Genomic DNA, 144,179 nt, shown 5'->3' with positions numbered 1-144,179 from the left:
TCAATTTGATGCGTGCTAAATTGCAATATTTAATAACTTTCGACATTATTATGGTTTGATTTCCACAGATAATTGCTCGTCGCAATGAAACCCGCCAGGATTTCGTTTGTAAACAAGGTGACATTGATTTGGTTACTGAAACCGACCAGGAAGTGGAGATATTGTTAATGAATGGCATCAAAGAACAATTTCCAGATCACAAGTAAGTGCTACACAAATGCATGATAACGATTACAAGAGTGTGGGTGAACACAATCAGGGCACTTAAGGAAATAAAATATATGCATATGCAATGCAAAAGTGCGCTACATGAAAATAAACATGGGTGACGCCCAGACACTGCCTACTCTTCTTGGTGGGAGTGGTATGGAATATGGGCAACATGGTACCATAAGGATGTAAAGCATAGAACTCAAATATGCCAATTTTATATTGTCGGAGAAATTTACCAGTGGTACATAAATAAATAGAAATTTTGTTTAAAGTATGATTCCTTCAAAAAAATATATCCAGCTCAATTTCTATTGCTCTGGCAACGATGCCAACCTATTTATTTGTCAGAATCCTACTCGACAACCCGCCCAAACCCACCAAAGTTCCAAAATTTCTAGATGGGTATATGTAACAAATAATTTATAAGTTTATTTTTCTCTACCAGATTTATAGGCGAAGAAGAAAGCAGCGCTGAAGGAGCTCCAAAAAAACTTACCGATTCTCCCACCTGGATTATTGATCCTGTCGATGGTACAATGAATTTTGTTCATGCTTTTCCTCACTCTTGCATTTCAGTAGGTTTGGTAGTCAACAAAATTACCGAACTTGGTATTATCTACAATCCCATGCTGCAACAGCGTTTTACGGCCCGCAGAGGTCAAGGAGCATGTTATAATGGCAAGGCCATTAAAGTAAGTGGGCAAACCGAATTGGCAAAGGCTTTGATAACCAGTGAATTTGGTACTACTCGTGATCCAGAAAAAATGCAGGTGGTTAAGGAAAATTTTGAGAAAATGGCAGCACAGGCTCATGGGTATTTAACTAGTCTTAAAACTCATAGAGTTTTGTTTCACCTTCTTGTTTTTTTAGCATTCGTGTTTTGGGCTCTGCCGCTCTCAATATGTCCATGGTCGCCTTAGGTGCTGCTGATGTCAATTATGAATTTGGCATACATGCCTGGGATGTATGTGCCGGTGATTTAATTGTTCGCGAAGCAGGTGGTGTAGTAATCGATCCTGCTGGCGGGGATTTCGATATGATGTCTCGTCGTGTATTAGCTGCCTCGTCCTTGGAATTGGCTAAACAGGTTGCCAAAACATTAACTCAATTTTATCCCAAACCAAGAGATGATTGAGGAAATGCATTCATTTGTATTTGTTTAAATGTTGTACCTATTTACGTGTAAATCAAAACCAAAAAACCTAAATTAATCTCAATTGCTGATCTTTGTACTGTACGTACGTACATACATAGCATATAATTGTCATTCCTAATTCAACCAATCCCATGGCAGCCGGCTGTATGTACCGGATTGACCCGATGAATTCCTTCAACGACAAGGGCTGTCGCCTCAGTATACTACACACTTCTACTACAACAACATTCCTAATTTAAATTCATTAAAAATAAAATATTTATTGGTAAAATGGATATGAATCTACTACCTCTCTCATATACCCTTAACCCGACATACAGTTGTTCTTGGTCATAAAGATTCAACCTGACTCCTCTGGACAGTGGTTGTCTGTTCAAAGGATGGTGGATACGCAACGGGCGCAATATAAGCCCAGTACATACTATTTGCATAACATATAACTATGTGCCCTGGAAGGATCTTTGCTTCCTGAGGGAGGTAGTAGTCCATTTGCGAACAAAGGAGACAACCTATCGCATTTTGTTGACCATAATATCGGCAGGTCTCGATCTTATCCCATTACATGTAGCTCAATTAGCGAGTCCACACTGCCGCTTCAAGCCTGTCGTTGTGACACCAAGTATTCAGATTCATTACATCATCGACTATCACATTCAAGCATATTTCATGTAGTGAAGAATTTGACTGAAGAGTTGTAGGTGGATATCTGGAATAGAGTATACAGTTCAGGAGACATGATCATTCATAGGACACTTAAGTGTATCCTACTGGATTCGAATTCGTATTCCTAAATAACAGGCCTGGATGGACCGTATCAACTATGACCCAGTGTGACCCGGCTGAGACCTCAACTATCATATCAATTATAGGTCGTGCTATGCAATGTAAGAAGTCCATGCTGATGCCCAGCACTAGGAAGTTTCAAAACGGCTCAAGAAGGGTAGTGTATCAAGTGATTTTGCTACTGGCGAGAGGAAGAGAGATTGGTCTGTACGATTCTCTCTTGCTTGAGATCTTCTCTGGCTTCAGACGTAGACCCTATCTGCTCATCTGCCAAACTGAGGGAACTGAAAGAGACAAATCATACTGTGCAATCCGCCATCTCGTCATCAAGATATCACTCTTCTCAACGCAACCAAAGAAAGTGTGTACGTGTGCAGGTAAAATGAGAGAGAAAGAGAAACACAAACAAGGAGAATGGGACAATCAGCGGTATCGATCAAGAGTCTCAGTGAGATACCGGACGGCACCGGCTCTTGCATATATACTGAGTTTCTATGATGCTTGATATGACAAGGCAAGTTATTGGCGATTTTAAATAACCAATGGCCAACCTGTTCCCAGGGCGATGTCCTTTGGACCGCAACGAGCTTGCTCATCTACAGGAGCCTGACGAGGATCGACCCCTCCACGTGGAAGTGTGACTACAACAACCTACAAGACGTCGCACACTTTTCACACATACATTTTATAGGCTGAACATGTGCCTCAGTGTATAACACACTGCCACAACAACAACATATGCCGTTTAAATTGTGACGACCACTTTGAAGAAATACATTATTTTCATTTATTTAGCGGCTGTTGTGTGTATCTTCTTCTTCTTTTGTCATTTCTTTTTATGGCCATTCACAAAGACGAATTTCGGTGGCACGACCTATGCATAGGCGTATCAAGTACGACAGGGGTTGCCATTTGTGCAACATGCACAGAGTTGTTACGACGTAACAGCGTAAGCGGCATGGGGGTCCTACATGGTGTAACAAATTAAAGGTGGTCTCACTTGTACAACAACCACAAATCATATGGTGCAATCGACCATCTCTTCATCTAAATGTCATCTAAATGTCATTTCTGAAATGACATCGTTGTCAAAAAACTGTCATATTAAGTGTATGCGTGTGTGTGTGCGCGCTTTTTAATTATTTGTTTTGGCTTGGGCAGAAATTGCCATTTGTGAGTTTGGGAAAGAATAAAAGAATATCAACGTAAAAATGTACAATAAACGACTAAACTTTTGATTATTGTACGAAATTAAACTATTTTATTATTTATTTACAAGGCAAATATGGTTCTACTTCAGAATTAGTCAATTTCCGGAAGCAGTTGCTTGTTAGGGTCTGTAGACCACGCATAAGAATAGCCCAATAAACTCAAACAGCACCTATGGAAATTTGTGGTATTTCTACGATTTACTACCCACGAAGTCTAAACTTCAAGAGACTATTGCAGCTCCCCAGAGAGATAAAACTACCTCAATAAAGGAATCTTCCTGTAAATTGGCGCTTGTTGTTGATTTGATGATATTTTTTGTTTTTGCTGCGTGACCAGTCTCGTCTGCTGGTCAACATTTGTGGTGTTAATATAGCTCTGAATACCTACCGCAGTGACCAAAGCAAAGTATTCAAAAACTAGCTCCTGCGCAGATGGCAAATCCTCCGGCAGATGAAGTGGTGTGCGTAACAAGCTATGAGATGTTAAATTGGGCCCGATACTTCCGTATGTCCGACAAAGATGGAAGGAAGCCAAGATAATTTGAATAATAATGCTGAGAGTATGGCTGTTTAGCTTTGTCTTTGTTGTTGTTTCAAATAGTGCTCGAAAAAATCGCCATAAGAATTGGAACAAAAACTATTAAAATGACAATTAATTCGAACACCTCGTAAGTAATAAAAACAATTGCATAATGAAGTTAAAAAGACACGAGTTAACCTAAAACAATTGAGTTTAAAAATCATGTGGCATGGATTTGGTCCTTTGGTTGTCCGCTTCTGACAAGTTCAGCAACAAGCTCGTTGCTTTCCATTACATTTCGGAAATTGCAATTGCTTTAATATTAGTTGTTTCACCATACAACCAGAAATTTATTATTATATTATAGGGTTTTCCAACAAGAGGTGTTATTTTGGATAATTTGGTGTGGTCGTAGTTGCCATTGGGCTGATGTTTTTGTCGTAGCCACAATCGTGTGTGGAAGGGGGGTAGCGATCCTTGACCAGCCTCTGAGAAGGCTAGATCGTTTCGGTACATAAAACTGATCGCAGCGGAAACGTTGGATGATGTTATTTGTCATTAACGGCATGCCTTCCTCTTTATTATGATATAAATATCCGATTATTTATTAACAAAATTACATTTTTCTTTGAATACTAATGCCCATATTCACAAAACTTAAACCTACTATAAGGCTGTTTTAAGTTTTGTGAATAAGGGTGTAAAATAACAACTCTTATGGGCAACTCCTATAAATTCAAAAGAAAATTTAAAGTTCTCTAAGCCTGTAATAAATATGGTGCCCGCTTCCTCCCTATACCTGTTTTTCAGCTTTGTTAAACGCCAATAAATGGTGTTTTTTGAGAGTACTTTTTATACCCTCCACCATAGGTTGGAGTATACTAATTTCGCCATTCCGTTTGTAACACTTCTAAATATTCGTCTAAGACCCCATTAAGTATTTATATTCTTGATCGTCAAGACCTTTTAAGTCGATATAGCAATCTCCGTCGGTGTGTCTGTAGAAAGCATGCTAACTCTCGAAGGACTAAATCTAAGTGACTGAAATTTTGTTTTTTTTTTAACAATTTTATTGTTTTTGTTTAACAATTTTATTGCTTTTTTTTAAAACAATTTTATTGTCTTTTTTTTTTAACAATTTTATTGTCAACCAAAATTAAAATACTATTGTACTAATAGTTCATTCATTCATTTAAGTGGATAAATGTATATATATACACACATATGTATCATGCTAAAATGACAAAACAAAATGATAAATAATTTTTTATGTATCAAAAGTAATGACGTAGACTAATTAAAAACAATATACAAAGATTACGACTATAACAAATAGATTTAAGACTTTATGTTAAAAAAAAAACTACTTTACATTTTTCGAACACATAGCTTCCCCAAATCGATAAAAGTGTAAGGAAACATTGCTAAGCAATACATGCAATAAATAATATACATACAAAAAGCAATAGAATAGAATACATGCGCAAGATATATAATTACATACTGGTTTACTTTTAATATCATAAAAAAATTAAAATTTGTACTTCAAAGCTTTTGTATAACTGAATATTCGTTGTTTTTGTTTTTGAATTTTTATTTCGTGATTAAGGCTTTTAATTCTAAAATAAATTCGACATTTGAAAAAAAAATTGCTTTACATTGTCAGGGATTGTTATTTCTAAACTTTTACTTAAAAGTTTCTGTTGGAGTTTTACATTGTGATCAATTCCATTTCCGTTCACCGTTCTAAAAACGATTTCCAAGCGTTTAAGGTCTCTTAAGAAATCGGAGGATGGCTTTACCAGGTGACCTTTTGAAATTTGGTCTACCCAAGTGAAAGAATACTCGGAACTCTGACAATCTTTAAGGTTTAACTTCCTGATTATATAGCCCGCTATATATTCGAGAGCGTCATTTTGAAGATCGCCAAAGTCCGGAAAATTGTCCGCTTCGAATTCTTCTAGCTCCTCAGGTTCATTAATTTCAGGCTCAATTTCGTCATTAGCACAAAGTTGCTCTGTATTGGAATGACAGGAAGCGTTGAGCCATTCCGTACAATCTTCCTGTGTATTTCCACTTGATTGGAGGAGCTCAGTGTTTCGGGCTGAAATTGAAAGATTATATATAAAATAAACCATTTTGTTTTGGAAAAAGAGAATACGTTAGTACCAACCTAATATATATTTCCTTAGTCTGAATTTAAATTCTTTGGGTGTAGGACGGTCATTAAGACCACCCTTGTTTCGTAAAGCCCCAAAAAAATTTTCTAATACATCCTGGTTCAATCCATAGGATAGAATGTATTCGATACCAAATTTTTCTTTAAGGTAATCGTATAACATTACTATAGATGTATTAGACATTATAACGGCTTTTTGAAAAAATTCAATAGATTTTTTCCCTGGGATTATGGGAACAAGCATTATTTCATTCATCTGATCAATGACTTTTTTTTTGTGCTTCATAATTTAGACCAAATGGTTGCGGAAACAATAGATGACAAAAATTGATAAATAGAAAAATAACAAATTCACAAATTAAATACCTTGCCAGGGTACCCGAAAGTACTTAGGTTAGAGTTAAAAACGTCAAACCAATCATTTATCACTTGAATAAATTTTGCAGTTTCCAATGCATTATACAATTGAAACCCCAAGCTGTGACATCGAACAATTGCGTTTGCTGTTGTGTGTGAAAACAACTGCGCTGCAGTTTTAACTTTTTGTCGAGCTAAATTGTGTTATACAAAAAGTCATAAGATGATATGAGATCAAAATAAAAATGGGAGTAAAAACAAAATTTTTTGCAATAACTTACCACAACCAGTCACAGAGATATGATCACTACTCAACTTATGAGTAATTGATATATCGCTTGATGAGGTGTGACTAAGTAAGTCAGCGATTGTCCTTGGTGTTAGCAATTTTCCATTTACTTGTAGGCCGGTATCTAAGAAATGGTTTCTAACCAACTTCAGCAGATGGGGCGCATCGGCAAACACAAAAATTTTGTCCAAACTACTGGCAGGATGTGGAAACCAAGTTTTTTCTGAAAAAAATTGGGAATTTTAATCCCATCTTTCTAAATACATCTTCAAACAACTTACCAACGGATACACCTAAGACCTTCCATAACGCTCTGTTAGTGGCTCCCATATCGGAAACAATTGCAACCACGGTGTAGCCTATATCATAAAGTTGGGTTATTATTTCCCATAATACCTCCTTCGTCATTGCTGCATCAAAGTCATAATAGATGGGCTGTTTCCACGATTTCCACACACCACGTGCTATTACTACTTGAGCTTGACTCGCCGGCTTCCGTGCGGTGTCGCTCGGAGCATCGTATTCGAACGCTTCCAAGACCTTCATCTCATCAAATGTCCCTCTGCGTCATGTCAGTTTCGTGTTCCATAAAAAGCAATGATGGTTTAATTATGCCTTTGGAAATTTCGATTTTGGCACTCCAGCGATGCATTGTAGCGAGAGAAGGAAGAGGAAACCCTTTTCTATACAAATGCCTATAAGCCCTGGGGCCGGCAGCGTGTAGACAGATGGCGTTAGATATATCATTCCACGACCAATGATGGTTTCCGGGCGACATGATTTTTTTGAGTTGGCCTTCGGTAAAAACTTTTCGCATGCAGTCAACCACACGGTTCGCTTGTACCAACTTGATTTTCAATTCTTCCATCTCTATTTGCAACTTTTTTATTAGTTTTGCCTTATGTTGCGTTTCGATGAAATATGATGCGGCACTAGAGGTTGATTTTTGTTTTAACTTAGCAATTAAATCATTATTTTACTTACTCTGTCTCTGTTCCCTTATCTTTCAACATTTACAATTTTAAATAAATAAAATATTTGAAAATATTAAAGAAAGGCAATAGTCGGACGATGCCGACTATATAATATACTAATATATAATAATAATAGCTACACAGAAAAAAAAAAATGGCCGGAAATTAAGGATTTTTTCTTATTCCTAGGATTTAAGCAATGAAACAAGTAAAAGCATGGTAAGTCCATCTCAATCCTAGAACCCACCACCGTGGATTCTGCAAAAAGTTTACACAAAATGAACTTTATTGAAGAGACTAGTTGTAGTTGTACAACAATGGTTGTAGTTGTTGTAACAGTGTGTCGTGTTCTTTCTTTTGTCTGCTTGGTTCTGTTGAATGTTCAGATCCAGAGGCTCTGCGTCTAAGGTGGATGGGATCTGCGTCTAAGGTGGGATCTGCGTCTAAGTCGAGTAGGTCCAGCTAGACAGTTAAGCAGATGTCGTGTATCGTGTGGTCTCAAGTCACAATCGTGATCCACATCCTGCACGTTGACATCAATCCTTGCACTGTAGGAGTTGAGGCGGCTGCACCTGCTACCGTATCTGTATGAATATTTTCTAGACTTTCTTGATATGCTACTTGATCATCTAGATTTTCTCTCCTGTAGCGCTGTGAGTATTCGCCTCCTGGGATACCGTGTCTGCATGAAGTCGATTATACTTACTCTTCTTCCGTTTGAGTTCCGGTACATTTGGTAGATTTTGGAACATTCTCCGAAAAACTGTTGTTGCTGTTGTTGGTCCTAAACCAATGTATTGTATATAGAAGTAAAATTAAATAAAACATAATTTACATAATACTTACCCAAAAGAAATCTCCATTTCCGACACAATTTCGCTTTCATCATCAACAGAAAGCAAACTTACGCTAAATATAATTGAAGTGAATTCCCACAATGCGAAATTTCTAATGAATATACTTACTCTTCTACAGCATATGGAGCAGCATCGCTCGTCAACATGGCCTTCTTCGCGCAGCGCAAAATATTTGAGAGCAAAAAGTGGTCCCCACATACAAATTGACCGACTTCGAAGTTCCTGTAAGCTGCTTAATTCCACCTTTGACGCAGCGCATCATCCACAGGAACGGACCATTTTCGTGGTTGTCCGACTTGCCACACATTTTACATTTACGCATGTCCTTTATTTTTTTCTTTTTATTTCTTTAAATATAAGTAATTTTTAAATCATTCACCTTAATTTTTTATTTCATTATTTTATTTTGTAATTTATGACACCGAAACCATCACAAAAAAAGTAAACAGGCAAAAAAGTAAAGTAAAGAGAGTGAGAAAAAGGGGTTTCTTGCTGAGAATGTAAATATAGAATCGGCTGTTTGCAGCTGTTTTCATGGGATCACCTTCCTAGATCTACCTTGAGTAATTTTAAGTATAATTTTGTTGCATTTAAATAATATAATAATGTAATAATAAGCAGAAACACCAAAGGACGGGTATTATTTGTTCATTGTTTCCGTTTCTGGCATTATGTAGGGGTTCGGCCGCTGTAATAACGGATAAAAAAATTTTACTTAAATATATTGGCTGCACTTTTTGCAATTTGAATTCATAAAGTACCTGGAATATCGCTTGTATCTGATATGTTAAGTGAAAATTCGGTTTTTTTTGTATCCCTGATGACGTCTGTACCGTTCGCATTTGGTTCGATTGGCGTTTGAGCAATGTCATCCAAATCATCGAAATTGTCTTCAATACGGGTTTCGATTATTTTTTCTTTTGGTTTTTGTTTTAATACTCCTTGGTAAGCATTTAATTGCGAAATCATTGCCAATACCAGGAGAGTAGTAAGTATTTTCATCCTGTTGACCAACTCTTAGTTCTGCATAAATGAATAAAAAATAAGATAGTTTTTGTGAAGGTAAAGTTTTAATTTCGTAAGAAAAGTCAAATTAAAGCTAAGTTTAGTTTGAAACAAGTGAAAGCGAGCTGAGTTCGGCCATGGATTCTGCTAAAAATTTATAAAAAATAATTTTAGTTGAAGGGCTTAATTTTGTTCTATATATTGCACTTCTGCCAAACCAGGCCGGTTTATATGGGAGCTATATCAGGTTCTAGACTGATTCGGACCGTACTTGGCACTTGGTGTTCTGTTACGACTCTGTTGCGGCTTGTAAGGACTCAAAAAGTCAAATCGGGAGATCGGTTTACAAGGCGCAGTTGTTGGAAGTCAGAATACTGGGTCAGAATACTATGTGTAAAATTTTAGCTAAATCGAACAAAAATTGCGGCTTCCAGGGGCGTAAGATGTCATATCGGGAGATGGATTTATATGGATGCTATATCAGCTTAAAGACCGATTTGGACCGTACTTGGCACAGTTGTTAAAAGTCATAACAAAACACTACATGCAAAATATCAGCCAAATCGGACAAAAATTGCCGTTTCCAGGGCTCAAGAAATCAAATCGAGATATCGGTTTATAAGCCCATTTGCAAACCCCAATGTCCTGCATCAAGAGTTAGTATCTGCAGCTAGCTTTACGCGTTCGACCGCTATCGTGATTTCGACAGACAGACGGACGGGCGGACATGGCTAGATCGCCTTAGAATTTTGAGACGGTCAAGAATGTATATACTTTGTTGGGTCTTAGGTCAATATTTTGAGATGTTACAAACGGAATGGCTAGATTAGTATACCCCCCTTCCTATGGTGGTGGGCATAAAAAGAAGCCTCAAAGAAATAGTAAATCTACATCAGGAATTCTGAGCTTCTAACAAAATCCCTAATCCTTGGAAATTCTCCAAAGTCTCACCACCTTCCCCACATGTTATCACTTACCGGACTGCCTAAGCGCTCTCCCAGTCTTATGTGTTTCGTTCCGTTTTGATACCGAATGCTACACTGAACTTCTTCTAACTTCATTTCAGTTATAGCCTCGTCCTCCCACGTTTCGCATGTCCCCATTAGATTTTCGTCGTCCTACCGACGACTTCATGTTCCACAGTGTTACATGAGCGTTTGTCGCCCACACCCTTAACCAAGTTTATTGACGGTAGTCCTCTGGTCTTCACTGACAAATCGTCTTCTCTTTCATTCCCTATTACTCCGTTGTGGTCCAGCAGCCAAACGATGCGGAGCATGCCATCCTCAGAGAAGGCGTTAATCTCCTTCTTACATTTCAAGACTGACTGATCGTGACCTTGGCCTTCTGGATGGTATAGCTCCGATGGCTGCCTCATACTTAATCAGTATGTCTATGGGTCGTATATTTGGAATAGCGTCCAGTTCCCTAGTAGGCGTGGTCCTCACCGTCCTTCCCATGTCAAGACAACATGTTCTCTGAACCTATTGTTTTATCATTATTTTAGGCTCTTTCTTTTTCGCAGTCCACCAAACCAATGAGGGGTACATAAATATGGGTCTAATCACACTCCTCAAGTATATTTGAACTTGTCTGATATCGAAATCCTTGTCAAATTGGCTCACTTCCGACTTCCTCATGCACAGGCAGATTTCAGTCTTTTCTGGGTTAACTGTGAGACCTCTGGGTCTAGACCAGACGAATGCCATCTCCAAAATCCTTTCTGCATAGCTAATTTGGATCCCCCCCCCCCTCTGTGTAGCAGACTGGTTAAAATCCCTCCTGAGTCAGAACCAGGTTAATTCGGTTTCCTTACCTTTATGTCGTGGAATCCACAATGTATCTACCGGTTCCTTAGCTTATGGTTTATCCAGACTTATCATGGTCATTGTGGCCGTTCTCACATTGATAAAAGCCCCCTCGATGCCAACGCATAGCGCCAATGTGTATCTCATGGCATCGAACGATTCTTCTAATTTATGCACAACCTCGTGCAGGGCGATTTCTGTCGATCTTTCCTTGATATAGACATGCTCGCTGGATGGCCTACTCTTTATCATGGGATTCACAATACGAATTATGGTTTCGAGTAGAAAGGACGTACGTCTTATAGGTCTGTAAGCTTTTGGTTTTCGATTATTGCGTGTCATCGTGTAGCTGGCATTTAAACCGACCCCCTAAAGAGCAGCGCTGCGGAGTCGAACAATTTTTACTCGACTCCGACTCTGGGAAGATGGCTCGACTCAGGGCACTTAATTTGATCTCCCGATTTTACTCCTTGAGCCTCCCTTATAAACCGATGTCAGGAAAGCACTTCTTGAGCCCTTAGAGGGCACGGTTCTTATCTGATTTGGCTGAAAATTTGCGCAACAACTTTCCTATGACCTTCACCCCACGCTCCAAAAATGATCTGAATCGGTCCATAATATGCTACAGGTCCAATACAAATCGATCTCCCAATTTGACTTTTTGAGCCTCTATGGCGCTGCGCTGAAATTTTCCAATATTAACTTTTACTATGGTCTCCATCAATCCAATCATGTACAGCCCGAATTGGTCCATAACCTGATATGGCTCCAATACCAAAGCAATTCTTAACCAGTATCCTTTGTTTGCCTAGAAGGATAGAAGGATACCGAGCGAATAACCTGACTAACGCTAACTATGGTGAAGGGTATATAGGAACTTACCATGCTGTTACTGGTTTTTTGTTTTTTTGCAAAATTTTTGTACTTTAGTTGCAGCCGGTAGCCGAATTGATACCGTACTCGGATTACTGCACTGGCGGTAATGGGTTCAAAGACCAGTGGCCTGGTCTGTTGCTACTGTGGTATTACAATCGACTGAATTTGTCTAAGTCAGACTGATTACAAAATAGACTACCACTCTAACCTAACTCAGTGAAGCGGGGGACTAACGAAAGCGGTATATTTGCTAGCCCTCAATGCACCACTGCTAGTGCCAGTACCATAAAATTCCTATACAATTAGATGTGCATATGCAGACGGTCTGGTCATTCTTGCCACGGGTAAATATCTTAACACTACTTCGGAAGTTCTTAGCGGTGCTCTTAGGTATACGGCTTCTTAGGCTACGGAATGCGGGCCCAGGGGAATGCTAGGGAGACGGAATTGGTCCTGTTGACAAGGCGAAAGAGGATTCCGGAATTCGAACTACCCACACCGCATGGGGTAACTTTGGAAATGTCTGAATAGGACAAATTTCTTGGCGGGTTCCTCGATAGTAAATTGGACTGGAATTTATATAGATTCTCCCGGGTAAAGAAGACCATTGTGTCTCTTTACTCATGTCAGTATGTGGGGTATGGTCAACCCTGGCTGTTAAAGGGGCACAGGTGCGTGATCTAGACAGGGTAAATAGGGTTGCCTTGAGACTCATGAGTGGGGCAATGGGCACTACTGCGACAAGGTTACTGGAGGTTGTGATGCGAATCCAGCCAATCGATTTACTTATAAAGGCGTTGGCAGAGAGGACACTGTTTAGACTATTGCAGCTCAGCCTGCTTAGGAGAAGTCCATTCAGAGGTGAGCACGTGAGTCGTGAGTAGTCGTGTCACGAGTGACGTTATTCGAGAGTGAGATCCAAATACAATCATCTGAGCATGATTGAATTAAAATTTCTCGTGCTTGGGCGTTAATCACGACTCACAACGCTAATCACGACTCACAAAAAATTACAAACCATCGTATATCTCGGCTCGTAAGAAAATCACCACTTAGGGTTGGTATTCTAAAGGGTGACTTTTTAGCTATTATCTTATTGGCAATACTGGTTTAAACAGCTCACACACTTTTCGTTTTTTGTTTCACTGCCAAACATCGTCAGTTTGGTCTAAAATTTAACCATTAAAACGGACATAGCCTGAAAATAATTGAATTTTATCATCAAAATGCGTGCTCTGTTAAGCAAACTCATAGCGCGCTTTTTCTATTTTACGAAGAAACTCATTTTCGGCTCAATGGGCACGTAAATAAGCAGAATTGTCTATTTCGGAGTGAAGATCCGGCAGACGCATTGCAAGAGCTACCAATGCGTCTAGAAACAGTCATTGGACCGAACTTCTCAAAGATGATGCGAATCGTAACGTAACTGTCGAGCGCTATCGTAAACTTTTGTGGGGCTATGTTAAAGCACATGTCTAGACAGACAAGCATTTGAAAGACAACATTGAAGCATTTATTCGTAAGATGCGGACCGAAATGTTGGAAAGAGTATGCCAAAATTGGACTAGGCGGATGGACCATCTGAGACGCAGTCACGGTCAACCTTTGCATGAAATAATCTCCAGACATTAAATCATATGGACCGTACTATCGATTCAAATCAAGATTTCATGCATGAATTTCTTAAAAAAATCACTCTTTAAATGCCTAAACAAAATATGTCACCATACGTGAAATACCATGCTACGAAAATAGTATTTCGCTTGACTAATAGTTTAACAATATAAATGCCTTTATCTGAATCCCATGTGGTCTTTATTGGTCTACGAATTTAAGTTTGGATGTAAGGTGTACTCCATTCTTAAAATACTTTATTTCAGCTCGATATTCACAAGATGTCTGATTTAGGGGTGTCTTCGGGGGTGAGACGGCCCTGAAAAATATCAGCATCGAGCTCTTCTCTCAAATACCATTTATTTAAACCCCATATTGCCATTGGTTTTGAGGGGGAGTTTACACGATGAGGCGTCCCCCAAACATATGGTCCCAAAATAGGTTATCAAATTCGTTTTCTAATCTCAAATACCTTTAATGTGAGCCACATGTTGGCATTGTCGAAAAATTGTTACCCTAAAAACTATGAATAAAAATATCCAGCTCCACAGTCTTGAAGGCCCAAATTGTCTTGGTGAGCAAATACGTCCTACTTGGGGGTTGTTATGGTGGTGGGACGTCCCCTAGACAGTTGGTCCCGAATGTTGATGTCAGATTCATGGTCTACTCCCAAATACCCTTCATTTGAGCTCCATTTTGTCATAGTCGGTAAATATGACCGGTTGGGGGGGGGGGGGGGTGTTTGGGGATAGGGCGGCTGGCCACTCAGTGACTTGCCTTTGAAAATATATATATCTGATTCGTGTTCTACTCTATAATACTTCTTATTTGAGCCTCTTGCAATTGCAATGGTCAGCAAATACTTCCTATTTGGGTGGTGTTATGGGGGTATCAGATTCGTACTTTACTTTCAAAGACCTTTCATTAGAGCCCCATATTGCTTTGGTCGTAAATTCGTCTCTTTGGGGGATGTTCTCGGGGATGGGCGGGCCCTCAAACGCTTGGTCCCACATCTGGATATCAGATTCGTACTCTATACTCAAATACCTTTTATGTACGCCCCATATTGCCATGGTCAGTAAATAAGTCCTGTTTTGGGGAAGGGGTGGACCCGCAGAAACGTAGTCCCACATTTGGATATTAGATTCGTATTTTATTCGCAAATACCTTGATTCCCATATTGCCACGGTCGGTAAATATGTCCGATTTAGGGGTGTTTTGGGGTTAGGGGTGGTCCCCCAAACACTTTGTCCGACAATTGGATATCAGATAAGTTTTCTAATCTTAATTACCTTTCATTTGTGTCCTATATTGTCGGATTGGTCTAAATGTATGTTTGGTAGGTTTTAGGGCGGGACGGCCACCCTAGGTACCACATCGGAAATTTGGATACCAAATTTTTGTTTGTAGGTTACTATAAGAGAGCACACATAATTTCGCTTAAATTGCATCATCCATCTCCGAGATCTGGCGTTTCTGAAAATTAGTGTAAGGGGAAGGGTCCGCTCCCCCTTCAGATATCAAAAAATGTAGTACCCTATTTTTAACACGGGATCATTATGCACCATCAGAAAAATTACAAGAAAATCGGTTCAGCCGTTTCCGAGTCTATAAGGAACACACAAACAAACACAAATTGATTTTTATATAAGAAGCCTAGCTGAACCGCCTTCTTTTACTTTATATGGAACAAAATTATACTTGAAATTATTATTTTCAACATTTAAAGAGCTTATAGTGCAATCACATACTACGAAAATGATATATGTATATGACTTGAATAACAGTATAATAATAACAATTAAGATCGTGCTAAGTTCGGCCGGGCCGAATCTTATATACCCTCCACCATGGATCGCATGGATCGAGCTGTATCTAGCTATAGATAGATTCAGACCATATTGCACACGTATGTTAAAGGCCATGAGAGAAGACGTTGTACAAAATTTGTGTCAAGGGTCAAGAAAATAAGATCCCAAATCGGCAGCTATATCAGGCTATGGACCGATTTGGACTATACTCCGCACAAATGTTGGAAGTGATACCAAAACACCACGTGCAAAATTACAGTGTAATCGGATAAGAATTGCGCCTTCTAAAAGCTCAAGAAGTCAAGACCCAAGATCGGTTTATATGGCAGCTATATCAGGTTATGGACCGATTTGAACCATACTTAGCACTGTTATTGGAAGTGATATCGAAACACTACGAGCAAAATGTCAGTCAAATCGGACGAGAATTGCGCCCTCTAGAGACTCAAGAAGTCAAGACCCAAGATCGGTTTATGTGACAGCTATATAAAAACATAGACCGATTTGGCCCATTTACAATCTCAACCGACCTACACTAATAAGAAGTATTTGAGCAAAATTTCAAGCGGCTTGTTTTACCCCTTCAAAAGAAAGCGTGCTTTCGACCGTCTATATATATATATATATATACATATATATCGATTTCTTTAAAAATTTCACAGATTGTGGCGAGTGGTCCGGAAGGAGCAATAGGATATATAATTTATTGATATCGGTAGGGGGCGGGCTCTCCCCCTTACCCCAAAATAAAAGTGAACCGATCGGGACAAAATGGGTTTCAAATGAAAAGTATTCAGGAGTAGACTACGAATTTCGTATTCAAAATTGGATTCAAGTAACTGGGGGGTCGCCCCGACCCCAAAAACCCCCTAAAAAATGCTTATTGGTCGATAATGACAATATGGGATTCGAATGATAGGTATTCGGGAGTAGATTACGAAAATGGTCAGAAAGAAGGAAAAGGCTTTTTAGTTTCTTGATATTGCAAGGGGACGGACCCTCCCCCGTTACCCCAAAAACACCACTTAAAATCAAAAGTGGACCGATAGGGACAACATGAGTATCAAATGAAAGGTATTGGGGAGTAGAATACGAATATGGTATTAAAAGTTGTGTCCAAGGAACCCAGAGGCCACTCCAACCCCAAAAGTTCCCTCAACAAACATATTGGACGTACATATAAATATGGGACTCAAAAAAATGGTTTCGGGAGTTGATTGCAAAATGATGTCTAAGTTTTTGCGGGTCGCCCCACCCCCAAAAAGCCCCCAAATAGGAATTTTACTCAATCGTTACTATATAAGAGTCAAATGAAAGGCATTTGAGAGCAGATTACGAATATGACATTGAACTTTGTGTCAATGAATCTAGGTGGTGTTTTACCTCCTAAAATCACCTCCAATAGGTTATTTGACCTATTCATTTGCTTCAATCAAATTTCTGCTCATGTTGCAGTGTGGCGCACAACCCTCATACAGACGCCCTCCACTAAACGGCTGTATACAGAAATCATGACAAAATGGGGTTAAATTAAAGGTATAAGGTTGTGAACTGCGAATCTGATCTCATTATTCTGCTCTTATATCTAGCGGACCATATCACCCCAAAACAGTCGATCAATTTTAATGACCTATCGGGACACTGTGTGATTTAATTAATGTGTGGGGACACAAATAAATGTAGGCCGCCATAGCCCCGAAATTGTGACGTTCAGCGTGATAACAGGAATTGCAAACCTTAACGTTAAGGTTGCAACTATTTTTAGCTCATCGATAGACAAGACCAAACGACGTGTTGCTGGGCAACACTTCTTTGTTCAAAAGTTTTACATGATTTAATAGTAAGAACTATCGCCACTGCACCAAATATATAGACTGGCAAATTAGTTCTTTACCACAGAAAATCGTTCAATATGGCAATTTGGTTTGATTAAAAAAAAGGACCAAATGATGACTATTTATTATAGACAACCAACACATGCTGATCCGCTCCAGCGATCAGCATGTGGTGTACACAAATTAACATGGACAGACGGATGGACGGACAGACAGACGGACGGACATAGCGAAATCGAATCAGAAAGTGATGGGTATACATATCAATGGGTCTATCTCCCTTCCTTTTGGATGTTACAAACAAATGCACTAAGTTATAATACCCTGTACCACTGTAGTGGTGTAGGGTATACAAATCAAATAAGTTCTCTTTGTTGTCAATGGGCAGAGCGTTTAAGCTTATAACATTGATGATTGACTGGGTAATTTGTGGAAGAATACCGCTGATGAAAGGATAAAATCCCAGAAACTGCAGTCCCGTCAACCTTTCGACCAAGGAATTTTTGAAAACATTGGGATTTAAAACCAAATGGAGATTTGTTTCAATAAATAAAATCACCCACGGTTGCCAACTAATAAATAAGTTGGGCAACCATTGGTTTGGTAGTTATCCCGGTGATAAATGCCAACCTAAAACAAATGAGTTTGAACGCACATAGACAACGAAAATGACTATGAGAAAATAGATGAACAAAAACACAATGAACACTAAAAAACTCAAATTTTAATTCCAACTAGCTGATCCGGGCCTGCTCCGCTGCGCCTTCTTTTACTTTATATGGAACAAGGTGTACTCCATTCTTAAAATACTTTATTTCAGCACGATATTCTCATGATATCTGATTTAGGGGTGTTTTGGGGGGTGAGGTAGCCCCCCAGGCAATATGGGGTTTAACATTTATTTAAACCCCATATTGCCATTGGTTTTGAGGGGGAGTTTACACGATGAGGCGTCCCCCAAACACATGGCCCCAAAATAGGTTATCAAATTCGTTTTCTAATCTCAAATACCTTTCATTTGAGACACATATAGGCATGGTCGAAACATGTTTACCCTTTTTTGGGGGTTTTTGGGGAACGGGTGATGCCCTAAATACATGGTCCTACATTTGGATATCAAATTCGTATTCCACTCGCAAATAGTCAGCAAAAAATTGCTGTTTGTATTTTGGGAAAGAGGTAGACCCCCAGAAAATTGGTCCCGAAAGTAGGTATCAATTCTTGCTCTACCCCCAATACCTTTCATTTAAGCTCCACATTGACATGGTCGTAAAATATGCCTGATTTAGGGATGTATTGGGGATTGGTGGTGGTCCCCCAAACACTAAGCCCGGAAAATATATCAGCAACGTGCTCTATTCTCATATATCTATATATCATTTATTGCCATTGGCCTCAAAATTGGATATCAAATTCGTTTTCTAATCTCATCAAAAATCCTTATTGCAAAAGTCAGCAAATATGTCCGGTTTGGGGTATTGGACCTAAAAACTATAAATATTTAGTTCCACTCTCTTTAGGACCCAAATTGTCTTGGTGAGCAAATACGTCCTATTTGGAGGCTGATATGGTGGTGGGACGTCCCCTAGACAGTTGGTCCCTAATGTTGATATCAGATACGTGGTCCACTCCCAAATAACTTTAATTTGAGCCCCATATTTCCATAGTTGGCAAACATGACCGGCTTGGGGGTGTTTTGGGGGATGGGCGGCCACTCAGTGAGTTGGCCTTGCATATTGCAAAAGTCAGCAAATACTTACTATTTGGGTGGTGTTGTGGGGGTGGGGTGGCCCCATAGACATTTTCCCAAATATTGATATCAGATTCGTTCTTTATTCCCAAAGACCTTTCATTTGAGCCCCATATGTCTATGGTCGTAAATTTGTCCACTTTGGGGGATGTTTTTGGGGAGAGGCGGCCCCCAAACACTTGGTCCCATATTTGGATATCAGATTCTAATTCTACACCCAAATACCTTTTATTTAAGCCCCGTCTTCCCATGGTCAGTAAATAAGTCCTGTTTGAGGGGTGTTTTGTGGAAGGGGTGCACCCCCAGAAACGTGGTCCCACATTTGGACACCAGATTCCTATTCTACTCGCAAATACCTTTCATTTGTGTCCCATATTGTCATGATCGGTAAATATGTCCGATTTAGGAGTGTGTTGGGGGTTGGGTGGTGTTGTGGGGGTGGGGCGTTGTTGTGGGGGTGGGGTGGCCCCATAGACACTTTTTCCGAATATTGATATCAGATTTGTGCTTTGCTCCCAAAGACCTTTCATTTGAGCCCCATGTGGCTATGGTCGTAAATGTGCCCCCTTTGGTGGAGGTTTTTGGGGAGAGGGGGCCCCCCAAACACTTGGTCTCATATTTGGTTATTAGATTCGAATTCTACTGTATATATATATATAGATATATACAGGGTGGCAGATGAATATTGCTAAATTGATGAATATTGCTACATTTTTTTTTTGGTGTATGGAATACATTTTTCTTTTATTCATGTTAAATTAAATTATTAAATTAATTATTAAATTATTATAAATTAAATTAATTAATTAATTAATTAAATTAATTATTAAATTATTATTATAAAATAGAAAAAAAGTTATAAAATTTTTTTTGGTAGCGGCTTTCATCAGCCACCCTGTATATATATATATATATATATATATATATATATATATATATATATATTCTCAAGGCGAACTCACTGAGTGGCCCATCCCCCCAAACCACTCCCCATGGAAATGTATGGGCTCATATTAAAGGTATGTGGGAGTAGACCACGTGACTGATATCAACATTAGGCGCCATTAGGACGTATTTCCTCACCAAGACAATTTGGGTCTTTAAGAGAGTGGAACTAAATATACATAGTTTTTAGGACCAATACCCCATACCGGACATATTTGCTGACTTTTGCAATAAGGAGTTCAAATGAGATTAGAAAACGAATTTTATATCCAATTTTGAGGGCAATGGCAATATGGGGTTCAAATAAATGATATATAGATATATGAGAATAGAGTACGTTGCTAATATATTTTCCGAGCTTAGTGTTTGGGGACCACCCCAAACCCCTAAAACACCCCCAAATCGGGCATATTCACCGACCATGTCAATGTGGAGCTTAAATACCCCACTAACAGCAATTTTTTAGTGACCATCGCAATATGGGGCTCAAATAAAGCTATTTGGGAGTAGAATACGAATTTGATATCCAAATGCAGGACCATGTATTTAGGGCATCACGCCTTTCCCAAAAGGTATTTGAGATTAAAAAACGAATTTGATAACCTATTTTGGGGCCATGTGTTTCGGGGGAAGCCTCATAGTGTAAACTCCCCTAAACCAATGAAAATATGGGGTTTAAATTAATGGTATTTGAGAGAAGAGCACGATGCTGATATTTTTCAGGGCCAAGTATCTGGGGGACCACCTCTCCCCCGAAAACACCACTAAATCAGACATCATGAGAATATCGGGCTGAAATGAAGTATTTTAAGAATGGAGTACACCTTAAATCCAAACTTAAATTCGTAGACCAATAAAGATCATATGCGATTCAGATAAAGGCACATATATTGTTAAACTGTTAGTCAAGTTTGCATGGTATTTCACTAAAAGATCTTTAATTGTCGAAAATAAATTGTCCTAGGAAACTTTTGTTCCATATAAGGTAAAAGAAGGCTCAGCGGAGCGGGCCCGGTCAGCTAGTTGAACTTAAAATTCAACGATTCAAGTAGAACACCTTGGTCCAAAGCCGGACAATCTCCTGCAATGGAATCTCAATAAGATTTTAAGACCAAAAAAGGAAAGCGCAAACAGGCAACCCAAACAAACGGCACGTCGCATGTTGTGTAGGTCATTGCCCATACACAAAAACAGCACTGGCAGCATCAACCGTTGGGCGATCGCCGTGCAAAGAACAAAAGAGTTTTGCAAAAGATGTTTGCGTTTGTTGCTATTAGCATCGTTGGTTAAGTTGGATTTGAATAAGGGAAGTAATATTTGATTTGTTTTCTATTGCGCTTATGAATCAAGTCTTCTTAAAGAGCCCTGTTCAAATTCAGATGTGTGCTTTAAAACTTACTCTAGTTGGAATGGTTGTAAAGCACCATGATCCATTTCACATCTTCTGCTGATGACTTTTCTTTGTCGAAAATGAAATCGCTATACGGGAAACCAGTCAAATGCTTCTTGCAACAACACACTTGTGATGGCTTTCAAATGATTTTTTGCTTTACTATTCCTTGAATAGAAAGCATTAAATAATGGTCGAAAGCCGGGGACAATATCCTGCAATAGAATGTCAATAAGATTTTAAGACCAAAAAAAGAAAGCACAGACAGACATCCCTCATCAATATTGAATGCTCCCATAATTTTTCTGCAATGAGCGTTTTTGCTAGTGGGAACTCACGAGCCCAATCAGCGTTTCTCACATAGAGTGGAAGTATGAAGTGGAAGTGGAAGTACAAAAACGATTCATTTTGTTGGGTCACCCTTTTCATTCTGATGAAGTACGCATTTATCACAATTGAGCGTTACGAAAATTTTGTCAAGGCTGGAACTTAATATGATTTGTAGTCATTATCGAATTCATTCATTTACTGATTATTTATGTTCGCCTACAAAGGTGATACGAGTAATCAACACAGTCAATGTGCAGAGATAATTGCGCGGTAATGTATCGTACAATAGAACCCCAAAAACGTAAAAGGCGTTAAATTCGGCCGGGCCGAACTTTGTATACCCACCACCTCGGGTATATATGTAAACCACCTTTCATCAAAATCCGGTGAAAATTGCATACCCGTTGTCCCATAGCAATTATATCGAAATATGTTCCGATTTGGACCAAATACTAATAAGTACAAGTTATAGTTCAATTGTGTATAACAAAATATTGGTCTTTTTAGCAGCTATATCTAAAAATAAACCGATCTGAACCATATACGACTCGGATGTCGAAAAGCCAGGGTGTCGAATTTCAGTGACATCGGATTATAAATGCGCCTTTTATGAGACGAAGACTTTAAATCGAGATATCGGTCTACATGGCAGCTATATCCAAATCTGGGCCGATTTGGGCCAAGTTGTAGAAAAATGTCGAAGAGCCTAACACAACGCACTGTCTCAAATTTGGGCGAAATCGGACAATAAATGCGCCTATGGTCCCTAAACCTAAAACCGAGATAACGGTCTATATGGCAGCTATATCCAAATCTAGACCGATCTGGGCCAAATTGAAGAAGGACGTCGAAGAGCCTAACACAACTCACTGTCTCAAATTTCAGCGCCTTTTATGGCCCCAAAACCTAAAACCAAGAGATCGGTCTATATGGCAGCTATATCCAAATCAGGACCGATCTGTTACAGAAGTATGTCAAGAAGCTTAACTTAACTCACTGCCCCAAATTTCGGCAACATCGGACAATAAATGCGCCTTTTATGGGCGCAAGACCTTAAATCGAGAGATCGGTCTATATGACAGCTATATCCAAATCTGGACCGATCCAAATTGAAGAAGGATGTCGAAGTGCCCAACACAACTCACTGTCATAAACTTTGCAAAATCGGATAATAAATGTGGCTTTTGTGGGCCTAAGACCCTAAATCGGAGGATCGGTCTATATGGGGGCTATATCGAAATATAGTCCGATGTAGCCCATCTTCGAACTTAATCTGCTTATGGACTAAAAAAGAGTCTGTGCAAAATTTCAGCTCAATATCTCTATTTTTGAAGACTGTAGCGTGATTTCAACAGACAGACGGACAGACGGGTGGACATGGCTAGGTCGTCTTAGATTTTTACGCTGATTAACGGTATTGTACCTATATTTTTTAGTTGCAAATTTTATTTATTTGTTGATTATTTATATTAAGCTAGGAGATATGAGTAATCTACATAGTCAGTCATTTTATTGAAGGAACCTGGGCCTGTGGTGTGGCCTCTAGCATCGTACAACCAAACACCGTTGAACCAGTGTTACCGTTGTATGAAGTCGGAATTACCGACCGTTTGAAATTTACTCTTCTTTGCGACCTTTTGAAATTTACTCTTCTTTGCGACCTTTTTCTTCAATGTGCTATTTTTTCTACACAAGTGCGACTTTTATACAATTTGCAGTGAATATTATTTTTGATTGAACGTAGAAAAATCCTAATGAGCTTCTGTCTTGTGGGTTTTTTTCTTTATACTCATAAAAAGTACTGCAATTTCAGAGTAGCAGGCTTACTGCTGAAAAGTCTGTTGTTTGCTGAAAATGACTGCTGGGGACGTTAGAAGAAAAAATAGAACACTTATGTCAATGTGTATCTCTGTGAATGTTTTATAATCGTCACGTTCTTTCTTTAAATTTAGATACAAAAGGCCATGCCAGTCATGTGCACATTAGTAGAGCAATAACTAAAAATGCGGGCCAGTTCAGCCACATTTCGAAATGCATACCAATGGATGGATCAGGTGGCTGATTTACAGCAATGTTCCAAAAACTAAAATCATCTCTTCCAACAAAGTTTCTAAAAAAATGGCCAAAGTAATCAAAACAAGTAGCAGGCAACCAAAAAAAAGTAGCATACAAATATTTTTTCAGCAGATTGTGCACTCAAAACAGCAGATTTTGTTAGTTGAAATAGCATTAAGAAATGTTTGCTAATACAGCAGCCCTATGCTTGCTGAAACAGCAGTTATATCTGGTTTCCCATTTTCAGCAGACAATAACTGCTGTTTTAGCAAACATTTTTGCTGTTTTGAATAACAAATTTGGTTGAGGGTACATTCCAATCGAATATCGAGATATATATCTGTCTCTGTTCTCTGTTTCTGTCTCTCCTCACTGTGCGAACTGTCAGATGTTCATTCCCATGACTTTCTGGTTGGAGCAACTTCTTGGATACATTCAAATCCCAGTTAACGTAGGCGGATTATATCTCAATTTTTCTAAAGACAACAAGGTAAAGGTAAAATGATCACATGACAGATTGTCTCTCGGTTAGGATTAAGATACGAGGTCTGATAAAAAATAACCGTTATTTTAAAATTTCGTGAGTTACGTATGTTCGGTTTTTGTATTTTTTTATACCCACCACCGTAGGACAATTGAAGAGTCATTCCGTTTGCAACACATCGAAATATCAATTTCTGACCCTAGAAAGTATGTGAATTTCGGAGCATCGTAAAATTCTAAGACGATTTAACGATGTCCGTGTGTCTGTCCGTCCGTCACTCTATAGTCTGAGCTGAAATTTAGCACAGATGTGTCTTTTTGATGCACACTAGTTAAGTTCTTGAATGGACCAAAGCGGACCATATTTGGATATAGCTGCTATATAGGCCGATCTGCCGATAAAGGGTCCAATGCCAATAAACATTTTATTTTTCATCCCGTTTCGCTGAAATTTTAAATAGTGAGTAGGTTAAGACCTCCCGATATCTGACCAAAATATGCATCACGTCGGACTATATTTAGATATAGCTGCCGATATAGACCGATCTCCCGATAAAGGGCCTGAAGCCCATAAAAGCTTTATTTTTTAACCGATTTGAAACAGTGAGTAGTTTTAGGCCTTCCAACATCTGCCCCAAATATGGTTTGGATCGGACTGTATTATGATATAGCTGCCATATAGACCGATCTCCCGATAAAGTCGATAAAGGCTTTATTTTTAATTACCGATTTCGCTAAAATTTTAAACAGTGAGTATTTTTAAGCCTACCAACATCTGACTTAAATATGGTTCAGATCGGACTATAAAGGGGTTTGAAGCCCCATTAAGGGTTTGAAGCCCATAAAAGCTTTATTTTTTTTACCGATTTCGCTAAAATTGTAAACAGTGAGTATTTTTAGGCCTACCAACATCTGACTTAAATATGGTTCAGATCGGACTATATATAGATATAGCTGCCATATAGACCGATCTCCCGATAAAGGTTCTGAAGCCCAAAAACACATTATTTTTTATCCAATTTCACTGAAATTTGAAACAGTGAGGAGTTTTAGGCCACCCGCCATCCGACCCAAATATGGTAAAAATAGGACTGTACTTAGATATAGGTGTCATATAGACCGATATGTCGGTTAAGGGTCTGAAACTCATAATAGCTTTATTTATTACCCGATTTTGTTGAAATTCGAAATACAAAATTCAACAGTGACTTATATTTATAAGACCACTCAGTGTTCGTGCCCAATTTGGGTGCATAAGTTATCCAATTTTCATCGGATTGCGACGAAATTGGGATTACATATATACCCGAGGTGGTTTCCTTTCGAAGTGTTTTGAGGGTTGGAAAAAATTGAACAAATTTGAAAATGTATCTGAGGGCGATTACTTTGGAGGGGACAAGATAGTTATTGATGGATAAATAAATACTTTTTGAACAACGGTTATTTGTTGATCAGACTTCGTATACCTCTATGTCCATGCATTACCCAATTTTCATTTATAGAGCCTAACAGGCCCATTCTTTTAATCCAATTTGGTAATTTCTTTACTTTGGTTAGAGTTTCTAAAAGTCACGATCGTCTTGTTAGCTGTTTGTATTCTTTTCGACTTTTTGTGAGACCTTTATAAAACTCTCTACGGTAACGTTGCGATGGACCATTGGTTGTGAGGTTATGTAAAGTCGCTTGTCTACACAGAGAAAGGCACGGCATGTAGATGTCTTATGACATGCCACTTTTTGTACTCACATGTAATTTGCAATGTTTGTCAAAATTGTCGATTTACATACGTTTCGTCATTTTACCTATCACACCTGTATGTTATTTTCCTATGACATTACCTACAAATTTGGGCAAAAGCTGATTTTTTGTTATGAGAAAGCTGGTTAATTCATAAAATTTTGCAAATAATTTTATTTGGGGTTGCTTCCATACGACTGACAACAAAAACAGCTAATCGAAAAAAATTACATGTGCTAAGGTTTGCATGTCATAAGACAACTACAGGCAGAGCCTTAGGCTCGACACTATTGTCGCCTTGATATTGAGAATATTCGGCACGTTAAGCGGAGTATTCGGTTCAGCTTTCGGAATTGTTGCGAAAAACTTTACCAAAATATCTTAATTACATGATTTTGTTTGTTTTGTACTAACTCAATCTTACATTCATATTACACTAGGTGTAATTGTTTTTGAGTGCTCTTTTTAAGCTATTAGCTAAAAAAAGACATTTATTTATCTCACATGTATTTAGCGTAAACGGTTTTCTTATATGGAAAAGCCGAAAAGAGTGTCAACCCTTGTTGCTAGTATACAAAGGAATTGTAATACGTAAAAGCGTGCTAAGTTCGGCCGGGCCGTATCTTAGGAACCCACCACCAGGGATTCTGCCAAAAATGTATACGAAACGAATCAAGTTGAAGGGTGTAGCAATTTATAAATGTTATGTTAAGTTTATGTATGTGAAATGTATTTCGCGGCATCAAATTATTCAATCAATTGCCCAAAAAGTAATTGCGGATTTTTTAAAAGAAAGTAAATTCATTTTTAATAGAACTTAGAATGAACTTTAATCAAATATACTTTTTTTACACTTTTTTTCTGAAGCAAGCTAAAAGTAACAGCTGATAACTGACAGAAGAAAGAATGCAATTACAGAGTCACAAGCTGTGAAAAAATTTACCAACGCCGACTATATGAAAAATCCGCAATTACTTTTTGGGCAACCCAATACATTGTTATAAACTGTTATACAAAAACGTAAATAACATCGAGAGAGGCATATCTCACTCCATGTTTAAGCTCTCTATCTCACAAATACAGTGATATGTAACTATTGGGTTGCCCAAAAAGTAATTGCGCATTTTGTAAAATTGTCATTCCTTCGCCAACTCTTTTTTAATAAAGACAAAGAGGAAAATTGAACTGTTTATCATTTTTGGAAAGCACTGATGAAAAAAAAACAACTATACCTAAAAATAAAATAAATTGAGTATACAGCCATAAGAAGACCTGGTGTCTATTGTGGCATATATCAATCGAAGAACTGTACTGGCGAGCTGCCTTGCAAGTTCTCGAATAAAATAAAAAAGTATTATAAAAAATAAAACAAAACTCAAAAATATTTAAGGTGATTTGTCCTCACCTTACAAGGGCATCATTTTATTCTTCATACAAAACTTCTGTCAATCCAGCCATCGAGAGACCGGTATACATGGGAGCTATTTCAATTTATAGACTGGACCATATTTGGCACAGTTGTATGAAGTCGTAACAGAACACCGCATGCAACATTTCAGCCAAATCGGACAAAAATTGCTGCTTCCAGGGGTTCAAGAAATCAAATCGGGAGATCGGTTTGTGTGGGAGCTATATCTAAATCTGAACCGATATGGCCCAGTTGCAATCCCCAACGACCTACATTAATATTAAGTATCTGTGAAAAATTTAAAATTTCGGTCAAATTTCGACCGCTGTTGTGATTTCGACAGACGGACGGGCATGGCTAGTTCGACTCAGATCGTCTTAAACGAATATTTCGAGGTGTTACAAATGGAATGACTCGACTAGTATACCCCCATCCTATGGTGGTGGGTATTAAAACGGACTCCCTTGACGTTGTTGACCCACGCAAACAAAACACGTATGGCCGGGACCATAATTTGACAGTTGATATGTCCGGAATCGTTATAGAGAAGGTGCAGTGTACGCACTGGCGGATGCATTGCGGAAGTACCAGGCATATATCAGTGCCTTACATGAAGTGCGACCGACAGGCAATGGCGTCACAACAACACCAAATGGTGACGAACTATGTTACAGCTGCCATAGCAGTTGATATGCGATAACTGGGAGACTGAAACACTTTGTCTCCAGCTTTATCCCGGTGGATGAGAGGCAAGCCACAATCCGCATGGAAGCCAAAATCTTCAGCATTAGCCTTATTTGTGCCCATGCACGGACGGCAGATGAAGGGCGAGCAAATCAAGAATATTTTCTATGAGAGCCTAGAGAGAGAGAATACGACTGTTGCCCCGCCTATGATATTAAAATAATACCTTTGGTCAAACAGTCGGAAAATTAAGCCTCCAATAGATAACGTTCGATAATGAATTAAGGCTAACAGATTTCGCCGCGGCAAAAAACATGGTAGTTTGCAGCACCAGTTTCCAACATCGAAGGATACACATTGCTGTCACCAGATCAAAACACGAAAAACCAAATAGATCATGCTGTGATATATGGAAGGTATACATCCAGCATGTGAGGGGTACTCTCGAATCGTGGAGCAAATGTAGATTCTTATCATTACCTTGTTGCAGCAAAGGTTCGCAGGCGTTTGAGTAAGGCGAGAAAAGTACGATCATGGCAACGGTATATTCCACTCAACAGATCCAGCTGCTTGATGATAGCACTCCTTGCTCACTCCATGGAAAATGCGGCGAAGTCCGTAGTTGGGTACAGCAAGCCTCACCCCAAGAAGCCCATGGTACGACAAAGAGTATTGAAATGCTACTGCTACTTTTTAGAAGCAAAGAAGGAAATCTGGTAACAGATGCTTGGGCTATGAAAAGAACATTTTTCCCAGCAGCTAGTGTCAGACTATGGCGGCGAAGAGGATGCCGCAGAACCAATCCCTGATTATGGGATAGAATGTTTACCTTCTAGTCAGAATAAGACCCAAGAGGCACTGACTCCACTAAAAAATAAGAAAACCGCAGAAGCCGATGGCGTGACCTCTGAACTAATAATGACAGGAGGCGACACATTGATAAGGCGTATGCATCAGCTCGTCTGCGCGATCTGGCTAGAAGAGCGCATACTCGATTACTGAAACTTCAGCATACAAAGCCCTTACGCAAGAAGGGAGAAAAGTCCCCTCCCATTGCATACAAGGGCAGTGTGTGAAAGATTACAATATAAAGTCTACGACATAATTGGGACCTATCAATGCGGCTTTACACTGATAAAGCCATCATAGACCTGAAAAACCACCATACCACATTAAGAAAATAAAAGAATCTCTCCGAACCTTTCAGCGTCAAACGAGGTTGCAGACAGGAACACTGCTTATCGTGTGATCCCTTTAATAAGCTTTCTGCCGGCGAAGTTTATACGAAATACAGATTTTAATAGACATGACGCACTACTCACAAGAAAACACATGCTACTCGCCTATGCCGCCGACATCGATAGCATGGGTCGGTCACCGGAAGTAGTAATCGCAGCTTTTGAAATAATCGAAAGAGAATCAGTAAAATAGGGTTCTGGTAGTAAATTAAGATAAGACAAAATGGGTGGTATCAACTCCCACAACGTCTTGTACACACGAGCAGATAAAGAAAATGGATGAAGTTGGGAACCACAACTTACGCACTAACCGAAACGAATGACACCAGTTTTGAAATAAAGTCAAGAATAATACACTCAAAAAGGAAAACGTTTTATGAATTTTTTATGACAAACAAAATACCTTCATCAGAAAGTTTTGCTTTTATTGTATCCGTGTTTCGTTTCGCTTCAGCATAACAAACGGTAGCCATAAACGTAGTATTATTGAATCTAACTTATATTGTTTGTCGTAAACCCTTTAGTAGATTCGTCTACGGTAAAACGACCTTCCGTCTGTTGTAAAATCAAAAACTCATTAAATGCAAAAGTGTTTCGACAGCTGCTAACAATTATTCGTGTACTGGGCCAATAATTATTCTCTTGTGTATCTCCTACTAGAGGGAAAAGGGTGAGTGTATAGACCATTGGTTGGCAAAATAACTTACTCTATTGCCCATTACTTTGTACGCACACAAGAAAATAATCCCAAGCAGACGCATAGGCTTGCAAATAATTGCAATTGTGTGCTCGCCACTAGTATAGACACATTCTCACACGCACATTTTTTTCCTTTTTTGGTTTTGACTGAGCAAAGAGCGGTCAGTATATTAAGAGGAGCATTTTTCATGCGATTTCGATGAAATTTGGCACAGTGAGTTTTGATGGACTCCTACCCATTCTTGTTAAATGCGGTCCAGATTTTAGATAATGCTGCCGTATAGACCAATCTCCCGATATAGAGTGTTGAGCCCATAAAAGGAGAATTTTTCATCCGATTTTGATGAAATTTAAAACATTGAGTTTTGATAGACGAAATGGGATGAAAAATTCCCATTTTATATGCTAATCCAACATATCGGAAGATCGGTCTATATGGCAGCTTTATGCAAATATTGTCCGATCTGGACCACTTTTGACAGGAGTAGGTAGAGGTCCACCAGAACTCACTGTGCCAAATTTCATCGGAATCATTTTCATAGAAATCAGGTAATTAATGATTTTTTATAGCCTTAATACCTTATATCGAGAGATCGGGCGGTCAGATATAGTCCGGTCTGGACCGTACTTCACAGAAATGAGTGAGGGTCTACCAGAACTCATTGTGCCAAATTTCATCGAAATCGGATGAAAATTGCCAATTTATTGCCTCAAAATCGGTCCATATAGCGGTTATATGTAACTAAATTCCGATTTAATGTGATCAGAAGGCCAGGTTTAAGTACAAAGAATACGAAGTCATTAAAAATTGTTTGCAAAATGTTTTTATACTCAAGATATCTGCAAAGTTATAAATACCCAGCTTTTGGGTATTTACCCAATTTACCGGGTAAATATCTTTCGAGAATTTACCCATCGCCCATCTATACAAATGGGCCATATCGATTCGTCACTGGTAGAGACACATTCTCACACACAAAATTTTTTTCCTTTTTATACCCACCACCCTAGGATGGGTGTATACTTATCTAGTCCTTCCGTTTGTAACACCACGAGATATTCGGCTGCGACCCCGTAAAGTATTGGGTTGCCTAAAAAGTAATTGCGGATTTTTTAAAAGAAAGTAAATGCATTTTTAATAGGACTCAGAATGAACTTTAATGAAATATATAATTGCCATTTTGTTCGATCGAATACAAGAGTTTTTGCATGAAGAATGGTATGATGTCAGTTTTCAAGGCAAAACAATTTGCCCAAGAGAACTCAAAAATAGAAAAAGCGTTTTCGCTAATTAACTCTTTCAGAGTATAGGCCTGAACTCTTAAAGGGTGAGTAAACAAAAAAAAAAAAAAAGAAACAAGTAAAAGCGTGCTAAGTTCGGCCGGGCCGAATCTTATATACCCTCCACCATGGATCGCATTTGTCGAGTTGCTTTCCCGGCATCTCTTCTTAGGCTAAAAGGGATATAAGAAAAGAGTTGCTCTGCTATTAAAACGATATCAAGATATGGTCCGGTTCGGACCACAATTAAATTATATGTTGGAGACCTGTGTAAAATTTCAGCCAATTCGTATGAGAATTGCGTCCATTGGGACTCACGAAGTAAAATAGAGAGAACGATTTATATGGGATCTGTATCGGGCTATAGACCGATTCAGAACATAATAAACACGTTTGTTGATGGTCATGAGAGGATCTGTCGTACAAAATTTCAGGCATATCGGATAATAATTGCGACCTCTAGGGGTCAAGAAGTCAAGATCCCAGATCGGTTTATATGGTAGCTATATCAGGTTATGAACCGATTTGAAGCTTATTTGACACAGTTGTTGAAAGTAAAAATAAAATACGTCATGCAAAATTTCAGCCAAATCGGATAGGAATTGCGCTCTCTAGAAGCTCAAGAAGTCAAATCCCCAGATCTGTTTATATGACAGCTATATCAGGTTATGGACCGATTTCAACTATACTTGGCACAGTTGTTGGATATCATGACGAAATACTTCGTGCAAAAACTCATTCAAATCGGATAAGAATTGTGCCCTCTAGAGGCTCAAGAAGTCAAGACCCAAGATCGGTTTATATGGCAGCTATATCAGGTTATGAACCGATTTAAACCATACTTGGCACAGTTGTTGGATATCATAACAAAACACGTCGTGCAAAATTTCATTCTGATCGGATAAGAATTGCGCAGTCTAGAGGCTCAAGAAGTCAAGACCCAAGATCGGTTTATATGGCAGCTATATCAAAACATGGACCGATATGGCCCATTTACAATACCAACCGACCTACACTAATAAGAAGTATTTGTGCAAAATTTCAAGCGGCTAGCTTTACTCCTTCGGAAGTTAGCGTGCTTTCGACAGACAGACGGACGCACGGACGGACGGACATGGCTAAATCGACATAAAATGTCGCGACGATCCAGAATATATATACTTTATGGGGTCTCAGACGAATATTTCGAGTAGTTACAAACAGAATGACGAAATTAGTATACCCCCATCTTTTGGTGGAGGGTATAAAAATAAATAAATAAAAAAACCTTTGTATTTGGTAGATGCAACTACGATCTCATTTTGTTGTATTTTTTTATTGTATTGTAAATAAACATGCATGTATATAACCCTAGTTTTAAGAATTACTTTGTTAAACATTTTTATATATAGGCATGAAATGGAATCTTTTTCGCTCACTCTTTTAAAGAAAATGAGAATGTCAGAGTAAATTTGTTAGATGTCGATACAGGGTGTTGCAAATGATCGAAGAAAGAGTAGTGTTGGTTTAACACTCGCGTCCAGCGATGGTATAACTAGTCAGACGTACTGTTTTGGTTGGGTATTGTTTTAGAATGATTGAGCATCAAACAATACATGGCTGTCTAGTTATTAGCCGGCAGAAGGGGTGGGAAGCTCAAACCAAATGTCTGATGTTAATCCCCGAATGTAGGCCTTTATTAGTCGTGTTTTCTTTTATATTGTAAGTCCGATAACCTCAAATCCTTTTTTTTTGTTTGTATTTCTGGACACGAAGAAATTATGTTTTCGTTTGCAAGTGTATTTCACCATGAAGAACCTACCCCAACTGACGAGTAGCCGACAGAGCCACCGTGTCACCAAACACCTTTCTGAAATATGCACCCTACAACAAGCAAACGTAATAGGTATTTAAGAAGGAACGCAAAGATCTAGGCTTCTAAGAACGCTATTCTATCGTAGCCAATGAAAGTAAGTAAAGTATTGCTAATATACGGCCCCAAGTACTGCAAAAGTGGTACAAGAATTGGGCGCCTTGACTGGAATTTAGTCGATCCAGCCGCTATCTTGATGTGTAATCGTAATCATTTAAAAAAATTTGATAATAAAAAATTTCTTGGTAATTTCTTATCACTACGATACAATAGTATAAAGTATTCAATCCACTTTTACTTAGCGAACATTTCGTTAGAGACGACTTCGCTTAAAAGACGATACATTCCTTTCATCCTATCAACTTGCGAAACCTATTTTGCTGAAAATTACGTGTATTATAATTGTGATTCTAGGCAGTTTTGTTGTTACTCATATCCTTTTAGGTACCCTTTGGTGTATCTTTATATTCTGTTCGCCTGTTTGCGTTGTAATATCTGATTGTGTGCTCAATAGTTGACAACATCGGGGTTGAACGAATCAAAGGATATTGGCTGTTTTTGTTACAACCTTCCCCACGAAACCACACCTTATTGTTGCGAAAGGAAAAATTCAGACTATTGGCGCCCATCACTTTCCTAATATCACAATTTAGTGTGCTGTTGCAAGTATGGCAATGCATTTCTTATAGACTTGGTTTTTCTAAGTCTGCGTGTTTTTTGTTAAAAACTTATCTCGAATATCGAATTTGTTGGCGGTAAAAAGTGGGTTGCCGCAGGGTTCAGTCCTTGGTCCCTTACTATTTATAATGTATATGAATGATTTGTTTGTTGCTATTGAAAGTTCTAACTGCTTACCATTTGCTTATGCTGATGACGTCCAAATTTTATTGAAAAGTTCTTCTGAATTTCCAGAAGTTTTGCAAGGAGTTATTGACTCCAGTATCTCTATATTAATGGAGTGGTTGCGGGTTAACAATCTATCTGTAAATACCAGAAAGACAAAAGCAATGTGCTATGGAATAAGAAATAGTTCGCCTGTAGTTGTCTGCATAAATAATGTTGTTATTGAGTACGTGGACAGTCTCAATTGTCTGGGAATGATCCTAGATCATGACCTGAGGTATGACGTACATATCAATTGTGTTATTTCTAAAGTTAATTACACTTTGCGTAAGCTTTATAATATGGAGCTTAGCCTTTCATTGCCAATGAGGAAGGCATTAGTAAATGCCCTTGTTATGCCCTAAATTCTATATTGTGCTGAGATTTATTGTGGTACTGTCGGGTCAGTTATAAGGAAGCTGCGTCATTAAGAAAACTTTAATGAATTGTTAATTTGGTAGTGTTTTAGTCATATATGGTCTAACGACTTGACTAATAAATGAGCAAATTAAATTAAATTAAAATTAAACGAAAATTTCGTAAACAATGTTATCATCACCGTCATAATTGCAATGAACTGTTTAAGAAAGCACAAGACCTTCATTGGTGAAATGGTATAAAAATGGCCACAACCGTAGAAGGGTTATCAGTAGAAAAGTGGACTTCTGCAGTGCTGGCATTAATACATATTCATAGCAAAATTATTAAACGTTTTACTGGAAATAACCGACAGTAGAAATAAAATTCTCGAAATTCCTTGGAGGACAACTACAATCTTCACCTATCCGAAATTTTCGCGAATATTTTCAACATATCAAATGGTAAGCGAAACAAGTAAAGGTTAGCTAAGTTCGGCAGGTTTATATGAGAGATATATCAGGTTATGAACCGATTCAAACCATATTATGCACGTCTGTTAGAGGTCATAGACGGGAGATCGATCTATATGGAAGCTATATCATAAATCGCCTAGCTTTACACCTTCAAAAGTTAGCGTGCTTTCCACAGACGCACAGACAGACGGGCATGGCTAGATCGACTTTATGGAGTCTTAGACGAATATTTCGAGGAGTTACAAACAGAATAACGAAATTAGTATACCCCCATCCTATGGTGGAGGGTATAAAACGCTTTCAACCTTTTTCCTTTTTGTTATTTTATTTATTTGCATAAAAAAATATAAAACCATTAGTGCAGAAGAAAACTTCTTTTTGTACGAAAAATAAAAACAAATGATTACTGTCGAAATTCCCTCGTGAAACAATTAAACATTTCATCGACTATTCCGAAAGCAGAAACCCTAAAGCGAAAACTTATGATTTCCATTCCGAAATGTTTTAATAATGGCTACATTCGTGTAAAAACCCGCTATCCAAAAGCACCACAAAAATATACAGACAGTGTCGTGCAAAACAAAAGCAACACTTTTTACACCTGAATTGAACTTATGATTGTTGAACGTGTACTTAACACAGATCGATGAAAGTGACCTGAGGATTTCCGCACCAATGGGAAATTGCAAATCTATAAAATTTTTCCCGCTTTGAAGCTATGTTGGCCTTTAAAGTATAAGTATAAGTGCAAATAGTCGAAAAATGAGTGTGTAAAACAAAAGCAACAAGTAAAAAGTCGTAAAGTTCGGCCGGGCCTAACTTTGAATACCCACCACCACGGTAATCCGGTGAAAATGCATATATTTTGCCCCATAGCAGCTATATCGAAATATATACCGATTTGGACCAAATACCAATAAGTACAAGTCATTGTTCAATTGTGTATTAATTAACCAAATACATGTAAACCAATCGGAATCATATTCGACACGGACGGCGAAAAGCTTAACATAAGTCAATGTATGAAAGTTCAGTGAAATCGGATCATAAATGCGCCTTTATGGGTCCACGACTTTAAATCGAGATATCGGTCTATATCGCATATATATCCATATCTGGACCGATTTGGGCCAAGTTGCAGAAAAATGTCGAAGAGCCTAATACAACTCACTGTCCCAAATTTCAGCGAAATCGGACAATAAATGCGCTTTTTATGGCCCCAAAATCTTAAATCGAGAGATCGGTCTACATGGTAGCGCTTTCAAAACTGTACCGATCTGGGCCAAATTGAAAAAAGCTGTAGAAGGGCCTAACACAACTCACTGTCCCAAATTTCGGCAACATCGGACAATAAATGCGCCTTTTATGGGCCCAAAACCTTAAGTCGAGAGATCGCTCTATATGGCAGCAATATCCAAATCTGGACCGATCTTTGCCATATAGCAGAAGTATGTCAATGGGCTTAACTTAACTCACTGTCCCAAATTGCGGCGACATCGGGGCGCCTTTTATGGGCCCAAAAACGTAAGTCGAGAGATCGGTCTATATGGGAGTTATATCCAAATCGGTACCGATCTGAGCCAAATTGCAGAAAGATTTCGAGGGGCCTAATACATCCCATTATCCCAAATTTTGGCAAAAGTGGACAATAAATGCGCCTCTTATTATATGGCAGCTATATCCAAACCTGAACCGATCTGGGTCAAATTGAAGAAGGATGTCGAAGTGCCTAAAATAACTCGCTGTCCCAAATTCCAGCAAAATCGGATAGTAAATATGGCTTTCATGGGCCTAAGACCCTAAATCGACGGATCGGTCTATATGGGGGCTATAGGAAGACATAGTCCGATATAGCCCATTTTCGTACCTAACCTGCTTATGGACAAAGACTGTAGCGTGATTTCAACAGACAGACGTACGGACATGGCTAGATCGTCTTAGTTTTTTACACTGTTTACGAATATATATGATTTATAGGGTCAGAAATGGATATTTCGATGTGTTGTAAACGGACAACAACAAATTATGACGGGAAAAAACCCGAAAAAAGTATAAATTTTCGTAGGATCTATGTTATATCTTATATATAAAAATCAATTTGTGTTTGTTTGTAGGTTTGTTTGTCTGTTCCTTATAGACTCAGAAACGGATGAACCGATTTTCTTGAAATTTTCACAGATGGTGAATAAAGACCCCGTGGTGAAAATAGGGTACTAAATTTTTGATATCTGGAGGGGGGCGGACCCTCCCCCTTACCCTAATTTTTAGAAACGCCAGATCTCAGAGATGGGTGGTGAGATTTAAGCGAAATTTTGTGTGCTCTCATATAGTAACCTAAAAACAAAAAATTGGTATCCAAATTTCGGATGGGGTACCTAGCGGGGCCGCCCCACCCGATAACCTTCCATATATACACCAATCACGACAATATGGGACTCAAATGAAAGGTATTTAGGATAAGAAAACGTATCTGATATCCAAATGTCGGACCAAGTGTTAGGGGGACCACCCCAACCCCCAAAACACCCCCAAACAGGACTTATTTACTGACCATGGGATTATGGGGCTTAAACAAAAGGTATTTGCGTGTAGAATTTGAATCTGATATCCAAATATGGGACCAAGTGTTTGGGGGGCCGCTTCTCCCCAAAAACAACTGCCAAAGTAGACAAATTTGCGACCATAGCAATATGGGGCTCAAATGAAAGGTCTTTGGGAGTAAAGCACGAAACTGATATCAATATTCGGAAAAAGCATATATGGGGCCACCCCACCCCCACAACACCACCCAAATAGGAAGTATTTTCTGACTATTGCAATATGAGGCTCAAATAAGAGGGTTTTAGAGTATAAACGAATACGATATATATTTTCAAGGCCAACTCACTGAGTAGCCGCCCATCATCCAAGCCGGTCATGTTTGCCGACTATGGAAATATGGGGCTCAAATTAAAGGTATTTGGGAGTAGACCACATATCTGATATCAACATAAGGGACCAACTGTCTAGGGGACTTCCCACCACCATATCAACCTCCACAAATAGGACGTATTTGCTCACCAAGGCAATTTGAGTCTTAAAGAGAGTGGAACTAAATATTTATAGTTTTTAGGTCCAATGCCCCAAACCGGACATATTTGCTGACTTTTGCAATAAGGAGTTTTGATGAGATTAGAAAACGAATTTGATATCCAATTTTGAGGCCAATGGCAATAAATGATATATAGATATATGAGAATAGAGCACGTTGCTGATATATTTTCCGGGCTTAGTGTTTGGGGGACCACCCCAATGGAGCTTAAATGAAAGGTATTGGGGTTAGAGCAAGAATTGATACCCACTTTCGGTAGACCCCCTGCTACCTCTTTGTAGTATGTATACCCATCACTTTTTGATTCGATTTAGCTGTGTCCGTCCGTCCGTCTCTCCATGTTGATTTGTGTACAAACTACAGGTTGTAATTTTCATTCGATCGTCTTCAAATTTGTTATGGGAATGTTTTTCGGCCTAGAGACGAAGCCTATTGAAATTGGAAAAAATCGGTTCAGATTTCGATATCGTACGATTTGCAGTAATAATGCAATAAAATGGTAATTTGTTAACCGATTCTTTTGAAATTTGGTAGGAAGGATTTTCCTATGACTCTCAATATTAGTGGTGAATTTTATAAAAATCGGTTCAGATTTCGATATAGCTTTCATATATGCTTTCGTCCGATTTGGAGTAAAAAAGCAGTAATAATGCAATAAAATGGTAATTTGTTAACCGATTCTCATGAAATTTGGCAGAAAGAATTTTCCTATGACTCTCAATATTAATGGTGAATACCATAGAAATCGGTTCAGATTTCGATATAGCTTCCATATATGTTTTCGTCCGATTTGAATTAATAAAGCAATAAAATGGTCATTTGTTGACCGATTCTTTTGAAATTTGGTAGAAAGGATTTTCCTATGACTCAATATTAGTGGTGAATTTTTTAAAAATCGGTTCAGATTTGGATATAGCTTCCATATATGTTTTCGTCCAATTTGGAGTAAGAAAGCAGTAATAATGGAATAAAATTGTTATTTTGCTAACAGATATATATATATATATATATATATATATATATATATATATATATATATATATATATATATATATATATATATATATAAATAAATATATATATATATATATATATATATAGTAATTGCGGATTTTTCATATAGTCGGCGTTGACAAATTTTTCCACAGCTTGTGACTCTGTAATTGCATTCTTTCTTCTGTCAGTTATCAGCTGTTACTTTTAGCTTGCTTTAGAAAAAAGAAAAAAAGTGTAAAAAAGTATATTTGGTTAAAGTTCATTAAAAATTCATTTACTTTCTTTTAAAAAATCCATGGGATTATGGGGCTTAAACAAAAGGTATTTGCGTGTAGAATTTGAATCTGATATCCAAATATGGGACCAAGTGTTTGGGGGGCCGCTTCTCCCCAAAAACAACTGCCAAAGTAGACAAATTTGCGACCATAGCAATATGGGGCTCAAGTGAAAGGTCTTTGGGAGTAAAGCACGAAACGGATATCAATATTCGGAAAAAGCATATATGGGGCCACCCCACCCCCACAACACCACCCAAATAGAAAGTATTTTCTGACTATTGCAATATGAGGCTCAAATAAGAGGGTTTTAGAGTATAAACGAATCCGATATATATTTTCAAGGCCAACTCACTGAGTAGCCGCCCATCATCCAAGCCGGTCATGTTTGCCGACTATGGAAATATGGGGCTCAAATTAAAGGTATTTGGGAGTAGACCATATATCTGATATCAACATAAGGGACCAACTGTCTAGCGAACTTCCCACCACCATATCAACCTCCACAAATAGGACGTATTTGCTCACCAAGACAATTTGAGTCTTAAAGAGAGTGGAACTAAATATTTATAGTTTTTAGGTCCAATACCCCAAACCGGACATATTTGCTGACTTTTGCAATAAGGAGTTTTGATGAGATTAGAAAACGAATTTGATATCCAATTTTGAGGCCAATGGCAATAAATGATATATAGATATATGAGAATAGAGCACGTTGCTGATATATTTTCCGGGCTTAGTGTTTGGGGGACCACCCCAATGGAGCTTAAATGAAAGGTATTGGGGTTAGAGCAAGAATTGATACCCACTTTCGGTAGACCCCCTGCTACCTCTTTGTAGTATGTATACCCATCACTTTTTGATTCGATTTAGCTGTGTCCGTCCGTCCGTCTCTCCATGTTGATTTGTGTACAAACTACAGGTTGTAATTTTCATTCGATCGTCTTCAAATTTGTTATGGGAATGTTTTTCGGCCTAGAGACGAAGCCTATTGAAATTGGAAAAAATCGGTTCAGATTTCGATATCGTACGATTTGCAGTAATAATGCAATAAAATGGTAATTTGTTAACCGATTCTTTTGAAATTTGGTAGGAAGGATTTTCCTATGACTCTCAATATTAGTGGTGAATTTTATAAAAATCGGTTCAGATTTCGATATAGCTTCCATATATGCTTTCGTCCGATTTGGAGTAAAAAAGCAGTAATAATGCAATAAAATGGTAATTTGTTAACCGATTCTCATGAAATTTGGCAGAAAGAATTTTCCTATGACTCTCAATATTAATGGTGAATACCATAGAAATCGGTTCAGATTTCGATATAGCTTCCATATATGTTTTCGTCCGATTTGAATTAATAAAGCAATAAAATGGTCATTTGTTGACCGATTCTTTTGAAATTTGGTAGAAAGGATTTTCCTATAACTCAATATTAGTGGTGAATTTTTTAAAAATCGGTTCAGATTTGGATATAGCTTCCATATATGTTTTCGTCCAATTTGGAGTAAAAAAGCAGTAATAATGGAATAAAATGGTAATTTGTTAACCGATTCTCATGAAATTTGGCAGGAAGAATTTTTCTATGACTCTCAATATTACTGGTGATTTTTATAAAAATCAGCTGAGATTTGGTTATAGCTGTCAAATATATGTTCGTCCGATTTGGGGTAATAAAGCAAAATGGTCAATTGACCGACTCTCTCAAAATTTTGGCAGTAAGAATTTTCTTATGACTTTCGGAATTCCTGGTGAATTTCAGATTTAGGTAAAGCTCTTATATATATATATATATATATATATATATATATATATATATATATATATATATATATATAGACCCACTGCAAGCGCATTTATTGACCAATCTTGTCAACATTTTGTATAACGCTTTCCTCGACGAATTCCACAATATCCATAAAGTTTGGCCGAAATCGGTTCAGAGTTAGATATAGCTTCCATGTATATGTTCGTCAGATTTTGGGTAATTTGTTGTCATTTGTCACCCGTAGTTATTACATTTTGAACATATTTGCTTCATCCGAAATTTGATACAGGAATTTTAATAATCTATCTGCATACATCTGCCGAGGTCGGGTAGGTGTAGGGTATTATAAAGTCGACACGCGTCGGTTTTGCCTTTCCTTACTGGTTGTTGTCCAATTTAGGGGTCAAAAATGTGACACTATTTCAATTTTTTTAGCTTAGTTCCTTGGAAATAGACAAACATTTTTTAATAACGATATTCGAAGTTGCGAATGGAATTAATCGATAACGGATGCCATAATCCAAAAGTGCGAAACTCGATCGAAATAAGTCGATTGCGGATACGAGAATTAGGCCCCAGCTTTTTTTTTTTTTTTGGTCTAGAGATAAAGCCTATTAAAATTGGAAGAATCAATTCAGATTTGGATGTAGCTCCCATATATGTATTGGGTTGCCCAAAAAGTAATTGCGGATTTTTCATATAGTCGGCGTTGACAAATTTTTTCACAGCTGGTGACTCTGTAATTGCATTCTTTCTTCTGTCAGTTATCAGCTGTTACTTTTAGCTTGCTTTAGAAAAAAAGTGTAAAAAAGTATACTTGGTTAAAGTTCATTCCAAGTTTTATTAAAAATGCATTTACTTTCTTTTAAAAAATCCGCAATTACTTTTTGGGCAACCCAATATATTGCAATGATACCACAATTTACTAATGCGATTTTACTTACCACTAATGTGATTTTATAACTTTCAATCTATTGCAGGCTTATATTATGTGGTAGCATCCTTTAATAATACGTAGATATTTGATAAACAGAAACGTGTATACTTTTAGGATACACAAGTTTCTTTGGGACAAACATTTCTTCATAAGTTGATTAAAAAACTCCCCCAAATCCTTATAACTGTGAAGGTTACGTTAGGATTGAAAACGCTTTGATTCTTGGATTTACAATTTTTTTATTTACTGCTGTCATGGCGAAATTGTTACTAAAATTGTTGTTGGTCGTAGCGATGTTATATGTATTCAGAGTCCAAGCAACACAATTGGCGAGTGAAATTGCCACATGTGACTTTGAAGATACAGTGGACTTAACCAATGCTCGTAAATTTGCAAATGGCTCATATCACTATAAAGGTCTTAGTGTCCCCTCCGAACAAGTTGCCATATATGACTACATTGTAACAGCTGAGGGTGAAAAACAGGCGCATGAGCCACATCCACGCGCCTGCGTATGCCACGAAAGGAATTGCATACAATTTTGCTGTGATCCTATCAAAGAAGTGCTTTCCCGCTCTGGCAAATGCGTGCCATTGAGAAAGCGAATCGATTATGACTCCCGCATAAGGGTGATAAGCCGCAAAGATTCTGACCAGCTGCTAAATGCTTTGGAAGATTTCATCGTGGTCAAAGGTATACCTTGTGCCAACGCATATGCTCTGTCCCCAAAAACCACCGAACAAGATGATTGGGAGATGCTTGAAAATGGCACCATGATGCTGACATATTACGATACTATTTTATCAAGGAATAACTACTGTCTGACGCCCCAGCTTACTGCTGACAATACGTGGTCGCTGACCGCCTTTAATTGTCCGATTCCCAATGGGTTATCAACTACGTTGCAAACTTTCAATTATGGTAAATATTACACCTCCATTTTTTTTTTGACCTTTTCAACCCAATAAGTAAAATGCATACTAAAGGGTGATTTTTTTGAGGTTAGGATTTTCATGCATTAGTATTTGACAGATCACGTGGGATTTCAGACATGGTGTCAAAGAGAAAGATGCTCAGTATGCTTTGACATTTCATCATGAATAGACTTACTAACGAGCAACGCTTGCAAATCATTGAATTTTATTACCAAAATCAGTGTTCGGTTCGAAATGTGTTCATTCACCGTAACGTTGCGTCCAACAGCATCTTTGAAAAAATACGGTCCAATGATTCCACCAGCGTACAAACCACACCAAACAGTGCATTTTTCGGGATGCATGGGCAGTTCTTGAACGGCTTCTGGTTGCTCTTCACTCCAAATGCGGCAATTTTGCTTATTTACGTAGCCATTCAACCAGAAATGAGCCTCATCGCTGAACAAAATTTGTCAAAATTTGAACACATTTCGAACCGAACACTGATTTTGGTAATAAAATTCAATGATTTGCAAGCGTTGCTCGTTAGTAAGTCACCTAAAAGAGAATCCCGAAAATGTCTTTGGAATGTGTTCAGTACATTCCGTCTGTTAATAACAGTGCCCGATGTGAGAATAACGTTGTAAAACAGAGAGGAGAAAATACGACAACAGCCAGTGACGAAAATATTCACAAATGCTGCAAAATCAAACAAATGATGGAAATGTGTTGTAAGCTCGTTACAAACTACGCCCTTATAAGTAAGTAAGCAAATCGGGCGAATTGTATACAAATATGTATACGGGAGCTATATCTAAATCTGAACCAATGTTAACCGAAATTCACAGCATTTGTCTTTGGGCCAAAAAAGTGATATATGCATATTTTCGTCATGATTGGATAACAAATGCGATCTCCATCTGGTTACAAAAAAAAAAAAAAAAAAAAAAAAAAAAACAAACAACTAAAAAGGCGTTAAGTTCGGCCGGGCCGAACTTTGGATACCCACCACCTCGGGTATATATGTAAACCACCTTTCATCAAAATCCGGTGAAAATTGCCTACCCGTTGTCCCCTAGCAGTTATATCGAAATATGTTTCGATTTGGACCAAATACTAATAAGTACAAGTTATTGTTCAATTGTGCATAACAAAATATTGGTCTTTTTAGCAGCTATATCTAATAAAAATAAACCGATCTGAACCATATACGACACGGATGCCGAAAAGCCTAATATAAGTCATTGTGTCAAATTTCAGTGACATCGGATTATAAATGCGCCTTTTATGGAGCCAAGACTTTAAATCGAGATATCGGTCTACATGGCAGCTATATCCAAATCTGGACCGATTTGGGCCATGTGACAGAAAAATCTCGAAGAGCCTAACACAACGCACTGTCCTAACTTTCAGCGAAATCGGACAATAAATGCGACTTTTATGGGCCCGAAACCTTAAATCGAGAGATCGGTCTCTATGGCAGCTATAGTCAAATCTGAACCAATCTGGGCCAAATTGAGGAAGGACGTCGAAGAGCCTAATACAACTCACTGTGCCAAATTTCAGCGATTTCAGACAGTACATGCGCCGTTTATGACCCCAAAACCTAAAACCAAGAGATCGGTGTATATGGCAGCTATATCCAAATCTGAACCGATCTGAGCCAAATTAATGAATGATATCGAAAAGCCTAACGCAACTCACTGTCCCAAATGTCAGCAAAATCGGATAATAAATGTGGCTTCTATGGGCCTAAGACCCTAAATCGGAGGATCGGTCTATATGGCAGCTATATCCAAATCTAAACCGATATGGGCCAAATTGATGAATGATGTTGAAAAGCCTAACGCAACTCACTGTCCCAAATTTCAGCAAAATCGGATAATAAATGTGGCTTTTATGGGCCTAAGACCCTAAATCGGAGGATCGGTCTATATGGCAGCTATATCCAAATCTGAACCGATCTGGACCAAATTGACGAAGGATATTGAAGGGCCTAACACAACTCACTGTCCCAAATTTCAGGAAAATCGGATAATAAATGTGGCTTTTATGGGCCTAAGACCCTAAATCGGAGGATCGGTCTATGTGGCAGCTATATCCAAATCTGAACCGATCTAGGCCAAATTGATGAATAATGTCGGAGGGCCTAACGCAACTCACTGTCCCAAATTTCAGCAAAATCGTATAATAAATGTGGCTTTTATGGGCCTAAGACCCTAAATCGAACCATCCTTCGGTGGTGGGTATAAAAATACAGTCCGTCTATCAGCGCAGAAAGCATATGCGGACAGACGGGCATGGTTAAGCCGAGTCAGCAGGAATTTCTGAGACGAACTACACATTTTATCACAGCCGCAGTAGTGGTGCAGGGCACAGTTTGTGGTTCTGTAATAACTTCCAAATAGATGGATACTTAGTTTACCAATTTCATATTTGGACTTAAAATACTCAGATGGATTCCTTAGAAAGCACTACATCCATCTTTGGATGTCGTGGCGGCACGGGTTATCGTTAACCGCTAGCCATAGTATTTCGTAGTCTGCTTATTGAGATTGAAAGGAAAAAAATTGAGGGTATGCGTTGCTCTATTTGCAATGAAAAATTTCTCCCTTATAGCATGGGACGGTCTCGCAAACTTTTATTTTTAATTTTTTTTTTCTTTTTACTTTTTTTTTTAAGGGGCTGCTATGTCAACTGTACTTCTGTTCATTGTTGTTATCATCTACCTATGTAAGCGACAACTCCGTAATATATATGGTCATTGCATCGTCTACTGTTTATTATCGCTGATATTAGGAAACTGCATCTTGTTCATAATTTCATTTACAGAAGTTGTATTTCCCAAGCTTCTGTGTAGCTGTATGGGTGAGTAAGAATAAATAAAAATTCTTTTACAAACTTTAATGTAAATCATGCTTGACATTTTAAGCGACGTTGTGAATAATCGGGTCATCAATGAATATATAGACAAGTACAAGATACACAAATTTGCCCATGAACATTCCGTTAAGGAACTGGGGCACAATTCTCACAAATCAATTAGTGCTGTTCAGTTCAATAGCCGATACCGAACGGACACCTCTTTGGGGAGAAGTTTTTACATGGCAAAGTACCTCACAAGTGTCGCCAGCATTAGGAGGGGATAACCACTGCTGAACATTTTTCTGATGTTCCTGCCGGGATTCGAACCCACGCGTTCAGCGTCATAGGCGGACATGCTAACCTTTTCAGTGTTAGGAAAATCAAAAGGTGGCCAGTCCAGGCTATATAAAACCTCTACACCTACCCTATTAATGCAAATTGGACGATTTCAATATATCGGCGCCGGACATCTTACTCTGAACCGAGTTTGATGGACCTCTGCATATGAGTTCAGATGGGCAAAAAATCAAAATGTACCTACCAAACTGGAATTCCCTGGAAAATTTTTAATTACTTCGGCTTCATGAGTGCAAATCGAGCAATGCGAAAATTGTTCTTCAAAATAGCATAAATGTCTGTTAAAACAACAGTTTTTGCCTGCTAAAAATGGAAAAGCAGTTATGACTGCTGTTTCACAGCAAACAAAAGGCTGCTGTTTTAGCAAGCATTTCCGTCTGCTATGTTAACAACAAGCTGCTGCTGTTTCATCTACAAAATCTGAAAACACTTTGAACACGTAAACAATGTTTGCTACAAAAGCAAACAAATAGCATCACATTGAAAGCAAGTCTATCCATGTTGATTTGTGTACAAAGTACAGGTATCAATTTTCATCCGATCGTCTTCAAATTTGGCACAAGCATTTTCTTGAGCCTAGAGAAGAAGCCTATTGAAATTGGAAAACATCAGTTCAGATTTAGATAAAGCTCCCGTATGTGGGTTTTTGGAATAATTTCCGGGTCATTATCTGGGACATGGTGAAATTCCAAACGGGGATGAAAGTACTAGGCCACAAGAGTAAAATCCCAAACGAGTTTGGAGTTCCTATGTCAAACTTTTTTTTGGGCCCTCCGAAATTGATCGCAATTGTCAAGTTCTGTGTTCTGTTTTTAGGGAAAACAGGATAATGAAAATGAATTGCTATACTATCAGAGCCACATACCAGGTCATGGACCGATTCCGATCATACTTGTTTTGGTTGTTGAAAACCATAGTAGAAGCTATTGCAAAATTTCAGCCAAATCGGATAAGAATTGCGTTCTCAAGGGGATATTATTGGGTTGCCCAAAAAGTAATTGCGGATTTTTCATATAGTCGGCGTTGACAAATTTTTTCACAGCTTGTGACTCTGTAATTGCATTCTTTCTTCTGTCAGTTATCAGCTGTTACTGCTAGCTTGCTTTAGAAAAAAAGTGTAAAAAAAGTATATTTGATTAAAGTTCATTCTAAGTTTTATTAAAAATGCATTTACTTTCTTTTAAAAAATCCGCAATTACTTTTTGGGCGACCCAATATAAGAGCTTTATCAGGTTTTAGACCGATGGTTGGGTATCACTTTCAACAACTGTGCTAAGTATGGCTCACATCGGTTCATAACCTGATGTAGCTGCCATATAAACCCATCTCCCGATTAGACTTCTTGAGCTTCCGGAGGGGCGCAATGACTTCCAACAGCTCTGCCATGTATGGTCTAAATGGGTTGATAACCCGATATAGCCGCCATATAAACCAATCTCCCGATTAGACATCGTTCAGGCAAATTGCGTAATAATTGCGCCCTCCAGATGCTCAGAAAGTCAAATTGGGAGATTGGGTTTATTTGTCAGCTATATCAGGTTATCAACCGATTTAGACCATACATGGAACAGTTGTTGGAAGTTATACCAGAAATTGGATAGGAATTGCGCCCTCTAGAAGCCCAAGAAATCTACAATAATCGGGAGCTCAGTTTATATGGCAGCCATATCAAAATATGGACCGACTTGGCCCATTTACAATCCCAACCGATCTACAGTAATAAGAAGAATTTTTGCAATATTTCAAGCGACTAGCTTTAGTCCTTCGAATGTTAGCGTGCTTTCGACAGACCGACGGATGGACGGACGGTTAAAATATCATGATGATCAAGAATATGTATATACTTACGAGGTGTTACAAACGGAATGACGAAATTAGCATACCCCCCTACTGTGGTGGAGCCATGCACTAATTATTTAAGAATTTTTCTGAGTGTATTTTTCCCAATATGTTTTGTGCTATTTCTTAATAATTCAACAATGTCTTTTGGTATTTAATTTACAGGCTTTTCGGCATACTTCTTTTTTGAGTCTTCCTTCATTTGGCTTGCCATACTGGCCTACGACATTTGGCTTTCATTAAGAACTTCGGAAAATGCAAATGTCAGCGATAAAAAAAGACTTCAAAAGTATGAAGTAATTGGCATTTGCATACCGTTGTGTGTAACAATGGTAGCGGTCATTATTCAATATTCCAATATTGATAATGGTTTCAAGCCAGGTGTGGGCGAAGAGTACTGTTGGATTGATGGTGAGTGAATACTAACTAATAAAATATTGGGTTGCCCAAAAAGTAATTGCGGATTTTTCATATAGTCGGCGTTGAGAAATTTTTTCACAGCTTGTGACTCTGTAATTGCATCCTTTTTTACTTTCTTTTAAAAAATCCGCAATTACTTTTTGGGCAACCCAATAATAAAACAAAAGTTCTGAAAAAAATTGCATGTGGTAAATTTAATGTGAAGCTAGCTATTTTACAAAAACAAAGAGAATGTGTGATGGTGTTTTAAGTACAAATTTGGAACTCAAATTGAAAATATTGCCAAAGAGGATATTGCCGGTGGGACTGGGAAAAACCTACGATTATTAGTACAGCTGTGAGCACCACACAGGCTGGAATGAAACATTGAGGTCCCATCTGTTTGGTGTTCATTGCTGCCACGAGAAGCTTAGCTGCGAGCTACCGGGCGCGTCCACAGGTTGCGGATGGTCGAATGTTCCATATGGAGTAACTGCAATGGCAGTCGCGGACAATCAGCAGCATCGAGTGGAGTGTCTCTGTGAGAGGCCGGGCGGCATCGGCTCTTGCACAAATACTGAGTGCCTATGATGCTCGATATGGCAAGGCGTGTTATTGGCACCTTGAAATAAACAATGGCCACCATATTCCTGCGGCAAACGGTCCTTTGGACCAGAGCCAGCATGCCGACCTGCAGCAGTTTGTCTATGATCGACACCTCCATATTAAACTGTGGCTACAGCAACAACAACTAGTCAGTAGACAATGGATATAAGAAAGTCGAAAAAATGTCAACTTTTTTATACCCTCCACCATAGGATGGGGGTAAAGTAATTTCATCATTCTGTTTGTAACACCTTGATCGTCATGTAATTTTAAGTCGATCTAGCCTTGTCCGTCCGTCTGTCCGTCCGTCCGTCTGCCTGTCGAAAGCACGCTTACTTTCGAAGGAGTAAAGCTAGCCGCTTTTTTTGCACAAGTACTTGTTGTTAGTGAAGGTCGGTTGAGATTGTAAATGGGCCAAATCGGTCCATTACCAATCTCCGAGATCTGGTATTTTTTAAAAATGAGGGTAATAAGAAGGAACATTTCGACAATCAAATACAATTGTACAACAGCTTCTCCCATGACCTAATACAGCTCCTCCATTTTACTTCTTTAGCCCCTTGAGTGCGCAATTCATACTAGATTTGGATGAAATTTTACACAATGACTTCTACTATGGTCTCCAATATTCCAATATTCAATATTCTTTTATCCTTTGTTTGCCTAAAAAGAGATAACGTGGAAAGAGCTCGACAAATGCGATCCATAGTGGAGGGTATATAAGATTCGGCCCGGCCGAACTTAGCACGATCTTTCTTGTTTCTTATATGAGTAGTGTCCTCATTCACAACATAAGCCCGCAGGGCTCGAACTTCGAAGTAGTGTGCGAAAGTTCCATCAATATTCACATGACAACTCACTTTTGGTCTGCACATTAGATTTTTATACCCACCACCATAGGATAGGGGGCATATTTATTTAGTCATTCCGTCCGCAACACATCGAAATATAAATTTCCGACCCTAGAAAGTATATATATTTCGGATCGTCGTAAAATTCTAAGACGATTTAACGATGTCCGTGTGTCTGTCCGTCCGTCTGTTGTAATCACTCTACAGCCTTCAAAAATTGAGATATTGATATTCTCGATTTCGCTGAAATTTGAAACAGTGAGTTTTTTAAGCCTCCCGACATCTGACCTTAATATGGTTCCGATCGGACTATATTTGGATATAGCTGTCATATAGACCGATCTGCCGATAAACAAACAGTGTGAAGCCATTGAAAGCTTTATTTTTTATCCGATTTCGCTGAAATTTGAAACAGTCAGACTAGACTATACAGATATAGCTGTCATATAGACCATTCTTCTTAACTTTGGGTCTTAGTCCCATAAAAAAAGGATTTATTGTCTGATTTCGCTGAAACTGTTAATTGTATATGAGTTCTGGGGACCTGAATAAAATATGTTCGCAACCAGCCACAATTTAGATATAACCATGGTTATAGACCGATCTCTCGGTTTTAGGTTTTGGGGCCATAAAAGACGCATTTATTGTCCGATGTCGCCGAAATTTGGGACAGTGAGTTGTGTTAGGCCCTTCGACATCCTTCTTCAATTTGGCCCTGATTGGTCCAGATTTGGATATAGCTGCCATATAGACGGAGAGATCAATCGATGTAATATTTTGGGCCCATAAAAGGTGCCTTTATTGTCCGATGATCGATCAATCGATCAAGATTTGCATATAGCTGCCATATAGACCGATATCTCGATTTAAAGTCTTGGCCCGATAAAAAGCGCATTTATAATCCGATACCACTGAAATTTGAGACAGTGACTTATGTAAGGCTTTTCGACATCTATGTTGTATATGGTTCAGATCGGTTTATTTTTATGTATAGCTACTAAAAAGACCGATATTTTGTTATACACAGTTGAACAATGACTTGTACTTATTTGGTCCATATCGGAGGCCACCATAGCGTAGAGGTTAGCATGTCCGCCGGTGACGCTGAACGCCTGGGTTCGAATCCTGGCGAGACCATCAGAAAAAATTTTTCAGCGGTGGTTTTCCCCTCCTAATGCTGGCAACACTTGTGAGGTACTATGTCATGTAAAACTTCTCTCCAAAGAGGTGTCGCACTGCGGCACGCCTTTCGGACTCGGCTATAAAAAGGAGGCCCCGTTATCATTGAGCTTAAACTTGAATCGGACTGCACTCATTGATGTGTGAGATGTTTCCCCCTGTTCCTTAGTGGAATGTTCATGGGCAAAATTTGCACAATTTTGCAATTCGGAACATATTTCGTTATAATTGCTATGGGACATAAGGTATGCAATTTTCACCGCGTTTTGATGAAAGGTCATTTACATATACACCCGAGGTGGTGGTCGAACTTAACGCCTCTTTACTTATTCTTACACACAATGTGGTTATATTCGTTATATACTGTTGTTGTTGTTGTTGTAGCAGTGTGTTATACACTGAGGCGGCAGCCCTTGCCGATGAAGAACTCCATCGGGTCAATCCGGTACATACAACCGGCTGCCATGGGATTGCGTTATATACTGTTATACTGTACATGCTTTGTGGGTTCGATTGTCATCAGAGGCTTTTATCAGTCGCTGTTCTGGCATCAAAATGGATAAAAAATTCTCTTATACTCTAAGCTAATCTCAAAACTGATGTTATAAATAGTTTTTTTTTCGTTTGTTTGTCTTTCAGTTCATAAATGGGCCTCCTTGATTTATCTCTTTGGATTAAATTCTTTGATATTGCTATGCTCGTACATCATCCATTGTCTGTCACTGAGAGACAGCACAAACAAGAAGCAACATCAGCAAGTAGCACTTACTCCGGACCTCGATGTCAATATGTAAGTTAAGCATATTTGTTCAATCAGCAATGTAGATGTGTGCAAGTTGGAGAACAAATCAAAGTCTAAACAAACTTTTTGTCGAAATAGAAATTTGCTTTAATTTTGAATGTAGAATTTCAACTAAAATCTATACATATTGTGGGAGTCATGGGGGTATCATGGGGGAATTGCAACTTTTTGGACAGCTACATATATCCAAATAAAGTTCTATCCGAAATATAGCCGGCAAGGATGTGTACGCCTAGAGAAAATGTGCTCATTTCAGTACCATACGGTATTGATAGTAAAGCAACACCGTATGGCAACAAAGAAATACCACAAGGTATGGATGTGAAATATAAAATGATTAGTACCGTTTAGTACTAGCACTTATATAGAATTGGTATTGCTTTTGATATCAAAGAGTTATTGGCTTTCGTACCAAATCGTTAGTGTTTTAATACCAATCTGGTTGTCATTTGAATACCAGCCGGTATTGGCAGAGTCCGTCCTTTTTCTATCAGTTTTGGGGTCCAATTAAACCCGAGTCATAAATGTACTTATATGAAGCCAAGGCATTAAATCAAGAGATCGGTCTGTAAGGTAACTATTTATATCCAAATTTGGTGCGCGTTACGGTACGTTATATTTAGCACAATTGTTGAAAGGTCGAATGCAACTATCCGTAATATATTTCAGTGAAATCGTGTAATTAATGGCTCTTTTACGGGCTCAAGACGTTTAACCGGCAGATAGCTGCATATGAAGGCTATATAGAGATATGGTCCGATATAGACCATTTCCGAACATGGCTAGAATTTTACGAGGACCGAATATATATATATATATATATATATATATATATATATATATATATAAATATATATATATACATTGGGTTGCCCAAAAAGTAATTGCGGAAAGTAAATGCATTTTTAATACAACTTAGAATGAGCTCTAATCAAATATACCTTTTTTACACTTTTTTTCTAAAGCAAGCTAAAAGTAACGGCTGATAACTGACAGAAGAAAGAATGCAATTACAGAGTCACAAGCTGTGAAAAAATTTGTCAACGCCGACTATATGAAAAATCCGCAATTACTTTTTGGGCAACCCAATATATACTTTATACGGTTGAAAATTACTATTTCGATGTATTGCAGGTTACATATCTATTTAATGTTTCTGTCGGTGATCTCGATATCGTGGTTTTTGTACTTTGCATCCTTTTTGGAAGAAATGACCAATTCTACCACACAGTCAATGAGGTATGCCACCGGAATTATGAATTTCATCGATGGACCCGCTATCTTGTTTATCCTTGTAATAAAGACCAGAGTTACTTCATTACGCAGAAAACGGTGAGAATATTTTTGATATGTTCATACATATGCTCGTATTGTATTAAATGAAAATTTGGTATTAATTTTTGTATTTATTTGAAAAAATCTAGATCACCATCGACTGAGTCATTATGTGGTCTACAATATTCGAAAGTAACAGATGACGATGGTAAGATACCTCCCCTTATATCCACAAAGTTTAGATGAAGAAAGCAAACGCAATCGAAATATGGTTTTGATTGTATTCAATTATATTAACTCCTGGTGGACAAATTTGAATTTGTCCCTTTAATTTAAGTACATATCTATCGTAGAATAAGTCGAAGTTTATGAAGTCAAATTGTGAATTGTAAATGAATGAGCACGTAAGAAAATATCTATTAGCACTAAGTGTACATATATACACACTCAAAAAAAAGAGAAAGAAAAAAGGAGATAGTAGTAGTAGTAGTACAATCTTTATTTATTTATTACATTTCTCATTATATAATTTAACAGTGATTATAAAAATTAATTGAGTGAGTGTAAGAAGAAAATCAAAAAATAATAAAGATTAATCGGCTATGACTTGTGTCGTCAGCCGGATATTTATGAGTTATCCATTTTAAAATTTGTAGTATAATGAACTTATTCAGTTAAAAAAGGTCTAGGCAAACTCCGTTGTTATCAATTTACGGTAGTGTAGAGCCGCTTTTATATATCCGATAAGATTTTTCCAGTCTTGGGTGTCTGTTCCATCTAATATTCGTATGATGGCGTCCTCATTTAATGCAGATCTACCGAAAAAATCATTCCTTAAATGTCGATATATTGGGCAAATACCTAAAAAGTGATGAAGCGTTTCTCTTTCTTGTAGGTTACATATCGTACACTGGTCGTTGGCATTTGTATGTGTGGCAAAGTGGTTAGCGTTCAAAAATATTAGGTCACATCTGGCCTTAAATATCCATGCAATTTCTTCATTGGTATAGTTTCCACTGAGGTACATATGACTTCTCGTGTAGTCCAAATATTTATATAGTCTAGTGCTACTTTGCTGTGCTCTTTGAATAGCAATACTTTTGTTGCGTAAACTCATTTCTTCAATTAAATTTGCTGCCATTGCATTCCAGGAAATCAGACTAAAGTTTTCATCAATGTGGGGTATGTTATACTGGCTTAAAAGATTGTTTAAGTGATGTGCCCAAAATAGTTTTTTTTGTATTATTTTTTGGGTTAACTGGTAAGGCAGCCTTTCCCTTTTGTATTGAAATTTTGTTCTAGTGATATAATGCAAATGCATCTGCATCATATAAATGTGGCCTTCTTCGACTCCAGTCTCTAAAGTTACTGCGTAGTTGGGTGTAGAATCAGGCAACTTTAGTACCTTTTTTAAAAAGAACCGCTGCAACTTATCAGCTTCATCGAAACAGCCAAATCCCCATACTTGTGCACCATAAGATTGGATTGATCTGCATACTGCCATGTAGAGATTCCATTTTTGATTCATGGATATATTGTTCTTGCTTAGGAAGTTTTTCCAGGTCATATTTAAGGCAAGTTTTGCTTGCGTTGTTCTGGCCGCGACATGTTGGTTGAATTTCATTTGAGGTGTCAGTATGAATCCTAAGTAATTGTACTCTGACACTACTTCAATTTGTTCATTATTCAGTGTCCATCTTTCTTGCGCCGATAATCTACCACCGTTTCTAAAGACCATTATTTTCGATTTGGCTAAGTTTACGATAAGGTTCCATTTCACACAGTAATCTTCTAGATTGTATATCATTCTTTGAAGAACGTCCTTGTCTTCAGCCAAAATGACTATATCGTCAGCATAAAGAAGTACTCGTATATTGATGTCATCCACCATTATGCCTCCTCCCAGAGAATCATGTATGTCATTGACATATAAGGTGAAAAGTAATGGCGACAGCAGGCAGCCTTGTTTTACTCCTGAATTCGTGTTAAAATATTCGGACAATTCATTCCCAGTCCACACTGCTGTTTCTGTCCTCTGATAGGCACTTTCAATTATTTTAGTTAATTTATATGATAAACCCAGTTCGTATAATTTGTAAAGCATTAGGTTTCGTGATATGTTATCAAAGGCAGCTTTGAAATCTACGAAAAATGCATATGTTTTTTTCTTCTCTGACAATTTAATGTTTATTATCGCCGATAGGTTGTAAATGTTATCCGTGGTCGAATAGTTTTTTCGAAATCCGGCCTGATATTCTACAATTATACTTCTTTCTTCTGCCCAAGCATATAATCTTTCATTTAAGATACCCATAAAAATTTTGGCTATCGCATTCATAAAAGATATCCCTCTATAATTTGCGGGATCATTTAAACTTCCTTTTTTATGTATAGGGAAAATTATCGTTTTTATGAATACTTCATCTATGGTTCCGTTGCTGTACATTCTGCTGTATGTCCTAGCCAATTCTGTCAGAAACTCTTCCGATGCGTTGGCAAAAAACTCATAAGGGGTCCTGTCTTCACCAGGTGCTTTGTTCATTTTAACTTTGGACAACATGTTTTTAATATCATCCACAGAAATATCCTTATCGAGCTTTTCGTCAGCGATTAACAGTGGAGCATATGGTATGAATCTTGATCTCTGCTCTAAGTTAAGCAGTTTTTTAAAATATTGTTCAAATTCACGTGCAGAGACACTGGAGCCAATGTTAAAATCCTGACCATTTAATTCTCTAGCTATGCTCCACCACTCTTTAGCATTAGATACTTCATTAATTCTTAGGCTGATGCTGTTGTAGTAATTTTGTTTGCTACTCTCGCATATCTCCTTAAACTTTTTCTTTGACTCCAGATATGTTTTCTTGTGCTCTTCAGAATTGGTTTTCCTGAATTTCGCTAGAGATTTAAATGACTTTTTCCTTGCCCAATAACAATTGCTATTAAACCACTTATTTAATGGGTTAAATATCGGCTTATTGCCCCTTTGCTGGGCAGAAATAATAATTGTATTTGTCAAAACCTTGAGAGTACATATCGTATGGTCTTCCAGAGCTTTTCTCAAATGGCAATTGAGGTTTCTTTGATAGTTACTCAAATCTGACTGCCTCCACAACAATTTGGGTAGGAGGCTTAGTTTTTTAACATCAGTTTCTACTACATCCAGCTTAAGGTCAAGGACTATGGGAAAATGATCCGACCATATACAATCTTCAACAGAAAAACTTGTGACATATTTTAGCATACTATACGATACAGCACAGATATCATTTACTGACTCGCCGGCTGAACTCAAAAATGTAAATTTGCCTTCTTCATCTCCTTTCGTATGTCCGTTTAGAACAACAATGCTATGGTTGTTACAATGGTCCAGGAAAACTCTGCCTTTGTGGTTTACTTCCTTGTCCATAGATTTTCTGATTTCTGTGGCAGTTAAGAACGTGTCTTGGTGCATCGAGATATCTTGTTGCAGCTCTCCAATTCTTATATTCATATCTCCTATTAATATAGGGTTTTCACCTGCCATCTCATTCATAAATTGCTTTACCAACGAAAAATCCTGCTCCCAGTTCGCGCTTCTCAAATATAGTGGGAGTAGTGTTATCCTCTTATTATTTACCTTAATGCAAAGTGCGTTAATTTGATATGCTGTTACCAGCTCGTAGTACAGATTTAGGTTTTTTAAGGATTTTTTAATTCCCAGCATTTTGCCCCCTATAGCCCTTCCAAATCTGTTAATTTTAATTGCTTCTGTCCAAAAAATATCAAAGCCCGGAAAATACTTTTCTGCTTGTTTTGTTGATTCCTTCATTAAATGAGTCTCGACCAGTATTATAACATCAAAAGATTTTAAATAGGTAAAAAAAAGAGGATACAAGTATTTATTAGCTAATCCGTTAACATTGTATGACACTATTTTTAAATTCAAATTCACTACTTCTCCAGCGGTTGTTTCTTTATTGGCATTGGCTTGGGGCTTCTTTAGTTTTTTGAGTCTATTTGCTCAAAAATGTTATCAAATGATACGTTTTGTAGCTCATTTCCATAAAGCATCTTAAGTGCAACTTCAGCATTTTCTCTTCCACACACTAGTTTTCCATTAACTGTCCAAGTAAACCATTTGTCCTTGACTTTCAATTTGTCATCCCTGACCATTATTTTATGTTTTTGGCTTTCTTCCAAGATCTTCTTTCGTATTAAAAGCATCGCCACTTTATTTCGTTGCCTTCTTGGATTTAAGTCTCTTTCTATTGAAATTTTGGTTCCAGCTAGATGCTTTGTGTTCCTTAATACCAATTTATTAGCATCTTCATTTTCAAATTCAACAATCGCTGATTGTGTGTGCTGTTTTTGAAAAATTGTTTTAGCCGAGATAATCTTCGGTGTAATTTTAAGGTTTTCTGTACAAATTTTTAAAACTGCATTTAACACCGGTTTTTCATTTGGAATTTCCTTGAAGATTAGCTTCGTATTGTTTATTTGGTGCTCAAACCATCTCAAGTTTGCCCCATCTAATTCCATCTTTCTTTTCAAAATTTCAATTTCCTCCTTTAATTTTTTATTTTCCGCTTTTAAGTCAGCTATTTCCGATGATGCTAAAACTATACCAGCCTTAACCTCTTCCATATCCTGTTTCGTTGGCAAGTTTTCCAGTTTTTCCTCAAGTATACTATTCATTGTAATCTTCATCATGCTCATCAATTCGCCTACTTCCATGTTTCCCACTGGCTTCTTTGCCATATTTATTATTTCAGGTGACGTCTCCATTAATTTTCTTTTTGTTTGCTGGGATGAATGTTGTTCGTTTGTTGTTGGTGTCTTTGGCATTCCTTGGTTACGTTTTGAATTATCGGCCGTTAATTTATACAAATAATTATAGCTGATAATTATAGCATACTTTTAGGCTGAACTATATTTGTTAGCAACTAGGTGACTCGAGTTTAATTTACATGTAGGAGCGCTTTTTTGTTACATTTAATGTCAAACACATACCAGCTGTTGTTTATTTACCCAGAGTGCTGAATAAATTTATCCACCGACCGGTTAGCACCAAAAGTTATTTTTCCGCAAAATTTCCCTTTGAATTTGCAAATTTTCGCTAGATTTATAAATAATATACCGCTTTTTCTGCAATTCGGTTCCCGTGTAATCCAAACATCCAGTGCAAGCTGTATACAAGGCTATGAGAAGCAATCCTTTATAGGTTCCAATTGTGGCCACAAACTTTATTCTTCGTTAATATTTCGGAGCGAATCAAAAACGCGTGTTCACAATACAAGTGCTGCTTAGAGTCGAAAAAAGGAGATAGTGCCACACAGAAAATTTACAGAAGGTCAAAAATCGCATGTGAAAATTAAAAAACCCATTTTTAAATGCGGAGTGAAACAGGGGAAATTCTACGTAAAATCCCTTAAAAAAGAGATACAATTTGTTTTACTGCGGAGATTATCAGCTCGTCTCTATTTCTCTCAAAAAGTGTGTATGTAAGTAAATGCCTATGTCTATATACATACATAAAAATATAGAATCGTCAATTGTGAGAGGAAAGTGCTAAAAGTGCAAAGAAGTGTTGTTTCTGTCTGTCCTCATGTGTTGACACGGTGAAAAGTGCTGAAAATAACGTTATTGTTGTGAAAAATATATCTTTTTTCACGCCACATCCAAATAGCTCACATGCATCAACCTATTAACATTTTTCCTACCGTTCATCATCAACTATTCTCATCAAAATTACTCCAACAGCTTGTCATCAACTCATCGAACAACATTACCGCAAATACTTTTCTAATTATTTTAAATCTTCCAAGGCCAAACTGGTCATTATTATCATAAATAACATCATTAGCTTATTTCTAACTTCTCTAAACTATAACGTTTTTCTATTTATTTAAAATTAGCTCTGCAATATGCGTACTGATCTGCGTGGGCGTTGACATTACCCCTCTTGCTTCTTATGTGCATACTTATACTCCAGCAGCTTGTGCGTCGCCACCCCCTACTGCAGAGGCTAAGCATAGGCCTAGTTTGATGTAGAGCGTAACAACAACCACATATCTGGGATTACAGAATAGCAGCACGCAGATCAATACGCCTATGCATAAACACACGCACTTTAGTATTTTGCTTTACATTGCGAATGCATGTGCAACGATCAAACCATAGCTTGGGATTCCAATAAATAGATAGTTAATGACTCCTAACATCAAACATGTTTGATTGGACATATATGCATTCGGTTTATTTTCATGTAACATATAATAAGTAAATATGTACGATACATAGTACATTTTCTATTCGATTTTAAGCCTTTTTAACTTTGTTCTAGTTTAAAACCCTCTCTTCTTTTTGGACCTCCAAGCGATCAACATCGATAAGTACCTCGACTTAAAAATTGTGTAACCTTTTTCCAAACTTTGCTGTTTGAATAAAATAAATTCTGTTCTAGCCCTTTTGTTTGAAAAGAAGAAGTCACTTTGTCTTTTTTTGTACTGTGCATAGGCAAAAGGGAAAATTATCCCTATGCTTATTTTTACCCGTCTCTGAAAATTGCTAAAAGTAGTGTTATTTTGTACGTTGCCATAAATCTCGTTAAAGTCAAATGAAAGTCGTTTAAAGTCTACATAACGGATTATGATTACAAGAAAAAGTATATAATTTATACCAAAAACATAAGATTCGGTAATACATAGGCGGTTCTATATACAACACAAAGTTCAACGATCGTTTCGTACAGTGTATAAGGGAACGGAGATTAATGTTAGCTCTCTCATTAGATTGGTATTGAGAAGAGAAAAAATAACTAAACTGCAACAGGAAAGGCCAATGCCAACAACGAATGAAGAGCAAAGGAAAAGAAGAAGTACTCAGACAGACAGACACACACTTACAAGAAGAAGAATTTATTACATTTAAATAGATTTGAAGCTAAATGGAAAGGAAATAATTAAAAGGAAAACAAAAGGCAAAATTTAAAAGTGTAAAAAAAAATATTGCACTTATTGAAACACTAATTCCAAATCACAGCACTATAGTTTTTATTGCACGGCTCCCTCACATTTGTACATTATTGCACGATTCTATCTCCATTTACATTTCAAGTATAATCACCATCATCCACCTGCGACAAACGTAAACAAAAAAAAAAAAACAACCACGAACCTATCAAAGCAACTGGGTTACGGAAAAAAAAGAGAAAATTAAACTGAAGACATAAAGCGTAAATAAACAAAGTGAAAAAAAACATACGCGCCATTCTCCCCTTAAGCTCTGTTACTGACAAGTATGAGGTATGTTTGTTCAAGGGGTCTCGTCTGTGCTGCTTACTCCCTACGCATTGACTCTGCCGCTGCTCGACAGGCAGAGCCCTCGCGTTCAGCCACCTGATACACACACGTACATACGTAGGCAGGTTGGTTCGCTCTCACTAGAAGTGGTCATATGAGGATCAAAACAAACCACCAAATACGCGGTGTTGCCAGACTAGTGGGTTGGTAATATGTTGTGGGGTTATAAAGGCGTATGTGTTTTTACAATTTTTGGAAATTGATTTACACATATGATCAAGAAACCAACTCCAAGTAAACTTCAACAACTATCATCTGCAGGTGTTGTGAATTATTGAATACCCTAATTGCCCAAGTCTCTTAATGCACTTTCCTATACAGTAGGGGTTGCTCTATTGGACTGCGTTTCACAAGTTTGGTGCATTCAATAAGAATTTAATTTTCAGACACCACTTGTCCATCCTATTACGCTCATGTCGGAGATTTCAGTCCCTCACTGTGAATTATTTAGGTTGACTCTGAAATCTTGCCTTTGGTATTGTCGCTTTGAGTCTAAGACTACCCTTTAGACGCCCGCAAAGATTCTGAATTTTTAAATATATTTGGCATATGATGCAAGACCCGCTACTTTAATTATTCAGAATATTGTCACCTCTCTTGTTAGCGGAACAATTTTGACTATTCATCGGAGCTTTACGCTTGCACTCAATTCAATCGCAAATCAAAATTGTTTCTATCTCCCTGTGTTTCCAGAAGCAAACGGAATTTCTTACGACTTTTTACCAAATAATTCTGCTACGCTAGGTTTGTTTTCAGACCGGAATTGAAAACTTTTTACTCTTCGCTTACTCACCCACTTTCTCATCGTACACTGTGTTGTACGCTTACTCGCTCTCTTTGCCCTCGTTCACTTTATTTTACGGAATCAGTACATGATGAGCTTGGAAAACGCAACGGCAGACTTGCCTTCACAGCCTTCAGTATCTAATCCTTTATCGAATTCCGCTTCCGCAATCAAAACTTCGTCGAGCCATGACAAGTTTTTTTTCGATTGTGACCATTTGATCAACTTTTGCACTCAGTTTGAACAGAGTGACATTCAGGATCAAACTGATTCGGTATTGGAAGTGAAATTGGAAGATCTCGAGAATCGGTGGCAACGACTGCAGGCTACCTATTAAGGTCTCATGCTAGCTCCAAGGAATGTCAATACCAAAGACTTCCGAGGCCTATTACACGGCGAGGTCCCAAATCCTAGATATTCTAAGAATGTCATGTGGAAATTCTCGCCAAAACGCGAGACATAGCCTTATTCCCGCTTACATTCCCCAGCCTTCGGTTAACCACTCTTCTCAAGATGTTGCTAACAGTTACATCAAAGTCCCGCCATGTGATACAGAGGTATTTAAAGGAGGTTACGAAGAATGGCCGTCATTTCGTGACATGTTCACGGCGGTTTACGTCAACCATCCGAAATTGACGAGAGCTCATTGTATCATTTGCGGAACAAGACTAGGGGTGCGGCCGCCGCCATAGTCAAAAGATACACTCTTTGCGACGAAAACTTCGAGCTCGCTTGGAGTGCTCTAAAGGCTCGCTATGAGAACAAGCGAGTCTTAGTAGATAATCAGTTAAAGATTCTCTTCAACATTCCTTCAGCTTCTGTGGAGAACAGTGAGGCAATTCACAAAATTCAATCCACCGTGAATGATTGTCTCTGCACTCTCAAGACTCGTGACGTCAATGTAGAAAGCTGGGATCATATACTTGGTTTCGACCAAGTTGCCAGATGAAACGCTGGCTCTGTGGGAACAATCCCTCAGATCTCATCGCGATCTTCCTACCTGGAATCAGCTCGATGAATTTCTCATCAACAGGTATGACATCGTGGAACGGCTCTCGAGCATAAAAGCCACAAAGACCAGAAGTTCGCTCCCGTCTCAAAGCAGTGGTAAGATTCAAACTTATCACTCTCAAGAAAAGCTAAGCTCTTCTTGCCCCCTGTGCAGTTCCGACCACACAATAAGGAGTTGTGGACAGTTTCGGAAATATACTGCACAACAACGCATAGATTTTGCATACAAACACAAATTGTGCATAAACTGCCTCTTCTCATCTCATCTCAAGACAAATTGCAAGCGTTGATTCGGTTTGTTAAATGAATTTCTTTCAATACTTGTGGTACCCATATTCAAATTGACGCCAAACAAACAAATGTAAACAAAATTTCGCGCACTTTTTTTCTAAAGCAAGCAAAAAGTAACAGCTGATAACTGACAGAGGAAAGAATGCAATTACAGAGTCACAAGCCGTTGAAAAAATTTGTCAACGCCGACTATATTACTACTATTATTACTTTTTGGGCAACCCAATATATGGAAGCTATATCTTAACCTCGACCGGTTTGTATGAGATTTACCAGTAATGTCGAGAGTCATAAGAAAATCCTTCCTCGGTTAACAAATGACCATTTTATTGCATTATTACTGCAATGCAGGTTAGCATGTCCGCCTATAACGCTGAACGCCTGGGTTCGAATACTGATGAGACCATCAGAAAAAAAAAACATTTTCATCGGTGGTTTTCTTCTCCTAATGCTGGCAACAATTGTGAGGTACTATGCCATGTAAAAACTTCTCCCCAAAGAGGTGTCCGTTCGGTATCGGCTATTGAACTGAACAGCACTAATTGATTTGTGAGAATTGTGCCCCAGTTCCTTAACGGAATGTTCATGGGCAAATTTGTGTATCTTGTACTTGTCTATATATTCATTGATGACCCGATTATTTTTTTTTTTTTTTGTTTATTTGTTTATTAGTCAATGGAACAAATATCCTTACAGACTAAGATGACTTCCGTAACAAATGTTTAAATAGTAATGTATGATAATAAAGAGGTGCATACTACAAAAATATATAATATAAAATGGATCTAAAAATTTCTTTTGATGTGCTAAAATCAATACATGGTTTTGACTCCCTTTGAAGCCTGTTGTTGATAAAATTTAAATTCAAAAAAGTTCGTGTTAAAGGCCCATTTCTCGCATAGTTGGTGCGGTGGAACGGTATGTCAAACAAATTTACAACTCGTAAGCTTCTTGGAGGAACAAATGTTGGAACTAAAGACAACAAATCCGGTGAATCAATATTATTATTAAGCAAGTCAAATATGAAGCAAGCCGATTGATATTTTCTACGAGATTCTAAGGATTGCAAGCCAAGTAACAAAAATCTAGATCTATATGGAGGCATCTGAGCAGGAAATAAGTTTTTAAGGGCAAACTTTGTAAAGTTTTTTTGATAACAATGATAACAACAATGAACAGAAGTACAGTTGACATAGCAGCCCCTTAAAAAAAAAAGTAAAAAGAAAAAAAAAATTAAAAATAAAAGTTTGCGAGACCGTCCCATGCTATAAGGGAGAAATTTTTCATTGCAAATAGAGCAACGCATACCCTCAATTTTTTTCCTTTCAATCTCAATAAGCAGACTACGAAATACTATGGCTAGCGGTTAACGATAACCCGTGCCGCCACGACATCCAAAGATGGATGTAGTGCTTTCTAAGGAATCCATCTGAGTATTTTAAGTCCAAATATGAAATTGGTAAACTAAGTATCCATCTATTTGGAAGTTATTACAGAACCACAAACTGTGCCCTGCACCACTACTGCGGCTGTGATAAAATGTGTAGTTCGTCTCAGAAATTCCTGCTGACTCGGCTTAACCATGCCCGTCTGTCCGCATATGCTTTCTGCGCTGATAGACGGACTGTATTTTTATACCCACCACCGAAGGATGGTTCGATTTAGGGTCTTAGGCCCATAAAAGCCACATTTATTATACGATTTTGCTGAAATTTGGGACAGTGAGTTGCGTTAGGCCCTCCGACATTATTCATCAATTTGGCCTAGATCGGTTCAGATTTGGATATAGCTGCCACATAGACCGATCCTCCGATTTAGGGTCTTAGGCCCATAAAAGCCACATTTATTATCCGATTTTCCTGAAATTTGGGACAGTGAGTTGTGTTAGGCCCTTCAATATCCTTCGTCAATTTGGTCCAGATCGGTTCAGATTTGGATATAGCTGCCATATAGACCGATCCTCCGATTTAGGGTCTTAGGCCCATAAAAGCCACATTTATTATCCGATTTTGCTGAAATTTGGGACAGTGAGTTGCGTTAGGCTTTTCAACATCATTCATCAATTTGGCCCATATCGGTTTAGATTTGGATATAGCTGCCATATAGACCGATCCTCCGATTTAGGGTCTTAGGCCCATAGAAGCCACATTTATTATCCGATTTTGCTGACATTTGGGACAGTGAGTTGCGTTAGGCTTTTCGATATCATTCATTAATTTGGCTCAGATCGGTTCAGATTTGGATATAGCTGCCATATACACCGATCTCTTGGTTTTAGGTTTTGGGGTCATAAACGGCGCATGTACTGTCTGAAATCGCTGAAATTTGGCACAGTGAGTTGTATTAGGCTCTTCGACGTCCTTCCTCAATTTGGCCCAGATTGGTTCAGATTTGACTATAGCTGCCATAGAGACCGATCTCTCGATTTAAGGTTTCGGGCCCATAAAAGTCGCATTTATTGTCCGATTTCGCTGAAAGTTAGGACAGTGCGTTGTGTTAGGCTCTTCGAGATTTTTCTGTCACATGGCCCAAATCGGTCCAGATTTGGATATAGCTGCCATGTAGACCGATATCTCGATTTAAAGTCTTGGCTCCATAAAAGGCGCATTTATAATCCGATGTCACTGAAATTTGACACAATGACTTATATTAGGCTTTTCGGCATCCGTGTCGTATATGGTTCAGATCGGTTTATTTTTATTAGATATAGCTGCTAAAAAGACCAATATTTTGTTATGCACAATTGAACAATAACTTGTACTTATTAGTATTTGGTCCAAATCGAAACATATTTCGATATAACTGCTAGGGGACAACGGGTAGGCAATTTTCACCGGATTTTGATGAAAGGTGGTTTACATATATACCCGAGGTGGTGGGTATCCAAAGTTCGGCCCGGCCGAACTTAACGCCTTTTTAGTTGTTTTTTTTTTTTTTTTTTTTTTTTTTTTTTTTGTAACCAGATGGAGATCGCATTTGTTATCCAATCATGACGAAAATATGCATATATCACTTTTTTGGCCCAAAGACAAATGCTGTGAATTTCGGTTAACATTGGTTCAGATTTAGATATAGCTCCCGTATACATATTTGTATACAATTCGCCCGATTTGCTTACTTACTTATAAGGGCGTAGTTTGTAACGAGCTTACAACACATTTCCATCATTTGTTTGATTTTGCAGCATTTGTGAATATTTTCGTCACTGGCTGTTGTCGTATTTTCTCCTCTCTGTTTTACAACGTTATTCTCACATCGGGCACTGTTATTAACAGACGGAATGTACTGAACACATTCCAAAGACATTTTCGGGATTCTCTTTTAGGTGACTTACTAACGAGCAACGCTTGCAAATCATTGAATTTTATTACCAAAATCAGTGTTCGGTTCGAAATGTGTTCAAATTTTGACAAATTTTGTTCAGCGATGAGGCTCATTTCTGGTTGAATGGCTACGTAAATAAGCAAAATTGCCGCATTTGGAGTGAAGAGCAACCAGAAGCCGTTCAAGAACTGCCCATGCATCCCGAAAAATGCACTGTTTGGTGTGGTTTGTACGCTGGTGGAATCATTGGACCGTATTTTTTCAAAGATGCTGTTGGACGCAACGTTACGGTGAATGAACACATTTCGAACCGAACACTGATTTTGGTAATAAAATTCAATGATTTGCAAGCGTTGCTCGTTAGTAAGTCTATTCATGATGAAATGTCAAAGCATACTGAGCATCTTTCTCTTTGACACCATGTCTGAAATCCCACGTGATCTGTCAAATACTAATGCATGAAAATCCTAACCTCAAAAAAATCACCCTTTACAAAGAGGTAGCAGGGGATCTACCGAAAGTGGGTATCAATTCTTGCTCTACCCCCAATACCTTTCATTTAAGCTCCATTGGGGTGGTCGCCCAAACACTAAGCCCGGAATATATATCAGCAACGTGCTCTATTCTCATATATCTATATATCATTTATTGCCATTGGCCTCAAAATTGGATATCAAATTCGTTTTCTAATCTCATCAAAACTCCTTATTGCAAAAGTCAGCAAATATGTCCGGTTTGGGGTATTGGACCTAAAAACTATAAATATTTAGTTCCACTCTCTTTAAGACTCAAATTGTCTTGGTGAGCAAATACGTCCTATTTGGAGGTTGATATGGTGGTGGGAAGTGCCCTAGACAGTTGGTCCCTTCTGTTGATATCAGATATGTGGTCTACTCCCAAATACCTTTAATTTGAGCCCCATATTTCCATAGTCGGCAAACATGACCGGCTTGGATGATGGGCGGCTACTCAGTGAGTTGGCCTTGAAAATATATATCGGATTCGTTTATACTCTAAAACCCTCTTATTTGAGCCTCATATTGCAATAGTCAGAAAATACTTCCTATTTGGGTGGTGTTGAGGGGGTGGGGTGGCCCCATATATGCTTTTTCCGAATATTGATATCAGTTTCGTGCTATACTCCCAAAGACCTTTCATTTGAGCCCCATATTGCTATGGTCGCAAATTTGTCTACTTTGGCAGTTGTTTTTGGGGAGAGGCGGCCCCCCAAACACTTGGTCCCATATTTGGATATCAGATTCAAATTCTACACGCAAATACCTTTTGTTTAAGCCCCATAATCCCATGGTCAGTAAATAAGTGCTGTTTGGGGTGTTTTGGGGGTTGGTGTGGTCTCCCTAACACTTGGTCCGACATTTGGATATCAGATACGTTTTCTTATCCTTAATACCTTTCATTTGAGTCCCATATTGTCGTGATTGGTGTATATATTTATATGGTAGGTTTTCGGGTGGGGCGGCCCCGCTAGGTACCCCATCCGAAATTTGGATACCAATTTCTTGTTTTTAGGTTACTATATGAGAGCACACAAAATTTCGCTTAAATCTCACCACCCATCTCCGAGATCTGGCGTTTCTGAAAATTAGGGTAAGGGGGAGGGTCCGCCCCCCTCCAGATATCAAAAATTTAGTACCCTATTTTCACCACGGGGTCTTTATTCACCATCTGTGAAAATTTCAAGAAAATCGGTTCATCCGTTTCTGAGTCTATAAGGAACAGACAAACAAACCTACAAACAAACACAAATTGATTTTTATATATAAGATATAACATAGATCCTACGAAAATTTATACTTTTTTTCGGTTTTTTCCCGTCATAATTTGTTAGTAGTCTGGCGTTTAATTTTCGTAAATTTTACACTCATTCCGTTTACAACACATCGAAATATCCATTTCTGACCCTATAAATCATATATATTCGTAATCAGTGTAAAAAACTAAGACGATCTAGCCATGTCCGTACGTCTGTCTGTTGAAATCACGCTACAGTCTTTGTCCATAAGCAGGTTAGGTACGAAAATGGGCTATATCGGACTATGTCTTCATATAGACCGATCCGTCGATTTAGGGTCTTAGGCCCATGAAAGCCATATTTACTATCCGATTTTGCTGGAAGTTGGGACAGCGAGTTATTTTAGGCACTTCGACATCCTTCTTCAATTTGACCCAGATCGGTACAGGTTTGGATATAGCTGCCATATAATAAGAGGCCCATTTATTGTCCACTTTTGCCAAAATTTGGGATAATGGGATGTATTAGGCCCCTCGAAATCTTTCTGCAATTTGGCTCAGATCGGTACCGATTTGGATATAGCTCCCATATAGACCGATCTCTCGACTTACGTTTTTGGGCCCATAAAAGGCGCCCCGATGTCGCCGCTATTTGGGACAGTGAGTTAAGTTAAGCCCATTGACATACTTCTGCTGTATGGCAAAGATCGGTCCAGATTTAGATATAGCTGCCATATAGAGCGATCTCTCGACTTAAGGTTTTGGGCCCATAAAAGGCGCATTTAGTGTCCGATGTCGCCGAAATTTGGGACAGTGAGTTAAGTTAAGCCCATTGACATACTTCTGCTATATGGCAAAGATCGGTCCAGATTTGGATATAGCTGCCATATAGAGCGATCTCTCGACTTAAGGTTTTGGGCCCATAAAAGGCGCATTTATTGTCCGATGTCGCCCAAATTTGGGACAGTGAGTTGTGTTAGGCCGTTCTACAGCTTTTTTCAATTTGGCCCAGATCGGTACAGTTTTGAAAGCGCTACCATGTAGACCGATCTCTCGATTTAAGATTTTGGGGCCATAAAAAGCGCATTTATTGTCCGATTTCGCTGAAATTTGGGACAGTGAGTTGTATTAGGCTCTTCGACATTTTTCTGCAACTTGGCCCAAATCGGTCCAGATATGGATATATATGCGATATAGACCGATATCTCGATTTAAAGTCGTGGACCCATAAAGGCGCATTTATGATCCGATTTCACTGAACTTTCATACATTGACTTATGTTAAGCTTTTCGCCGTCCGTGTCGAATATGATTCCGATTGGTTTACATGTATTTGGTTAATTTATACACAATTGAACAATGACTTGTACTTATTAGTATTTGATCCAAATCGGCACATATTTCGATATAACTGCTATGGGGCAAAATATATGCATTTTCACCGGATTACCGAGGTGGTGGGTATTCAAAGTTAGGCCCGGCCGAACTTTACGACTTTTTACTTGTTGCTTTTGTTTTACACACTCATTTTTCGACTATTTGCACTTATACTTATACTTTAAAGGCCAACATAGCTTCAAAGCGGGAAAAATTTTATAGATTTGCAATTTCCCATTGGTGCGGAAATCCTCAGGTCACTTTCATCGATCTGTGTTAAGTACACGTTCAACAATCATAAGTTCAATTCAGGTGTAAAAAGTGTTGCTTTTGTTTTGCACGACACTGTCTGTATATTTTTGTGGTGCTTTTGGATAGCGGGTTTTTACACGAATGTAGCCATTATTAAAACATTTCGGAATGGAAATCATAAGTTTTCGCTTTAGGGTTTCTGCTTTCGGAATAGTCGATGAAATGTTTAATTGTTTCACGAGGGAATTTCGACAGTAATCATTTGTTTTTATTTTTCGTACAAAAAGAAGTTTTCTTCTGCACTAATGGTTTTATATTTTTTTATGCAAATAAATAAAATAACAAAAAGGAAAAAGGTTGAAAGCGTTTTATACCCTCCACCATAGGATGGGGGTATACTAATTTCGTTATTCTGTTTGTAACTCCTCGAAATATTCGTCTAAGACTCCATAAAGTCGATCTAGCCATGCCCGTCTGTCTGTGCGTCTGTGGAAAGCACGCTAACTTTTGAAGGTGTAAAGCTAGGCGATTTATGATATAGCTTCCATATAGATCGATCTCCCGTCTATGACCTCTAACAGACGTGCATAATATGGTTTGAATCGGTTCATAACCTGATATATCTCTCATATAAACCTGCCGAACTTAGCTAACCTTTACTTGTTTCGCTTACCATTTGATATGTTGAAAATATTCGCGAAAATTTCGGATAGGTGAAGATTGTAGTTGTCCTCCAAGGAATTTCGAGAATTTTATTTCTACTGTCGGTTATTTCCAGTAAAACGTTTAATAATTTTGCTATGAATATGTATTAATGCCAGCACTGCAGAAGTCCACTTTTCTACTGATAACCCTTCTACGGTTGTGGCCATTTTTATACCATTTCACCAATGAAGGTCTTGTGCTTTCTTAAACAGTTCATTGCAATTATGACGGTGATGATAACATTGTTTACGAAATTTTCGTTTAATTTTAATTTAATTTAATTTGCTCATTTATTAGTCAAGTCGTTAGACCATATATGACTAAAACACTACCAAATTAACAATTCATTAAAGTTTTCTTAATGACGCAGCTTCCTTATAACTGACCCGACAGTACCACAATAAATCTCAGCACAATATAAAATTGAGGGCATAACAAGGGCATTTACTAATGCCTTCCTCATTGGCAATGAAAGGCTAAGCTCCATATTATAAAGCTTACGCAAAGTGTAATTAACTTTAGAAATAACACAATTGATATGTACGTCATACCTCAGGTCATGATCTAGGATCATTCCCAGACAATTGAGACTGTCCACGTACTCAATAACAACATTATTTATGCAGACAACTACAGGCGAACTATTTCTTATTCCATAGCACATTGCTTTTGTCTTTCTGGTATTTACAGATAGATTGTTAACCCGCAACCACTCCATTAATATAGAGATACTGGAGTCAATAACTCCTTGCAAAACTTCTGGAAATTCAGAAGAACTTTTCAATAAAATTTGGACGTCATCAGCATAAGCAAATGGTAAGCAGTTAGAACTTTCAATAGCAACAAACAAATCATTCATATACATTATAAATAGTAAGGGACCAAGGACTGAACCCTGCGGCAACCCACTTTTTACCGCCAACAAATTCGATATTCGAGATAAGTTTTTAACAAAAAACACGCAGACTTAGAAAAACCAAGTCTATAAGAAATGCATTGCCATACTTGCAACAGCACACTAAATTGTGATATTAGGAAAGTGATGGGCGCCAATAGTCTGAATTTTTCCTTTCGCAACAATAAGGTGTGGTTTCGTGGGGAAGGTTGTAACAAAAACAGCCAATATCCTTTGATTCGTTCAACCCCGATGTTGTCAACTATTGAGCACACAATCAGATATTACAACGCAAACAGGCAAACAGAATATAAAGATACACCAAAGGGTACCTAAAAGGATATGAGTAACAACAAAACTGCCTAGAATAACAATTATAATACACGTAATTTTCAGCAAAATAGGTTTCGCAAGTTGATAGGATGAAAGGAATGTATCGTCTTTTAAGCGAAGTCGTCTCTAACGAAATGTTCGCTAAGTAAAAGTGGATTGAACCATTTATACTAGTGTATCATAGTGATAAGAAATTACCAAGAAAATTTTTATTATCAAATTTTTTTAAATGATTACGATTACATGAATGTATCGTCTTTTAAGCGAAGTCGTCTCTAACGAAATGTTCGCTAAGTAAAAGTGGATTGAACCATTTATACTAGTGTATCATAGTGATAAGAAATTACCAAGAAAATTTTTATTATCAAATTTTTTTAAATGATTACGATTACACATCAAGATAGCGGCTGGATCGACTAAATTCCAGTCAAGGCGCCCAATTCTTGTACCACTTTTGCAGTACTTGGGGCCGTATATTAGCAATACTTTACTTACTTTCATTGGCTACGATAGAATAGCGTTCTTAGAAGCCTAGATCTTTGCGTTCCTTCTTAAATACCTATTACGTTTGCTTGTTGTAGGGTGCATATTTCAGAAAGGTGTTTGGTGACACGGTGGCTCTGTCGGCTACTCGTCAGTTGGGGTAGGTTCTTTATGGTGAAATACACTTGCAAACGAAAACATAATTTCTTCGTGTCCAGAAATACAAACAAAAAACAAGTAAAAGCGTGCTAAGTTCGGCCGGGCCGAATCTTATATACCCTCCACCATGGATCGCATTTGTCGAGTTCTTTTCCCGGCATCTCTTCTTAGGCAAAAAAGGATATAAGAAATGAGTTGCTCTGCTATTAAAACGATATCAAGATATGGTCCGGTTCGGACCACAATTAAATTATATGTTGGAGACTTGTGTAAAATTTCAGCCAATTCGTATAAGAATTGCGCCCATTGGGGCTCACGAAGTAAAATAGAGAGAACGATTTATATGGGATCTGTATCGGGCTATAGACCGATTCAGACCATAATAAACAACGTTTGTTGATGGTCATGAGAGGATCCATCGTACAAAATTTCAGGCATATCGGATAATAATTGCGACCTCTAGGGGCCAAGAAGTCAAGATCCCAGATCGGTTTATATGGCAGCTATATCAGGTTATGAACCGATTTGAACCTTATTTGACACAGTTGTTGAAAGTAAAAATAAAATACGTCATGCAAAATTTCAGCCAAATCGGATAGGAATTGCGCCCTCTAGAAGCTCAAGAAGTAAAGACCCCAGATCTGTTTATATGACAGCTATATCAGGTTATGAACCGATTTGAACCATACTTGGCACAGTTGTTGGATATCATAACGAAATACTTCGTGCAAAAATTAATTCAAATCGGATAAGAATTGTGCCCTCTAGAGGGTCAAGAAGTCAAGACCCAAGATCGGTTTATATGGTAGCTATATCAGGTTATGAACCGATTTAAACCATACTTGGCACAGTTGTTGGGTATCATAACAAAACACGTCGTGCGAAATTTAATTTCAATCGGATAAGAATTGCGCCCTCTAGAGGGTCAAGAAGTCAAGACCCAAGATCGGTTTATATGGCAGCTATATCAGGTTATGAACCGATTTGAACCATACTTGGCACAATTGTTGGATATAATAAGAAAACACGTCGTGCAAAATTTCATTTCAATCGGATAAGAATTGCGCACTCTAGAGGCTCAAGAAGTCAAGACCCAAGATCGGTTTATATGGCAGCTATATCAAAACATGGACCGATATGGCCCATTTACAATACCAACCGACCTACACTAATAAGAAGTATTTGTGCAAAATTTCAAGCGACTAGCTTTACTCCTTCGGAAGTTAGCGTGCTTTCGACAGACAGACGGACGGACGGACATGGCTAGATCGACATAAAATGTCGCGACGATCAAGAATATATATACTTTATGGGGTCTCAGACGAATATTTCGAGTAGTTACAAACAGAATGACGATATTAGTATACCCCCCATCTTATGGTGGAGGGTATAAAAAGAGTTTATTCCCTAAACAGTAATGATTATTGCATTTACGAACAATTTCTTTGTATTTATGAAAGATTTCATTTAATTAATGAAAACACACTAATGAAACGCCTTCATTGATGCAATGAAGCATTTTCCTTGCAGTGTATAATGGAGGTGGAACACATCTCTAATGTTGGAAATTATATTAATTCTATGCTATATTGGTACACATTTTGTTCCACTTAATACCAAACTAGCCGAACCGGGCCCGCTTCGCTGCGCCTTCTTTAACTCTCTAAAATCTTCTTAGGGTGGGGACACTTCGCCCTGAATGCGGATATCGAATTCATGCCATTGTAGCTTATGACGCTGAACGCATTCGAATCCTGGCGAGAACATCGGAAAAAGCGGTGTTTATCCCCTCTTAGTGTTGGCGACATGTGCGAGGTACATGGTCATTTAAAAAATTTCCCCCAAAGAGCTGTCGCACTGCGAGAGTTGGTATGGAAGGAAACATAGGCTATATAATTTTTCGATATTGGAAGGCGGACGGACCCTCCCCCTCATGCCAAAAACACCACCCAAAATCAAAAGTGGATCGATCAGGACAATATTGGTATGAAATGAAAGGTATTGGAGAGTAGAATACGAATATGGTATTTAAAATTTGAGTCTAAGTACCCATCGGGCCACCCCAACCCCAAAACTCCCCCAAACGGTATATTGAACGTTCAGTTGAATATGGGGCTCAAATGAAAGGCATTCGGGAGTAGATTTCGAGTCTGCCATCAAATTCAGATCGAAGTATAGGCGGTCACGCCACCCCTCAAAAACGCCATTAGACCAAAAACGCCACCCATAACCGAAAGTGGTCCGATGGGCACAATAAGGGTATCATATGACAGGTATTGGTGACCAGCAAACGAATATGACATTAAATTTTGGTACCAAGTACCCAGCGGGCCACTAACCCCAAAACTCCTCTAAACAGATATATTCGAAGTTCATGTCAATGTGGCACTCAAATGAAAAGTATTAGGCAGTAGATTGCATATATGGCATAAAACATTAGGTCCAAGTAATGGGAGGTCGCCCACTCCCAAATGGGCATATTAGCCGACCATGACTATATGGGAATCAAATGAAAGGTATTAGGTAGTAGATTATTGGGATTATTTGGGGTAAGCCCTAAAGCACCCCCTAAACTGAACTTTATTTCCGTTGGGAATAAAGAACGAACTTAATATCCATATTTCAGTCAAAATGCCAGAGGTGCCATCCCTCCCCTAATGAGAACATTACCCGACAGGAACCGAGAAGGGGCAAATTCTCACACATCAATGAGTGCTTTCCGATTCAAGTTTAAACTCAATGATAAGGGACCTTTTTTATAGCCTAGTCCGAACGGCATACCGCAGTGCGACACTTCTTTGGGGAAAATTTTTTAAATGACCATGCATGGTATTATACCTCGCAAATGTTGCCCCCATTCAGGCGGGGTTAAACCGCTTTGTTCGATGTTTTCGCCAGGATTCGAACGCATTCAGCGTCATAAGCTACAATGGCATGAATTCGATATCCGCATTCAGGGCGAAGTGTCCCCACCCCAAAAAGATAGTAGAGAGTTAAAGAAGGCGCAGCGGAGCGGTCCCGGTTCGGCCAGTTTTGTATAAAAGAAGATTCCAAAAATGGTAAAAAAGTTGGATATGAAAGAAAACACCAATTAACTTTTTCTCTTTCTTTCTTTAATTGGCTACGACAGAATATTTGTTCCACTAGCCGAACGTAGAATAGCATTCCAAGCGCCTCGATCTTTTGCGCTCATTCTACAATCTCTGACACAAAGTTTCGAGGTGTCTGCCACAACTTGATGTTTCCATTGGGCTTTTGGTCTTCCCGGTTTGCGTGTACCATCGTGTTTGCATTCAAAAGACTTCTTTGCTGGAGCTTCTTCATCCATTCTGGCAACATGACGTGTAACTATGCTATCGTCGTCATACAGCTCATACAGCTCGTGGTTCATACGTCGCCTATATTATATCCGTTAACGCAAACTGGTCCATATATTTTACGAAGAATCTTTCTCTCAAATACTCCCAGCACTGGCTCATCTGCTTTCACAAGTACCCATGCTTCAGAACCATATAACAGCACGGCTAGTACCAGTGTCTTTGTAAAGTGTAGTCTTCGTCTGTTGAGAGGTGGCCTTGTTTCTAATCTGCTTACTTAGTCCAAAGTAACATCTGTTTGCCAGTATTATTCTTCGCTTAATCTCAAAACTGGTTTCATTCGTTTCGGTTACGGCGGTGCCGAGGTAGATAAAGTTACTGACTGTCTCAAAGTTGTGGTTCCCAATTTTCTCCATTTTCTTTATCTGCTCGGTTGTGCAAGGCTTTTTGGGAGTTGAAACCATCCATTTCGTCTTATCTCCATTTACTGCCAGACCCATTTTCATTGACTCTCTTTCGATTCTTTCAAAGGCTGCAGTTACTGCTTCCGGTGACCGATGTCGTCGGCATAGGCGAGTAGCATGTGATTAGTGTGCCATATCTCTTCACATCTGCATCTCGTATAATCTTCTCCAGCAGGATATTGAAGAGATCACACGACAGGTTGTCTCCTTGTCTGAAACCTTGTTTGGTATTAAATGGTTCGGAGAGATTCTTGCCTATTCTTACTGAGGAACGCGTATCACCAAGTGTCATCCTGCAGAGTCTTATTAATTTTGCAAGGGATACGAAACTTGGACATGGCTTGAAATACCTTTGAATGTAAAGGAGTATCGAAGGCGGCTTTGTAGTGTACAAAGAGATGGTAGGTGTTAATTTGTCCTTCTCGGGTCTTTTGGCGCAGTGTGAATATCTGGTCTAGGGTGGATTTATTTATCTTATTGATTATTTCATTGACTTTAGGTTTTAATCTTTCACACAGTACGCTCGGGAGTATCTTGTATGCGATGGGGAGGAGCCTTATTCCTTTGTAGTTGGCACCTTCCGTCGTGTCTCCTTTCTTGTGTACGAAACATGGTAAGCTGAGGTTCCAATCATCGGATATGCGTTCTTCTAGCCAGATTGCACAGCAGATAAGCTGATACATACGCCTTATCAGCGTGTCGCCTCTGGTCTTAAATAGTTCAGCGGGTAACCCGTCGGCTCCTGCTGCCATGTTGTTCTTTAGTCGGGCCACTGCTACACCAATTAACTATTTAGTTGTGGAAAATTTGCTACAACGTCTTTATTGCTGGATGGAAAGGCTTTAAAATTCAAGGGAATATTCGTGAGAAATGCATGAATACGGTAACATGGTTTTTAACATGCTTTTCGGTCCAGTTTTGAGTAATTGCGGATCTAAATTTAAAGAGGCGTTAGGCATTTGCTCATAGTTCGGAAGCCCTTCGCGGCAATTCTTCCCAACAGACCATCTGGCACTACCACCTTACCGTCCTCGATTTCAAGGTTTTAGCCGCTGCCACATAAATCGTGAGCTTCGAGCTCAGTAAAACCCTTACCTTGTAAGGACACTGATCTCTCCCTAAACGATGGTACACTGCTCCGCCAGTTTCACTCCCAAACTCTTACCTTACTCCTTATACGAGTTAATAGAAGACTCTTCATTTGTGTTTTGTTTTATTTTAATACATTTAACGTTTTTTTTTTTTTTTCTTTAAGATTTAAAAATTATTCTGGGGGGGAGGGGGTAAAAAACGTATCAATGGCAAATGGTGATGTATGGGTTGCCCAAAAAGTAATTGCGGATTTTTGAAAAGAAAGTAAATGCATTTTTAATAAAACTTAGAATGAACTTTAATCAAATATACTTTTTTTAAAAACGTTTTTTCTAAAGCAAGCTAAAAGTAACAGCTGATAACTGACAGAAGCAAGAATGCAATTACAGAGTCACAAGCCGTTGAAAAAATTTGTCAACGCCGACTATATGAAAAATCCGCAATTACTTTTTGGGCAACCCAGTAGTTTGTGTGTAGGATTGCATGTGGGTGGGGTCCATGTGGGTGATGTGATATACCGTTTTTAACAAAATCTACATAAACTTTTCACATCTTTAATACGTAATGAAGTTTTATGAAAAAAAAACTAAATACCAAAAACATATAAGTCAAAGAAGTTTTTCATTATTAGAGTTTATACACATATTAGACGTTCAGAAAGAAAATGTACAAATTGCAAGAAAAACAAAAACCAAAACGCAATTATTTCTTACAAACTTATTATACATAGTTACTAATTTGTTATAGTTTGAATTAAATTCAAGTTTTGAACTTAACCTAAAGTTTTTTTCTTAAGACTTTTTTTTGCAAGAATTTTTATGTTTTATTTTAAGGTAATTTTGTTTTTTTTTTTTTTTTGAATACAGTAGATAATGTTAGCACCAATTAATTCAATGAATGCAACTCAATTGATTGTACAAAATTTGTTTGGGTGTATGTTTAAATTCCTTTCAAGTTTGCTACTTTTTTGTGTAAAACTATCATAATTTCAAGGTAATTTGTTTTTGCAATACCAACTAAGGGATTATTATTTAATTTATTGTTTTAAATCCAATAGGTATTTTTTGTGGTTTTTTTTTTTAATAATTAGTCAGAAGTGTAATGTAGAAATTTGTAGAGTATGGGTTTTAAATTACATAGTTTTGCTTTTTTTTTTTTTGTTATTATAAGGGCTTAACGTTTTTGTTTTTGTTTTTTTTTTTTAATATTTTTAATGCTCCTGGATTAGTCCTAAACTTAGATTGCGGCAAAATCACACTCTTCTGTGTTGCCTGGCTTTTTGTTTGCTTTTTTTTTTGGTTTTTTTCCTTTGGTTGTGAGAAAGATTTCTCTAATTTTCATCCATTCTTCATCATATTGGGTTGCCCAAAAAGTAATTGCGGATTTTTTAAAAGAAAGTAAATGCATTTTAGATGAAACTTAGAATGAACTTTAATCAAATATACTATACACTTTTTTTCTGAAGCAAGCTAAAATTAACAGCTGATAACTGAAAAATCCGCAATTACTTTTTGGGCAACCCAATATATTTATATAAAATGTCTAACAACTGATTATATATCAAAGAGACGATTATATATTTTTTTCTTGTTAATATAGCCTATATTTAATTAAAAATGTTTGTTTGTTGTATGCAGTAATGGAAGGCTGTATGTAAATGATTGAGAAAGCCTTTTGGATGGAAGCTGAGTTGAGGCAAAGAAAATATTTTGCAAATCGAAGAAATAAATATAAATAAGTAAGAGCGTGCCAAGTTCTTCGAGCGTGCCAAGTTCTTGTATACCCTCCACCATAAATCGCATTTGACGAGTTCTATGCGCAGTGTCCCTTTTTAGGCAAACAAAGAATATTGAATAAGAACTGTTATGCTATTGGAGCTGTATCAAGTCCGATTCGGACCACAAATGAATGCTGAAGTCATGTAGAAGTCATTGTGTAATACCGTAGTTCATTAGGATAAGAGTTGCGGCTGCGTTGTAGGCGCTCAAGAAGCAAAATCGGGAGATCGATTTATATGGGAGCTGTAGCAAGCTACTGATCGATTCAGACCATAACAGACACGTATGTTGAAGGTCATGAGAGAAGCCGTTGTAAAAAATTTCTTCCAAATCGGATGAGAATTGCGCCCTCTAGAAGTCCAGATCCTAGATCGGTATATCATAACAAAACACGTCGTGCAAAATTTCAATTCAATCGCATAAGAATTGCGCCCTCTAGAGGCTCAAGAAGTCAAGACCCAAAATCGGTTTATATGATTACATGCATATTTTGCCCATGAACATTCCACTAAGGAACAGGGGCAAACTTCTCACATATCAATGAGTGCAGTGCAATTCAAGTTTAAGCTCAATGATAAGGAGCCTCCTATTTATAGCCGAGTCCGAACGGCGTGTCGCAGTGCGACACCTCTTTGGAGAGAAGTTTTACATGGCATAGTACCTCACAAATGTTGCCAGCATTAGGAGGGGAAAACCACCGCTGAAAATTTTGTTGTGATGGTCTTGCCAGGATTCGAACCCAGGCGTTCAGCGTTACCGGCGGACGTGTTAACCTCTGCGCTACGGCGGCCTGATTTTACGATACGATTTTACTTGCTTTAATTGGCTATGACAGAATATTTGTTCCACTAGTCGAACGTAGAATTGCGTTCCAAGCGCCTCGATCTTCTGTGCTCATTCTAAAAACTCTGATGCCAAGTTTCAAGGTGTCTGCCTGGCTTTTGGTCTTCCTGGTTTGCGTGTAGCACCGTGTTTGCCTTCAAAAGACTTCTTTGCTGGAGCTTCTTCATCCATTCTAACAGCATGACCTAGCCAACGCAGCCGTTGTATTTTGATGCGTGTAACTATGCTATCGTCCTCATACAGCTCATACAGCTTGTGGTTCATACCTCGCCTATATTATATCCGTTAACGCAAACTGGTCCATATATTTTACGAAGAATCTTTCTCTCAAATACTCCCAGCACTGCCTCATCATATCAGTGTCTTTGTAAAGTGTAGTCTTCGTCTGTCGAGAGGTGGCCTTGTTTCTAATCTGCTTACTTAGTCCAAAGTAGCATCTGTTTGCCAGTATTATTCTTCGCTTAATCTCAAAACTGGTGTCATAAAGTTACCGACTATCTCAAAGTTGTGGTTTCCAACTTTCTCCATTTTCTTTATCTGCTCGTTTGTGCAAGGCTTTTTGGGAGTTGAAACCATCCATTTCGTCTTATCTCCATTTACTGCCAGACCCATTTTCATTGACTCTCTTTCGATTCTTTCAAAGGCTGCAGTTACTGCTTCCGGTGACCGATGTCATCGGCATAGCCGAGTAGCATGTGATTAGTGTGCCATATCTATTCACATCTGCATCTCGTATAATCTTCTCCAGCAGGATATTGAAGAGATCACACGACAGGTTGTCTCCTTGTCTGAAACCTAGTTTGGTATTAAATGGTTCGGAGAGATTCTTGCCTATTCTTACTGAGGAACGCGTATCACCAAGTGTCATCCTGCAGAGTCTTATTAATTTTGCAAGGGATACGAAACTTGGACATGGCTTGAAATACCTTTGAATGTAAAGGAGTATCGAAGGCGGCTTTGTAGTGAACAAAGAGATGGTAGGTGTTAATTTGTCCTTCTCGGGTTTTTTGGCGCAGTGTGTTAAAGGGATTAACACAACTCACTGTCCCAAATTTCGGCGAAATCGGACAATAAATGCGCCTTTTATGGGCCCAAAACCTTAAATCGAGAGATCGGTCTATATAAGACAGCTATAGTCAAATCTGGACCAAACTGGGCCAAATTGAGGAAGGACGCCGAAGAGCCTTACACAACTCGCTGTCCCAAATTTCAGCGATTTCGGACAATAAATGCGCCGTTTATGACCCCAAAACCTAAAACCCAGAGATCGGTCTTTATGACAGCTATATCCAAATCTGAACCGATCTGAGCCAAATTGAGGAAGGATGTTGAAGGGATTAACGCAACTCTCTGTCCCAAATTTCGGCAAAATCGTATAATAAATGTGGCTTTTATGGGCCTAAGACCCTAAATCGGGGGTTCGGTCTATATGACAGCTATATCCAAATCTCGACCGATCTGAGCCAAATTGATGAATGATGTCGAAAGGCCTAATGCAACTCTCTGTCTCAAATTTTAGCAAAATCGGATAATAAATGTGGTTTTTATGGGCCTAAGACCTTAAATAGGAGGATCCGTCTATATGGCAGCTATATCCAAATCTGAACCAATCTGAGCCAAATTGAGGAAGCAAAATTTCAGCAAAATCGGAGAATGGATGTGGCTTTTATGGGCCTAAATCCCTACATCGGAGGATCGGTCTATATGGCAGCTATATCCAAATCTCGACCGATCTGAGCCAAATTGAGGAAGGATGTCCAAGGGCCTAACGCAACTCACTCTCCCAAATTTCAGCAAAATCGGATAATAAATGTGGCTTTTATGGGCCTAAGACCTTAAATCGGCGGATCCGTCTATATGGGCGCTATATCAAGATATAGTCCGATATAGCCCATCTTCGAACTTAACGAACTGCTCATGGACAAAAAAAGAATCTGTGCAAAGTTTCAGCTCAATATCTCTGTTTTTAAAGACTGTAGCGTGATTTCAACAGACAGACGGACAGACGGACGGACATGTCTAGATCGTCTTAGATTTTTACGCTGATCAAGAATTCATATACTTTATAGGGTCGGAAATGGATATTTCGATGTGTTGCAAACGGAATGACAAAATGAATATACACCCATCCTTCGGTAGTGGGTATAAAACGACTAAATGATGACTAATAGGTCATATAGTCATTATAATCACAAGTTATAGGCGTTAAGCCACTCCAAGCGAGTAGTAGCGCCATCTACTGGCATTTTTCAAATGGATTTAGTTGATCCAATTGAAAACAGCATTTATCTTCATTGTGACTTGGTTGCGGTTGTTTGCGGTTTAATTTTTTAACTTTCCCACTCTAAGGCGGACCTTAACAATAATTTTCAAAAGCACCAGATCTTGGAGATGGGTCGGGCAATTCAAGCGAAATTTTTGTTTGCACACTTACATTAACCTAATTTATCAAAAATTTGGCATCAGAATCTGGGTGGGGTGCCTAGGAGGTGCCTAAAACCCGCCTTAAGGATTTTTAGATCAATCACTACAATATGGGTATCAAATTGGAGATATTTGAGAGTAGAAAGCGAATCTGATGTTCAATTGTGGGACTAAGTGTTTTATGGGTCACCCCACCCCCAAAAAACCCCTCAAATCACATTTGATTGATTTATTTTTATGTCACGTCGCTAAAGTAAACACCAAATAATTGTCTTGCGTTAAGTTGGTGGTTTTCTATTCGTTAACGAAAGCGATTATCGATAAAAGATTTCATTAAATTTGAGAAAAAAATTCGTTAGATTTTCTGCTATCGTTAAACATAGTCCGTGGATTGCATTACAAATTCAATGTTCATTCACAATTCTCTTAAAATTTTCTCTTCTCTTAATTTTTTTCTTTCCTTTCTAATCTCTGTTCATGGTGCCTATTTTAAGATTCGCTGTAAAATCTCAGCAAATGACGTCTTTGTTTTATACCGCTGTAGCTGTAGCTTGTCAAAAACTTTTCAAGTATTGCCAACTCGATCACCCGCTTTAAAGTATTGGGCCCGTACAGACACATAATTATTATCCAATACAGTTTCCTTATTGACCATTCTCCGACTTAGGGTCTTGAGGCTAAAAGGGCCTTCGATTGTGACTTCTATGGTTTGCAAAATACTTTTTATACCCACCACCGAAGGATGGGGGTATATTCATTTTGTCATTCCGTTTGCAACACATCGAAATATCCATTTCCGACCCTATAAAGTATATATATTCTTGATCAGCGTGAAAATCTAAGACGATCTAGACATGTCCGTCCGTCTGTCCGTCTGTCTGTTGAAATCACGCTACAGTCTTTAAAAATTGAGATATTGAGCTGAAATTTTTCACAGATTCTTTTTTTGTCCATAAGCAGGTTAAGTTCGAAGATGGGCTATATCAGACTATATCTTGATATAGCCCCCATATAGACCGATCCGCCGATTTAGGGTCTTAGGCCCATAAAAGCCACATTTATTATCCGATTTTGCTGAACTTTGGTACAGGAAGTTGTGTTGGGCCCTTCGACATCCTTCGTCAATTTGGCTCAGATCGGTCCAAATATGGATATAGCTGCCATATAGACCGATCCTCAGATTTAGGGTCTTAGGCCCATAAAAGCCACATTTTATATCCGATTTGGATGAAATTTGGCACAGTGAGTTGTGTTAGGCCCTTCAACATTCTTCGTCAATTTGGCCCTGATCAGTTCAGATTTGGATATAGCTGCCATATAGACCGATCTTCCGATTTATGGTCTTACGCCCATAAAAGCCACATTTATTATCAGATTTTGCTGAAATTTGGGACAGTGAGTTGCGTTGAGCCCTTCGACATCCTTCGTCAATTTGGTCCAGATCGGTCCAAATTTGGATATAGCTGCCATATAGACCGATCTTCCGATTTATGGTCTTAGGCCCATAAAAGCCACATTTATTATCCGATTTTGCTGCAATTTGGAACAGTGAGTTGCGTTGAGCCCTTCGACACCCTTCGTCAATTTGGCCCAGATCGGTCTAAATTTGGATATAGCTGCCATATAGACCGATCTTCCGATTAATGGTCTTAGGCCCATAAAAGCCACATTTATTATCCGATTTTGCTGAAATTTGGGACAGTGATTTGCCTTAGATATCTTTCTTCTATTTGGCCCTGATCGGTTCAGATTTGGATATAGATGCCATATAGACCGATCTCTCGATTTAAGGTTTTGGGCTCATAAAAAGCTCATTTATTGTCCGATGTAGCCGAAATTTGGGACAATGACTTGTGTTGGGCCCTTCGATATTTGTCTTCAATTTGGCTCAGATCGGTCCAGATTTGGATATAGCTGCCATATAGACCGATCTCTCGGTTGAACAATGACTTGTAGTTATAAGCATTTGGTCTAAATCGGATGATATCTATAGAGCTGCTATGGGGCTTAAGGTATGCATTTTTCACTGGATTTTGACGAAATGTGGTTCACATGTATGCCCGAGGTGGTGGGTATCCAAAGTTCGGCCCGGCCGAACTTAACGCCTTCTTACTTGTTTTCCATTTTCGATTTCCTCATATCATCAAAAATATGAGGAAATCGATTGGTGGGGTTTTACTTTAATTTTTCATGTTTTTCGAAATGGAAATCATAGATTTTGTCCTTAAAGGTTCGAAGCCAGAAAGAAAAAAACTTGTTCGGCGGTGGATATCTTTTCCTAGCGTTGGCGACATTTCTGAGGTACTTTGCCATGTAAAAACTTCTTTTCAAAAAGGTGTCGCGCCATTCAAACTCGGCTATAAAAGGAGGCCCCTTATCATTGAGCTTAAACTTGAATCGGACAGCACTCACTGATATGTGAGAAGATTGCCTCTATTCCTTAATGGAATGTTCATGGACAAATTTGCCATATTTTGTATCTGTGTTTCTTTATTTCAGCACGATATTCCCATGATATCTGATTTAGGGGTGTTTTGGGGGGTGAGGTGGCCCCCAGACACTTGGCCGTGAAAAATATCAGCAACGTGCTCTTCTTTCAAATAACATTTATTTAAACCCCATATTGCCATTGGTTTTGAGGGGGAGTTTACACGATGAGGCGTCCCCCAAACACATGGCCCCAAAATAGGTTATCAAATTCGTTTTCTAATCTCAAATACCCTTCATTTGAGACACATATTGGGATGGTCGAAACATGTTTACCCTTTGGGGGGTGTTTTGGGGAACGGGTGATGCCCTAAATACATGGTCCTACATTTGGATAACAAATTCGTATTCCACTCGCAAATAGTCAGCAAAAAATTGCTGTTTGTGGGGTATTTTGGGAAAGAGATAGACCCCCTGAAAATTGGTCCCGAAAGTGGGTATCAATTCTTGCTTTACCCCCAATACCTTTCATTTAAGCTGCACATTGACATGGTCGGTAAATATGCCTGATTTAGGGGTGTATTAGGGTGGTCCCCCAAACTCTAAGCCCGGAAAATATGTCAGCAACGTGCTCTATTCTCATATATCAATATATCATTTATTGCCATTGGACTCAAAATTGGATATCAAATTCGTTTTCTAATCTCATCAAAACTCCTTATTGCAAAAGTCAGCAAATATGTCCGGTTAGGGGTATTGGACCTAAAAACTATAAATAATTAGTTCCACTCTCATTAGGACCCAAATTGTCTTGGTGAGCAAATAAAGCTAAAAGTAACAGCTGATAACTGACAGAAGAAAGAATGCAATTACAGAGTCACAAGCCGTTGAAAAAATTTGTCAACGCCGACTATATTACTACTATATTACCGACAATTACTTTTTGGGCAACCCAATACGTCCTATTTGGAGGTTGATATGGCGGTGGGACGTCCCCTAGACAGTTGGTACCTTTAGTTTGATATCAGATATGTGGTCTACTCCCAAATACCTTTAATTTGAGCCCCATATTTCCATAGTCGGCAAACATGACCGGCTTGGGGGATGGGCGGCCGCTCAGTGAGTTGGCCTTGAAAATATATATCGGATTCGTTTATACTCTAAAAACCCTCTTATTTGAGCCTCATATTGCAATAGTCAGAAAATACTTCCTATTTGGATGGTGTTGTGGGGGTGGGGTGGCCCCATAGATACTTTTCCCGAATATTGATATCAGATTCGTGATTTACTCCCAAAGAACTTTCATTTGAGCCCCATATGGCTATGGTCGCAAATTTGTCCCCTTTGGCAGGTGTTTTTGGGGAGAGGCGCCCCCCCCCCCCCCCAAACACTTGGTCCCATATTTGGATATCAGATTCAAATTCTACACCCAAACACCTTTTGTTTAAGCTCCATAATCCCATGGTCAGTAAATAAGTGCTGTTTGGGGGTGTTTTGGGGGTTGGGGTGGTCCCCCTAACACTTGGTCCGACAATTGGATATCAGATACGTTTTCTTATCCTAAATACCTTTCATTTGAGTCCCATATTGTCGTGATTGGTCTCAATATACATTTGGCAGGTTTTAGGGTGGGGCGGCCCGCCTAGATACCCCATCCGAAAGTTGGATACAAAATTTTTGTTTTTAGGGTACTAAATGAGAGCACACAACACATTTCGCTTAAATCGCACCACCCATCTCCAAGATCTGGCGTTTCTGAAAATTAGGGAAAAGGGGAGGGTCTGCCCCCTTCAGATATTCAAATATGTAGTACCCAATTTTCACCACGGGATCATTATTCACAATCTGTGAGAATTTCAAGAAAATCAGCCGTTCAACCGCTTCTGAGTCTATGAGGAACACACAAACAAACAAAAAAACCACACTCAAACACACGCAAATTGATTTTTATATATAAGATAAGATTGATAAAAAACATGTTGCTGAAACAAGTAAAAAGGCGTTAAGTTAAGTGGCCGAATTTTTGATACCCACCATTTATGCCCCAAATACGCACGGGCATTGAGTGGTCTTATAAATATAAGTCACTGGTAAAGTTTGTATTTAAAATTTCAACAAAATCGGATAATAAATAAAGCTTTTATGGGCTTCAGACCCTTTATCGGCAGATCGGTCTATATGGCGTCTATATCTAAATATAGTCCGATTTGAACCATATTTGGGTCAAATGTCAGGAGGCTTAATATAACCTGCTATTTTTAATTTCAGCGAAATCGGGTAATAAATAAAGCTTTTTTTTGGCTTCAGACCCTTTATCGGGAGATCGGTCTATATCTAAATATAGTCCGATTTGAACCATATTTCGGTCTGATGTTGGTAGGCTTAAAATAACCCACTCTTTCAATTTTCAGCGAAATTGGGCAATAAATAAAGCTTTTATGGGCTTCAGACCCTTTTATCGGAAGATCGGTCTATATTTAAATATTGTCCGATCTGAACCAATTTTGGGTCAGATATCGGGAGGCTTAAATTAATCCACTGTTTCAAATTTCAGCGAAATTGGATAATAAATAAAGCATTTATGGGCTTCAGACCCTTTTATCGGTAGATCGGTTTATATGGCAGCTATATCTAAATATAGTCCGATCTGAACCATATTTGGGTCAGATATCGGGAGGCCTAAAATTAATGTCTAACATTTCGGCAAAATCGAATTAAAAATGAAGTTTTTATGGGCATTAGAACTTTTATCTGAAAATCGGTCTATAAAGCAGTTATATCCAAATAGGGTCCGATTTGGCCCGTTCACGAAATTAACCAGCGTTCATCAAAAAGACGTATCTCTGCCAAATTTCGACTCAATATCTCAATTTTTGAAGCCTGTAGAGTGATTACAACATACGGATAGACGGACAGACACACGGACATGTTTAAATCGTCTTAGAATTTTACGACGATCCCAAAATTATATATATTTGAGATCGTCGTAAAATTGTAAAATGTGTAGGATCGGAAATTGATATTTCGATGTGTTGCATACGGAATGACTAAATGAATATACCCCCTATCCTATGGTGGTATAAAAACTGTACGTGAAACAACAATGCGATAAGACCACACTAAGAAGATAAGTGTTTGGCATGTTTTAAAAAAAAACGTGTTATGAGTAGGAGGCCAACGCGGCTGCCTCGACTAAATTCCAGCCAAGATGGCCAATTTTTTAGCATTTTTGCAGTATTTGGGGCCGTATATTAGCAATAACGCGCCGAATATTCTCTATTTGCAGGTCGCACAAAAAGTTGGTTAATCTTAAACAAGTAATTGCGTGATATGTTCGGTCTGGCCGAATCTTGGGAACCCGCCATCATGGATTCTGCTAAAAATTTATACAAAAGAAATTTTAAAATTAAAGCTTCTAGAAGAGAGACCGGTTAACATGAAAGCTATATCAGGTTATAGACTGATTTGGACCGTACTTGGCACTGTTCTTCGAAGTCGTAACAGAATTTTGGCTTTCAGTGGTTCAAGAAGTTACATCGGGAGATCGGTTTATATCTCATATAGTCTCATAGTTGAATGTCATAACAGAACACTGCGAGCAAATTTAAGCCGGAAAAAATCGGACAAAAAATGGCGGCTTCCAGGTTCAAGAGGAATATTTCCAATCCTATGGTGGTGGGTATAAAAATATCTTAGAAATTGCTGATAGACATTAAGCTGCTATTGGACATCTGTTTGTTCATCGCAACCACAGACATACATTACGTAAAGACCGTATTTGAAAAAGTCGAGTAGGGATTATTTTTTTAACGCTTAGATGGCATTCATAGGGATAGGGCTTCTATCACATATTCTATACAAAGTACAGAATATCGATTAAATTATAAATTAGTCTGAGTACTTGGACCCAAATTTTAATACCAATTCGTTTTCTACTCTCCAATACCTTTCATTTGATACCTATATTGTCCCGATCGGTCCACTTTTGATTTTGGGTAGTGTTCTTGGTATAAGGGGGAGGGTCCGTCCCCCTTCCGATACCGAAAAATTATATGGCCGAAGTTTCCTTCCAGACCGACCTACACAATATGCGAAAATTTCGAGAAAATCGTTTCTGCCGCTTTTCAGTCTATACGGAACAAACAAACAAACACAAATTGAATTTTACATATAAGATAGCTGAACCCGGCCCGCTTCGCTGCGCTTCTTTTTACACCATATGTATTATAACTTGCTTTTCAATTACCCTTCTTTGCATTCACTAAGTTACGTATATATTTTGCGGCCATGTTTTGTATAGAACTTTAAGACTATTGTGGAAGCTTGTCCCAGGGTAGGAGGGTTACAAAAATAATACCGACAACAGTCAAAGGTTAGTGCCTTTATTTAATTTTTCGAAGGACAAACAACTTGTCAGGACAGTAGTAGTGAAAAGCATACGATCAACTTTGAACGCACTCTCCTGCACCTATTCAAATAATTTCTATTTCCCAATAGATGGCGCTGAATTTGTTGTTGATGATGCTCGCTGTTGATTCCCATCACAATGTCATCATTTTGTCTATTTTTAAATTCAATCGAATTTCCACTTTTGTCGGCCCATCTAATGTCACCGTTCCGCATGGATGAGCATCTTCGGCTTACCCATTCCAAAAGTATCAGAAAATATTTTCAGCACTGGATATTTCTTCAATGATAGTTGCGACAATAATCTCCATTTAAGACCTCAGTGCAAAAACTTACGGCCTAGACCACTAAATTTGTTTTTTCTTTTTGTTCCCTCCATCATAAACTAATTTCGTCATTCCGTTTGTAAAGCATTGAAATATTCACCTGAGACCCAACAAAGTATATACGTATATTTTTGATCGTCTTGACATTCTAAGTCGATTTAGCCATGAAGGGAACTGGGCGCATGAAATTTTGCACAAATACTTCCTATTAACGTAGGTCAGTTGGGATTTTAAATGGGTCATATTGGTCTATGTTTTGATATAGCTGCCATATAATACGATTTTGGCCCTTGACCTCTTGAGCCCCTAAACGCCGCAATTCTTATTCGATATGCCTCAAATTTTATATAAGATATTTTTTTATGACTTCCAACATCTTTGCTAAGTATGGTTCAAACCGGTTTAAAACTTGATATAGCTCCCACATAAACCGATCTCCTAATTTGACTCTTTGAGCCCCTAGAGGGCGCAATTCTTATGCGATTTGGCTAAACATTATTTTAACGACTTCTCTTTCGTTCAAATATACCACATACGTGCCAAATATGATCTGAATGGGTCCATAACCTGATATATCTCCCACATGTACTGATTGATTGATAACCTGAAACAGCTCCAATAGCTCTGCAATTTTTATCCATTATCCTTTGTTTGCCTATAAAGAGAAATCGGACAAAAAAAATACAAAAGAGATCCATGTTAGAGGGTATGTAAGTTCCAGCCCGGCCGAACTTTTCATGCTTTTACTTGTTGTCACTTGATTCATTCGCCATGCTATTTTCCCCTTTATCAAATCAGCTGTTATCAATGACTTGGCGAACGTATCGAGTGACAAAACGAAAAAAAAATTATGCTTATCGGCACACCACTTGGGCTCGCTCCACTAAGCTTTCGCTTTCACGACTAATAAAAATGTCACTTCTGTAACGTAACCTACTCTCTAATAGCTCTGATTTTGTGTACGTTCGTTCAGCCTTCCCTTCTAACAGTTTAACACAAACTTGGATATTCGAACTCTACTAAATACAATTCTATCTATGGCAAAGATAGCAACTTAAACTATTTGAAACGCCCATTGTCTTCAGGTGGGAAATTTAAAAAATAATACACCAAACAACCGCAACGAAATTCCTATACATTATTATGCCCTCCACCATAGGATGGGGGTATACTAATTCCGTCATTCTCTTTGTAACACCTCGAAATATGCGTCTGAGACCCCATAAAGTAGATATATTCTTGATCGTCATGCCGTTTTAAGTCGATCTAGCCATGTCCGTCCGTCCGCCTGTCTGTCGAAAGCACGCTTTCTTTCGAAGGAGTAAAGCTAGCCACTTGAAATTTTGCACAAATACTTTTTATTAGTGTAGGTCGGTTGGGATTGTAAATGGGCCAAATTATTCCGTGCTTTGATATAGCTGCCATATAAACCGATCTTGGGTCTTGACTTTTTGAGCCTCAACAAGGCTGAACTTTTGCATGGGGTGTTTTGTTATGACTTCCCACAACGGTGCTGATTCTCCACAACGGTGCTGATTCTCCTCATTTTGGACCTCTATCTCCAACTAAAAGTAAAAAAGTACCAATTTTGGTACCAAAATGTTCGAATTGTTGAAAAATGATGTAGTCGCCCATCATATATTTCAAAGTTTTACCTACATGCCAAATTTCAGCTTCATCTGCAGAGAAAGTACCACATGGTACCAATTGTGGTACTAAAAGCACATTTCCTCCCGTTACCAGTACTATTTTTCCATTTTTTCTTCGCATCCTCATCCTTTTAAAGCATGTGCCTTTTAAGTCCAACTTCAAAATTCTACCTCTATCCATCCGCCCAGTACAAAGTTCACCCGTTTCGTAACTTTTTGGTCCTTTATTTAGTACCTAAATGTACAAATTTCCAAAAACTCTTATAGTCTCCTGATTAAGTTTGCCATAGTGTACCAATGTTCAGAGATAATGAAATTCGGAGCTCAACTTGCATAGAAAGTACCAATTGCGGTACTCAACGTACTATTTCTCGTACTTCTGGTACAATATTCCAAACTTTTTTTTATCAAACCTAATTTGTTGGAGATGCTCATTAATTAGAGCCCAATAACATTACTCTAACCCTTTCTGTTCGCGCTGGGCAAATTTGTATTTCGTACTTTATAGTACCTAAACGTACGAATATCACAAAATCCAGCATTATCCCGTGTCTATAAGCCAAGACCGACATTGTGCAAAAAATTTCATGATTCTAGCTTTAGACGTGTGGGCTGGGCGATGATCAGCCAGTCAGTCACAACTAGGTGCAAAATTTCAGCCAAATCGGACAAAACTTGCGGCTTCCAGGGGCTTAAGAAGCCAAATCGGGAGATCGGTGTACATGGCAGCTACACCTAAATCTGAACCGATATGGCCCATTTGTAATCCCCAACAACCTACATCAATATTAAGTATCTTTGGAAGATTTCAAGCGGCTAGCTTTATGCATTCGACCGCTATTGTGATTTCGACAGATGGACGTACATGGTTAGATCGACTGAGAAAGTCGAGACGAAACGGAATAACTAGATGAGTATACCCCCATCCTATGGTGGTGGGTATAAAAAAATTCTCTATTAAGTGGTTGCTAAGTTGCTTGCTGCACGCAGTTGGTAGCAAAGGGGAGGTCCCTCATGAATGAAACGAAAACTTGAATCGTGCAACACTCACTGTTTTAATAGCAAGCCTTCCACTGTATCTCCTTGGAAAAGTGAACTTCAATGATGAACTGTCGGGGCCTTTATCTTGTTATAATGAAATGTTGTCACAACTCTGTTAAATCTAAATACTCACCTGAATTTTATAGAGGCCAGTAAAATTCAAAAAAAAGCTCTCCTATAATTTTTCCTTCATGTGAAAACCCTAAAAAACCCCTTTCCAAAAGTTTTTTTCTCTTCTGATCGTCTACAAATTTGGCATATAAATTTTTTTAACATTTCCGTGCCATTTGCCAACGCGATTGAGGCTCTCAATCTCACGCCGAGAGTTAAACATGCCGCGTTGATTAACATAGCCAGCCCTTTGCCCTTGTCCCTCTGACGTAGGAGCCGCTGAGCGCGCAAACACGCATACGTGCCATCTACTTACGTCCATCACTCCGTGTTTAAGTGCCGTGCTTACGCCTTGAGTTAATCACTTCTCGGTGATCCACGTAGCTTGCACCTCGCCCTCGTCCCTCTGACGTAGAAGCCAGTGAGCTCTCAATCATGCATACGTGTCATCAGCCTGCGACCGCCAGTCCGTGGCGCAGAAGCCACTGAGCTCACAAGCAAACATACGTGTCATCTGCCTACGACCGCCAGTCTTAACATTTTAACATTTCCGTGCCATTTGGCAACGCGATTGGGAGTCATACTCACACCGTGAGGTAATCACGCCAATTTGAATAACATAGCCAGCCCTTTGTCCTTGTCCTTTATGACGGAGGGGCCGCTGAGCCCGCAAACACGCATCAGTGCCATCTGCTCACGTCCAACATTTCGTGTTTTAGTACCGTGCTTACGCCGTGAGTGAATCACGTATCGGTGATCCACGTAGCTGGCACCTGGCGAAGATGGGCCAATTTAACGCACCACGTTTCCTCAATAAAACGATTTCGATATCTGACAAGGTGAAATACTTAGGTGCGATCTAGGACAGGAAACTGAATTGGAAGTGTCACATTCAGAAGCGTACTGAGAAGGCTCACAGATCTTGGGCACTATGTAGACGGGCCGTAGGCTCGAAATGGGGCCTGGTATAATCGAGGCGACGATAGGAAACCTGGTAGAAAGGGAAGAGGTTTTCGATCGGATACCTGAGATGAACCTTAAAGTTGAATGCGAGGCACTGCTGCCATCTGCACAGTCTTGGATTGACGGAACCCTAGTATTGCCATCCGGAAGATCCGTGTTACACGGATGGATCAAAGCTAGAGGGCAGAGTGGGTCGGGGGCTCTACATTGAGAACATAGGGACTGAGATCTGTTTTAGACTGCCTGACCATAATATGGACCTTCAGACGTAGATTCAGGCGATCACGAAATGCGTGAGGTGGTGTGGTTTTAACGCGAGAACGTCGAGTTTCAACATCTTTATAGACAGTAAACTGGCCATCAGACCAATAACAATCAGGACGGCAAGGTCACGAACAGCCTTGGAGTGTAGGAAAGAGATTAACGCCTTTTCTGATGATGGCACAATCCCCATCGTTTGGTTGCCGAGCCATAGCGGAGTAAGGGGGAATGAAAGAGCAGACAATTTGGCAGTGAAGGCCAGAGAACTGCCGTCGATAAACCTGGTTAACCCGAAGCCTATCGGATCGATGCGGTCTGAGTTAAGAGCATGGGCGCATCTATGGGTTTATCCGAATCGTTAGAAGACGAAACTATTACTGAAAGGAAGTAAGAAGGTGGTCAGTATTGCTTTCGGTATCATAATAGGACACATACGAGCTCACTTATGCAAAATCGGTGCGGCAAGTGATGGCATGTGTACGACATGTGCGGAAGATAAAGTGACGCCGTTGAAGCATTTCCTATGCTATTGCCCGGCTTTTGCGTTTAACAGACACCACCACTTAGGTGGGGACACAATATCAGACATGAATCCACTTGGGGGCGTGGTATGCTATTTCTGACTTTTTTTTCGTGATAGCTCTCTAGAATTTAGAGCGCACAGCAAGCTTGTGTACGTCCATTGATACTTGGAACATATTAATATTCTCAGCTTCATTTTAACCTAACCTAAAGTACGGATGTCACCGTGGCTCAGAGGCTAGTGTATACCCCTTAGACGCCGTACACCTGTTTTCGTAACCAGCCGAGAGCATCCGAAAAGATTTTCTGCGGTGGCTATCTCCTCTAATTTTTGGCATTGGTGAGGCACATACTACGCCATTTAAAACAACTATTGCGTTTTAGCTCCACGTAGTAAATGGGCTTATGATCCTTAATTGTTAAAATGGTCTATATGACATTCATAAGCGTAGAAAGGCCGCTGGGATGTTATGCATGGCTCTCAGGGGCTCTAATGGAACTCACTGTTCTTAGTATCACCACAATCGGTAAACAATTGCATCTTTTATGGGTGTAAGACCCTAAATCGGCAGATCGGTCTATATGGCAGCTACATCTAAATGTGGTCCGATGTGGATCATTTTATGGTCGGATAGTGGGAGCTCTAATGGAACTTGATTTAAGGTCTTGGGCCCATAAAATGCGAATTTATTGTCCGATTTCACTGAAATTTGAGACAGTGAGTTGCGTTAGGCCTTTGTACATTCTTCTCGATCGGTCCAGATTAGGATACAGCGCCATATATATCGATCTCGCTGTCCCAAATTTCGGTGACATCGGACAATAAATGCGCCTTTTATGGGCTCAAAACCTTAAATCGAGAGATCGGTCTATATGGCAGCTATGTCCAAATCTGGACCGATCTGGGCAAAATTGAAAAAGGATGACGAAGGTCCTAACACAACTCACTGTCCCGAATTTCAGCGACATCGGACATTAAATGCGCCTTTTATGGCCCGAAAACCTTAAATATCGAGATCGGTCTATATGGCAGCTATGTCCAAATCTGAACCGATCTGAGCCATATTGCAGAAGTATGTCGAGGGGCTTAACCTAACTCAATGTCCCAAATTTCGACGACATCGGACAATAAATGGGCCTTTTATGGCCCGAAAACCTTAAATATAGAGATCGGTCTATATGGCAGCTATGTCCAAATCTGGACCGATCTGAGCCAAATTGACAAAGGATGTCGATCAACCTAACACAACTCATTGTCCCAAATTGCAGCAAAATCGAAAATGTCGCTTTTATGGGCCTAAGACCCTAAATCGGCGGATCGCTATTTGTGGGGGCCAATTCAAGATATAGCCGGATATAGCCCATCTTCGAACTTAACCTGCTTATGAACAAAAAAAAAAAAAAAAGGAATCTGTGCAAAATATCAGCTCAATATCTCTATTTTTAAAGACTAAGATTTTTACGCTGATCAACAATCTTTATAGGGTCGGAAATGGATATTTCGATGTGTTGCAAACGGAATGACAAAATGAATATACCCCCATTCTTCCGTGGTGGGTATAAAAACACACACCACCACCACTGTGGTAGAGAGTATTATAAGTTTGTGCATTCGTTTGCAATGCTTAGTAGGAGACAAGCTAGACCCATTGATAAGTAGACCAATCGATTAAGAATCACTTTCTGATTCGATTTAGCCATGTCCGTCTGTGAGTCCATGTATTTTTGTAATCAAGGTGCAGGTTGTATTTGTTGTCCAATCGTCACCAAATTTTGCACATATCACTTTTTTAGCTCAAGGACGAACGCTACTGATTTTGGTAAAAATCAGTTTAGATTTAGATATATCTCCCATATTTAACTATCGCCCGATTTGCACTTTAATGGTCTTAGTGACTACAATTTTCAATCGATCTGCACAAAATTTGGCATGGATTGTTGTGTTACTAATCTTAATATATCTGCAAGATTTCATCAAAATCGGATCAGATTTGGATATAGCTTCCACATATATGTATCGCCCGATTTGCACTTTAATGGCCTTAGTGACTACAATTTTCAATCGATCTGCTCGAAACTTGGCATGGATTGTTGTGTTACTAATCTTAGTATATCTGCAAGATTCCATTAAAATCGGTTCAGATTTGGATATAGCTTCCATATATATTTATCGCCCGATTTGCACTTTAATGGCCGTAGCAACTACAATTGTCAACCGATTAGCTCAAAATTTGGCATGGATTGTTTTGTTGCTGATCTTAACATATCCTTAAGATTTCATTAAAATCGATTCAGATTTGAATATAGCTTCCATATATATGCATCGCCCGATTTGCACTTTAATGGCCTTAGTGACTACAATTGTCAATCGATCTGCACAAAATTTGGCATAGCTTGTTGTGTTACTAATCTTAACCTATATGCAAGATCTCATCACAATCGGTTTAGATTTGGATATAGCTCCCATATATATGTATCGCCCGATTTGCACTTTAATGGCCTTAGTGACTACAATTTTCAATCAATCTGCTCGAAATTTGGCATGGGTGGTTTTGTTGCTGATCTTAACATATTTTTAAGATTTCATTAAAATCGGTTCAGATTTGAATATAGCTCCCAATATATGTATCGCCCGATTTGCACTTTAATGGGCTTAGTGACTACAATTTTCAATCGATCTGCACAAAATTTGGCATGGATTGTTGTGTTACTTATCTTAACCTATATGCAAGATCTCATCACAATCGGTTTAGATTTGGATATAGCTTCCACATATATGTATCGCCCGATTTGCACTTTAATGGCCGTAGCAACTACAATTGTCAACCGATTTGCTCAACATTTGGCATGGATTGTTTTGTTGCTGATCTTAACATACCTCTATGATTTCATTAAAATCGGTTCAGATTTGAATATATCTCCCATATATATTTATCGCCCGATTTGCACTTTAACGGCCGTAATAACTACAATTGTCAAGCAATCTGCTCGAAATTTGGCATGGATAATTGTGTTAGTAATCTTAATATATCTACAAGATTTCATTAAAATCGATTCAGATTTGGATATAGCTTCCATATATATTTTTCGACCGATTTGCACTTTAACGGCCGTAGTAACTACAATTATCAACCAATCTGCTCGAAATTTGGCATGGGTGGTTTTGTTGCTGATCTTAACATACCGCTATGATTTCATTAAAATCGGTTCAGATTTGAATATATCTCCCATATATATTTATCGCCCGATTTGCACTTTAACAGCCGTAATAACTACAATTGTCAAGCAATCTGCTCGAAATTTGGCATGGATAATTGTGTTACTAATCTTAATATATCTACAAGATTTCATTAAAATCGATTCAGATTTGGATATAGCTTCCATATATATTTTTCGACCGATTTGCACTTTAACGGCCGTAGTAACTACAATTGTCAACCAATCTGCTCGAAATTTGGCATGGGTGGTTTTGTTGCTGATGTTAACATATCTTTAAGATTTCATTAAAATCGGTTCAGATTTGAATATAGCTCCCATATATATTTTTCGACTGATTTGCACTTTAACGGCCTTAGTGACTACAATTGTCAAGCAATCTGCTCGAAATTTGGCATGGATTGTTTTGTTACTGATCCTAACTTATATGCAAGATTTCATCAAAATCGGTTCAGATTTGGATATAGCTCCCATAAATATGTGTCGCCCGATTTGCACTTTAATGGCTGTAGTAACCCTGTTCCCCTGTTCCTTAGTGGAATGTTCATGGGAAAAAATTAGCAAAATTAGTAACTAAAAATTACAAACTATCTGTTCGAAAAAGTCAATTCAGGTTTAGATATAGCTAGGGTAGGTGTAAATTATTATATAGTGGGCTCCGCCCGACTTTTGCCTTTCCTTACTGGTTTTTAAGTTGTTTTTTTTTTTGTTTCTCCAGAGAATGGCGTATTTGTAAATTTGTTAGCGCTTAAGAAGGGCTTTTTGGCTAGTTGCTCATGAACTTTAACACCTCGACAAATTTCTAGCAAATTTGAGAATATTTCTCTTCATATTAAATGAAAAAAAAAAAAAAAATAATAATAATAAAAAACATTTTGTTTAAAAAATTAATTATTATGAAAAAAAATTTTATTTACAATTTGTTATTTGTGTTTTCAGTTTCGTTTGTTTTTGGAAAATTTGGAAAGCAAAAAACAAAAAAATCAAATTCACCTTCGCCATAGCAAAGCAAGTAAAGATTTTAAAATATAGTTTTAAAAAGTCATTGAAAAAACATAAGAGAATCTTAAACATCAAAATATGATTTTTATTTAATTAGAAAAAAAAATAATAATAATAGTAGTTATTATTGCTATATTGTAAAGATGAAATTTATGTATATATAAAAATAAAAACATAAAAATTACGATTGCATAATTTTATTTAGAAAATAATTAAAAATAGTTTTTGTTTTTGTAATAATAGAAAACATTATTATTATTATTTATTTTGTTTGTTTGTTGTTGTTCAGCTTTAAATAAGTATATTGCAATAACATAATTAAATAATAATATTTATAATTAAAAAAAAAAAATAATAATAATAATCGTAATAGTAATGTTGTAAACCTAAAATGTGATGATGTATGTGATGTGATTTAAAATGATTATAATGGTGTTCTTCTTCAGTTGTGTAATTTTACGAAAACATTTCTTAAATGTTTTTATATTGTTTAGTTTTTTTTTCTTCTTCTAAATTTTGTTTAATATTTATTTTTAAAACATTTCATAAATGTTGAGAATTGGTTTCCAGTTTTATGATGCGTTTCTGTTTTGTGTGTGTGTTTTTTTTGTTTTATTCAAACCGAGACAGTTTTTGGGCGAGGGGTATTTTATGTTGCTGATTCATGATTTATTTGCATTATTAAGCTAAAATACTTTATAAATCTTGTTTTTGTTGATGGTTGGTTGGTTGATTTTTTGTTTTCACATCTCATTCTAGTTTAAATGTTGGTTTTATTTTTATTAATAAACTCTTTTTTTTTAATTAATTTGCCTTTAATTACACAATGAATGATATTTCTGCTAGTCTATGTAGTTCATACGTATGCATGTGTATGGGATTGGGGGGGAGGGGGGTCACAGTTCTATGCATTTCCTTTAATTAGCTTGTAAATTATTATTTTTATACTCTTTAGCTTTTTTCAAATACATTCAAGTTGTTTCTTTTTTATTTTTAAGATTTTTCTAATAAAAAAATTTTAATGTCTTGTATGCTATTTTTGGGATTTTTTCTTTTAATTTCCAGGAATTATTTAAGTAGGAGTTAAGTTAGTAAGGAGTTATAAGTTTGGTATTGTTCTGCCAATTTTAGTTTCTCTCTATATTTTGCTTATATCTTCTTCTGCAAGTAGTTTGTTTTTCTTCTGTGTTATGTTAAGAGTTAAGATTTCTAGAATATTTTGTTTTCCTTGATTTATTTCATAAATTTAAATGTAATAGTCTTATTTAATTTTGTTTGTTTTCTCTTATGTATTTCTTCTTCCTTCAGCTTTTTTTATTCTTTGGGCTTGGCAACCCCTAAAATGTTCATCTTTCTCCCCGTACTTGTTATTGTGTTTTGTTGTGGCCTAGTCTGTGTGCTTAGTTGTAAATGGTTGTATTGGCATTTTTGTTTTTGTTTGTTTGTTTGTTTTCTCTTTAGTTCTCATCCTCCATGGGAATGTCAAACAATTCCGCAAATAAAGGTGGCAACCTTGGCTTTGTTATCCTCAACCAATTGCAGTGAGCACTGTGTTTCAGGCCCAACGATCTCAGTTCTGGTATTTTAGCCTCGAGAGCCGGCATCAGTTGCAGTGCCTGTGTTGTTCCATTGCGTGATCGTACAATTTGCACTCTCAATGCTTCGGTTATGCGCTCTCGTGTTCGTGCAATCATTTTTGCCTCGGATATGCCAGGTCGATCGGATGCCAGCAAGACCATGGCTGAGAATAAGCCAATCTCTGTGTCGCTGAGGCCATAAACGTTGATGGTGTTGGCAAAATTGAAGAGTGAAGCCACAAAATCGCTCTGCAAAACAAAAGAAACCAAATATTGATTAAGATAATAGTACACCGAGGCGGCAGCCCTTGCCGATGAAGGATTGCATCGGGTCAATCCGGTACGTACAACCGGCTGCCATGGGATTGTAAGAAAATAGTAACAGGTAAAAGTGTGCCAAGTTCGGCCGAGCCGAATCTTATATACCCTCCACCATGGATCGCATTTGTCGAGTTCTATGCGCAGTATCTCTTTTTAGGCAAACAAAGAATATTGAATAAGAACTGTTATGCTATTGGAACTATATCAAGTTATAGTCCGATTCGGATCATAAACGAATGCTGAACACTGTAGAAGTCATTGTGTAATATTTCAGTTCATTCGGATAAGAATTGCGCCTTGTAGAGGCTCAAGAAGCAAAATCGGGAGATCGGTTTATATGGAAGCTGTAGCAAGCTATTGATCGATTCAGACCATATTAGACACGCATGTTTAAGGTCATTATAAAAAATTGCTTCCAAATCGGATGAGAATTGCGCCCTCTAGAGGCTCCGGAAGTCAAGATCCCAGATCGGTAGTTTGTATACAAGTTAATACGGACAGACGGACATAGATAAATCGAATCAGATAGTGATTCTGGGTCGATCGGTATGTTTATCGATGGGTCTATCTCTCTTCCTTCTGGGTGTTACAAATCCACGTACCACAGTGGTGATATAGGGTATAAATATACCATTTGAGAACGTAGATAACTCTTCGAAATTGAAACGGTTAGAGCCGAGCTGTTATCGAGATCATGTGCAAAATTTCAAGGTCCTAGGTGGTTCGGGCGCCATTTGACACCTCTGCATTGCTAAAAATTGTTCGGACTGCCTAATCTTTATTTTCGCTTCAAATTTCAACAAGTTAAAGCGTGCCAATTTCGGGCGGCCCGAGTTTTGGGAACCCGCCACCATGAATTTCGCTAAAATATGGGAGCTATATCAGGTTATACACCGATTTGGACCGTACTTGGCACTGTTGTTGGTAGTCAAATAACAGAACATTATGCGCAAAACATCAGCCAAATCGGAAAAAATTGCGGCTTGGAAGGGTTCAAGAAGTCAAATCGGGTGGTCGGTTTATATGGGAACTATATCATGTCCTTGGCCGATTTGGACTGGCACTATTGTTGGTGGTCATAACAGAACATTATGCGCAAAACTTCAGTCAAATCGAAAAAAAATGCGGCTTGTAAGGGCTCAACAAGTCAAATCGGGAGATTGGTTTATATGGGAGCTATATCAGATTCTTAACCGATTTGGACCGTACTCGGTACAGTTGTCGAAAGTCATAGGAGAATACTATGTGCCAAATAAGCTGTAAATTTTGGCTTCCAGGGGCTCAAGAAATCAAATCGGTACATCGGTTTATATGGAAGCCATATCAGGTCCTTGACCGATTTGGACTGTGCCTGACACAATTGTTGGAAATCATAGCAGAATGCTATGTGCGAAATTTCAGCCAAATGAGTCGCAAATTGCGGCTTTCAGGGGCTCAAGAAATCAAATCGTTAGATCGGTTTATATGGGAGCCATATCAGGTTCTTGACCGATTTGCACCGTACCTGGCACAGTTGTTGGAAATCACAACAGAACACTATGTGCACTACTTCAGCCAAATCAGATGCAAATTACGGCTTCCAGGGGCTCAAGAAGTCAAATCTTGAGATCGGCTTATATGGGAGCTATATCAGATTCTTGACCGATATGGACCGGTAAAATTGTTGAAAATCAAAGGAGAATACTATGCCAATTGCGGCTGCCAGGGGCTCAAGAAATCAAATCGGTTGATCGGTTTATATGGGAGCCATATCAGGTTCTTGACCGATTTGGACTGTACCTGGCACAGTTGTTGGAAATCATAACGAAACACTATGTGCACAACTTGAGGCTTCCAGGGGCTCAAGAAGTCAAATCGGGACGTCGGTTTATATGGGATCTATATCTAAATCTGAACCGATATAGCCCATTTGCAATCCCCAACGACCTACATCAATATTAAGTATCTGTGGGAAATCTCAAGTGGCTAGCTTTATGTATTCGACCGCTATCGTGATTTCGATAGACGGACGGACGGACATGGCTAGATCGACTCAGAATGTCGAGACGATCTAGAATATATGTACTTTATGGGATCTTAGATGAATATTTCGAAGTGTTACATACCTAATGATTAGAATAGTATATCCCCCTCCTATGGTGGTGGGTATAGTTAAAGACAATTTTGTAGATATTTTTCAAAAACACTTTTTTAGTTTGTTTCTCTTTATAGACGAGCTTAATGATCGGAGATTTTCTTTGCAAGTGGAAAAGGAAAGCCAGAGATAGCAACACACACCAACCACTATGGTCTTTGGTTAGAAGACTTTTCAACCATATTAAATGTGATGGCTTCAAGGGCCGTGCATTGGTATGTTGTATTTGAATGGTATTTATTGCGAAAAAGCCTCTATGATACAAATACCATATTAACCACACTCGACAACCCTGTCTATTAGCTGTACTTTTCCCAATGCATGTGTTTTCGTGTAATGACAGACTTTTTTTCTGCGACAATTACACTACTTCCGTGGTACACATGATTCTGTGCATCTGTTGGAAGTTGTATTGATGTCTTCGATGTCTCCCAGGTTCGAATCCCGGCCGGGCCCTGCCGAATTTCTTTCAATCCAATGATTTTCGCCCTAGCAGTCAAAAAACTTGAAAATGCAAAAATTTTCTTAACTTATGCTCCCCTGGCATACTTACATCATAGATGATCTCCAAATGTTGCCGAGTCAAATAGGTGCCATCGTCGAAGGTCAACGTCGAATCATTGATCAGACGGGCCACATGCGTTAGCCATGTCTCAAAGAAGCCCATTTTGATGAGTATCAGTTGATCGTCTTGGGTAAAATCACAGAATCCAGGTAAACGTTTGGCAAATTCCACAATGCGTTGCACATTTGGAGTGACACGCGCCGCATACTGTTGCCAAAGCCACATTTTTTGAAATTCCATACTCTCCGATACCGAAGAAATTAACTGTGATGGACAAGCCGGAAAATTGTAGAGGAGAAGAAAGAAAAAGAGAACATCAATCGATGAGAAAAAACAAAACAAAATTTGTTAGACCACCACCTTAACATTGTTAATGAGGTGAGAAAAACGGTGGTAATAGAAACATTACAAATGAATAGAGGGGCAGCTGGTTGGTTGGTGTGAAGCAGCTTTGGGCCATTACTGGCTTTATCATTGAGGAAAAGAAATTGGTAATAATTAAATCATGAGAGCTGTTATGGAAACATGATTAATTGAGGCAGCGAAAACGAAATGGGACAAAGTTCAATGGCCAGCCATGTTTTAAGGCCAAGGGCCTAAATGACTTTTCAACTTTGCCGCTACACCAGAGCTACACCACCACACCACCTTACCTTAGCCTCCATCCCAGCAAATACTTACACCATTGGGCGGTACATTTAAGGGCCGACGCATTAAATCTCTTGTCTGTTCCTCGGTGTAGGCACAATTCATGCGATGGGCCTGGGAAACACACATGATTACATCGTATACGGATAGTTCAGTGCCATTATTGCCGGCGGCCATCATAGTAGCCGCCGCCACTACCGCCGTCGTCGCATCATGGTGATGAAGATGTGAATGATGATGATGATGGTGGAGCGCATGATGATGACCCTCGTGCACTGTGGTCAATTGCTGGGAATTGATGTTGCCCGAATTACCTATGCCTACGCCGACCACCATGCCGCCGCTGCCATTGGAGGGACCGCCGCCGCCTCCAACGCCAACAACCAGTTGTGATGAGTTGGTGTTGTTATTAGTGGTGGTGGCATTGCAGCCTCCTAGTTCAGATGGCGATGATGCTATGGAACACATTTGTGGAGTTTGTGGTGTATTCGGTGTTCCCGGAGTGCTGACACGCCGTAAATCACACGAATTAACTACAACAACAGCGTTTGGATCCTCTGTGGATGATGGCTGGCCGCCGCCATTCAGCTCACGTGAACGTTTTGGTACCCGACCATAACGCACAGCTGCAATGAGAGAAGGAGAAGGAAAAAATTAGTCTTAAGCATGACAATAATTGAATTCTTAATAAAGAATGAAAAATAAAAATTCTTTTTAAATCAGCACTCTGAAATGAAAGACTCCAAAGGCCTATAGATTTGCATGATGTCAGTTTAGAGAATTAATCTGTTTGGATCCCAAATATTGTGGTGACAAATGAATTCTTCAGTTATATCAGGCCAAGTTGCAGCTTTATTTTACCATGTGCCTAAGAGTATGCAACAGTTTTGTGTTAATGAGTCTTTTAATCTCATGGAGGTGAATTGGGTGAAATGAATCAAACACAACGTATTAAAATTTGTTTAAAATGTTAATGAGAGATGATAATAAAAAATCACTCGCAGTAACAGCAAGAAATTAGTTAAAAATACACATACAAGGTTTATTTTATGCATACAATAGCTTCTGGTGAACTTCCTATTTTATAACTTCTTTACTATTTTTTCCCCCCATTTTACTAAATGCCTGAAAGTATGCAACAGTTTTATGTTAATGAGTCTTTTAATCTCATTGAGGTGAATTGGGTGAAATGAATCAAACACAACGTATTACAATTTGTTTAAAATGATAATGAGAGATGATAACAAAAAATCACTCACAGTAACAGCAAGAAATTAATTAAAAATACACATGCAGGATTTATTTTATGTATACAATAGCTTCTGGTGAACTTCCTCTTTTATAACTCCTTCACTATTTTCCCCCCTTTTTATAATAGGTATCCCCAAATAATTGAACTATTCATTTCAGTCTTACACTTTTGTTGTTGCATTTCCCCTAATTGGCTTTGAGTGGCGATATGGAAATATAAGATGTCACAACAAATTTATCAAATACTATTCCCCCCTTTGCTTTTAAAATGGATTGCAAGCTAATTTTTGCAATAAATGCATACATGAAATGCTACACATCCAAAACCCCCATAGCATTTGTGTGAGAAAAACGACGAGACATCCTTGTAGTATCTCAATGAATGCGTTCCCATTTGCGTTTGTTGTGTGGAAAAAAAATGGGGCAGCATCCGCAAACAGCAAATGCAACTCATTTTGGATTCTTGGCATGGCGTCCAAGTATGGTTGTTGGTATGCGTTTGTTTCAGTTATGTTGTAGTTTTCCTCCTCATCTCTGGCTCTTCCATTTGGGTCAAATTGAATTGAATTGCATTCAGTGGGGGTTTTTAGTTTTTTTTTTTTCAAGCGCTTAGTCTGCTGTGCTGTTTCTGTCGCTTTTGCTGCTACAGCCGCTGTTAACCACTTTCCTACTTTACTTCTTTTCAGACTCAAACCCAGAGAGTGATCAGACAAATGGAGACGGACATACATAATGATGATGAAAAGTGGGCTATTGGATTGAAATGCTTTCAATGAATTTCACTAGTTTTGTAAAATTTTGTATGATTTTTTGCTTTGTGTTTCTTTTTCATTCTCATGTGGTACTGTAGTAGTACGTAGAGAGACAGAGAGAGAGAGAGGGAGAGGCGGAGTTGTGTTATAAAATGAAACCAGCCGTGTTTCGGTTTTGTTGTCCATTATCTTGGTTGGCGGAAGAATTAAATGGTGACCATTCGCCTTTGTGGTGAATGCGAGAAACAGATGACACAATTTTCAAAGAAAACTAAATTTTGTTTGAAATATTTTTAAGCTGCAATGAAGTTTATTTAAGGGAAAAGTATGCTAAAAGCTCTATAATAGATGACAAAATGTGGAGAATTGCAAAAATTAATAATAATTATCATTGTATTGTAAAAGAATTATTTTTTTTGTAAATGATTTTTATACCCTCCACCATAGGATGGGGGTATACTAATTTCGTCATTCTGTTTGTAACTCCTTGAAATATTCGCCTAAGACCCCATAAAGAATATATACTCTTGAACGTCATGACATTTTAAGTCGATCTAGCCATGCCCGTCTGTCTGTCGAAAGAACGCTAACTTTCGAAGGAGTAAAGCTAGCCGCTTGAAATTTGGCACAAATATTAGGTCGGTGGGGCCTATATCGGTCCATGTTTTGATATAGCTGCCATATAAACCGATCTTGGATCTTGACTTCTTGAGCCACTAGAGGGGACAATACTCATCCGATTTGGCTGAAATTTTGCATGAGGTGCTTTATTATGACTTCCAATAACTATGCTGAGTATAGTTAAAATCGGTCCATAACCTGATATAGCTGCCATATAAACCGATCTTGTCTCCAATATTTTGGAGACTTTTTATGTCTCCAATATTTTGGAGACTTTTTATGTCTCCAATATTTTGGAGACTTTTTATGTCTCCAATATTTTGGAGACTTTTTATGTCTCCAATATTTTGGAGACTTTTTATGTCTCCAATATTTTGGAGACTTTTTATGTCTCCAATATTTTGTAGACTTTTTATGTCTCCAATATTTTGGAGACTTTTTATGTCTCCAATATTTTGGAGACTTTTTATGTCTCCAATATTTTGGAGACTTTTTATGTCTCCAATATTTTGGAGACTAGCACGAAATTGGGAATATATAAACAATTTGTACAAAAATTGCAGTATTAGCAAAAAATCTCTCCACAGTTGGAGACTTTTATTATTTTGGAGAATTGAACAAAATTGGAGAATCTGAATCTATTCTAACCGACAGTATACAGATCTATAAACGTCACTTTCATGAAATCTGGAAAAAATATGTTTTTTTTTTTTGATTATTGCCTTTATTTTAAAGCCGTTAATCAAGTGCTTAGTGTCCGCTTGAGGAGGGCAACATAATTCTGACACAAATTTGTCTTACAAAACTTTTGTTTTTCGCTCTTCCATTTCTTCCAACTTGTCTGCCATGTTACAGCAAGTGCTGTTGATGACATGAAATGTGGTTGTGTGGCAGAGGGGCCATTGGATGGGCAAAAGCAACTGGCTTACTGCGAAGGCAAGTGAATCGATTATAGTGGAGCTGAAATTCCTGTTGTTGACTTCACAGCAGCACTGCTAATTATGATGGCGGTGAAGATGATTGGGTAAAATTGTGATGATGATTATGTTTGTAAATTGTTGCATACTGGGTTTAATATACTTTTTGTGTACCACAATATGGATGACTCTGTGTCTGTGCTTCTGTTTTTCCGTTTATTATAACTTTTTTTTTTATTATTAATAATGTCTTTTTTTTTTTTTTTGGATGGTGCATATAAAAGCTGTTCTTACAAATCAATTGAGAATACTGGGTCAATGTCCCAAACTGATAAGAAAATCGGAAAAAAACGAAACAAAAAATAATGAAAAGAAATGGATTCTCCTACTCTTGGGGGCCATAGCCGCCGCCGCCGCCACCACCGCCAACAACAATGACTTGATAACAATAACATTTGAATTTAAATTTCTTTATAGGGATGATGATGGCGATGAGTGTGTGTAGGTGTGTTTTTATATTATAATGGGGAAATGCAATCTAAATAATATGCCATAGGTTAATGAATTTTTTTTTCGGTTCTATTATGTATTTTTGTGGATTTATTTTATTATACAATTAATTAAACAATGCACTTAACAAATGATGTGTCATCTAAGAGTCAAACAAATGATAATGGGATGTGAAAATGTATGCCTCACGTTGCCTTCGAGGCCTTGGTTTAGCTTTTGTCATCAAAAAATATCGAAGGTATTTTGGCGATACCCACCACCATAGGATAGGGGATATATTCATTTAGTCATTCCGATGTGTTGCAACATCGAAATATTATTTTCCCACCCTACAAAGCCTATATATTGGGTTGTCCAAAAATTGATTGCGGATTTTTTTTAAAAGAAAGTAAATGCATTTTTAATAAAACTTAGAATGAACTTTAATCAAATATACTTTTTTTACACTTCTTTTCTAAAGCAAGCTAAAAGTAACAGCTGATAACTGACAGAAGAAAGAATGCAATTACAGAGTCACAAGCTGTGAAAAAATTTGTCAACGCCGAGTATATGAAAAATCCGCAATTACTTTTTGGGCAACCCAATATTTCGGATCGTCGTAAAATTCTAAGACGACTTAACGATGTCCGTGTGTCTGTCCGTCTGTCCGTCCGACTGTTGTAATCACTCTACAGCCTTCAAAAATTGAGATATTCAGCTGAAATTTGGCACAGATATGTCTTTTTGATGCACGCAGGTTATGTTCTTGAACGGTCCAAATCGGACCATATTTGCATATAGCTACTATATAGACCGATCTGCCGATTAAGGGTCTGAAGCCCATAAAAGCATTATTTTTTAACCGATTTCGCTGAAATTTGAAACAGTGAGAAGTTTTAGGCTTCCCGACATCCGACCCAAATATGGTGCAGATCGGACTATATTAAGATATAGCTGTCATATAGACCGATCTCCCGATTAAGGGTCTAAAGCCCATAAAAGCATTATTTTTTAACCGATTTCGCTGAAATTTGAAACAGTGAGTAGTTTTAGGCCTCCCGACATCTGATTCAAATATGGTTCAGATCGGACTATATCTAGATAAAGCTGCCATATAGACCGATCTGCCGGTTAAGGGTCTAAGGCCCATAAAATCTTTATTTTTTATCAAATTTCGCTGATATTTGAAACAGTGAGAAGTTTTAGGCTTCCCGACATCCGACCCAAATATGGTGCAGATCGGACTATATTAAGATATAGCTGTCATATAGACCGATCTCCCGATAAAGGGTCTGAAGCCTATAAAAGCATTATTTTTTCACCGATTTCGCTGAAATTTGAAACAGTGAGTAGTTTTAGGCCTCCCGACATCTGATTCAAATATGGATTAAATCGGACCATATTTAGATATAGCTGTCATATAGACCGATCTGCCGATAAAGGGTCTGAAAACCATAAAAGCTTTATTTTTTATCAGATTTCGCTGAAATTTGAAACAGTGGGTGATTTAAGCTTACCCGACATCGCGCCCAAATATGGTTCAGATCGGACTATATCTAGATATAGCTGCCATATTGACCGATCTCCCGATTAAGGGTCTAAAGCCCATAAAACCTTTATTTCTTAACCGATTTCGTTGAAATTTGAAACAGTGAGTAGTTTTAGGCCTCCCTACATCTGATTCAAATATGGTTCAGATCGGACTATATCTAGATATAGCTGTCATATAGACCGATCTGCCGATAAAGGGTCTGAAAGCCATAAAAGCTTTATTTTTTATCAGATTTCGCTGAAATTTGAAACAGTGAGTAGTTTAAGGCCTCCCGACATCTGATTCAAATATGGATTAAATCGGACCATATTTAGATATAGCTGCCTTATAGACCGATCTGCCGGTTAAGGGTCTAAGGCCCATAAAAGCTTTATTTATTATCCGATATCGCTGAAATTTGAAACAGTGGGTGGTTTAAGCTTACCCGACATCGCGCCCAAATATGGTTCAGATCGGACTATATCTAGATATAGCTGCCATATTGACCGATCTCCCGATTAAGGGTCTAAAGCCCATAAAACCTTTATTTCTTAACCGATTCCGTTGAAATTTGAAACAGTGAGTAGTTTTAGGCCTCCCGACATCTGATTCAAATATGGTTCAGATCGGACTATTTCTAGATATAGCTGTCATATAGACCGATCTGCCGATAAAGGGTCTGAAAGCCATAAAAGCTTTATTTTTATCAGATTTCGCTGAAATTTGAAACAGTGAGTAGTTTAAGGCCTCCCGACATCTGATTCAAATATGGATTAAATCGGACCATATTTAGATATAGCTGTCATATAGACCGATCTGCCGGTTAAGGGTCTAAGGCCCATAAAAGCTTTATTTATTATCCGATATCGCTGAAATTTGAAACAGTGGGTGGTTTAAGCTTACCCGACATCGCGCCCAAATATGGTTCAGATCCGATTATATTTAGATATAGCTGCCATATTAACCGATCTCCAGATTAAGGGTGTAAACCCCATAAAACCTTTATTTCTTAACCGATTTCCTTGAAATTTGAAACAGTGAGTAGTTTTACTCACTGTTTCCCGACATCTGATTCAAATATGGTTCAGATCGGACTATATCTAGATATAGCTGTCATATAGACCGATCTAACGATAAAGGGTCTGAAAGCCATAAAAGCTTTATTTTTATCAGATTTCGTTGAAATTTGAAACAGTGAGTAGTTTTAGGCCTCCCGACATCTGATTCAAATATGGATTAAATCGGACCATATTTAGATATAGCTGCCTTATAGACCGATCTGCCGGTTAAGGGTCTAAGGCCCATAAAAGCTTTATTTTTTATCAGATTTCGCTGAAATTTGAAACAGTGAGTAGTTTTAGGTCTCCCGATATCGCGCCCAAATATGGTTTAGATTGGACTATATACAGATATAGCTGCCTTATAGACCGATCTGCCGGTTAAGGGTCTAAGGCCCATAAAAACTTTATTTATTATCCGATTTCGCTGAAATTTGAAGCAGTGGGTGGTTTAAGCTTACCCGACATCGCGCCCAAATATGGTTCAGATCCGACTATATTTAGATATAGCTGCCATATTGACCGATCTCCCGATTAAGGGTCTAAAGCCCATAAAACCTTTATTTCTTAACCGATTTCGTTGAAATTTGAAACAGTGAGTAGTTTTAGGCCTCCCGACATCTGATTCAAATATGGTTCAGATCGGACTATATCTATATATAGCTGTCATATAGACCGATCTGCCGATAAAGGGTCTGAAAGCCATAAAAGCTTTATTTTTTATCAGATTTCGCTGAAATTTGAAACAGTGAGTAGTTTTAGGTCTCCCGACATCGCGCCCAAATATGGTTCAGATCGGACTATATACAGATATAGCTGCCTTATAGACCGATCTGCCGGTTAAGGGTCTAAGGCCCATAAAAGCTTTATTTATTATCCGATATCGCTGAAATTTGAAACAGTGGGTGGTTTAAGCTTACCCGACATCGCGCCCAAATATGGTTCAGATCCGATTATATTTAGATATAGCTGCCATATTAACCGATCTCCAGATTAAGGGTGTAAACCCCATAAAACCTTTATTTCTTAACCGATTTCGTTGAAATTTGAAACAGTGAGTAGTTTTAGGCCTCCCGACATCTGATTCAAATATGGTTCAGATCGGACTATATCTAGATATAGCTGTCATATAGACCGATATGCCGATAAAGGGTCTGAAAGCCATAAAAGCTTTATTTTTATCAGATTTCGCTGAAATTTGAAACAGTGAGTAGTTTTAGGCCTCCCGACATCTGATTCAAATATGGCAAAGATCGGACTGTATTTAGATATTGCTGTCATATAGACCCATATGCCGATTAAGGGTCTGAAGCTCATAAAAGTTTTATTTATTACCCGATTTTGTTAAAATTTTAAATAAATACAAAATTCAACAGAGACTTATATTTATTGGACCACTCAATGCTCGTGCCGAATTCGGGTGCAGAAGTTATCCGGATTGTGACGAAAGGGGGTTTACATATATACCCGAGGTGGTGGGTATCCAAAGTTCGGCCCGGCCGAACTTAATGCCTGTTTACTTGTTTTTTTTTCTAATGGTTTCAAATTTAGTATTTCAAATTTTCTCCCTACTGTTATAAGGCACAGGTAGGTTCATGTAGAGATATAGCTAAGATGGGATATACAAAACGACCAAACTCCCCCACCCCACAATTTGACTACTTTGGATTACAGACGCCTAATCATGACTAACACAGAAAATGTATCCATTTGACCAGAATTTAGTATTGCCTTACATACATTTTTGGCTTTCTCCTAAAAGTTAAATCCTATTCCCTATAACTATTTCTTCTGAGATGTATAATCTCCTCTTGCCCCTCTTGACATGCCCAGCTCAGTCAAAAGAATCTGCAGCCTGTTCATTTCAGTCCTATTTAATTGAAATCATTTAAAGATGTAAATCGAGTTAAGTAAACGCAAGTGAAGTCATAATGGAATGGCCAACATCCATTAGATGGCATCTAAAATGGCCAAGTGGAATGAATAGCATTGCCATAAGCCCTATGTACTGAAGTGTGGTAGCTGCATTAAAGGCATCTCAAATTAAGCTACTGCATTTCAATAATCTTGCCCAGACCAAGTCCTTGCTCTGGCGAGGCATATAATTGCAAAAGCATCATCGGTGTGTATAAATGCACTGAAAAAAAATTTTGTGAAAAATTTTTCTTAAAACATCAAAAAAATTTTTTAAGATATACAAATAAAAAGGTGCTAAGATTCGGCCGGGCTGAATCTTATATACCCTCCACCATAGATCGCATTTGTCGAGTTCGTTCCCGATATCTCCTTTTAGGAATAGGATAAGAATTGTGCCCTATAATGGCTCATGAAGTCAAGATCCCAGATTGGTTTATATGGCAGCTATATCAGGTTATTGATCGATTTGAGCCATATTTGGCACAGTTATTAGAAGTCATAATAAAACACCTCATGCTAAATTTCAGCCAAATCAGATAAGAATTGCGCCCTCTAGTGGCTCATGAAGTCAAAATCCAAGATCGGTTTATATGGCAGCTATATCAAAACATGGACCGATGTAGCCCATTTACACTCCCAACCGACCTACACAAAGTATTTGTGCAAAATTTCAAGTGGCTAGTTTTACTCCTTCGATAGTTAGCGTGCTTTCGACATATTGACGGACGGACGGGATTACAAAAAGTTTTATTCAAATAAAACTTAAAAAAGATTTTGAAAAAAAATTCTTAATTTTTTTTTTTGATAAAATATACGAGGGTTGCGTTTTATATTTCACATATCAATGGGTGCAGTCCGATTCAAGTTAAAGCTTAATGATAAGGGGCCTCCTTTTTATAGCCGAGTCCGAACGGCGTGCCGCAGTGCGACACCTCTTTGGAGAGAAGTTTTACATGCATTAGGAGGGGAAAACCACCGCTGACAATTTTTTACTGATGGTCTCGCCAGGATTCGAACCCAGGCGTTCAGCGTCATAGGCCTCTCAGTACGTATAACCCCCTCAAAAATGTCAAGCTTTAGGACAGCGTTGTCAGTTGGCAGATTACAACACAAGGGTTGTCTAATCCCGAAATATAAAAGGCAACCCTCGTAAACAATAAATTTTACCTAACTTCCATTATATAAAAAACTAGTTGCACATGGCCCCCTCTACTGCGCCTTCTTTCCTTTCTTCTCTTATTTCAACTGAGCCCTGTACTGGCATTTTCAGGAAAAAAGTCCTGTTTGGCGGTGCTGGTACGGCCTTTCAAAAATTTCGCCCCGATGTGGATATCATATTTGTGCTCTACTCCCAAATTTTTATGGTCGGTAAATTTTATCCGGCATGGGGGTGTTTTTGGGGGTGAGGTGGTGGCCCATGTCTCAGATTCGTGCTCTAGTCTCAAATACCTTTCATTAGAGCCATTATTGGTTTAAATTTCCATTTGGCGGGATTTGGAGATAAGGTGGACGCCCTAGACATCCCACTTTAAATAAATATTAGGGCACTCGATATCCTTCTTTAGTTTGGCCCCGATCGGTATGGATTTGGATAAAGCTGCCGTATAGACTGATCATTTGATTCAAGCTTTTAGGCCCATAAAAGGTGCATTTATTGTCCGATTTCGCCGAAATTTGCGGCAGGGAGTTGTGTTAGGGCCTTAGACATTTGGCTCAGATCGCTTCAGATTTGGATGTAGCTGCCATATAGACCGATCTCTCGATTTAAGGTAGTGGGCCCATAAAAGGCGCATTTATTGCCCGATTTTGCCAGTTATGTTAGGCTCTTCGACATCCTTGTAAATTTGGCGCAGATCGGTACAGATTGGTTCAGATTTGAATATAGCTGCCTTATATACCGATCTCTCGATTTAAGGTTTTGGGCCATTAAAGTCTCATTTATTGTCCGATGTCGCCTAAATTTGCGGCAGGGAGTTGTATTTAGCCCCTGACCATCTTTCTGCAAATTTGTCCCAAATCGGATCAGATTTGGATGTAGCTGCCATATAGACCTATCTCCAGATTTAAGGTCGTGGGCCCATTAAAGCCACATTTATTGTCCGATTTTGCCAGTTATGTTAGGGTCTTCGACATCCTTCTTTCATTGGCCCAGATCGGTCCAGATTGGTCCAGATTTGGATATAGCTGCCTTATATACCGATCTCTCGATTTAAGGTCTTGGGCCCATAAAAGGCGCATTTATTGTCCTTTGTCGCGATTTAAGGTTTTGGGCCCATAAAAGACGCATTTGTTGTCCTTTGTCGCCGAAATTTGGGACAGTGAGTTGTGTTGGGCCCTTCGACATTCTTCTTCAATTTGGCACAGATCGGTTTAGATTTGGATATAGCTGCCTTATATACCAATCTCTTGATTTAAGTTCGTGGGCCCATAAAAGCCACATTTTTTGTCCGATTTTGCCAGTTATCGGTCCAGATTGGTCCAGATTTGGATATAGCTGCCTTATATACCGATCTCTCGATTTAAGATCTTGGGCCCATAAAAGACGCATTTGTTATCCTTTGTCGCCGAAATTTGGGACAGTGAGTTGTGTTGGGCCCTTCGACATTCTTCTTCAATTTAGCTTAGATCGGTTCAGATTTGGATATAGCTGCCATATTGACCGATCTCTCGATTTAAGAGCCCATAAAAGCCACATTTATTTTCCGACATTTATGGTGTCATTTTAATGCCAAGTTCGTAATATACTCTTAAATTCCTTTCATTTGATACCCATATTGCCCCATTCGGTAAACATGTCCGTTTGGGTGGGTTTTAGGATGGGTCGTCCCCCCCAGGTATACCAATTTGGTTTTTTTATACCATATACCACCATAGAATGGGGCCACACTATTTTCATCATTCTGTTTGTAACACCTCGAAATATGCGTCTGAGACCCCATAAAGTATAGATATTCTTGATCATCATGTCATTTTAAGTTGATCTAGCCATGTCCGTCCGCTCGTCTGTCTGTCGAAAGCACGCTAACTTTCGAAGGAGTTAGGCTAGCCGCTTGAAATTTTGCACAAATACTTTTTATTTGTGTAGGTTGGTTGGGATTGTAAATGGGCCAAATCGGTCCATGTTTTGGTATAGCTGCCATATAAACCGATCTTGGATCTTGACTTCTTGAGCCTCTAGAGAGCGCAATTCTCATCCGATTTGATTGAAATTTTTTCTTACATATTTATGTATCGAAATTCTAGGTTGTCTACGAACATTTTTTTTCAGTGTACCCATAAAATCCTACCAACTTACCAACAACCATTAACTTTGTCTAAGTGGCCAAAGTAAAATCCTTAAAGAAAATGGAAACTAAATGATGTCAATGGACCTGAAGGGGGGTGGGGCTCAAATAATGGGACAATGGATGCAAGCAGCCAGCGCCAACAAGCACCATCTGCAAATGCATTTAGATGATGGCCTATATTGGCCAGATTAATGTAATGACCACCATACAATACTGGCCCGTTGAAAGGAGTAGTGAACGTCCGGTGTAGGGATGGACGCGCAATTTTAATGTTGCTTGAGGACTTGGTTATTTAATTGCATAACTTTTTTTATAGGAACTTAACTTGGAGAAGATATGAAAACAGTTTAAAAAGGCAATAAGAAGCGTATGATGATGAGTTTATGACTAGGGGGGGTTTTGGTAAGGGAGAAAAACTGGAAGTTTTTCTTAATTATTAATGAAATTTATGAAAAAAAAAAAATAATTTAACAAAAGTTGCTTCAAGAATTTCAAAGATTATCTTTTGGACATTTTTAGTTTAGGCTTTTAAGTAGTGTCCTGATGTGATTTCCAACAATCGTCTTAAGTATGGTTAGAATAGGTCTTCAACGTGATATAGGTCGCAAGCCGCAATAGTTGTCGGATTGAGCTGAAATTTTGCATGTAGCGTTCTGTTATGACAATCGTGCCAAGTATGGTCTAAATCGGTATATATTGGGTTGCCCAAAAAGTAATTGCGGATTTTTTAAAAGAAAGTAAATGCATTTTTAATAACACTTAGAATGAACTTCAATCACATATACTTTTTTTCTAAATCAAGCTAAAAGTAACAGCTGATAACTGACAGAAGAAAGAATGCAATTACAGAGTCACAAGCTGTGAAAAAATTTGTCATCGCCGACTATATGAAAAATCCGCAATTACTTTTTGGGCAACCCAATAATTTAAAAAAAAAAAAAAACAAGTAAGGAAAGGCAAAAATTGGGCGACTTTATAATATCCTACATTTACGCTATAAATACAAAAGGGGGGCTTTATCTAATTCTGAAACAATTTTGATGGACCTCGGCGGATGTATTCAGATGGCTTATTAAAGTTACTGTATCAAATTTCGAGCAAAGCAAATATGTTCAAAATGTGACGGACATATAGATGGGAGCTATATATTTAAATCTGAACCGATTTCAATCAAACTTTATGGATATTGTGGAAGTCGTCGAGGAAAGCGTTGTATAAAATTTTGGGAAGATTGGTCAATAAATGCGCTGGCAGTGGCTCTAGGAGTGAAAATCGGACGAACATATATATGGGAGCTTTATCCAAATCTGAACCGATTTCTATGAAATTCAACACAAATATCGAGAGTCATAAGGAAATCTCTTCTGCTGAATTTCGAGAGAATCGATTAACAAATGACTATTTTATTGCTGTATTACTGCAAATCGGACGAACATATATATGGAAGCTATATCCAAATCTGAACCGATTTCTATGAAATTCACCAGTAACATCGAGAGTCATAAGAAAATCCTTCGTGCCGAATTTCGAGAGAATCGGTTAACAAATGACCAATTTATTGCTGTATTACTGCAAATCGGAAGAACATATATATGGGAGCTATATCCAAATCTGAACCGATTTCTATGAAATTCACCAGTAACATCGAGAGTCATAAGAAAATTCTTCGTGCCGAATTTCGAGAGAATCGGTTAACAAATGACCAATTTATTGCTGTATTACTGCAAATCGGAAGAACATATATATGGGAGCTATATCCAAATCTGAACCGATTTCTATGAAATTCAAAATAAGAAAATCCTTCGTGCCAAATTTCGAGAGAATCGGTTAACAAATGACCAATTTATTGCTGTATTACTGCAAATCGGAAGAACATATATATGGGAGCTATATCCAAATCTGAACCGATTTCTATGAAATTCAACACTAATATCGAGAGTCATAGGAAAATCCTTCCTGCCAAATTTCGAGAGAATCGGTTAACAAATGATCATTTTATTACTGCAAATCGGACGAACATATATATGGAAGCTATATCCAAATCTGAACCGATTTCTATGAAATTCACCAGTAACATCGAGAGTCATAAGAAAATCCTTCGTGCCGAATTTCGAGAGAATCGGTTAACAAATGACCAATTTATTGCTGTATTACTGCAAATCGGAAGAACATATATATGGGAGCTATATCCAAATCTGAACCGATTTCTATGAAATTCACCAGTAACATCGAGAGTCATAAGAAAATCCTTCGTGCCGAATTTCGAGAGAATCGGTTAACAAATGACCAATTTTTTGCTGTATTACTGCAAATCGGACGAACATATATATGGGAGCTTTATCCAAATCTGAACCGATTTCTATGAAATTCAACACAAATATCGAGAGTCATAAGAAAATCCTTCCTGCCAAATTTCGAGAGAATTGGTTAACAAATGACCAATTTATTGCTGTATTACTGCAAATCGGACGAACATATATATGGGAGCTATATCCAAATCTAAACCGATTTCTATGAAATTCACCAGTAATGTCGAGAGTCATAAGAAAATCCTTCGTGCCAAATTTCGAGAAAATGGGTTAACAAATGACAATTTTTTTTTGCATTATTACTGCAAATCGGACGAACATATATATAGGAGCTATATCGAAATCTGAACCGATTTCTATGAAATTCACCTGTAATGTCGGGAGTCACAAGAAAATCCTTCCTGCCAAGGAAGGCAGTCTTTCCTGCCAAATTTCGGGAGAATCGGTTAACAAATGACCATTTTATTGCTGTATTACTGCAAATCGGACGAACATATATATGGGAGCTATATTCAAATCTGCACCGATTTTTTCCAATTTCAATAGGCTTCGTCTCTAGGCCGAAAAACATTCCCATAACAAATTTGAAGACGATCGAATGAAAATTGCGACCTGTAGTTTGTACACAAATTAACATGGACCGACGGACAGACAGACAGACAGACGGACATAGCTCAATCGAATCAAAAAGCGATTCTGAGTCGATCGGTATGCTTATCAATAGGTCTATCTCTCCTCCTTTTGGGTGTTACAAACAAATGCACTAAGTTATAATACCCTGTACCATAGTAGTGGTGTAGGGTATTATTATCTTTTAACTAAAACTAAGTAAAAATCTATAATTGGACTCCAGACTCAAAATCTGCGATGGTGGTGTCAGACCGTAGCGTGTTGTCCTCCCCTCCTATAGGTGTGGGTGCCTTGGCACCTGTAGCCGAGAGTAATGCTTCAAGCGCACAACTAGTCGTCAGACTAATTAATGAGGAAGAGACGGATAAACCAGAGGGATGCACTGTTCGTCCCCAGCCCTTAAGTAAAGGCGGTGTTTCTAACTCGGACTCAGACAGCGACTGTGTCAGTGAAATAGTCATCGCAGCCGAATCGAGAGGTGAGAGCATCGGGATGACGACAGAAGTGAGCGAAGACCGAGAAAGCGATCCGGTGCACGATGAAGTAGACAGAGGAGTATGTACCGGCAGCGTAGACGGGCGAAAGTGCAGGATGCTGGAAGGGATAGAACTGACATTCCAAGCACTTCTACGGTAGCGGGAATAAGAATCAGATCTCCCGAAGAGCATAACACTGCTAAAATGCTGAAGAAGAAAAAAAAAGCTCCACGCTTTCAAGTACTCTGGGAAAACCAAGCCAGCCATGCCGCAATGGAGACTCCAGACAGTGTCCTGCGGGGGTAGACAAAGTTGGAACAGCAAAGAAAGAAGCGCGCACCGCCCCCTGAGTCTTCATGGAGGACTGTGACTTGCAATAGGAGGCCATAGCCATTACGGAAGGGGAAAATGGTCGCTGAGAATGCTAAGGAGCCACCCTCATACGCCAGAGTGGCAAGGAAGCACAAAAGAGATGAGTTGACTTATGCAGTTATCAATATCGGCTATGTATCCGGTAGAATTCCACCAGATCATCGGTCCCAAGTGGAGGATCTGGTAAACGATCGGATCTTTGAACATGTGTGGAACTCTATAGAGGGCCACCCAAAACAAATAATGAGCTGCGAGTTTAGAGGGGACATTTTTACGTTGCGTTTTGCGTCGGCGAAATGTATTAATACCGTCAAACAGCTCGTCAGAGGTATTCACGCTCCCCGGGGAGGGTGCAAAGCTCGACCTGGTGAGAAAGATGGATATCTCCCAGCTGACGAAGGCTACGGTCTTAGAGGACAGAGTGGGCCTGGGGCTTTACATTGAGAACCCAGGGATTGAGATGTGTTTTAGACTGCCTGACCATAATACGGTCCTACAGGCTGGGATCCCGGCTATCACGGAATGTGTGAAGTGGTGTGGTGCTAACGCACCGATTCGATTGTGAACATCTTTACCGACAGTAGAATTGCCATAAGGGCAATAACAACCGGGACGGTAAGGTCACGAACAGTCTTGCAGTGTAAGAAGGAGATTAACGCCTTCTCTGAGGATGACCATCACACGAATTGAAGCTCAATGTTCCAGCCTGTATGGTGCTCCCAGTTATCGGAGAGACAGAGTAGTATGCACCGGCACCGCAATCTGGCGGAAAGGCAGCATGCTGGAAGGGATGTAACTGACATTCCAAGCACTTCTGCAGAAGCTGGAAAGAGAATCAGATCGCCCTGGCCCAAGCTGCCCTCTTTTCAACCTAACCTGAGTAAAAATCTTAATGCACCTTTTATTTTGTTAATTAAACACATTTAGATTAGCCATCTGAGCAGTCTGGCTATAATGGAAGCCATACCATACAAATCAAATGCAAATATATGCCTTGTGGGTGGGCCATCTGCCATATACGATTATTGTCAACCATTAACCCATTTAACAAATAATTGTCTCATCTATTGGTAACATTTTGTTTATCCCTCTAAAGCCTTTCAACAGTCAGTCAATCGTTCATTAGTCGTTCATGAACTCTGCCATTAAAAAAATGGAATTTTAATTAACCATTTCCTTTTCTGGATTCTTTTAGTATATAAAAAATTTTTGAAAATTTTTTATAATTCCCAAAATTGTGTTGGTTGTTGTTGTTTCTGAGGTTGTGCTCTTGTCCTCGAAAGTCTTTCCTTAGTAAATATTTTGGGAAATTTTAAATGAAATTAATTGGTCAATGACCTACATATCGGATGGAAAATAAATCGAAAAATCAAAATTCATATGAAATGCTGCAGAAAATTGAAGAAAAAAAGAATTTGCCTTTGTCTTTTGATGTGAATGTTGCAAAAAAATAAGGCAAGAGAAAAACATTGTTGGACAAAACGGAATATGTGTTAGCCTTTCCCAAGCTTAGGGTAAGACACTCTTTATAGAAATAAGAGAAAAATGAAATACGATTTTGCTTTTATCTGCTTTGTCACCCCACACGGCACATAATTTGGGAGAACACTAAACCCCATACGAGCAACACAAGTATTTCAAAGAGAATTATATTTCAAATACTAAAACACTGCAGAATGACAGTATAACAGTTTAGTATGACAGTATAACAGTTTAGTATGACAGTATAACAGTTTAGTATGACAGTATAACAGTTTAGTATGACAGTATAACAGTTTAGTATGACAGTATAACAGTTTCGGCAAAAAATTACGAAAACTTTTCTCAAAATTTTTATATCTTGACTTTATCTTCATTTTATAAACGCCAACTATTGTTTTAAGATAAAAGGATGTGCAACGTGGTGAAGTCATCTAGCGCCTTTGGAGAAAATTGCCTTTTTCCAAGAACACTTCTTCTAGGGAAATAGGAGGGTTTCTTCATGTGTCATGTATTGCATGCCAGCCTGTTTAGTTGAAAACTAAATCTAATAGGAGTTAAAGAAAAAATATAAAGGAATTTTTACTTAATTTTAGTTCTAAAGAAATTAACATAGAATTTAAATTAATTTTATAACAGTTGAAGCAATTTGCCTCAAACTGTTATATTGATATACATCAGCACTTTTTACGTAGCTTTCTTACTTCAAACACAAAAGTCTTGTTGGACTAATTTTCCAATTTGTTGAACTTTAATTATGATAAGGAATAAAACACTGTGTTATGTTATAACAGTTAACGCAAATATACTTAAACTGTTATACTTTCATACGTTTATATATATATAATAATATTTTTTGGTTTTTTAAAAACTGTTTTGCCTTAGGCATTTCCTCCAAATGCCAACCAACTTCGGCTCAAACTAAATCCCATTGAATCTTAAAGGGTTCTATAAGGGAATTTTTCAAACTGTTATACTGTTATACCTTAACATTGTTATTTGTGACTTCAACCCACAAAAGTCCACTAGCTGTCCTGTTTTGTAACTGTTTTGTTTTATCAATGAGATGCCATGGGGAGCGAGTGGGTGCAAAATATAACAGAGTTGGTAATATACAATAAAAACCCAGTGAGTGAAGACAAAAGTCGGGCGGTGCCGACTATGTAATACCCTACACCACCTAGTGTATGTAGTATACAGGGTGGCTGATGAAAGCCGCTACCAAAAAAAAATGTAATAACTTTTTTTCTATTTAATAATAATAATTTAATAATTAATTTAATTAATTAATTAATTAATTTAATTAATAATAATTTAATAATTAATTTAATAATTTAATTTAACATGAATAAAAGAAAAATGTATTCCATACACCGAAAAAAAAATGTAGCAATATTCATCGTTGTAGCAATATTCATCAGCCACCCTGTATATGTAGAACTTATCTCGAAATCTAGTCAGACTTTAATTTGGATAGCAATTGAAACAGCAAGGGTCTAACTTGATTTTGCTACCATAGAACAAAAGATTTGGCTTTCCAGATCTTAAAAAGGCCATATCGGATAAAAGATAATATGGGAGTTATATCGAAACTTGTGCCAATTTTATTGACACATACTGTGACATGAAAGAGAACACCTCACGCCCTATATTGTAGAGATGTGACCAAAATTGTGGATTTTACTGCCTTAAAAGTCCATATCGGAGGAAATATACACATTGGAGGTATATCTAACCTAGGAGCGATTTTCATGAAGTTTTGCGCACGTATTGGAAAGTCAATTTAAACGTCTCATACTAAATCGGACGAAATTTGGCACACATATGAAGATGCTAAAGAAAACACCCCATGCAAAATTTTGTAAAGATAGGACGAAAATTGTGGCTTCTATAGCCTTAAAAGTCCATATCGGATGAAAGATATGTGGGGAAGTTATATCTTAATCTGAACCGATTTCGATGAAATTTCGCACACATATGAGGATATTAAATAAAACACCCCATGCTAAATTTTGTAAAGATTGGACCAAAATGGTGGGTTCTACAGCCTTAATAGTTCAAATCGGATGAAGGATATATATGGGAGTTATATCTAAATCGGAACCGATTTTTATGAAATTTTCCAAATATGTTAAGATCAGAAACAAAACAGCCCATGCCAAATTTTTGTGCAAATCGGTTGAAATTTTTAACTACTACGGCCTTTTAAGTGCAAATCGGGCGATACATATATATGGGAGCTATATCTAAATCTCTACCGATTTTTATGAAATTTTGCACACATATGGAGACGTCAAATAAAACACCCCATGCCAAATTTTGTAAAGATAGGACGAAAAATGTGGCTGCTACAGCCTTAAAAGGCCATATCGGATGAAAGATATGTAAGGAAGCTATATCTAAATCTGAACCGATTTCGATGAAATTTTACCCACATATGAGGATTTAAAATAAAGCACCTCACGCTAATTTTTTTGAAGATCGGACTAAAATTGTGGCTGCTACAGCCTTAAAAGGCCATATCGGATGAAAGATATGTAAGGGAGCTATATCTAAATCTGGGCCGATTTTGATGAAATTTTACCCACATATGAGGATTTAAAATAAATCACCTCACGCTAATTTTTTTAAAGATCGGACTAAAATTGTGGCTTCTACATCCTTAAAAGGCCAAATCGGATGAAAGATATATATGGGAGCTATATCTTAATCTGAACCGATTTTGATGAAATTTTGCACACATATGAAGATGCTAAAGAAAACACCCCATGCAAAATTTTGTAAAGATAGGACGAAAATTGTGGCTTCTATAGCCTTAAAAGTCCATATCGGATGAAAGATATATATGGGAGCTATATCTAAATCTGGACCGATTTTGATGAAATTTTGCACACATATGAAGATGCTAAATAAAACACCCCATGCAAAATTTTGTATAGATCGCACGAAAATTGTGGCTTCTACAGCCTTAAAAGTCCATAGCGGATGAAAGATATATATGGGGGCTATATCTAAATCTGAACCGATTTTTATGAAATTTTGCACTCATATGTAGACCTTATATGAAATACACAATGCCAAATTTTGTAAAGATCGAACGAAAATTATAGTTTCTACAGCTTTAAAAGGCCAAATCGGATAAAAGATATATACGGGAGCAATATCTAAATCTCAACCGATTTTTTTTTAAAATCGATAGCGTTTGTCCTTGGGCTAAAAAAGTGGCATGTGCAAAATTTCATGACAAACGGACAACAAATACCATCTGCACTTTGATTACAAGAATACATGGACTCACAGACGGACAGACGGACATGGCCAAATCGATTCAAAAAGTGATTCTGAGTCGATCGGTATACTTATCAATGGGTCTAGCTCTTCTACTTCTTGGCGTTGCACACAAATGCACAAGTCTATAATACCCCTGCATCACAGTGGTGGTGGTGTAGGGTATAACAAAGTTCCTATGTGTCCACTCTAGACAGTCTGAGGGCATAAAAGTAGATTCTTCTTACCTTGCCCATACAGAAAGACGTTGATTTTTATAACAAATGACAAGTGTAGGAATTGACGACAACATGAGAGACGAATAGATGGACAGCCATACGAATGGATATGTTGCATATTGCTAGTCATTTGGACTGTTTGTGTTGATCATCGTCATGACACTGATTGCCCGTCGATCATTGCCTATGCTGTCGCACCACAGTGGGCCTGTCAACAGCGAACGAAATGCATGCGACAATGCGTAATTTCTCTTTGCGGCTGATCTTAGCCGGCAATGTGGTTCTTTCTTCGTTGTCCGACGTGGTCAAGAGTATTTTGTGGGTCTGCTGCACACAGAATTATGTCTCATTTTCAGCCAAATTGGCTCGTCAAGCATGAAAATTTCACTTTTTCAAAACTGTCAACAATTCGAAAAATTTGTAACACAATTTAATTTTGGCGGCTTTTTTATATGAATTTTTTTGCTACTTTTTTCTTCGTTCTGGATGGATGAGTTGTTTTTTTGTTCTTTTGTTTTTACACTCTAAATACTTATACATCGGCTAAGACTAGCAAATGAAAGGTAAATGCTTGCCAAAATGTGTGGGAATATTTTTTTCGTTGAAGTGGCATTCTAATGGCATTAATAAGGGATTTCTGTTTAGCTATTTGCAGTGAATACATTGTGAAACCAAATTGTCTGAAATTGTAAAACGTCATGTAGAAAAACGTCACATATTAAAAATTTCGTCTGCGAAATGTTGCTTTTGTTGGGTTCTGGTAGGTAGGTTTTTCACCTTAGAACTAGATGTGTGTAAAATATTTATAAATGCAAAGGAAAAAAAAACATTGTATGGGAAAAACAATTAAATATGTTTAAAATTCCCATTAAAAAAAAAAAAATGTATATATTTTTAAATTATTTTTATACCCTTCACCATAGGATGGGGGTATACTAATTTCGTCATTCTGTTTGTAACTACTCGAAATATTCGTCTGAGACCCCATAAAGTATATATATTCTTGAACGTCGTGACATTTTATGTCGAACTGACATTGTATGTCCGTCCGTCTGTCCGTCCGTCCGTCTGTCCGTCCGTCTGTCTGTCCGTCCGTCTGTCTGTCGAAAGCACGCTAACTTTCGAAAGAGTAAAGCTAGTCGCTAGAAAATTTGCACAAATACTTCTTATTAGTGACGGTCGGTTGGAATTGTAAATGGGCCATATCGGTCCATATTTAGCTGCCATATAAACCGATCTTGGGTCTTGACTTCATCAGCCTCTAGAGGGCGCAATTCTCATCCGATTCGGCTGAAATTTTGCACAACGTGTTTTGTTATGAAGTCCAACAACTGTGCCAAGTATGTTTCAAATCGATTCATAACCTGATATAGCTGTCATATAAACCGATCTTGGGTCTTGACCTCTTCAGCCTCTAGAGGGCGCAATTCTTATCCGATTGGAATGAAATTTTGCGTGACGTGTTTTGTTTAGATATCCAACAACTGTGGCAAGTACGTTTCAAATCGGTACATAACATGATATAGCTGCCATATAAACCTGATATAGCTGTCATATAAACCGATCTTGGGTCTTGACTTCTTCAGCCTCTAGAGGGCGCAATTCTTATCCGATTGGAATGAAATTTTGCGGGACGTGTTTTGTTTAGATATCCAACAACTGTGCCAAGTATGGTTCAAATCGCTCCATAACCTAATATAGCTACCATATATACCGATCCTGGGTCTTGACTTCTTCAGCCTCTAGAGGGCGCAATTCTTATCCGTTTAAAATGAAATTTTGCATGACGAATTTTGTTTCGATATCCAACAACCATGCCAAGTATGGTTCAAATCGCTCCATAACCTAATATAGCTACCATATATACCGATCCTGGGTCTTGACTTCTTCAGCCTCTAGAGGGCGCAATTCTTATCCGATTGGAATGAAATTTTGCACGACGTGTTTCGCTATAACTTCCAACAACTGTGCTAAGTTAGGTTCAAATCGGTCACTAACCTGATATAGCTGCCATATAAACCGATCTTGAATCTTGACTCTTGACTTCTTCAGCCTCTAGAGGGTGCAATTCTTATCCGATTTGAATGAAATTTTCCACGAAGTATTTTGTAATGATATCCAACAACTGTGCCAAATGGTTCAAATCGGTCCATAACGTGATATAGCTGCCATATAAACCGATCTGGGGACTTGACTTCCTGAGCTTCTAGAGGACGCAATTCCTATCCGATTTACCTGAAATTTTGTACGACGGATCCTCTCATGACCATAAATTTATTATCCGATGTCGCCGAAATTTAGGACAGTGAGTTGTGTTATGCCCTTCGACATTTTTCTGCAATTTGCTCCAGATTGGTCCAGATTTGGATAAAGCTGCCATATAGACCGATCTCTCGATTTAAGGTCTTGCTCCCATAAAAGCCATATTTACTAACCGATTTTGCTGAAATTTGGGACAGTGCGTTATGTTAGGTCCTTCCACCTCTGTTTGCAATTTGGATCAAACCGACCCAGATTGGGATATAGCTGCCATATAGACCGATCTCTCGATTTAAGGTTTTGGGCCCATAAAAGGCGCATTTATTGTCCGATGTCGCCGAAATTTAGGACAGTGAGTTATGTTATGCCCTTCGACATTTTTCTGCAATTTGGTCCAGATTGGTCCAGATTTGGATATAGCTGCCATATAGACCGATCTCTCGATTTAAGGTCTTGCGCTCATAAAAGCCACATTTACTATCCGATTTTGCTGAAATTTGGGCCAGTGAGTACAGTTAAGCCCCTCGACAAATTTCTGCAATTAGGCTCAGATCGGTCCAGATTTGAATATAGCTGCCATATAGACCGATCGCTCGATTTAAGGTTTTGGGCCCATAAAAGGCGCATTTATTCTCCGATGTCGCTGAAATTTGGGACAGTGAGTTGTGTTAGGCTTTTCGACATCCCTGTCGTATATGGTTCAGATCGGTTTATATTATTATACACAATTGAACAATGACTTGTACTTATTAGTATTTGGTTCAAATCGGAACATATTACGATATAGCTGCTATGGCGCATAAGTTATGCATTTTTCACCGGATTTTGACGAAACGTGGTTTACATCCAAGGTGGTGGGTATCCAAGGTTCGGCTCGGCCGAACTTAACGCCTTTTTACTTGTTTTTCCATATTTAATGCTCATTACCTCTTTCACCAACATCATTGCCAATGCATACCCTCTTTTAGGCGGTTGAATGATTTCGCAAATTTCAATTTTTAAAATTGATAACAGCTAATATGTTTAACATGGGAGTTCATTCAACTCGGAACACGGTTGAATGAAATCGATAATCACAGTTGATGTTTGATTTCTTTATCTGATAAAAAATTTTTATGGAAATTTCCTCGCAAAAAAAAAACAGAGTCAAAGCAAAAACAAAACGCCCTCATTTCTCACAGCACAAGCACACGCAGCTCTCCACATTCATTTATTTAAATGAAGCGAAAACTTTTGGGGTGAGACAAACAAAAACCAAAACAGAGCAAATCGTTCAATTTTTGAGTTAAGAACTAAATGGATTCTTACGATGGAATGGAAGAAAGTAAGAAAGAAATAATGAAAGATATGAAAGAGTCAAAGAATAATGAACTTATTAAATTTAGAAATTTAAGCATACAAAATTTCAAAGATACCAGATTCGATTTCAATTAGTATGATTTTTCACAACGCCAGGCTATGCACGCCTACTTCCCTCCCCATCAGGGCTTTTAAACTGGTGTCTCTCTCTCTCTCTCTCATATTCAATGAGCTACCATGGAGAATTAGAGGATGAGTAAATGAACCAGAGTTGCCGCCAGGACTAAAATACAAAAATTAAGTAAAATATCGGAAATTTTAAAACATGTAAGGACTCAAGAAGTCAAATCGGGATATGGGTTTATATGGGAGCTATATCAGGTTTTAGACCCATGGGATCCGTTCTTGGTGCAGTTATTGGAAGTCATAACGGAACACTTCATGCAAAATTTCAGCAAAATCGGACAACAAATGCAGCTTATATAGGTTCAGGAAGTCAAATCGGTAGATCGGTTTATGTGGGAGCTATATCAGATTATGAACCGATTTGGATCGTACTTAGCACAGTTGTTGAAAGTCCTAACAAAACACTACGAGCTAAATTTCAGCCAAATCGGACATCAATTGCGGCTTGTAAGTGCTCAAGGAATAAAATCGGAAGATCGTTTTATATGGGAGCTATATCTAAATCATATACCCATTTGCAATCCCCAACGACCTTCATCAATAGTTACTATCTGTACAAAATTTCAAGTGGCTAAATTTATGCGTTCGACCACTATCGTGATTTCGACAGACGGACAAACAGACATGGCTAGATCGCATCAGAATGTTGAGACGATCAAGAAAATATATATTGTACTCTGTAGGGTCTTAGGTCAATATTTCGATGTTTTACAATTGGAATGACTAGATGAGTTTACCCCCATCATATGGTGGTGGGTATAAAAAACTAAAATATTTGCAAATTTGCCCACAAAACTTTCATTAAGGAACAGGAGGCCAACCTATCACATCAAAATGAGTGCTGTCCGATTTAAGTCTAAGCTCAATGATAAGGACCTCCTTTTTATAACCGAGTCCGAACGGCGTGCCACTGCGCGCCTTCACAATGGGGACAAGTTTAAAAAGGACAAGCACATCAAAAATTCCGCCAGCATAAGGAGGCGATAAACGCAGCTAAAATTATTTTGATGTTTGCGCCAGGTATAAAAAACAATGCATTTTGAAAAAAAAATTGAGTTTGCGAATTTCAGTGCATCTGGTTTATGGTAGTGACAGGGATGTAGCCAGGTTTTTAGTTTGGGTGGGGGAGCATATTTGAACTAAAAAATAAATATAAGTACGCATACGCGCTAATATTATACAAGTAAAAGCGTGCTAAGTTCGGCCGGGCCGGATAACCACCACCTCGGGTATATATGTAAACCACCTTTGGTCAAAATCCGGTAAAATATGCATACCTTAGGCCTCATAGCAGCTATATCGAAATATGTTCTGATTTGGACCAAATCCTTACAAGTAAAAGTCACTGTTCAATTGTGAGTTCAATTCTGTATAGCACACCCTTTTGAAGGGTTAATTAAAAAATGTTTGTTTTTATGAAACAAAGTTTTTCTATGGCAACTCTAAAACATACCTTTTTTTTTTAGTAACCCACTAAAGTTTAGCTGTTCTCCCTGTGTTTGTGTGGATATGTATGTCGTCTGCCTTCGTCTGTTAACTAGTATCAGTGATTCTGTTGATATTATATTAACAGTACAATGACCTCACTTGATTCTACACTACATTGTAGTTAAAGTTAGTTTGAGCTATACCCCACCTTCATGGTACCCCACTACTATGCTCACTCACCTACTGAGTAGATTGAGGTGGCAATGTTGTTGGTACATTTAATCTCATATAATTAGAACTCAATTACTGAATGCTTGGAGTTGGCGATTGTACGTGTGTATGTGCGTGTGTGTGTTTGTGCATGAATACGTTGAATACAAAACACCAAAAGCCGAAGTAGCAACGACGACAGAAGCCAACAACATTCATTACTAACAGCAACAACAATGAGAGTACAATGTTCGCTCGGTACAACTATTACGCAGTCATTGTTTTCGCTGCGGCTGCTGTTGCTGCTACTAGTGCCATCGCTCTGCAGTCAAGCCAGCCAGTCGCCAGCCGCCAGCCCCACTCACAGAGCAGCCAACAACAATGAAGCGAACGCTTTGTTTGTTGCAAAGAATTGTGTCAAACAACCACAAATTCAAACCATAGCCACACCGGTACTCACAAGAATGACCTGGTTTTCCGAAAATTAAAATAGACATGTTTGTATGTTTATACAAAGCATGTATGTGGTATGGATTTACTTATATATGTACATTTGTTATATGCATTCGTGCATATGTTGGGGTACCTCCTCTTCGTTTACACTATGCTTAGAGCAAACAAGTTACTTTTATTCAAATGTACTCGATAAACTTAACAAGCGGTTACTCGGTTAGTGTAAAAAAAAATTGCAAATGTTGCAAAAGTTTTCCCTTGTGATTGAAGCAAGGATTTATCAGGCTAAGGGATTTATGAGGCTAAGACCCCATTTACACTGTTCATTAATTCCGGATTTAAGGCTCTCGTCAGCTGATTTTAGAAAGGGAAAACAAATGATCGAGTCATTAAATCCGGATTTAAAGAGCAGTGTAAACGGAGTTTAAGCGATTTATGGGGCTAAGATAACTGCATAGAAATGTTATTTATTTTTAGTTAATAAAAATATCTTTTTTTTTACATCTTCCTCTCTTTGTCTTCTATTGGCATCATATATCGTCGGAAGTTGATCGGAACAGAGGACTCTATAAACCATAGCACAGCTTTAAAATGCAAATTTTTGGCTCAAGGACTTATTGAACACCGTAGGCCGGTGTTCAGTTTTCCAACTTGGAAAATTCTGCTAGACCTGTGCTTTGGATTATAAAGTCCTCTTAATTGAAGTTGCAAATTAGGGTACTCTCCATGACCCATATTACCAAAACACCAAATCTCCCAGATAGGTGAATCGATTTGAGTGAACTTTTGTACGAATTCTTCTAGTAAACCAAAAGCAGTAAACTGACAAAGAATTTTCGGATCAAGTGTATCGGAACCGCCTTTCCCCCAACATCCCCAAACTGAAATCTAAATCGAACATGGCGATATGAGAATCATAGGATAGATAGGGCATCGAAGAAGAAGAGACTATAAAACACCGTCTGTGTGTGTATCCCGCAAGACGGACATAGCTAAATCAAATTAGGAAGTGATTCTAAGCCGTTCGGTGTACTTTCAATGGGTTTAGCTATTCTCCTTCTTAGCGTTGCAAGCAAATTCACAAAGTTATAGTGCCCTGTACTACAGTGGTGGTGTAGAATATATCCCGATAGATAGAAATCCGTATAGAATCTCAATTGATAAGGATGAGGAATAGACAATTGAGCATGTCCAGGTCTACAGATGTACAGGCTGTTTTTCTTCGTGCAGATCTCACAAATATATTGGGTTGCCCAAAAAGTAATTGCGGATTTTTTAAAAGAAATATTCTTTTTATACACTTTTTCTCTAAAGATAGCTAAAAGTAACAGCTGATAACTGACAGAAGAAAGAATGCAATTACAGAGTCACAAGCCGTTGAAAAAATTTGTCAACGTCGACTATATGAAAAATCCGCAATTACTTTTTGGGCAACCCAATATCTCTGAGAGGTCTTCCTATATGACAAGACTAATGGTTTTAAGGGGAAACACGTTGAGTTCCTTACTATATGTGGTCATGCGTATGTAGACGCACCGAGTTGGGCACGGTTCGGCTTCTCCGGGGATTCACATGTTTGTTCGTGTTTTGGATAGGCGATTGATTCCTCTTGATTTTTCTTTTTAATCCCACCACCATATGATAGACGTATACTAACTTTGTCATTACGTTTGTACCACCTCGAAATATTGGTCTGAAATTCTACAACGTATCAATATTTTTGATTGCCATCAGGCACAGTGGGATAGAGTCGTAAATAGCAACATACGAATCCATTCTCGGTCAAATTTTTAAAAAATAGAATTTTAAAGTCGAATATAAACCAGTGGAGATATTGCATACCACGAGCAATCTTTTTTGTTGTGATTTTTATGCGCAAAAAAAAATATGTAAATTAGGCCACAAATGAAGATTTGGCAGCCCGAGCACATTTCGAAGTGCCAAGGTGACAACCTTAAGGGCCCTGCTAAGAGGCACCCGGACTACCTTAATGAATTTTGCACAAGATCTCGATAACACTTCAGCTTAAGCTATTTAAAATTTCGTAGAGTTTTCTCTATTAGTCAGTCAGTCAGTCAGTCAGTCAGTCAGTCAGTCAGTCAGTCAGTCAGTCAGTCAGTCAGTCAGTCAGTCAGTCAGTCAGTCAGTCAGTCAGTCAGTCAGTCAGTCAGTCAGTCAGTCAGTCAGTCAGTCAGTCAGTCAGTCAGTCAGTCAGTCAGTCAGTCAGTCAGTCAGTCAGTCAGTCAGTCAGTCAGTCAGTCAGTCAGTCAGTCAGTCAGTCAGTCAGTCAGTCAGTCAGTCAGTCAGTCAGTCAGTCAGTCAGTCAGTCAGTCAGTCAGTCAGTCAGTCAGTCAGTCAGTCAGTCAGTCAGTCAGTCAGTCAGTCAGTCAGTCAGTCAGTCAGTCAGTCAGTCAGTCAGTCAGTCAGTCAGTCAGTCAGTCAGTCAGTCAGTCAGTCAGTCAGTCAGTCAGTCAGTCAGTCAGTCAGTCAGTCAGTCAGTCAGTCAGTCAGTCAGTCAGTCAGTCAGTCAATTTATCAGGCAGTCAGTCAGGTTTTAGTCAGTCAGTCAGTCAATTTATCTGGCAGTCTGTACGTATATCTATCCGCCTCTCTTATTACAATAGAACGGGTAAACGAACCACTTGCTTTTTTGCACAACATTTTTTTTCTTTTGTAGGTCAGCTAGGATTGTTATGGGGTCACATCGAATATATTAAAATATAGTTGTCATATAAACCGATCTTCCAATTTTAGTTTTTGATACCCTAGGTTGCGCACTTATTATCCCATTCAGTTGAATGCATTTTCGATGTAGTTATTTGATATGACCAGTGTTGTCGTCTTTGGTAGGTTCCTACCAAAATTGCTTCGTTTTCATTCCCTTGGTAGGTTGGTAGGCTGATCTCAATTTTTGGTGGGTCTTTCCAACATATAAATACAAAGTTTATCACTGAAAATATTGCCGGGGATAACTTATAATAAGTTAACTTCTTGTCACTTCTGTGTATTCGTTAAGAGTGCAGACTAAAACCATGGATGGTCACGTGGCCGTATACTGTTGCAAGGGGTCTCATTCAGAAAAAAGGGCGAAAGTTTTATATTGACTGCAGCTGGTACTATTGTCAAGGGATCTCTTCCGAAATTCAAAAATACTGGGTACGAAATGCGGCTTCTATGCGTTCTATGCATTCAATCAAAAAACAGGGCTATATGACAGCTGCATACAAATATGGTCAGATCTGGTGCATACTAAGATACTCTAGGGTCCATGCATCTCACTGTAATGGCGAAAATGGGTAGCAAAAGCGCTTTTCTGGTCTCAAATCCTTAACCCTGGAGATCGCTTCATCCAAACTCGTCACGGCTGTTTAATTAAATCGTAAAAAATAATATGACTTTTATAAACTTAAGCTTTCTTATCGGGATATAAGTATAAAGGGTGCTATATCAAGATATAGGCCATGAAGCTATAGAGTTATTGCAACAATCCGGAGGACCAACATATCTAGATCGTATATCAGTATAACGACTGTCTGGTATATGTACTTTCTTTGGTGCAAATGTATGATTTAAGGTGTTGCAAATGGAATTGCAAAATGGCAAACATATTCCGCATTCTTGGCTTGTAGAACATTTGGTAGGTTTTAGTTGGATTTGGTAGGATTTTTCTTAAATTTTTGGTAGCAAATAACGTAAAAGAATGCAATTCATCACAGAAATGGAAATTTCTATATAAACGATCCATATGTCTACTGTATTGTAGGGTATTAAAAGGTCGTCTAGCCATATTTTGCCTTTTACAATATTTATTAAAAGTACTACCCAACGTATGAGTAACATATTGAGAAAAGCATTAACAATAGTCATACGCACTGGAGTACCATAGAGGCATTCTCTGTATAGGAGGCATTCTCTGGGACAAAAGGCTAAAAACTAAATAAAAGACGCAATTATTGCCCGATGTCGCCAAAATTAGGGACAGTGAGTTGTATTAGGCCTCTCGACAACTTTCTGCATTTTGGCCCAAATCGGTCCAGATTTAGATATAGCTGCCATATAGACCGATCTCTCTAGTTAAGGTCTTGTGCCTCTAAAAAGCGCATTTACCGTCCGATTTCGCCGAAATTTGGGATAATGAGTTGTATTAGACCCTTCGACATTTTTCTTCAATATGGCCCCGATCGGTCCAGATTTGAATATAGCTGCCATATAGACCGATCTCTCGGTTTAAGGTTTTGGGCCCATAAAAGGTGCATTTATTGTTCGATGTCGCTGAAATTTGGGACAGTGAGTTATGTAAGACCCTTCGACTTCTTCCTGCAATTTCGTCCAGATCGGTCCAGATTTGGATATAGCTGCCTTGGAGACCGATCTCTCTAGTTAAGGTCTTGGGCTTCTAAAAAGCGCATTAACCATCCGATTTCGCAGAAATTTGGCACACTGAGTTGTATTAGGCCCTTCGATATCCTTCTTCAATATGGCCCCGATTGGTCCAGATTTCTCTCGATTTAAGGTTTTGGTCCCATAAAAGGCGCATTTATAATCCGATTTCACTAAAATTTGACACATAGACTTATGCTTGGCTTTTTCGGATATGGCTACCAAAAAGACCAATATTTTGTTCTACAAAATTGAGCAATGACATGTACTTATTAGACGAATCAATGTCCGTGCCGAATTTGGTCCAAATCGGACCATATTTCGATATAGCTGCTATGGAGGCATAAATTATACATTTCTCCCCGGATTGTGACGAAAGAGGGTTTGATGGGTATCCAAAGTTCAGCCCAGCCGAACTTAACGCATTTTTTCTTCTTATTTCTCACAGAGGTCTTGTGGTTTATGTTCGACAACGCCTGGACTCGCGGGCCCAGAATTTAACCCCCTTTGGGTTAGATTCAGCATAGCAAACACACGTACTTCACTTCGGATTTCTGTATAGACGATCAAACGCCGAAAGGAAAGCTTCCATTGGAGGCTTTGACCCCCTTTTTGATTTGATCACGAGTATTTTGGTGGATTTTCTATACAGTGAAATCGTTGTTTCTGGGGACTTTGATGTTCACATTTCCTCCTGGCTTTCCTATTCGGGCTCTACAACCCCGAGCTTTTCGCAGCGCATAATGACCGGGCGCAACTAGTGGATGAACCGACACTTATTCCGTGTGTCCAATGGCACCAGCATAATGTTCTTGAGCTATTCTTTCAAGAAATTTCCCCACGAACAACTTATATGGCTCAGAGTTAGTGCTGGTCCAAGGGGGAGCTATTGGTCATTTGTGAAATGAGCTAGGCGCAACTCATGGGCTATCCCTTCTCTTGTAAAATATGACCATATATTCACTGACCCTGTCGATAAGGCTTACCTACTGGCTGATATGTTTGTGGGGAATTCTTTCTTGCCGGAAAGCGATCAACCAATTCCGACGTTAGAGAGCATATCGACTTCGATGTCTCAATGGAGTGAAAAGGGTTCTTGCAACTCTCCATGTAAGTATATTCCCAGGACCCAAAGCTATATCGAAACTTGATTTATGCAAGTGTGCTTTATTACGCAACCTTTTCAACCTTGCTTCTCGTGTGGGAGTCTTCCCAGCGTGCTAGAAGATTGCAAACTTTCAGCCAATACCTAAAGAAGGCTGAGGCGAAAAACCTTGCGAATTATCGGCCAATCGCGATATGCTTCGTGCTTTGCAAGGTTATGAAGAGCATGGTCAAACACCATCTTGTGATGCATTAAGAGTCCAATGGCCATCTTAGTGACGGACAATATGGGTTCCACAGAAATCGCTCCACGTGCGACCTGATGGCGCTCTTGTCGAAGCCGATTCTATACACCAGTTTGGAGAGAGAGAGAATTGGTGGCACTGGATATATTCAAGACATTTGATAGGGTCTGGCATGGTGCATTCCCATCAAAACTTATCGGATTTGGTGTCGGTAAAGACTTCGCCCGATTTATATCGAGCTACGTACTATTCGAATTCCGATGATTACAAATTAACCGCAGGTGTACCACAAGGCTCAGCTCTTTCTCATTCTCTTTTTCTTATTTTCATTGACGATCTACTTTTTAATATTCCTATGATATTTTAAAATTCCTAAAAATTTTTATAAAAAAAATTTCCCCGGAAAAATATGTATGATTGAATTAAATCTTGTATTGGGTTGCCCAAAAAGTAATTGCGGATTTTTCATATAGTCGGCGTTGACAAATTTTTTCACAGCTTGTGACTTTGTAATTGCATTCTTTCTTCTGTCAGTTATCAACTGTTACTTTTAGCTTGCTTTAGAAAAAAGTGTAAAAAAGGAAAATTTGATTAAAGTTCATTCTAAGTTTTATTAAAAATGCATTTACTTTCTTTTAAAAAATCCGCAATTACTTTTTGGGCAACCCAATATTTTCCCAAGACCAGGCTTATCTACCACACCAAGGGTATTTCATATGAGCATAACGTTTAATTTAAAAATTTATTATTTATGACAAATGTAATGATTGTGTATACATCAAATTGCGCACGAGTTTGTTTGTTTTTATGAATTGTTCTAATTTTCATGTGGTTACTTTATCTTCGGCCCATCGCCTTCACCACTAATGGAAATATTTGCATACATTTATGAGAGACAGCATAGCAAGAACACGAGCAAACGAGCCATAAAAAACTCAACCGGCAAAGACTTTTGCAAGAAGAACAACAACAAAACTGAATAAAAGCACTTGGAATAACCTCAGAGTAACCAACCAACCATCCATCCATATATCCGTGGCAGAGGTACATACATATGTCACAAACTCAAAGTTTATTTAAGTCCGATTACATAGAAATGTAACACAAGTGTAATAGAAGGTTACACTGAGGGAAAATACGAGTAAAAATAGAAGGCGAATATTGAAAATGCACTAAAAAAAAAAAAATATCAAAAAACAAGTAAAAGCAGGCCGAATCTTGGGAACCCACCACCATGGATTATGCAAAATCGGACAGAAACTTGCGGCATGTAGGGGCTCAAGAACACAAATCGGAAGATCGGTTTATAAGGAGCTATATCAGGTTATAGACCGATTTGGACCGTACTTGGCACAGCTGTTGAAAGTAATGACAGAACACCACATGCAAAATTTCAGCCAAATCGAACCAAAATTGCGGCTTGGAAGGGCTCAAAAAATCAAATCGGGAGATCGGTTTATATGGGAGCTATATCAGGTTATAGACCGATTTGGACCGTACTTGGCTTAGATGTTGGAAGTCATAACAAAACACCACATGCAAAATTTCAGCCAAATCGAACCAAAATTGCGGCTTGGAAGGGCTCAAGAAGTCAAATCGGGAGATCGGTTTACAAGGGAGCTATATCAGGTTATAGACCGATTTGGACCGTACTTGGCTCAGATGTTGGAAGTCATAACAGAGTACCACATGCTCAATTTCAGCCAAATCAGACAAAAATTGCGGCTTGTAAGGGCTCAGGAAGTCAAATCGGGAGATCGGTTTATAAGGAGCTATATCAGGTTATAGACCGATTTGGACCGTACTTGGCACAGCTGTTGAAAGTAATGACAGAACACCACATGCTCAATTTCAGCCAAATCGAACAAAAATTGCGGCTTGTAAGGGCTCAGGAAGTCAAATCGGGAGATCGGTTTATAAGGAGCTATATCAGGTTATAGACCGATTTGGACCGTACTTGGCACAGCTGTTGAAAGTAATGACAGAACACCACATGCAAAATTTCAGCCAAATCGAACCAAAATTGCGGCTTGGAAGGGCTCAAAAAGTCAAATCGAGAGATTGGTATATATGGGAGCTATATCAGGTTATAGACCGATTTGAACCGCACTTGGCTCAGATGTTGGAAATCATAACAGAACACCACATGCTTAATTTCAGCCAAATCGAACCAAAATTGCGGCTTGTAAGGGCTCAAGAAGTCAAATCGGGAGATCGGTTTATAAGGAGCTATATCAGGTTATAGACCGATTTGGACCGTACTTGGCACAGCTGTTGAAAGTTATGACAGAACACCACATGCAAAATTTCAGCCAAATCGGACAAAAATTGTGGCTTGTAAGGGCTCAGGAAGTCAAATCGGGAGATTGGTATATATGGGAGCTATATCAGGTTATAGACCGATTTCGACTGTACTTGGCACAGCTGTTGAAAGTAATGATAAAACACCACATGCAAAATTTCAGCCAAATCGAATAAAAGTTGCGGCTTGGAAGGACTCAAAAAGTCAAATCGGGAGATCGGTTTATATGGGAGCTATATCAGGTTATACACCGATTTGAACCGTACTTGACACAGTGTTTCAAAGTCCTAAAGAAACAACACATGCAAAATTTCAGCCAAATAGGACAAAAATTATGGCTTGTAAGGGATCAAGAAGTCATATCGGGAGATGGGTTTATATGGGAGCTATATCTAAATCTGAAACGATATGGCCCAGTTGCAATCCCCGAAGACCTACATCAATATTTAGTATCTGTGAACATTTTAAGCGGCTAGCTTTACGCGTTCGACCACTATCGTTATTTCGACAGACGGACGGACGGACATGGCTAGATCGACTCAGAACGTCGAGACGATCAAAAAATTTTTATACTATACTAGCCGTACCGGGCCCGATCCACTGCGCCTTCCTTAACTCTCAAATATCTATTTAGGGTGGCGACACTTCGCCCTCAATGCGGATAACGAATTCGTGCCATTATAGCCTATGACGCTGAATGCGTTCGAATCCTGGCGAGAACATTGAACAAAGCGGTGTTTAACCCCGCCTGAATGGTGGCGACATTTGCGAGGTATAATACCATGCATGGTGATTTAAAAAATTTTCCCCAAAGAAGTGTCGCACTGCGGTATGCCGTTCGGACTCGGCTATAAAAAATGGTCCCTTATCACAGAGTTTAAACTTGAATCGGAAATCACTCATTGATGTGTGAAAATTTGCCCCTTCTCGGTTCCTGTCGGGTAATGTTCTCATTAGGGGAGGGATGGCACCTCAGACATTTCGACTCAAATATGGATATCACATTCGTACTGCACTTGCAAATCACTTTAATTTGAGCCCCATATTGCCATGGCCGGTAAATATGAACCGTTTGGAGGGTGTTTTGGGGTTGGGGCGGCCACCGGCACTAAAATTAGATATCAAATTCGTTCTTTATTCCCAACGGAAATGAAGTTCAGGTGCTAGGGGGTGCTTAAGGGCGTACCCCAAAACACTTGGCTCCAAAATTGGATATCAAATTCATTTTCTACTCTCAAATACCTTTCATTTGAGTTCCATATTATATCCTTAGGATTAAAAGCGCCACCTGGAGTTGAACGCAAATTGTATTGTCATATTCGTAATCTACTCCCTAATACCTTTCATTTGAGTCTCATATATCCATGGTCGGCTAATATGCCCATTTGGGGGTATTTGCGGGGTGGGCTACCTTCCATTACATGTACCTAATGTTTTATGTCATATTTGTAATCTGCTGCCTAATACATTTCATTTGAGGCCCATATTGACATGAGCTCGAATATATCTGTTTAGAGGAGTTTTGGGGTTAGGGGCCCGCTGGGTACTTGGTCCCAAAATTTAATGTCATATTCAATTGCCGGTATCCAATACCTTTCATATCATACCCTTATTGTGCCCATCGGACCACTTTCGCTTATGGGTGGCGTTTTTGATATCTAAAAATTATATTGCCCACGTTTCCTTCCAGACAAACGTTCACAATCTATGAAAATTTTAAGAAAGTCTGTTCAGCCAAGTATCATATGGTCATAATGGGTCTAATGGCGTTTTTGTGGGGGTGGGGTGACCCCCTATACTTAGATCTGTTTTTGTATGCCAGATTCGAAATCTACTCCCGAATACCTTTCATTTGAGCCCCATATTGAAAGGAACGCCCAATATGTCTGTTTGGGGGAGTTTTGGGGTTGGGGCGGCCCGATGGGTACTTAGACTCAAATTTTAACACCATATTCGTATTCTACTCTCCAATACCTTTCGTTTGATATCTTAACCGTCACGATCGGTCCACTTTTGATTTTGGGTTGTGTTTTTGGCATAAGGGGGAGGGTCCGTCCCCCTTCCGAAACCGAAAAATTATACAGCCTATATTTCTTTCCAGACCAACCTACACTATAACCGAACATTTCGAGAAAATCAGTTCTGCCGTTTTTCAGTCTATGCGGAACAAACAAACCGAGTCCCATATATCCGTGATTGGCTTATGTGCCCGTTTTAAGCGTTTTTGACCCCCTATACTTCGATATGAATTTGGTTGCCAGATTCGTTATCTACTCCTGCATACTTTTCATTTGATATCCATATTGTCCTTATCGGTCCACTTTTGATTTTGGGTGGTGTTTTTGGGGTAACAGTGGAGGGTCTGCCCCCATTCCGTTATCAATAAATTATAAAGCCTATTCCTACTTCCTGACCATATTCGTAATCTACTCCCGAATACCTTTAATTTGAGTTCCATATTGCCATGATCGTCAAATAAACCTATTTTAAGGGGTTTTGGGGCTGGAGCGGCCCCCCAGGTACTTGGACCCAACTTTTATCGTGAAATTCGTACTCTACTCTTGTATATCTTTCATTTGAATCCCATATTGTCCCTATCGGTCCACTTTTATTTTTGGGTAGTACTTTTGGGGTAGGGGGAAGGTCCGCTTCCCTCCCGATATAAAAAAATTATATAGCCTATGTTTCCTTCCAGACCAACCTACACAATATGCGAAAATTTCGAGAAAATCGGTTCTGCCGTTTTTCAGTATATACGGAACAAAGGATCTGAGTCCCATATATCCGTGATTGGCTTATGTGCCCGTTTTAGGCGTTTTTGTGGGGCTGGGGTGACCCCCTATACTTCGACATGAATTTGTATGCCAGATTCGTTATCTACTCCTGCATACTTTTCATTTGATACCCATATTGTCCCGATCGGTCCACATTTGATTTTGGTTTGTGTTTTTGGCCTAATGGGGAGGGCCCGTCCCCCTTCCGATACCGAAAAATTCAATAGCCTATGTTTCTTTCCAGACCAACCTACACAATATGCAAAAATTTCGAGAAAATCGGTTCTGCCGTCTTTCAGTATATACGGAACAAAGAAAACGTATATACGAAACAAAAGAAAAATGGAAATTCTCCTACGAGGCTCGGGAGGAGTAATGCCTCAAACGTCTTTGCCACTGGTGAGAGAAGGGAGATCGGTCTGTACGATTCCCCCAAACTCGGGTCTTTTCCAGGCTTCAGTAGCGGGATCACTCTGCCCATTTTCGAGACATCGAGAACTATAAGAGTGTCCAATGACAGGTTGAGGACAGTGGTAAGGTACTCAACTCCAGTTGAATCCAGATTCTTCAGCATCAATGTAGAGATTCCGTCGGGGCCCAACGCCTTGGAAGATTTGGCGCCACGGATGACATTCGTAACTTCGCCCACGGTAAATTGTAATGGCTGTTCATCGGCTCGGAGACCACGAATACGGCGAATGGCTCTCCTCCTTGCCCTGTCTCTCTCGGGATGCACAATAAATTGACGGTTGAACAACCTGGCGCATCTCTTCGGATCAGTCACGGTTATCTCGCCAAAAGTGACTGAGTTGGCGTTAATGGAGAATACAGGCGACGCATGAACCACGAGCTCTATGAGCTGATATGGCGACGATAGCATAGTTACACGCATCAACATACAACGGCTGCGCTGGCTAGGTCATGTTGTAAGAATGGATGACGAGGCTCCAGCAAAGAAGTTTTTTTGAGGGCAAACACGGTGGTACACGCAAACCGGAAAGACCATAAGCCCGATGGAAAGATCAAGTGGTGGGAGACACCTCGAAACTTGGTGTCACAGATTTTAGAATGAGCGCAGAAGATCGAGGCGCTTGGAACGCTATTCTACGGTCGGCTAGTGTAACAAATATTCTGTCATAGCCAATTAAAGTAAAGGAAGTGAGCCCAATTAACATTCCTTTTAGAGGTAAATATTTATAGGGGATAACTTTAAGCCAAATTTCTTATGTTTTGCTTTGAAAATTCACAAGAATCTACTTTTTATACCCACCACCGAAGGATGGGGGTATATTCATTTTGTCATTCCGTTTGCAACACATCGAAATATCCATTTCCGACCCTATAAAGTATATGAATTCTTGATCTGCGTAAAAATCTAAGACGATCTAGACATGTCCGTCCGTCTGTCTGTCTGTCCGTCTGGCTGTTGAAATCACGCTACAGTCTTTAAAAATAGAGATATTGAGCTGAAATTTTGCACAGACTCTTTTTTTGTCCATAAGCAGGTTAAGTTCGAAGATGGGCTATATCGGACTCTATCTTGATATAGCCCCCATATAGACCGATCCGCCGATTTAGGGTCTTAGGCCCATAATAGCCTCATTTATTATCCGATTTTGCTGAAATTTGAAAAAGTGAGTTGCGTTAGGCCCTTCGACATCATTCGTCAATTTGGCTCAGATAGGTCCAGATTTGGATATAGCTGCCATATAGACCGATCCTCGGATTTAAGGTCTTAGGCCCATAAAAGCCACATTTATTATTAGATTTTGCAGAAATTTAGGACAGTGAGTTGTGTTGAGCCCTTCGAAATCTTTCGTCATTTTGGCCCAGATCGGTCCAGATTTGGATATAGCTGCCATATAGACCGATCCTCGGATTTAAGGTCTTAGGCCCATAAAAGCCACATTTATTATTAGATTTTGCAGAAATTTAGGACAGTGAGTTGTGTTGAGCCCTTCGAAATCTTTCGTCATTTTGGCCCAGATCGGTCCAGATTTGGATATAGCTGCCATATAGACCGATCCTCGGATTTAAGGTCTTAGGCCCATAAAAGCCACATTTATTATTAGATTTTGCAGAAATTTAGGACAGTGAGTTGTGTTGAGCCCTTCGAAATCTTTCGTCATTTTGGCCCAGATCGGTCCAGATTTGGATATAGCTGCCATATAGACCGATCCTCGGATTTAAGGTCTTAGGCCCATAAAAGCCACATTTATTATTAGATTTTGCAGAAATTTAGGACAGTGAGTTGTGTTGAGCCCTTCGAAATCTTTCGTCGATTTGGCCCAGATCGGTCCAAATTTGGATATAGCTGCCATATAGACCGATCCTCCGATTTAGGGTCTTAGGCCCATAAAAGCCACATTTATTATCTGATTTTGCTGCAATTTAGGACAGTGAGTTGTGTTAGACCCTTCGACATCCTTCGTCAATTTGGCTCAGATCGGTCCAGATTTGGATATAGCTGCCATATAGACCGATCCTCAGATTTAGGGTCTTAGGCCCATTAAAGCCGCATTTATTATCCGATTTTGCAGAAATTTAGGACAGTGAGTTGTGTTGAGCCCTTCGAAATCTTTCGTCGATTTGGCCCAGATCGGTCCAAATTTGGATATAGCTGCCATATAGACCGATCCTCCGATTTAGGGTCTTAGGCCCATAAAAGCCACATTTATTAACTGATTTTGGTGCAATTTAGGACAGTGAGTTGTGTTAGACCCTTCGACATCCTTCGTCAATTTGGCTCAGATCGGTCCAGATTTGGATATAGCTGCCATATAGACCGATCCTCAGATTTAGGGTCTTAGGCCCATTAAAGCCACATTTATTATGCGATTTTGCTGAAATTTGGGTCAGTGAGTTGCCTTAGGCCCTTCGACATCTGTCTTCAATTTGGCACTGATCGGTTCAGTTTTGGATATAGCTGCCATATAGACCGATCTATTGGTTTTATTGGGTTGCCCAAAAATTAATTGCGGATTTTTCATATAGTCGGCGTTGACAAATTTGTTCACAGCTTGTGACTCTGTAATTGCATTCTTTCTTCTGTCAGTTATCAGCCGTATATTTGATTAAAGTTAATTTTATTAAAAATGCATTTACTTTCGTTTAAAAAATCCGCAATTACTTTTTGGGCAACCCATAGGTTTTGGGCCCATAAAAGGCGCATTTATTGCCCAATGTCGCCGAAATTTGGAACAGTGAGGTGTGTTGGGTTCTTCGATGTTGGTCTTCAATTTGACTCAGATCGAACCAGATTTGGATATAGCTGCCATATTGACCGATCTCTCGGTTGAACAATGACTTGTACTTATAAGAATTTGGTCTTAATCGTTTGATATGTCTATATAGCTGCTATGGGGCATAAGGTATGCATTTTTCGCTGGATTTTTACGAAAGGTTGTTCACATATATACCCGAGGTGGTGGGTATCCAAAGTTCGGCCCGGCCGAACTTAACGCTTTTTTACTTGTTTAGTTAAAGATTGAGCATAAGATATTCCAGCTTCCATGTAAATATTTTCATTTGCATAGATTGAGATTTTTCCTAAGCAAATTGCTAGCGAAAAAAAAACAAGAACTAAAAATAAGAGCAACTAAAAGACACATACACACACACACACACTGACACCCAGTATATGCAAAACGTTAGCCATATATTCAGGTCATTCCTCCCGCAGTAATGGTGATTCTTGGGCACCCGTTCACAAAGTCTCACATAGATTATGAACAAACAAATAAACAAAGAAAAAAAAATAACCAACCATCCCACCATCAAACAACCTTCCACACATACAACGGACAGCTGACACTCTCTAAACATCGATATGAATGACTGAGTGAGGCACTTTTGATCATATTTGCTGCTGCAGCTATTGCTTATGCGCCACTCTAATGTTGTTGCCTTGCTGTCACAGCAGCAGCAACATCTAATGTTGTT

General features: G+C 38.5%; 3 protein-coding genes across 3 annotated transcripts in view; 2 read left to right on the top strand and 1 right to left on the bottom strand.

The window, feature by feature from the left end:
• Positions 1-1,644, top strand: part of LOC106094584 (inositol monophosphatase 1) — a 1,893-nt gene extending 249 nt beyond the window's left edge. The window contains exons 2-4 of the mRNA XM_013261809.2: positions 69-202; positions 659-1,027; positions 1,084-1,644. Coding sequence (XP_013117263.2) covers positions 69-202; positions 659-1,027; positions 1,084-1,348 — 768 coding nt within the window. The 3' untranslated portion in view covers positions 1,349-1,644. The remainder of the gene's footprint in view (positions 1-68; positions 203-658; positions 1,028-1,083) is intronic.
• Positions 1,645-34,900: 33,256 nt separating this feature from the next.
• LOC131994947 (G-protein coupled receptor Mth2-like) lies at positions 34,901-97,840 on the top strand. The gene is made up of 8 exons (XM_059362196.1): positions 34,901-35,043; positions 42,163-43,040; positions 45,716-45,901; positions 48,260-48,505; positions 51,769-51,919; positions 53,066-53,263; positions 53,356-53,414; positions 97,695-97,840. Exons 2-8 carry the CDS (start codon positions 42,374-42,376, stop codon positions 97,757-97,759), a joined length of 1,572 nt encoding a protein of 523 aa, XP_059218179.1. The 5' UTR covers positions 34,901-35,043; positions 42,163-42,373; the 3' UTR covers positions 97,760-97,840.
• A 1,134-nt stretch (positions 97,841-98,974) lies between these two features.
• The window catches only part of LOC106094939 (ecdysone-induced protein 78C), a 271,166-nt gene continuing 225,961 nt past the window's right edge, over positions 98,975-144,179 (bottom strand). The window contains exons 5-7 of the mRNA XM_059369724.1: positions 103,036-103,628; positions 102,343-102,618; positions 98,975-99,583 (exon numbers count right to left, since the gene is read on the bottom strand). Of these exons, the coding sequence (XP_059225707.1) occupies positions 99,215-99,583; positions 102,343-102,618; positions 103,036-103,628 (1,238 nt within the window). The 3' untranslated portion in view covers positions 98,975-99,214. The remainder of the gene's footprint in view (positions 99,584-102,342; positions 102,619-103,035; positions 103,629-144,179) is intronic.

Source organism: Stomoxys calcitrans, chromosome 1, assembly GCF_963082655.1.
Source record: "Stomoxys calcitrans chromosome 1, idStoCalc2.1, whole genome shotgun sequence".
Taxonomy (NCBI): domain Eukaryota; kingdom Metazoa; phylum Arthropoda; class Insecta; order Diptera; family Muscidae; genus Stomoxys; species Stomoxys calcitrans.
The sequence above is the reverse complement of the archived record's forward strand: the minus strand, read 5'-3'. Positions and strand labels throughout refer to the sequence as shown.

Coding starts and splice junctions, on each gene's coding strand:
- LOC131994947 (XM_059362196.1), top strand. CDS start 42,374: ATGGCGAAATTGTTACTAAAATTGTTGTTGGTCGTAGCGATGTTATAT. Junction 48,506..51,768: donor AGAGTACTGTTGGATTGATG/GTGAGTGAATAC, acceptor TTTGTCTTTCAG/TTCATAAATGGGCCTCCTTG. Junction 53,415..97,694: donor GAAAGTAACAGATGACGATG/GTAAGATACCTC, acceptor TTGTGTTTTCAG/TTTCGTTTGTTTTTGGAAAA.